Source organism: Arvicola amphibius, chromosome 1 (genome assembly GCF_903992535.2).
Source record: "Arvicola amphibius chromosome 1, mArvAmp1.2, whole genome shotgun sequence".
Lineage (NCBI taxonomy): Eukaryota > Metazoa > Chordata > Mammalia > Rodentia > Cricetidae > Arvicola > Arvicola amphibius.
The window spans coordinates 129,997,980-130,136,026 of NC_052047.1; the positions used below are offsets into that span (position 1 = coordinate 129,997,980).

Sequence of the window (138,047 nt, forward strand, 5' to 3'; positions counted from 1 at the left end):
AGGCAGAGGCAGGCAGATTTCTGAGCCTGAGGCCAGCCTGGTCTACAGTGCAGGTTCCAGGCTAGCCAGGGTTACATAGTGAGACTTCGTCTTTAAAAAAAAGTAAATAAACAAGAAATGCAGTGAAAGTGCGAGGATGGCGGAGCCAGCTGTCCTAGCGTCTCTCGCAGGAACCATTTTAGGAGAGATGACTATGCCAGTTGGCCCTGGGCCCCAGAGGGCAGGACACAGCCATGAAGGATTATTTCCACTCTGAAAACCCAAGAGAGTTTTCCAAGTGTGGAGTTTTGTTTGTGTTTTGAGACATGACCTAAATTTGTAACTCCAGCTGACCTGGAACTCACTATATAGACCAGGCTGGCCTTGAACTCAGAGAGATCTTCTGTTTGTCTCTGCCTCTCATGTGCTGGGATTAAAGTCAAATGCCACCACACCTAGCTCCTAGGTGGGTTTAAAAATATTTTAAAGGGTCATATATTTTAATTTATGTGTATCTGTGTTAAACCCAAGGAGGCCAGAGGCATTGGATCCCCTGGATCTGGAGTTACAGGCAGTTGTAAACTACCTGATAGGGGTTCTGGGAACCAAATCCAGATCCTCCGCAAAAGCAGTGATTACTCTTACATACTGAGTCATCTCTCCCGCCCTTCAAATGGATTTTTGTACATTGCTTCCAACGGGTGGTAGCTTCCCTTCCCCTTCCACCTTCCAGGTGCCTGCAGTTGTTGGGTTGTGCTTGTCCCACCCCACTGTTGGTGGGGAGCAGTGCTGGGAACGAACCCAGGTCACCATGCATGCTGGGTGAACACTGTAGGGCTGAGTTGCACAGGTCCACGGCTGAGAAACTGCACTGCGGGGCGGGCTCTACCCACAGAAACCACACTGTGGAGTGGACCATACCCACAGAAACCACACTGCGAGGCAGACTGTATCCACAGAAACCGCACTGCGGGGCGGACTCTACCCACAGTGGGACCTCCTTCTGATTTTGATGACTGATAAAACTTGGGGTTTTAGAATAGGAGACTTTTTTGGACTTTGACAGGGTTAGAATTTTGGGGAATGTCTTTTTGCATGTGGGACAGACATGGATCTTTGAAGGCCAGGAGATGTGCTAAGTAAAGTAGCAGCCCCGTGAATAGTCCATGTCCTAATGTCTATGAATATATTCCTTTACATGGCAAAAGGTTTGTGGGTTTGTTTTGCTTCCATTCTGGGGATTGAACTCGGGGCCTTGTAAATGCCAGGAGATGACCCTCTACCACTGAGCTCCACACCCCGTGACTGACTGTATGGTTGACAGATCCATGACTAGATCTCCCCAGGGAGGTGTCCCAGGCTGGTGTTCCCCTGTGGCCCTCCTGCCTCTGTGTCCCGAGGAACTGTGATTACTGAAGGTGTCATCACTTGTGCTGGCCAAAGGGACTGTGCAGATAGAATGAGAGTTATTAGCTGAGTTGAAGATTAAAATTGGATTATGCAGATGAGCCCAATGTGATCACACAAATAACAGAGAAATCTCTCCATCCAGCTGCGGAAGACTAAGGCAGAATGAAGAGTCTGAAGCTGGGGATGGGCACGCAGAATTGTACTCCCCAGCACTCAGCAGGCTGGAGCAGAAGGATTTCGAGTTTCAAATCAGCCTGGGCTCTATAGCAGGACCCTGTGTCACAAAACAAAATAAACAAACCCAAATAAGGGCGAGGAAGATGGTTCGGTCGGTAGTGTTTGCTGCAGAAGCACAAGGACCTGGGTTTGAATAGCTAGCACCCATGGGAGAGATGGGCATACAGCCTGGGAACACCAAGGACTACACAGGGCTTGCTGGCCAGGCAGGCTTCCAAATTCATGAATTCCACGTTCAGTGAGTCTTAAAAAAGAAGGTAGCCGGGCGGTGGTGGCGCACACCTTTAATCCCAGCACTCGGGAGGCAGAGGCAGGCGGATCTCTGTGAGTTCGAGACCAGCCTGGTCTACAAGAGCTAGTTCCAGGACAGGCTCCAAAGCCACAGAGAAACCCTGTCTCGAAAAACCAAAAAAAAAAAAAAAAAAAAAAAAAGAAGGTAGCAGCTCTGCTGAGGGTGGTGGCTCAAGCCTTTAATCCCAGCGCTTGAGAAGCAGAAGCAGGCAGATCTCTGAGTTTGGGGCTATCCTGGTCTACATAGTAAGCTCCTGGCCAGTCGGTTATAGTGAGACCCTGTCTCAAACAAAACAAAACAAAACAAAACAAACATACAAACAAAAGAGACAGTAAAATAGTAAGGCAGGGAAATGATTGCGGAAAACCCCTGATGTTGACTCTGGATCCCACACGTGCTCACATGTTGACTCTAGCTCCCACACACGTGTGCACACATAGGCACATGTACCTGATAAGGCTTCTGTGGCTGAAGTCTGCTTGACAGGACTAGGTAGGAGACGGAGACAGCAGAGAGACCAAGACGAAGGCTGACTCGGGGTAGGAAGGCTTCTGCTGGGCTGGGCCGGCAGTCCAGAACTGACCTGGTCTCCACCGCTCCTCAGCGCAGTCCAGAATGCCGTTGCTCCCTCTGCTTCAGCCGTAGCCCTAGCCTGAAGTGCTCTCCTCCCCCGAGGAAGCCATCTTCTTTCTGTGCTGGCCCTGAGACTCCTGCCTCCATCTTCCAAATGCCGAGGTCACAAGTGTGCACACACCTAGCCTTTCCCTTCTTCCGTCTTTCCCTTTCCCTCTCTTTCCCCTCCTTTCTTCCTCCCCCCTTCCCTTCCTCCCTCTTGCTTTTCCTGCCACCCCTTCCTTTTCTGGGGACTGAGCCCAGGGTGCGCCTGTTTCTTCACAGGGGATAATAACCACAGTCCACAGATGGAAAGCCGACGCCAGCTTTTGTCTTAGCGCCAGGGCCTATGAATCTGCATTCACCGGTTACACAAGAGCTGGCAGGAAACAGAGTTAAGGGAATTGAGAGAGGAAGACACGTGAGGGACAGAGATCAAGACTTCTAGACACTACTGTAGGCGTGATGACCCATGCCTTCAATCCAGCACTCAGAGACATTTGAGACCAGCCTGGTCTACATAGTGAGTTTCCAGGACAGCCAGGGCTACACAGAGAGATCCTGTACCAACAAAACAAAACAAAACAAAAAACCCAAAACCTTATTGACATTACTCTGAAAATAAAACTGGACAAAGACATCCCAGGGAAATGACACACCGATATTCTTATGAAGGGGTGTGGAGGCGTAACTCAGCTGGTAGGGTACTTGTATAGCAAGCACAGGGGGCTGGCTGGATCCCCAGCCAGCACAGGGGGCTTGCTGTGTGGATACAGCAAGGTAAGGCACACCTGTACTCACAGGGCTCAGGAAGAGCAAGGAGGGGATCAGAAGCTGAAAGTCATCCTTGGCTGCACAGTTAGTAGTTTGAGGCCTACCTGGGTCACACAAGATCCTGTCTTAAGGGGAAAAAAAAATCCTGGGCTAGAGAGATGGCTCAGCAGTTAACAACACTGGCTGCTCTTGTAGAGGACCTGGGCTCAGTTCCCAGCACCCAAATGGTGGGCTCACAAACAACTGTAACTCTAGACCCTGGGTATCCAATGCCCTCTGCAGCAGCAAGCACACATCTGGTGCACACACACATATACAGGCAAACCACTCAAGCATTAAAATGAATAAATCTTTTTTTTGTGACAGGGCTTCTCTGTGTAATAGTCCTGACTGTCCTGGAACTCCGTAGACCAAGCTGGTCTCAAATTCGCAGAGATCTGCCTGCCTGCCTTTGTCTTACCCAGCTCTTTCCCCCCCCCCCCCCGCCACCCCCAGGGTTTCTCTATATAGCCCTGACTGTCCTGGAACTCATTTTTGTAGATCAGGCTGGCCTTGAACTAAAATCAATAAATTAAAAAAAAACAAAGCCAAAAAACCTTAAGGAATACAGACACAGAAGTCTCCAATAAAATATTAGCAAAGCAAATCCAACCCAACATCATGTGAAAAAGTATTATATGACATGCCCAAGTAGTATTTATCCCAGGAATATAAGTTTGGCTTATTATTCAGAAGTCAAATACAGATTATTAATAGAATAAAGAACAAAAGCCATAGAATAATCACAACAGACACAGAAAATACATTTGATAAAATGTAACTTGCTTTCATATAGGAAACAGCAATTAGAGACTTAAGGTGCAGATGTAGACTACAGTGCGTGTTTTAGCATGAACTTGAGGTGCAGATGTAGAGAGTGTTTTAGCATGAACTTGAGGTGCAAATGTAGAGAGTGTTTTAGCATGAACACGTTACCTGATTTGATCCCAAGCACCAAATAAACCAAGCATGGGGTGGTCACCAGCCAGCAATTCCAGCACTCAGGAGGCTCAGAAGTTCAAGGTCATTCTTGGCTGTGTGCTGAATTCCAAGCCACGCTAGACCCCATGAAACCTTATGCACAATAGGGGTGAAAGGGAATGTCCTCATTATATCAGAAGACTGTACTGATCCAAAAGCGAAACAGACGAAACCACCCACTTAAGCTGACGAAACGACCCACTTAAACTGGTCTATAAGTCTAGCACCTGAGAAGCAGAGGATAAGAGGGTCCCAGGCTAGCCATGGCTACAGAGTGAGTTTGAGGCCAGTGGAGACTGTATGAGACCCTGTTCCAAAACGAAACTAAATGTTGTGAAGGAAAAAAACAATTCATTTGTAATAGCAACAAAAAGAGAGGAGGCCTGGAGGAGGACTAGAGAGGCGGCCCGGAGGAGGTTAAGAGCACTGGCTGCTCCGCCAGAGGTCCTGGACTAGATTCCCAGGTAAAATAACAACTCACACCTGTCTCTAACTCCAGTTCCAGGGAATCCAACACCTCCTCGGGCATTGTATGTATATTGTGCACAAACAAAACACACCCCAGCAAAACACTCATGCATACAATAAAAATAAATCTTTGAGATCAGGTGGCAGTGGCGCCGCCTTTAATCCCTGCACTGTGGGAGGCAGAGGCAGGCGGACCTCTGAGTTCAAAGCCAGCCTGTTCTGCAGAGTTAGTTCCAGGACAGCCAGGGCTACACAGAGAAACCTTCTTGAAAAACATCCCCCCCACCTCAAAAAAAGGAAAAAAAAAACCTTTAAAAATTAAAATAAATATCTAATTAAATTTAAAACTTCCCATGCTCACAGATCAGAAAACGTAATATTGTTAAGATGGTAATATGCCACAAAGGATCAACTGATTCACTACGACTACCAAAGCCTAAACTAGCTTTTTGAATTTCTTTTTTTTTTTAAGCTTTTTGAATTTCTTGACAGCAAAATCTGACAATGTGATCCAAAAGTCCAAAAAGTGTGATGACACACGTCTATAATTTCCAGCACTCAGGAGGCTGAGGCAGGAGGGCAATAGAGGGTTCGAAGCCAGCAAGGGCTACATAGTGAATTTGGGGACCAACATGCAGCTCTCAAACACAGTCCTCAAAAAACTACATAGTAAAATAAGAAATGGAACTGTAAGACCAGAAAACAAAACAAAAACAAAACTCTTGAAGTAAAATAAGTTGGGAGAAAAAAAAGTAACCAAGCTGGAAGTCTCATAGGCCCTGATTTGAAGTTCCTATAAAACTGTACTAATCAGGGGGCTGGAGAATGACTCAGTGACTAGAAGCACTTATCGCAGAGACCTAGGGTTCAGTTCCCAGTATCCACATGGTCATTTGCAACCATTCATAGCAACAGTTCTGGGGAACCCAACACCTTCTGAATGCACAGACATACACGCAATCAAAATACTTAGAAATAAGCCGGGCGGCGGTGGCGCACGCCTTTAATCCCAGCACTCGGGAGGCAGAGGCAGGCGGATCTCTGTGAGTTCGAGACCAGCCTGGTCTACAAGAGCTAGTTCCAGGACAGGCTCCAAAGCTACAGAGAAACCCTGTCTCGAAAAACCAAAAAAAAAAAAAAAAAAAAAAAAAAAAAAAAAAAAAAAATACTTAGAAATAAACAAATCTTTCAAAAATCCTACAGTAATTAAAATAGTGTGGTTTTGGTATAATGGCAGACATGAAGGTATGGCTTTGATGGAGCATTTGCCTGGCATGTGCCAGGCCTTGGGCTTGAGCCCCAGCTACAAACCAAACGAAACCCCTCATATTTACAGGTAGTTTATTTTTTTTAAAGAAAGCCAAGACAATTCAATAGACAAAGAATGGTCTTTTTAACAGATGCTTCTGAAACTGAAAATCCATAGGCAAAAAATGAAGCTGAACCACCTGCTTCAAACCATTTACAGAAATTAACTCAAAACAAGCCAAGTATCTTACGTCTAAGGGTTTCTAGTTATAAAAGCATACATAGCTTGTAAAAATGCATTTATGGCAGCTGGAGGAATGGCTCCACTGTTAAGAACTTGCTGCCACATCAGGTGGCTCACAATTGCTTGTAATTCCAGCTCCAGGGGACCCGGCACCCTCTATGAACACCTGCACTGACATGCATATAACCCACATATAAACATATAATTAAAAATGAAAAGCAGAAAGTTTGTAAGTAAATTATGAACTTTATGACTGTTTTAGTCGTGTCTCTGTGTGTGTGTGTGTGTGTGTGCGCACATCTGTGTCAGAGTGCACAGAAGGTCAAGAGGGTGACTTTCTGTAGTGAGTTCTCTGCTTCGACAATGTACGTTCCGGTGATCAAACGCAGGTCAGCAGCCTTGGTGGCTCTACTAGATCCACCTCCTTCTGTCTCCCGAGTACCAGTGTTAAAGACCCATGCCCTCCCCTCCCCCACACAACTTATTTTTATTATACCAAAGTCCTCATTAAGAGCTAAGTAAATGCTCTACCGCTGAACTACATACACTCTCAACTCTAAAGATCCCCCATCTTAGACATTTAGGGGTGTGTGTGCATGTACCACGCTGCTTGTTGGAGGTCAGAAGACATTTAAGAACCAGTTCTCTCCTTCCACATGCAGTTCTTGGCTATAGAACTTGGGTTGTCAAACTTGGTGGCAAATACATTTTACTGGTTGAGCCATCTCATGACCCCCAAAAGATTTCCCTCTAAATACTACTTTCTGAGAACCTGGGCAGGACTGCTCTCTCTGCCACTGAGACTCTTTTTCTCCTGGTTTACCATTCCCGAACTATGGCTGCTCGCTGCAATGTCCCCCGTGACTAGCATGTGAGCATGCAGGTGAACTTCCCAACACTACCAACGTGGTGGTTCTCAGCTCTTACAACAAGAGCACAGAATCCCAGTCTGATGGGACATGGCTGTAGTCTCAGCCCTTAGGAGGCTGAGGCAGGAGGATCACCTCTAGTTCAAGGCTAGTCTAGGCTAACACAGGAAGATGAGAGAGGAGGGGCTGTATAGCAAGATTCTGTCTCAAAAAGGAGGAAAAGAAAATAAAGAGCTTAGGAAGGGAGTTTTGGCTCACTTAGGGTTACAGCTACAAAGGAAAGGGGGTGGCTATAATGTATGACCTAGAATCTTCTTCAGCAGCCTGCTAGGCAGGCAAGGTGGCTCAGCAGGTAAAGGAGCTTGCTGCCATCCCTAGGTCCCAAATGGTAGAAAACTGACTCCCCAAGATGTCCTCTGACTCTATGTGTGCACCATGGTACACGTGCCCACACACAAGATAAGTATATTTTGGGGGGGTGGTTAGAGACAGGGTTCCTCTGTGTAGCCCTGGTTGTCCTGGAACTCACTCTGTAGAACTCACTCAAACGCAGAGATCTTGCCAGCCTGTTTCCCAAGTGCTGGGATTAAAGGTGCATGCCACCACTGCCTGTCTAAATATAAAGTTTTTTTTTTTTTAAAGATGCACTCCATGAGAATCTGAGGACGTATGTAACCTGACCCTAAGGGGAGCATGCTAATGGCTTCTGCCCCTCTACACTCCAAAATTCTGTCTGTAAATTTGAGCCTCACACTGTTTTTTCTTTTTGGGGGTTTTGTTTTTTGAGACAGGGTTTCTCTGTGTAACAGGCTTTGTGTTTTAAATTATTATTGTTTTGATTTGAAACGTCTCACTTCACTTGAGACCCCTCCAAATCTGCCATGTAGCCACGGCTGGCCTTCAAATCTTCATCTCCTGCTTCCGCCTTCCATGTGCTGGGATAACAGGCATATGGGCTACACCTGAATAACCCGTGTCCTGGGTATCTTCCCTGTGTGTGTGTTCATGCATGCATGTATGCTCATGTGATGATGGAGATAAAATTCGTGGCCTCATCTAGACATTTTTCAAGGGAAGCTATGGACTACTCTATCTTTTCCCCAGTGATATGAACAATTACATTTGTCATCAAAAAAATTCACAGAAACTGTCAGTAATCCCAGCATTTTAGATGCTGAGTGAAAACACTCAAGGGCCACCCTGGGCTACACAGCAAGACTGTCTCAAAAACAAACAAACAAAAAAAAAAAAACCAAACACAAAGGAATGAATGATAAATGTGTTGGGCTTGGTGGTACAAGTCTGTCCCAGCTGCTCAGCAGGCGGAAGTCTAGTCAACTTTGTCTCAAAATAAAGACGACAGAGGGCTGGACATCAGTACTGCAGTGAGTTCACAGACACACTCAGGCTGCTTGTGGATCTTCTCACTCTACTGGTTGACTTTTATTTTTGTACCAATCACATATTTTTTATTCTAATGCTTTGATTTTTGGTATCAAAGACATCACCTGTTTTTTTTTTTAAGTTATCATGGGCTGGAGGTGTAGCTCAGTGGCAGAGCGAGTGCTAATCATGTTCCACATGAGCTTTGGATTTTCAGATTGGGGACTGAAAAATCCTCTGGGCTCTTTCTGTACACCATAATGGCACAATTAATGTGCTGCTGGGTGCTTTCAAAACCATCAATAATGCCAAACAGGAAAACATCAGGCTGGTAGCAAGCCATGTGCCAAGTCACCTTCATTTTCTAGCTGTGGTGGCGACACATGGCCATATTGAAAACACTGATGGTCACAGCCCTGGGAAGATTGCTGTGAACTTCATAGGCCAGTCAGAGTCTGGACGGTGAAGAGCCCCAGGTTTGATACAAATCTCACAAATCTGGGAAAATGGCAAACTACTCTGCTCCCAAGTTTGGTTTCACTGCGCTGACAACCAGCTAGCCACACAGGAGAGGGAAACCCTCTTAGGTTTTGTTTCCCCTACAAACAAAAGACAGTCAGGTGTGATGGCAGACGTTTGGGGAGCTAAGGCGGGAGTACCAGTTTCAGGTCAGCTTGGGCTGCACTGTGAATTTAATGCTAGCCATAGCTGCATAGGCAGTGAATTTAAAGATTAAACTGGGAAAGTCAACTTCTTCCTTCTAATACTCTGGATAGAACCCAGGACCTCACACATAGAAGGTAAATGCTCCTCCACCAAGATAAAACCCTGCTGTCAACTTTGTGTGTGTCACCATGTGGCCTAGAACTCCTGATGGAGACCAAGATTGCCTTGAACTCACAGGGATCCCCTTACCTATCAGCATTTTTTAAAATATGTAGTCCTGGCTATCCTGAAACACACTATGCAGACCAGACTGGTCTCAGAGACCCGCCTGCCTCCGCCTCCTGAGTGCTGGGATTAAAGATGCGCACCACCATGCCCAGCCAGCACTTTTAAAATGAGGTTCATCCCTTTGTAGTTCATGGGTTTTGATGTGAAGAGGGATCTTTTTTCTTCCAAGCATGTCTCCTAATGTGTTACTGTGATAAACAGAAAAGATCATTTTTTTTTTTAGTTGTCTCACACCCAGGGAAGAATTTTTTCCCTGGTAGCTGGAGAGACAAGCTGGGTACTTTTTTATTGTGAGCCTTAGCCTTTAACAGTGGAGCCATTTCTCCAGCCAATTGCTTAAGCCCAGCTTACTATCTATAAACAGATAGAAGCACTCAGTAAAGGTTTCATTATCCTGAGTGTAGGCTAAGCAAAGCTACATAGGGTTTTCATTGCAGGACTAATGCTTCAATACACCTTTTAACCAACAAGAATTCTCAAGAGGCACAGACACATTCCTGTCCTGACTTGGCCACTGAAAGCTCTTTCACAAGAAACCCAAAATATACTTTGGCAAACAATGAATTGCAAGACCCTTCTAGGAACCACTTGTGGCGGTAAACACCTGGAATCCTCGTACTTGGGAGGCTGAGGCAGGGGGATTGGTTGAGTTCAAGGGGAGCCTGGGCTATACAGTGAGTTCTGGATCAGGCTAAGCTGTGAGAGCCTGTCACAAAAGAAACCACCACCAAGACCCTTATAATTTGTATTAATCCGGAGCCTCCACTTAAGTTTAACTCAACCAGAATACAGAAGACAGCTTGGTGTCAAAGCCAATGCTTTAATGAGTGTCTCTCACAAGCACTGCCGGCCTCCACTGTCCCCAGCTCTTAGTGGACTGAGAGCTGAGCCAGTTGCTCAGTGGCAGAGATATGGAGCCTGGGAATGGGCATCTGGGAGTGTGGCAGAGAGAGCTACAGCTTCAAGCTGACCCTTCCTCTGGCATTCCTAGCAAAGCCACAAGAGGCTCCAGGGGTATGGGGGCTCCGATTGGCGCAGGGTGAGTGCGCTCATGTTTGCGCAGGTCACTGGCACTCAAGAAGGCTTTAGGACACTGGGGACAAGAGTAGGGGCGTACAGAACTGTGGGTGCGGCTATGTTTGCGAAGCCCAGCCCTGTCTGAGAAGCTCTTACCACACTGGGTGCAGGGAAAGGGCCGGAGCTCCGGGTGTGTGCGCTCGTGCCTGCGTAGCAATGTCAGTGTGGAGAAAGTTTCCTTACACTCGCGACACACAAACTGTGGAGGCTTCTCATCAGGCTCCTCACCCCCCACCTCCCCTGCATCTCCTAGGGTACCAGGAGCTTCCCCGACGCCAGCATCCTGGCACTCCACGTGCTCCACAGTCATGCCCACCACTTGCCACTGTGTGGCTACTACACCCCCAGACTCTGCAGGTAGCCCTAGCAGCCCGGCTGGAGGGTCCCCTAGCCCTGTGCCTGCCACGGGGGCGGCTGAACCCTCACCCACGACACCTACAGGCAGCGCCAGTCCCAGTACCAGCTCCTGCTGGGGGGCAGCTCCTATAGCCTCATTGCCTCTATGGGTACGCTCATGCTTCCTGAGGCTGGATAACACCACAAAGGATTTCCCGCAGGCATTGCAGTGGAAAGGACGCTCGCCGGAGTGCATGCGGCTGTGCTTGGTAAGGCTAGCTCGCTCAGCAAAGGCTCGCCCACACTCCTCACAGCGGAATGGCCGCTGTCCTGAGTGCACCAATGCATGCCGCTTGAGGTCCCAGGAAGCCACGAAAGTCTTGTCGCACTGCAGGCACTTGAAGGGGCGATCGCCCGTGTGCACTCGCCGATGCATGGCCAGGTCGGCTGGCTGCCGGAAGTCCTTGCCGCACTTCTCGCAGCGGTAAGGCTTCACGCCCTCATGCGCCCGCTGGTGGCGGCGGAAGCTCGAGGGATCAGAGAACATGCGGCCACAGCGAGGGCATAGGAAGGGCTTCTCGCCCGAATGCGTGCGCTCATGGCTTTGGTAGGAGCTGAGCTGCGTGAAGCCTTTACCACAAGCCGGACAGCGATAGGGTTTCTGAGCCGCGTGGATACGCTGGTGGCATGTGAGGGAAGAGGATCGGGAGAAACTTTTCCCACACTCAGAGCAGAGGAAGGGGCGCTCACCCGTGTGGGACCTGTGAAGCAACGGAGGCCCTGGTTAGATGGCAACAGACTCACGTGGGACAGGTATAGCCTGTTTGGGCTGCAATTCCCTAAGAGCCGCAGGGTTGTACCGAGAGTAAGAAATTTAGCCGGGCAATGGTGGCACACGCCTTTAATTTCAGCACTTCAGGCAGGCAGATCTCTGTGAGTTCTAGACCAGCCTGGGCTACAAAAGCTACACAGGCTCCAAAGCTACAGAGAAACCTTGTCTTGAAAAACAAACAACAAAACAAACCCCCCCAAAACAAAGCTAGTTCTAGGCCAGCCCAGGCAACTAAAGAACTCTGTTTTCAAAACCAAACCATCTAAAGAGCCGTTTTTCCTAGGACCTACCCACATATGTCCCTCCCCTGTGAGTGACAGATCCCCCTTTCCGGCTGTACTGGAACCGAGGCTAATAAGACCCCACCCGCTCTCAGGGTTCCATCTCCAGGAACTCTGCTCTGCTACCAAGCCTGACCTGTCCAACCAGGTCTCCCATTTTTAGGTAAGTATCCAGCTGCCCCTTTTCCCATTGTCATAATCTATTAAGATGCTAGTCCCCACTTAAGCTTCCCAGCCGTATCCAGGGGTCTCACCGTTCATGGTTACGTAAGTCCTTGAGCTCGGCGTAGGCCTTGCCGCAGCGCTCGCAGCTGTAGGGTCGCAGGCCTGCATGGGTGCGCCGATGCTTGCGGAACACTGAAGGGTCAGCGAAGCTCTTGCCGCAGTCGGTACAGGCATAGGGCCGCTCACCTGTGTGCCCACGCTGGTGGATCTTGAGTTTAGAGAGTGTACCATAAGCCTTGGGGCAGTGTGTACATCGGAAGGGCAGCTCGCCGGCATGTGAGGCCAGGTGCACACGCAGGCACACCGGCTGCATGAAGCGGCGGCCACACTCTGGGCACGGGAAGGGCTTCTCGCCAGTGTGGCTGCGCCCATGGCTTCGTAGCTCAGGAGCTGTCTTGTAGGCCTTGGGGCACAGTGGACAGGCATAGGGCCGGGGCTTGGCCACTGAACCAGACACCTTGTCTCCACTGGCTTCCTCAGCCTTGGGCTCCGCATCCACCTTCGGCTGGACCTCATTCACCTCCTCTGTGCAGTCTGCGGGTGTATGCGTAGCAGCATGGCGCGCTGCCCTGGGAGCATTCGGAAATGTCTTTGTACAGAACAGGCACTTAAAACGGCGTCCAGAGCGCTTGTAGCACGGGCCTGGGGACTTGGCCTCTGTAGCCTCCTCTTCCATGACCTTGGTGAGTGGGCCTTCTCTGCAAGAGAAGCAAAATTAGCCCAAAGCCATCCTGCTGTGTTCTTTAAGGCTTCCCACTTTACTAAAGTTCTCTCGATATCTAAGGAACCATGCCTTTAAGGGAAAAATTATTTTTATTTTACATGAATGAAGGTTTACTGACACCATGTCCCAAGGACCTGTGCTCAGGAAGGCTGTTCCATCCCGTGGAACTGGAGTTACATTTGTTTGTGAGCTACCCTGTGGGAGCTGGGAATCAAACCTGAAAGGCATGCAAGAAAACCAAGCCACCGGACTTCTACATCCTTTATGCTAATGGTCCTCAGGTTGATACTGTGTTCAAGTCTCCCTGGTGATCCCCAGTAAATAAGAGGCCAGAACCACAAAGAGCCAGCTATATGCTACTCCTTCCCTCTCCACTGTCTAACCTGATATTCTCACAATGCCTACGTCCTATTACTCTCACAATCGTCCTTTCTTAGTTCCAACCAAGACTTTAAGGTCTCCAAGCGCTCAGGAAGATGGGTCCAGAGAGAGGAGTCGATGTTTGGAGGTAATGGGTCTCGGATATGTGCATTACCCTCCCCATGGTTGGTCAGCTCCTGGAGAAGCAAGCATTCAAAGAATTTTGACCATGCCTGGCTTTCAGGGACTCCACCCCAGTCAGGAATTTTGGTCCACCCTCTGATCTGGAATCCCTTTTAGTCCCTGCTCCAAAACTCTAGAAATGGGAGCTCACTCTCAAGGCAGCCTGACCTACTGTTGGCAGTCACAGCTGATATGTCTGAGCTAGCGAGGCCTCCTGGGATACCAGCTCTTGCTGAGTCCCTACTTTCTGGCCAAGAGCCCAGACAACATCCACACAGCTGCTCCCAGGATCATAGTTGGGAAAAAATAGGATTAACAGCTGCATTGGTCCTAACACCCACTCATCCTCCCAGAGGGATGAACGGAAGAGGATCAGGGCAGATCCTCTTAAGGGGAGCTTAGATGTGGTGCTGGGCAGGGCAGAGTGGGCAAGGAGAACCAGGTGTGCCCAGAGGGTGGCAGGCCAGGCCTCTATGTCCAGCCTTGTGGGTCATAGACCCATGTCCTCATCCATACATCGCAGGAGCTGGGGTGGAGAAGGAGGATGGAGCTGAACTAAGTCTGTGGTGGGGGAGATGGATGGGTTCAGGGCCTATTCCAGAAAAGGCCTACAGAAGCAGTTTATCTGGTTGGCTGAGGGAGCCCTGAGTGAGATGCTCCTTAGGGTCAGCCAGCCGTATACCAGGAAGCATTTTTTTTGGAGGGGGGGAAGGAAAGTTTTGAGACTCGAACCCAGAGCCCGGTGCAGGCAAGACAAGTGCGCCACTATTGAGTCACATCTTGGCCTAAATTTCTCTTAAAGGGAAAAACAAAACAAAAACCAGGCTGAGGATGCAGGAGACTTTGCTAGTCTTGATCCCAAGAATTGCTTTTTTTTTAAAAAAAAAAAAAAAGACAGCTTACATCTATTAAGTACTTGCCAAAATCACAGCATCCTAACCTTTTTTACACACCAGCCCATCGTTACATCAGCACCACAAGAAGGCAGGTCCAGAGTAACCGTGCTTCAGTGCCACTAAGTAGACTGAAGGCCCAGCTTCAACTCCAGCTGCCACCACTTCCCGCTGATGTGACTTTTGTACAACTGACCTCAGAACCTCAGTTTTCTCACCTGAAAAATGGAGGTAAAAATAGGACTAGCTCACGGGGTCCGTGGGGACTGATCCAAACCAGATCCGACCAGTCTTCCCTAAGTCCGAGTCGTCTCAGAGCCAGCCAGCTGGGTGTGGCACCCTACATAATTCTCACACTGCCTGAAACAGGAACCACTGACCCCATTTTATAGATGAGGATGAGTTGAGTTTTAAGAGTAGAGAGCCCTGTTGAGTCATACGGTTAGGAACTTAACACAGCTGAGACCTGGCTCTGGGCATTTAGAGTGTCTGAGCCCTAGCTCAGAAGTCTGGGCCTGCCCCAGGGTCCAGGAGCCTGGGCTTGTGTGGCACCTATCCCTCCTTTCATCTTGCTAACACTTCCCTGAGACTAGAGCCTGGAGCCAACAACATCTCACTCAGACTCATGAGCTTCTATCCTGGCCCTAGCCAGCTCTGTGCTTCAGTCTTTCTGCTGGAGGAGTACATCTATCCCAAGGCACTTACAGGGAGTGGAGGATCCTTCCCAAGGCACTCAGGAGAAATAGTAGGGAAGCATCTAATAGGTCCCAGCAGGCACCTAGCTCCGTGAAGAATGGAGAGCCAAGCAGGTCATGCCTCATCTCACCCACTACTTCAAAGAGTAGCTTTCCCAAGTGAGGTCTGACAAAGCCCTGCAGCAAAATCCTCATCTAGGAAGCACACTTACAATTCCAATACTTGTGAGGCCAAGGCAGGAGGATTGTTAGTTCAAGGCCAGCCTGAACTATGTAGCAAGATCCTGACTTAAATAACAAAAACAAGGGGCTGGAGAGATGGCCCTGTGTTTAGCGATCTTGCTATTCTTACAGGACCTGAGTCCAGTTCCTAGTTTCGCATTGAGAGGCTCATAACCACCAGCTCCAAGGGATCTGATACTCTCTTTTGGCCTCCTTGGGCACCTGCAGACATATCTGAAGGCACACATAGATATGTGCATGGGCGCGCACACACACAAAATCCTTTAAAAAATATCAAACAAAAGCCAGGTGGTGGTGGTGCACTCAGTTGAAAAAGGCAGGTAGCTCTGAGTTTGAGAGTCTAGTCTAGTGAGTTCTAGGGCAGTCAGAGCTACAGAGAAACCCTGTCTCAAAAAATGTAAACAAAAGGAACCATCAACTAAGGAAGGTGACATAGAGTGCTACAATCTGTATTTTCAGTTGTGTGTTTACTATGTATACAGTCTTCTGCCTGCAGGACAGAAGAGGGCACCGGATCTCAATACAGATGGTTGAGAGCCACCATGTGGTTGCTGGGAATTGAATTTTGGACCTCTGGAAGAACACCCTGTGCTCTTAACCTCTGAGCCATCTCTCTAGCCCCTACAATCTGTATTTTTATTCTTTGAAATTAAAAAAAAAAACACAGGCAGGAGAGATTGCTAACCGGTTAAGAACACTCCCTGATCTTCTAGAGCAGCGGTTCTCAACCCATGGGCCTCATCTCTTTAGGGGCAGAACAACCCTTTTATAGGGGTCACCTAAGACCACTGGAAAGCACAGATATTCACATTACAATTCATAACAATTATAGTTATGAAGTAGCAATGAAATTAATTTTATGGCCGGAGTCACCACAGCATGAGGAATTATATTAAAGGGTCACAGCATTAGGAAGGCTGAGAGTCACTGCTATAGAGGCTATGAATTCGGTTCCCAACACCAATGTTGGACAGCTCCAGTGGGCCTGACAGTTTCCTGTCCTCTGTCTGTACATACAAACACGCACAGATTTAGAGTATTTTTTTTAATTCTTCAAGACAGGGTTTCTTTATAGTCCTGGCTGTCCTTGAACTCAGAGATCCACCTGCCTTAGCCTCCTGAGTGCTGGGAGTAAAGGGGTGCCACCACTCTCAGCAGTGTGTGTGCAGAGGACAGCTGGGAGTCGGCTCCCATCTTTCCCGTTGTTGACTGTGGTCCCGTGTACTGTTTCTGTCGCTACACTGTCCTCTAGACTAGACAGCTGGCCAGCCTCCTGACCATTCTGTCCACATTCCATCTCCCCACAGCAGTGCCACCAAGTCCAGCTTTTTGCATGGCTTTCGGGGGGCTTGAACTCAGATTGTCAGGCTTGTATGGCTAGTGTTTTTATAACCCACCAAACCATCTCTGGAGCCCTGCAATCTGTACTTTAAACCAACTCTGTGGACCATTAAGAACCAGACATGTTGGGGGCTGGAGAGATGGCTCAGAGGTTAAGAGCATTGCCTGCTCTTCCAAAGGTCATGAGTTCAATTCCCAACAACCACATGGTGGCTTACAACCATCTGTAATGGGGTCTGGTGCCCTCTTATGGCCTGCAGGCATATACACAGACAGAATATTGTATACATAATAAATAAATAAATATTTCTTAAAAAAAAAAAAAAAACCAGACATGTGAGTCAGGATACTTGCCTGACACACACGAGGCACTGGGTTCTATCCTCAGTACCACAAAAAAAAAGGAGGAGGAGGAAGAGGAGGAGGAGGAGGAGGAGGAGGAGGAGAAGAAGAAGAAGAAGAAGAAGAAGAAGAAGAAGAAGAAGAAGAAGAAGAAGAAGAAGAAGAAGAAGAAGAAAGACAGACAGAGACACACACACACACACCTCCTAGGTCTCCAAGTGCTTCCAGGAGGAAAACATTTTTACTACAACTGTTTTAAATCCTCACAATGCAAAAAGTGCACACAGCTAAAATGTCCTGAGTCAAAGATGAACCCTTCCTGCCCTCGAGCTAGCCTCTTGCAATCTCTCTTGATTCACCTGAAATCCTTTAACAAAATCCTGACGCTTCCCAGGACAAAGACCAGTATCTTCCTATGATCAGCAAATCCCCAATCCATCTCACTCCTGCTTAGCTCTGTTCAATTCCCTGCTTCCCTCACTAGGCGTCACCCACACCTCCTGCTTCATTTTCAGCTTCAATTTCTTCCCACCCCATGCTGCTTACACGAGCAGTTCTCCTGGTCAGAGCCATGATTTCTCATCATCTCCTGCGTATCTTTATGTATTAGCTCTTTGGTTATATTGGGTCTTAGCTCCCAGACACTTCCTTTATTACGGCTTTCTTCTTCTTTTTTTTAATTTTATTTACTCTATGCACGTACACTCAAGAGTGTATGTGTGGCGGCCAGAGGACATCTTGCAGGAGTCAAGCCTCTCCTTTTACAATATGGGTCTAGGAGGCTGAACTCGGGTCTCAAGCTCGGCCATCTCCCACCCACCCCCTCACCCCCCACCCCCCCGCCGCCTAAGAAGGCTTTCCTGGACACTGGAGAAGGCACAGCGTTATGAGGAATTACTCTTCTTCCAGAGGACCCAGGTTTGATTCCCATCACCCACATGGTAGCTCACAATCACCTATAACTCCAGTTATAGGCACCAGGCATATACTTGCTGAGCAGACGTACATGTAAGCTAACACTCATATACATAAAAAATAAAGGTTTTCTTGACTACCTTTGTGTGTTTCAGGGTCCTACTATGTAGCCCAGGCTGGCCCCAATTCTTCCTGCCTCAGCCTCCTCAGGGTTGGGATTACAGGTGTGGGTGTGTACTTTGATCAGCTACCTTCCTTTGTTTTTGGCAGATCTTAGAATTGAATTTAGGGTCACATGCATGCTTGATAAGCAAGCATGCTTCCACTGTGCCACTGAGACAAGGGTTCACGACATAGCCTTGGCTGGCCTGGAACTCAGAGCTATGTCTGCCCGTCTCCCAAGTGCTGGGATTTTAAGGTATGCACCACCACACCTCATAGACTCTTTTTCAAAATGATATCTTCATCCTGGCTATCATTTAACTTCTCCTTTCAAAGAAAAATTTTCTCTATGATGCCATCTGGATCAACTACTTCTCGCAGGCTTACTGATATGGACTGGGTGTCGTCAGCATTTCATACACAGCGGTCCAACTACTCAAGCTCATCTCGTAAGTCCTGGAAGTCTGTTATGGGCTAAACATTTGTGTTCTTCTTAAATTCTGTGTTTGGAAACAAGTTCTTTTCAGAAGTCATTAAAGTTAAATAAAGTCATAAGGGCAGAGCTAGCAAGATGGCCCGGTAGATAAAAAGGCGTCCAAGTCTGGCACCCTGAGTTGGATCCTCAGGACCCACAAGATGGGAAGAAAGAACAGACTCCAGTAAGTTGTCCTCTGACCTCCACATACGTGCTGCCAGCACACATAAGCACACACAAGATAAAAAAAATTTAATTAAACAAGTTCTTGAGAGACAACACAGAAATGCCAAGTAACTGGTCATAGATTGAGCTAGTACTGGAAGCCAGGCAATCATATACCCAAATTTCTGCCATCTGTTCCCTTAGCTATTGCTTTATTAGTACTAACACATTTTATTATCCGGTTGTGCACTAGGGTCCAGGGAACGTTGTTCTATGCACTCTTTATGTCCAAAGCTGTTTGGTGACTGAGAGCAAACTGCAGGAGGAATTCAAAGCCAGGTCTACAGCCTCCGTCTCTTCCATCGTAGGAGTTTGTGAGATTCAGCTACCAACTCTTCATTAACCGAAATTCCCCATCTCTACAAGGTCATCTGGCCCCAGGATCACCCCAGTACCCCGATTTGTTCGCTGTTGCGATGGAACATAGTGTCACTAATCGCCTGTGAGGGGATGACATTTTGCTGTCTCTCAAGCTAATGAAGACTCAGTTTCCCCAAAGCGGTTATTTTTAACCACTCCAGCCGCAAGTGCGGCCCATTCCCCAACCTCTCCAAGACAGCAAATCGGCTACCAGACCTTGGGCCTTTTGATGAGTTGAAGGAACTGTGCTGGGGTGAATGTTTAATTGTATCCTAGGCCTTCTGAGTTAGCTCAAAAATGATCCCATTTTCCCAGCCAGTTTCTGGGGCGGTGTTTCCTCTGGTCAGCAACCTACGTTCCATCCACAATTCACAAACTTTACCACCTCCATAAGCAATTCCCTTTGCCCTGGAGCCCTCTTTTTCCTTTTCCCACGGGAAGATTCGTGCATGCTTCCAATGCTCCATTCCCCAATACTCCGTGCCCTTAAGAACATTTAACGAGCAGTAAAGATGAAGGATGAGTAGCTTTCTGGACCTCAATTTTTTCAATCGAATGGGGCCCCTGAAGCAAACGGGAGTTTGCAGGGCGGTAGGGCCTACCAGACTCTCTGAGGAGGGACAAGAGCTGCAGAAACCCAGCGCTCCTCGCTCTCTGCAACCGTGTTTGTGCGGGTGTCCACGCCAGACAGGCAGCCCCTGCGGAGCGGGGCTGGATGCTGACTCATTTGGGACTAAACCCTAGGATAACGTGGCTTCGGCGAGCGTAGCAAGACAGAATGAATGAAGAAGGAAGGAATGAACAAATGAATGGACAGAGGAGAGAAAGCAGGACAAAGGCCTGCAAAATGGCGTTCTTTAGGACCGCGGGAGGGGCGGATGAGACCTCGGACCGGGAGGGGGGCGCGCAGACGCGGAGGACTTGGCTAGGAGGCCCTCGCCACACAGACAAAAGCCCGTAACATGGCGGACTCTAGGACCCCCGGGCCCGCGCGGTGCAAGCCCGGCAGTCGCGTCGGCCGAGCCTAGGCATCCCCAGCGCTGACCGGCGAGCACCGGGCGGGTTCTAGGACCTGCTGGGCCCGCAGCCCGCCCGAGACCGCTCACCGCTCGCCCCGCCCGCGATGCTCGCGCCTGGTCAACTCCGTCCGCTCGGCATTGGCGGGGAGACTGAAGGCAGCTCAAACCGCGCTGGTGGCCGCTGCCTGAGACCCTTGCGACTTCCCGCAGACGCGTCCTACCTGGTGCGACTTCCACAGGCTCCGCAGCATGGGCGGCGGTGCCCAGCACCGGCAGAGCCCGGGACACTCGAGGAGGGGCCGGCGCTAGGACCCAGCGGGAGGGAGGCTAGGGGCGGGGCCGGCGGCCAGACAGCGGAAGTGGAAAGGCGCCTTCCTTGCTCAGGAGGAAGGAAAAACTTATGGGAGCCACCCCGAGCCTCCAGTAGCAGAGAAGTATCTCGCGAAGGGTCTCTGGGTGCTAAGGGGATGGGACGCCAGACCGATTGACGGCGTAGACCCGCCAGGTCGCCGGAAGTGTCTCCAAGAGCTAGGAGGTGGGGAGAGAGAGTGGGCACTGAGGTTTCGTAGTGCCCTAGTCCGTTTAGATTCCACATTTTCTCTAACAGCGAGTAGTGAACTTAGGATCCCCCCACGCCTGTCTTGGGAAGAGTCTTTTATGGAACCTCGTGAAAAGTGTCACCAAAGTACCTTAGCCAGGGCTGCAGGATATTTTTTACTACTGTGCTTACTGAATAAGCGCTGGAACGATTTTAGCAGCTTTGGACGGAAGAGTGGCTTAACTCCATCAGAACGCCGCGCTGACCTGCGTGGGCGGAGCCAGAGCTGTGCCCACAGTCGAGCGTGGTAGCTCCCGCCGCCTGTAATTCCAGCGTTCCCGGAGTTGAGACAGGAGGATTGCGGCGAGTTCGAGGCCAGCCTGGGTTGCATAGTTAGACCCAGTCTCAAAACCAACAAAAACCAAACATAGAGTTGGGCCCACCCGGAACCTAGCGCCGGAAGCTTGTCCGTGTAGGAATACGGCTCGGAGGCGAGACAGGAAGTGTTCCTAGGCGGAAGTTTCAGGGGGAAGCTTTAGCACCTGGGACACTTCCTGATTCCTAGTAACAATAGGAAGTGTCCGCGGAACTGGGGTAGACTCTTGACTGGTACCAGCCGTGCCCTGTTACCCCTAGCTCCTTCTTTTCCCCGCTTCTTTCCCTCGTCCTCCACCCCCGGGAACCCTGGCTGAGAGTGCGTGTGTGTGAGCTCGAGAACCCTCGCACCAGCCACCACTTAGGGCTCGCGGCTGCAGTTAGGGTAAGGGTCCCAGTGCGCAGGCGCGCTCCCGTTCACGACCTCCAACGGACGCGCCGGCGGCGGGAACCAGAAGGCACTCCTGGTGCGAGGTAGGGATCTAGAGAGGAAATTGGCAGAAGAGACTAGTGACTCTAGAGAGTCGTGATGGTGGTTGGTTAGGGAAAGGGACTCTTACATGACGAAGTTTTGAGAAAAGAGAATTCCGGGAACAGATTCAGCTGGTGAGATTAGAAATAGTGTTAGGGTACCAGGAGACTGGAATCCGCCTCGGAGAAAGAGAAGATGATGTGGCGGAAATGAGTGACAGCTACTGGGAAAGCGAGGGCTTTGGAATGAAGATTGCCTCTTGCAGTGAGTTTATGTGAGAACTGGGGAAACACAGGCATTGGATTTAGTGGCATAAATACACTTACAAGGCGGGCGTGGTAGCCCACGACTTGAATCCCCCAGTACTTGGGAAGTTAGGACTATAAATATTTATAGTGAGACCATGTCTCAAATAACCTCTCTCCCCAAATAAGAGTACACTTAAGCCGGGTGGTGGTGGCGCATGCCTTTAATCCCAGCACTCGGGAGGCAGAGGCAGGTGGATCTCTGTGAGTTCAAGGCCAGCCTGGTCCACAGAACGAGTTCCAGGACAGGCACCAAAGCTACAGAGAAACTTTGTGTTGAAAAACCAAAACAAGAAAAAAAAAGTACACGTAACAGCAACGCCTGGCACGTGGTACTGCGCAGCCTGAGTTGATGTCATCTTAAGAATGTAGAGAGGAAGTAGAAGAGAAAATGAAAAATGATGATGCCAGGAGGTAAGGCAGGCAGGGGTTAGCAAAAATACAGAGACAGGACGGGATTACACATATGTTTAAAGGAAGCAAGTAAAACAAACGCCAAAAGGTGTGATGCTGAAGAAACAGGCAGGGCCTCTAACTTGTGTGAAGCCCTAGGTGGCCGCTGAAGAAAGCAGCTGCTTCGTCAGTGCTTTGAGACCATTCAGTTTGCTGAAGGGTGAAGAAAGGGTTGTACTCCTCGTATTGCAAGGCCTGACCAGCTGTGGCTCTCACCTATAATTGAGCTCATAGGAAAATCCATGAGTGTGAAGCTATCTTGGGCTTTGAGCTCCCAAGGAACTTAAGCTATAGAATGAGCTAGGACCTTATCTCAAAACAAAACACCAGCATCAAAGCCCAAAACAGTTCTGGTTTGCTGTTAAAATTCATAGATAGTTATTAGTTTTTCTAGAAAATTCATAGATAGTTATTAGTTTTTCTAGAATTATAGAGAGAGCAGAGCCTTAGGCGTAGGAAGAAACACACACATATACTGTCTAAAATACAAAATCAGTTAGGTCTCGAGACTCTCGTTTCCTTATCTCTGGCTCTAGAGATGCCTTAGTCCTCGGGGAACTTTCCTAGACGTTTGTACTTAGTAAAGCTGTAAACGGTGGTCCCTCTAGACCCATAGAAAGCAGGGCCATGGCATGGTTGATTGGGAAGCCTCTCTGTGACTTCTAGTGAATGTGGTGCTCATATAGCCAAGAAGCGAAATTGACTCAATCCTTCATTCTGTCTGTCCCTTCCTTTCTAGGCCTTGACCCCTTCTGCAGGGAAAGATGCTGCTGCCACCTGTCTGTTACTCCTGAACCTCCAGGTTTTCTACCACGTTGCCCCATGGAGGACATGCCCCTCTCAATCAGTTGCTCTGACTGTCAGCGCCACTTTCCCAGCCTCCCGGAACTATCACGGCATCGAGAGCTGCTTCATCCATCCGCCAACCAGCACAGTGAGGAAGCTGACAGTGTCCAGCGGAACCACGAGCCTGGGCTTTTCCCCTGTACCACCTGTGGCAAGGACTTTACTAATCCCTTGAGCCTCCAGAACCACATGAGGACTCATGCTCCCGAGGGCCTCCAAAGGCACAGGACCCTACATGCCAAGGAAACTACTTCACATCATCAGAGTGAGACAATGGCTGCTGAACCCTGGGGTCAGAGGCTTGGCTCTAGGGAAGGCTGGGGAAATCAGACGAAGCATGTACGAGAGACACATGAATGTGATGCTGGAGTGGATCCCAGCACAGATCCGGGGACCTGGGAAGATCCACTGACAAAACAAAGAGAAGACTTAGAAATGCAACCAGATCCTAAAGGAAGTGCAGAGGACTGGGTACCCACCACCAATTCTGATGGAGCGCCACTGCTCCCCACTCCAGCTAGCAGCCTCCTCAGCAATTTGGAACAATATTTGGCTGAATCGGTAGTGAACTTCACAGGGAGCCAGGAGTCCACTGAGCCTCTTCCTGCTGAGGAGGAGCGAAGATACAAGTGCAATCAGTGTGGAAAGACCTACAAGCATGCTGGGAGCCTCACCAATCACCGCCAGAGCCACACTCTGGGAATCTACCCTTGTGCCATCTGTTTTAAGGAGTTTTCTAACCTTATGGCTCTGAAGAACCACTCACGACTCCACGCTCAGTATCGGCCGTACCACTGTCCCCACTGCCCCCGTGCCTTCCGGCTCCCTCGGGATCTGCTGGAACATCAGCAGTCCCATGAGGGGGAAAAGCCAGAACAGCCGTGGGAAGAGAGAGAGATGCCTACTACGAATGGACACGCAGATGAGAGGAGCTGGAATCAGCTACCTAAAACACAGATGCTGAACGGTTCTGGGGATCTAGAGGATGGTAGCCAAGAGGAGTATCGACCTTTCTGTTGTAGGGACTGTGGCCGGACTTATCGCCATGCAGGTAGTCTCATCAACCATCGAAAGAGTCACCAAACAGGTATCTACCCCTGCTCAGTTTGTTCCAAGCAGCTATTCAATGCAGCTGCTCTGAAAAACCATGTTCGTGCTCATCATAGACCCCGGCAAGGAGCTGGAGAAGATGGCCAGTCATCAGTGTCCTCAACTGCCCTTATGTCGGCTGAGACTACCCAAAAAGAAGAAGAGGTCCTCACAACCAACCTGGACCATCGTCCCTATAAGTGCAACGAATGTGGTCGGGCTTATCGCCACAGGGGGAGCCTGGTGAACCACCGCCACAGCCATCGGACAGGAGAATACCAGTGCTCACTCTGTCCTCGGAAATATCCCAACCTTATGGCTCTGCGCAACCACGTGCGCGTCCATTGCAAGGCCACGCGCCGAAGTACAGACCCGGGGACTGAGGGTTCCCCTAGCCCTGTCAAGAGGGAACAACCTGACCCAGTGGGAACAGAAGCAGCATTCCCCACAGATCAGGGGCGGGTATACAGACAAGAAGAAGCCACCAGTATTCCCCCAACGGCAGATAAGACAACGCCACAGATATGTAACATTTGTGGTATGTTCTTTGAAGATCTCAAGAGTCTGGAGCATCATGGCAGGACACACAGGGCAGGGGAAGGAGAAAAGAGCAGGACAGACAACACCAGGTCACCACCTAGAACATTTGCTTGTCGAGACTGTGGGAAGAGCTATCGCCATTCGGGCAGCCTTATCAACCACAGGCAGACCCATCAGACAGGAGACTTCAGCTGTGGGACCTGTGCCAAGCATTTTCATACTATGGCTGCCATGAAGAGCCATTTACGACGTCATAGTCGGCAGTGGAATAGGAGGCGTCAGAAACAGGATAGTACTGGTGAGGAGGAGTCCAAATGCCCACCTGTGGGCACCTGGACTCAGAAGTTGGAAAATGATGAGGGCTTGGAGTCTTCCCAAGACCCTCTGGGAGAAAGTCCTTGTGGAACTGAGGGCCACCTGGCGAGGGGTGGGGACTGCTTGCAGGCAGGATCCCAAGACAGCGAATATGGGCTTGGAAGGGATGAATCCCATTTCCTGGGTGGTAAAGAGGACACTGGCACCGAGGAAGGACTAGAAAAGAAGGAAGCCTGTTTCCTTCACCACATGGACAACCCAGGTGATAAAGAAGGCAGTGAGGCTGGCTTTTGTGAAAGCCTCCCTGGGGTGGATAGTGACCAGAAACCGGGCATTTGCCAGTCCGACTCCTCTCCCCCTGCTCACGGCGACACTGTCTGGAAGGCAGAAGTCACTCACACATGTTCTGATTGTGGGGATTCTTTCCCCCAAGCTGCCGACCTGCTGAGCCATAAGTCCTGCCACCCTCCAGGCATCTACCAATGCTCTCTCTGTCCAAAGGAGTTTGATTCTCTGCCTGCCCTGCGTAGTCACTTCCAGAACCACAGACCAGGGGAGGTCGCCTCAGCACAGCCCTTCCTCTGCTGTCTGTGCGGGATGATCTTTCCTGGGAGAACTGGCTACAGGCGCCACCTGCGCCAGGTTCATGGTGCTTCTGGCATACCTGAGGGCTCAGAAGAGGAGGAAGAAGGCACAGCGGAAGCAGCCTCTACCCACAGTCCTCCTCTACAGCTCTCCGAAGCAGAGCTGCTGAATCAGCTTCAGCGAGAAGTGGAAGCTCTAGATGGAGCAGGTTATGGGCACATTTGTGGCTGTTGTGGTCAGACCTATGATGACCTGGGGAGCCTGGAGCGTCACCATCAAAGTCAGAGTTCCAGCAATATGACCGAGAACGTTCCTAGCCACTTGGAAGGATTGGGTGATGCGGTAGAAATGGTTACAGATGATGTCTTTGAGGGCACAGTGACCTCTATTTCAGAAGAAGGTGGGGACACACAGTCTGAGGAGGGAGCAGGTGGCACAGTTGTAAACAGCCTTTGCATGCAGGCTGGTGAAAGCTTCCCCAAGTCCCATCCCCGCCCTTTCCAATGTAACCAGTGTGGCAAGACCTATCGCCATGGAGGCAGCCTGGTGAATCACCGTAAGATCCACCAGACAGGCAACTTCATCTGCCCTGTCTGTTCCCGCTGCTACCCCAACCTGGCTGCCTACCGGAATCATCTGCGCAACCACCCTCGCTGCAAAGGTTCAGAGCCCCAAGTGGGGCCTATCGCAGAGGCAGGAGGCAGCAACGAACCCCAGAATGTGGCAGAGGCAGGGCAGGAACAGGCAGTCGTAGGGCAGCTCCAGGAAGAACTTAAAGTGGAGCCCTTGGAGGAGCTGGCGGGAGTAAAAGAAGAAGTGTGGGAAGAGACCAAGGTAAAGGAGGAGGAGCTGGAGCAGAGGCTGGAGACGGCAGAGAAAGGCTGTCAAACTGAAGTTAGCTCTGAGCGGCCCTTTAGCTGTGAAGTGTGTGGCCGAACCTACAAGCATGCTGGCAGCCTCATCAATCACCGGCAGAGCCACCAGACTGGCCACTTTGGCTGTCAGGCCTGTTCCAAGGGCTTTTCAAACCTCATGTCCCTTAAGAACCACCGGCGCATCCATGCAGACCCTCGGCGTTTCCGCTGCAGTGACTGCGGGAAAGCCTTTCGCCTGCGGAAGCAGCTGGCCAACCACCAGCGGGTCCATACTGAGCGGCGGAGGGGAAGGGGCACCCAGAAGCTGACTCGTGAGGATCGGTCTTTCAGGTGTGGGCAGTGTGGCCAGAACTATCGCCATGCTGGCAGCCTCCTGAACCATCAGTGCACCCAGGAGACAGGCCAGTACAGCTGCTCCTTCTGCTTTAAGACTTATTCTAACCGCACAGCCCTGAAAGACCATCAGAGGCTGCATTCTGATAGCCGGAGGCGGCGGGCACCCCGGAGGGGAGCAACTGTACGTTGTACCCTTTGTGGCTGTGGCTTTCCTGGCCAGCGATCTCTGGAGCGGCATCTGCAGGAGCACGAGGAGACCAAACTAGAGCTGGCCAGTGGCCAGGGAGACCCACATGATGCTGAAGGCAGTAAGGAAAACCTTGCTGATGACTGGGGAGTGGAGGGCAGACCAGAAGGTACTCAGTCAGTACCGCAGTTGGAGCTTGGAACCAAGAGGCCTGGGGAGCATAGTCAGAGTCCCAGCAGGCCAGCATGTTCAGAAGTCACAGAATCTTTATCTTGGGAAGTGGGGAAGGTAGATGGGTATCGAGGAGAAAAGGGACAAATGACTCACAATGGTGCCTGGGTTCCGCAGGATCAGTTAGCCAAGCCAGAAGGCAAGTTGGAAGATACTGGCTCCAAGAATTCTTGTCACCTCTCTGAGAGCCAGTCCAATGATTCTACCGCAAGTTATATGGATAGCCAGGATGGTGGAGACAGCAGGTTTCAGCTCCAATCAGAGAGCCACCCCTCTTGTAGCCAGTGTGGAAAGACCTATCAACCTGATGGCCTTTTGAACCCCAGCATTGACAAGAGAGTTTGTCACAGTTGTTTGCTCTGTTCCCAAGAGATACTGAATCCTGTGACCACTAAGATCCACAACCACATTGCTGCCCAGACCTTTGCTTGTCATAACTGCAGCAAAGTGTTTGCGTCCCACAGTGAGCTGGCCATACACATGCAGACTCATGCTGTTGATGATAGCCAGGTGCCAGGTCAGGCAGAGGAGACCAGAGAGCCACAAGCATGGATGGCAGCAGTAGATCCCCCTGGTCCAGGGAACGCTCAGGAAGCCCAATCCAAACCTCGTACAGACCCAGAAGAGAATGGGGAGCCAGCTAATGGAGGACAAGAAACAAACCTCACAGCAGCTGAAGACAAGGAGCGTCCCTTTTGCTGTGCCCAGTGTGGGCGCTCCTATCGCCATGCTGGTAGCCTGCTGAACCACCAGAAGGCCCATACCACTGGACTCTACCCCTGCTCCCTGTGTCCCAAACTCCTGCCCAACCTGCTGTCTCTCAAGAACCACAGCAGGACCCACACAGACCCCAAGCGCTACAGCTGCAACATCTGTGGCAAGGCTTTCCGAACAGCTGCCCGGCTGCGGGGCCACGGGCGGGTCCATGCCCCTCAGGAGGGACCATTCACCTGTTCTCACTGTCCCCGCCATTTTCGCCACCGAAATAGCTTCCTGCAGCACCAGCAGCAGCACCAGGAGGAGTGGACAATGTCTAGTTCAGGTATGTGGGGTGAATGGGTTGGGTAGAGGATTGAGGGGACCCAGAAAGAGGTGGGCACATGGTGGAGAGAAACCTTGGCACTGAGTAGGTAAGGGAAGTAAGAACAGAATCGAGTGGATTCTGAGAAGTGGCAGAAGTGTGGACATGGACTAACAAGCGATTTTGAGCCACTGAAGTATGAATTGTGGGTCAGAAAGATGGACACTGGGGTGGGTGGGTGGGTGGGGCAGGAGCGTGGAGTGTTGTATAGCCAGAGTGACTTTTCTTTCAGTAGGCCAGGGTGTCTGGGAACTGCCACATATGGGAACCCTGATTTAGCCAGCAATGATTCCCAGAGGGAAGGGTGAAATGGGCTGTGTTTAGGTTCTGGTCTTTCCAAGAATGGGCAAGAAGCCAGAGAACGAGAAAGGGGGGTGGGGAGGGTTGCAGATTCCTGGGTTGTCTTGCAGGTAGATAGGGAATAGCCTGCAGGGTTAAAGCCAAGGTGGGTCTGCCTGCTCAGTTGGTGACGCTAACTGGCTGCTTTCCTGCTGACTGGGCCAGTTTGCTGGCTTACTGGTCACTACTCACTCTCCGGCCCTCTTTCCCTATGGTTTGTCTCTGCCTTCCAGCCCCCTTGGAATTGAGGCCTCTGGTCCTTCTGTGAGTAGTGGTCCTTCTGTGAGAAGATCTTTTGATCTTCCTTTTAATTAACTTTTCCCTCTCCTTCTGATACAGATCTTGTAAGAACCAACCAGACCGCCCTCTCCACCAGCACCTTTAACTTTAACCTCCCCAACACAGCCCTTTAACTGAAGGGCTGACTCATGGATAATTGTTTCTTTGAAGACAGGCCCATCTGAGCAGTGGCAGTCATTAGTCTAGATCTTCCCTCTATCACAGTGAATCTCTCGGGGGTGGGACTGGCCTCCACCCAGCCCACTGAAGGGCAAAGCTGTGGAGGCACGGGGCAGTTTGTGCACTCAGCAAGCCTTATGCTCATATTCCCCTCTGCAGAGGACAATCCATTCCATCTATAGCTGCCAAGGGTGGGTGTCCCTGAAATGATGCCCTTGACCAGAGCCTGGCTGAGAAGGACAAAATAGTGATGGGTCCTGAGAACTGAAGAAATGGCTCTCAGGACCAAAGATTCACAGAGAGCCTAGTAACCAAGGCTGTAAAATAATTACAATTATTTTTATGTTATATGTTTTGGATGAGGGGGAGATGCTAGGCATGGTACCTAAAAAGCCTTATACATGATAGGCGAACTCTGTGACCCTGAGCTATTTATCCTGGCCTCTTGCACTTGTCTGTCTCTCAGGGCCATGTCAGGAACTGACCCGTAGGTCTGAGGGTAGCTTAGGCCTCCCTCAGTGACCTCTTCTTCTCTTCCTAGGAGCTTCCATGGCACCAGCAGCAAGCAGAGGGGACGGGGACTCATCTACAGCCTCACTCCTGAACCCCTCACCCCCGTGGCCTGCAGACCTCAACTTCTCCCTCTGAACTTCAAGTCTCCAAAGAAGAGTTCACTGAAGCTGGGGTGCAGGCACAGAGAGGCTTCATCTCCACATTCGCTCAGGATTGCTTGGGTCTCCCCATCTCCTCTTCCCTGAAGAGGAGCTTGATCTGGCTTCTCTCTCAAGGGGATAAGGTAGTCTTCATGTCTGTGTCCATGAAGGACCTCCTTCCCAAGCCTTTGTCACCATGTTCTTCCACGGCCAGGCTCTGCCAGAATGCTGTGCTAGCCAGATTCTAACCCAGAAGAGGCATATTCAGAGCGCACACAGTTGCGTGTGGAAGGGGAGCCTTTTACTATAGTTTGTAACTTATTTTCTAAAATCTATTTTGTAACAATTTATTTAAGTTTTAAAAAAGGAAAATTGCTCCCCACCCCCCCAAAAAAACTTTTTTTTTTTTTTTCACAACAGCTGCTGGTGTGGTTGTGTATGACGGGTTATTTAAGGAGTCCTGGAGACACCCCTATTGGATTGCAGAGCTTGGGGGTGGGTCATGGTCACACACAGAAAGCATCCCTGGGCTGGCTCATTCCCAGTCAGACAGTTGTTGGGCTTGCCTCAGGGCAGGGAACCACCAACAGGGAGGGGACAGGCTGGAGTGGAGAACTGGGTGTTGGTGGGAGTTGCCTGGCTTTTCTGGCGTCTTGTGAGTGAACTAGAGTGTCACCATCAACAACCGGCGGGTCGGCCTGTCGAGGAGAGGAAGGAAATTAACTTGGCCCCATCCCTAGAGCCTTATTACTTATCTTGAAGAAGCAGGATCCATCTTGGCCCCTGTGGCATATGGGAGACCTGAAGACCAAGAAGCTGAGACCCCTGCTGCCTACGGTCCATGTGGATCTGTTTGTTGCTTACTCTGCACCCAGGCAACTAGAGCCTGAGTATCTTCCTTAGATGGGAGCCCAGGCTAAGGAGGAAGAACCAAGAGGGACACGTACTTGAGTTGACCAGGCAGCTTCCAGGCTCAGCCTCGGGCTCTGGCTCCTCAGCAAAGTAGACCTGCCAGTCTAGACTGCTGACCCAGTCCTCATAGGCAGAGAGTGCCGCAAAGACCGCAGGCCTTGCAGGGCCTTGGCAGGTGTCTCCAAAGCTGTGCAGTCCAGCCAGGAACCACGTGCCCCTGACCTCGTGGACAAGTGGTGCCCCAGATAGGCCCTGTTAGGGGGAGCAAATTACACTTGGTGACTTTATGTATGGGTGGGAGGGGCTTGGGGCTGTAGCCTCGGCTGTTTGGGAGCCAGCTGGCAGGAGGACTTAGTTTCATGTGAGAAGCAGGGCTAGTAACCAAGCATGGTAGAAAGGTGAGAAAATGCCAGGGGTCTGCTGGGTAAGGGTTGGGAACTGGAACTCACCTCACATTGAGGCAGCTCACCCACGACAGTGGTGCAGACCATCCCTGGCAGGATGGGAGTGCCCATGCTCCCAGGGGCTGCGTGTTGTTGGCTACAGGCCATTCGCCCCAGGACTCTCACAGGCACTGTCTGTGGGTGGCTGTTGGCTAGAAAACAAAGGACGAGACCAGATACCTCAATTGCCTGCAAGTCCAGTGGACCACTGCCAAGATCCCCGTTACTATGTACCTGCTCCTGGAGTCAGCCCCAGAACCCAGCCATGTGCACCGTCAGGCAGGTGGTGGTCAGCATAGGGCAAGCAAAGGGGCCTCAGGCCAGGGCCTAATGTCACAGGCTGAGCCAGCAGCAGGAGGGCCACATCATAGCCACCCTCTGGGTGGGTGTAGGCCCCATGCAGAATGAGTTGTTTCAGGCTCCATTCCTCTGGTCCAGCCCCCAATCCTACACTCCATTCCTCTAGGGTTTGGCGCCTGTTGAGAGGCAGAGTTCTCAGCACCGAGAGACACAGCTGGGGCGGGGGCACAGAGGAGAGTGACATAAGGCTCACCCGATAAAGCAGTGAGCAGCAGTCAGCACCACCACCTCCGATACCAGGGCTCCACCACAAGCCAACTTCCCATGGTGCTTCAGCCTGGCATCCCAGGGCCACTGAGAGAGCGCTCCTGCCCGGGGGCCTTCACTCCTCAAGGAGCCACACGCTGAAATAGGTGAATTACATCACCCAGTTAAGTGGTCACTTAACGCTAGGACCTGTGTTGAGTGCTTGCTTCTGTATGTCAGCAGGTCTTCCCAGTTGATTCTCAGCTTCATTACCAAAGGTAAGCTAATATAGATTAACCTAGCTCTGTAACCAAAACCAGGTAGCCCACTTGGGATTCAGAGCCAACGTGCATGCTTTTAATCCTGATGTCTGACAGTAATCAGTGCCAGCCTGAAGGTCTCTGCCCCACTCCCCCACCCACCTACATTTCCCCAAGCCTGGACCAGTCCTAAAATCCCTAGCTTGCTCTAGCTATTCTGAACATCAGAACTGAGCTTCCTTCCCTGAAATGACTTTGCATGCAATTTGCATTGCAGTCACTGCTCTGTCTCACCTTCCTGGATTTCTGCCTGGAAACTTGCAGCTTTCCCCCGGAAACCAGCCAGAGATTTCAGAGACACCAACCTGTAAAACTTCCCGGTCCCAGTGGGGCTGTTTCTATCCCAGGAACTAAAAGGGCCTTACAAACCTCCGTTGGCAATGTCTAGACTCAGTGTATGAGCTGAAGTTTGCTTCCTTGTGGCTTCTACCCATTGCCCAGGAAGCCTTCATGTGGCCTGAGTGTCCCTGTCCACTCCACTCTTAATACCATGAGCAGACCTACCTACCTACACAGCTGTTCTCATCGCTGGTCTCCACAGCTCCTGGGTCCTGTACCAGGAAAGCTGCCCCATGAACGCGGGCCTGCAGCCATGAGCTGTGAGTGGCCATGTCAGTCAGCAGCACAGGAGTGTCCTCTTCAGCACATTTTGATGTGAAGCTTATGATCCCAACCTGGACCCAGTGTCCATCAGGCTCACGGCACATCACAGGTCCCCCAGAATCTCCCTGGAGCCAGGCAAAGGAGTCACCTGAGCCCCAATTCACTAGGCTGTTCCCCGTCACCCTTTTCTGTGGGCCCTTGGCCCAAGACTAGGCCCTCCCTTTTCCCCTGTACTCATCAGGACCTGGCAGGGTCCCTGTACCCCAGGCTGGGCACCCCCACACAGCATCCCAGGTCTTGCTGGGCTGGCCAGCAGCCGCTGGTGTAACCGATTATAGAGACAGTTGCAGGTGGGGCGGCTGATGAGACGAAGGCGCAGGTTCCGTAGGGTCCTGGAAACTGGCAACAGAGATGAAGCTGAGTCTAGCTCTGGGAAACAGTGGGGCCCAGGCAGAGTGCCTTCTAGGCTTTCGTCAGGACAGGACTTACCATCACTGGTGTTTTGGTCCCAGCCTGTGGCCCAGCAAGAAGCTCCAAAGGGAAAGTGATGGGTGGACCGGGGCAAGCAGAGGGTTGTATGGGCTGTGGGGTGGCTGAGCTGGAGCAGGGCCAGGTCTGATCCCTGGCTGTAGTGGTTATAGGCCTTGGGCAACTGCAGAGCAGCAACGGGCACCTCTTCAGCCCCAGGGCTCAGCCCCTCCTGCTTCAGAGAACCCAGGACCACGGACCAGGAGCTCAGTTCTGTTGTGGCCACCCTGAAAGGAGAAGGGCCAGACCAGGACAGCTGAGTGCCAGTGGAGCACGGCAGCTGGGAGAACAGCACAGGTGGGCAAGATGAGCAGACAAGAACCCGACTTCAGCCACGTCCCTCCAGTTCCCATTTCCTCCTCTGTAGAACATGAAAGATTGTGAAGGCTGAGCTGGTCATAAATGACACCGTTATTCTAGATGCAAAAGAGTCTTCTTGCAAGGTACAGGGACAAGTCCACCCTCAAATCAAGAGACTGAACCAAAAGCACGACTCACTTTTCAAAGCAGTGAGCGGCTGTAAGGACCCAGTTATCGGCCACCAGTGAGCCGCTGCAGATGTGTACCCCCTGTCGCCTGATGCTGGCCTGCCAGGGCCATTCATGTGGTAACGTGTTGCCTTCCTGGGGCTCTGGAGGGCCAGGGCCACGCTGCCCACAGGCTGTAGAGAAGGGTGAATCATGGTCACTGCAGACAGTGTGCTGACCTCAGGACCTCACAAACGCCATCCCCCCTCATTCCCCCTCCATCATCCCCGAGTACAGCCCAGGTTTCATGTCCCCACAACTTACCACGCTGAGCTGCTTGAAGACCTAGGAAGAAGAAGACACAAGATGTGGCAGGCCCAGATTTGGTGGAGGGGGGGGGGATGAGTCGGGTCCTTATCTATGACTGGCTACCTCACCAGCCCCTCCCAGAATGCAAATATTTATATGAGGCTGAAAAGCAGCTTTTATTGGAGCCCATTCAGAGTACTCAGCCATTAACTCTCTCAGCTGTGCTCAGCACTCCTGGGCCCAAGAAGCAAGGCCTGAGATTTATCTTGGGAGCAGGCCAACCCTTCAGGCTTCTGAACCCCTAACTCCTGCCCCCACCACTGAGTCAGGGAGGTGGCCAGTGTATGTGAAGGACATTAGCTTAATTGTCCCTTCAGCTGTGGAAGCCTGAGACGCTAGATTAGAGGCCTGTGTCATGTCCAAAGTGGGGGAGGCCCCAAGTGAGACTCACTCCACCCCTGTGCTAATGAATCAAACTTTTCCGGAGGAGGCTGACCTTTCCGGAGGGTCCCTGCCCTGCCTGAAACCCATCCTGGGCTCACACAAAGAGGCCTACTGCACATCTGAAGCAGAATTAGCGCGGACAGCTCCAAGCCAGCGGGGCCAGAGCAGGCCTGAGGTCATTCTGCAAGTAGAGGATCAGAAGGGGTGAAATACACACACAAGTGAGATGACCGCATCCAGACAGTGATCTCAGATCCTTCCCTGCCCAGGCCAGACGCCAGGCTGCTCTCAAGCACTTCACTTAGCTTTTCTGCCCTTCGGTCTCCTCACCAAGATAGAACTACTGTAGGATTTGATGTATGGGCACAGGTTCTTACACAGTGCTCAGACTTGGCCCAGGAAAATCCTCCATTTGACAGCAGGCTGTGTGTTACCTCCCCTCACCCCTCATGATACACACACACACACACACACCTAGTCAAGGATATCCACAGGGAGACTATAACCCCTTGGGATCCCTTACATCGCAATTGCAGTCCACTTGAATGGCTTACCCTCTAGCAGGACCACAGCTCCTACAATAAGCAGCCCTGGTCCCCAGCTCTGTCTCATCCTGCTCCGGGCCACTCAGTGCGCTGGTTCTCGGAGGAGCCACCTGGGTCTCCCTGGCTCCACCCCAGCTCCGCCCCCAGTCAACTAAGAGTCAGGTGTTACTTTTCCTGGGCTAGAAGGGAACCAACAGCTTGGGGCGGTGGTTGTGTGGTCCTTACCCCTTTCTGGAATTCTGTCAATGGCCACACTCCCCCAGTTCAAATCCCAGTTCCCCCATTTACTGCACTGGTAACTTTAAACCATGAAGCTCTTTCAGTCTTGCCTGAAAAACTCCAGGGCTTTGGGGGGTGGGAGCTGGAGAGATGACTCAACAGCTAGCAGCACTGACCCGATCAATTCCCAAAACCCATAGGGCAGTTCACACCACCTGTAACTCCAGTTCCAGGGGATCTGACACCTTCTTCTGCCCTCCCAAGTCACCAAGCATATATGTGGTGCACACATGCAGGTAGGACACTCACATACACAGAATAATAGTAAGAATTTCAGATTGGTCCCATCAAGAGGCCTGAAAGGAATGTTTTTTATGATTGTTTTATCAATTATTTATTCTAGAGAGAGGGCAGGCAACCTGTGAGGGCTTTTTTCTTCTACTATGTGGGTCTCAGAGTTTGAAATCACATGGCCAGGTGCCTTTACCTGCTGAGCCATTTCACCAGGTCCATAAACAAAAGATATTTAGGGGGCTGGCACAAAGACACTTGCCACCAAGCCTAATGACCTGAGTCTGTTTCCAGGGACCCACATGGTGGAGAAAGGATTCTTGCAAGCTGAAGTCTACACACACGCCATGGTATTCAGCACACACACACACTCATAAATTCCAAAATATGTCTGGGGTTGCCGGGCGGTGATGGCACATGCCTTTAAACCCAGAGGCAGGCAGATCTTTGTGAGTTCAAGGCCAGCCTGGTCTACAGAGTGAATTCCAGGACAGCCAGGGCTACACAGAGAAACCCTGTGTTGAAAAAAAAAGCACTTAAAAAAATGCCTAGGGGCTGGAGAGATGGCTCTCATTGGTTTCTTCACTGGCTGCTCTTGCCAGAGGACCACGTTCAGTTTCCAGGCCCACACAGCAGCTGATAACCACCCGTAACTGCAATTCCAGGGGATCCAACACCCACTTATGTCCTTTCCAGGCACCAGGAACACATGTGTGCACAGACACGGGCATACACATAAAATAATTTTAAATTCTTTTAAGATGTATTTATGGCCGGGCGGTGGTGGCGCACGCCTTTTATCCCAGCACTCAGGAGGCAGAGGCAGGTGGATCCATTTTTTTTTTTAATTCTTAAAAGCCCAGCATAGTGGTGTACGTCTGTAAGCCTAGTACCTGGAGGCTGAGGCGGAATTTTGAGGGTTTTTGTTTGTTTGTTTTTGACAGAGAAACCCTGTCTCAAAAAAAAAAAAAAAAAAAAAAAAAAGAAAGAAAGAAAGAAAAAGAAAAAGAAAAAAAAACCCAAACAAACCCAAAAACCTGACTTCTAGACCAGTTACTTGCCTCCCTAAGGCCAAGGCCAGATAGGTTTCACACATGTCCCGTGGTTTGCTTCAGAGGCCACATGTGCAGAGCTGTGTCTTAAAGGGGTGGGTCTCATGCCAGCGTTGCGCTCCTTACAAATGCTGGGCTGGAGGTTAGACCCTTCCAACTCCTCACTAGCTAGCTCCATCCAGGAACCCTGACCCCAATGGCGACAGCTGTGAGCTGAGTTGGCTTGGTGGACTCAGAGCGGGAGACAAGGGCTAGAGTACAGCTCGGCGGTGGCGCTCCCGCCCAGCTCGCCCAGCTCGTGCAGAGCCCTGCAATGTGAGCTGTGGGATATGTGCTCATTTGAGATTCCCCTCCCCCAACTCTTTCCCGTACTAAAGATGTAGTCTCAGGCACATTAGCTTCTCTGTATCTAAGCTGCCTCACCAATATAGAAACAATGGTGGTAACTATCTCAAGACAATTACTTTGAGGATTAAATTAACTATCAATTTCTTAGACAATGCTTGGGATGTCAAGTCCTTGGTGTACGCTAGGAAAAACAGAGAATCTGAGCCTGGCCCTCTGCAGGTGTTAACTGGCTCGGGTTGTTAGGTGAGGTAGTTGCAGAGGTTCAAGTTGGACTACAGAAGAAATTCCAAGCAAGCTTGGCCTCCAGGTGTGTGGCAGCCCCTCCTACGACAGAAGTCTGAGCCCTAGGCGGCCAACGCAAGCTTGTTTCCTGGACGTGGGGGCTGATGTGCCAGATTTTGCTGACTATAAACATGCTAGAGATGATGCAGCCACCCGTCCCAGACAGGCCCCTCCATGCGCTCTGACTCATCCCCAGTTCCAGAGAAGGCAATAAGGAAAGACCAACACCCCAAAGGATCCCTGGCAGACATATGCTTCAGACTTGACCAACTTAGGAAAATTTATTGTTCAAAACCATTCTCTTTAGCCAAGAGCAGAAAGCAGTCCTTGAGAACAGAACTTAGAGGCACATCTGGTCATTGTCCTATGTGTGGTTATGGAGGGGGATTGGAATGTAAGGAGAAGGGCCCTCTACGGCCCACACATGACCCTCTTGGGCAAGGCTCATGTGCCAAGGCAAAGCAGATGACGTTAGCCTGGCAAGAGTGGGATCTCAGTGCTTTTTGGCCTTGTGTTCTGGCGCCTCCTGGAAGCTAAGCAACATCAAACCCACATTGACAGCATAGGTGGTGATGCAAACGATGCAGAAATCATAGAGCACAAAGAACAGGACCCAGGCCAGGTAGACAGAACCAGCGAGGGACATCAGGGAACTCAGGACCAGTAGGATGGAAGCCCAACGTCCCCTCAAACAACCTGCAAAACAAGAGAGGATCATTAAAGGCACATCTAGAACTCGGCCATTCTGATCCAGTGGGCCTTATCTGTTCACTAACCCTTGGGACCCAACAGTAAATTCTCCTGCTGAACTCTGTATGAGATGAAACACAAGTCACCTTTGGAGTCTCCTCAAAAAGAATTTGTAAACTGAGCCAGGAGGTGGTGGCACACACCTTTAATCCCAGCACTCAGGAGGCAGAGACAGGCACTCGAACTCACGGAGATCTGCCTGTCTCTGCCTCCCAAGTGCGTGCACCACTACCACCTGAAAAAAGTTATTTATTATTTTTACTTTTTAATATATGAGTACTTTGTCTGCCGCTATGCTTACATGCTAGAACAGGGTATCAGATCCCAGTATAGATGGTTTTAAGCCACCATGTGAGTGCTGGGAATTAAACTCAGGACGTCTGGAAGAGCAGCCAATACTCTTAACCTCTGAGACATCTCTCCAGAGCCAAGAGAGGTCTCTGTCTTAAGAAAATTAAAAACTGAAGCCGGGCGGTGGTGGCGCACGCCTTTAATCCCAGCACTCGGAAGGCAGAGGCAGGCAGATCTCTGAGTTCGAGGCCAGCCTGGTCTACAAGAGCTAGTTCCAGGACAGGCTCTAGAAACTACAGGGAAACCCTGTCTCGGGAAAAAAAAAAAAAAAAAAAAAAAAAAAAACCAGATAGATAGATAGATAGATAGATATAGATAGATAGATAGGAAAGAAAGAAAATTAAAAACTGGCCAGCCAGGAGGTGGCTGTGTATGCCTAGAACAGAGCGAGTTCCAGGAAAGGCACCAAAATTACACAGAGAAACCTCTCAAAAAACCACCAGGTGGTGGTACATGCCTTTAATCCCAGCACTTGGAAGGCAGAGGCAGGCAGTTCTCTGAGTCTGAGGCCAGCCTCAGGTAGAGTGAGTTCCAGGACAGCCAGGACTATGCAGAGAAACCCTGTCTTGGGTGGGGGAAGAAGAAAGAAAAGGAATTGATATCATAGGAAATCTTTGAGGGCCCTACAGCCTCTGGCTATCTAAACTACGGCACCCCTGTTAATGTCTTCCTTTCTTGTCCCCTTGTGATGAGGATGTTCAGTGATTAGCTGTGATTAGTCGACTGTCAACTGTCTGGGTCACCAAGACATGGGGTGGTGCTGATCTGGCTTAGGGAAGACAGGTCAGGAAGGGACAAAGCCACTCACCTAACAACAGTTGTATGGTGTAAAACATGCAACCAAATATGCTGTTGGATTGGTTGAGGACGCTGTCGGCTCCTAGCACATGCTCCACCAGCCCAAAGCCACGGCCCCACCTGGCGGGAGGGAAAGAACCCAGGGAAGTGTGGTCAGCCTAGTGCCTCCTGGAAAAAAAGCGATTAGCAAGACTCTCCACCCACCAGGAATTCAAAGGTCAGTGACCCTCTGGTGTGTCATTGACTCTATCCTGTTCTGTCATCATAGACCATTAGTAACTTCAGGAGCTAGTGAGATGGCTCAGCTAATAAAAGTGCCTACTTCCAAGCCTGTCAACTGGGTGGAATCCTCCAGACCCACGAAGTGGGAGGGAACCACCTCCGATTTCCACGTGCATGTACTGGCATGCACACGCAACCCCACAGACAAATGAATGGAAAAAAATATTTTTAATTTTTTCAGCCTGTTCGCGCTTTATGGTGACCACTCAGAGAAATCTGGAGCACAATCTATTTGTTCCCTCGCCACCAACATCTGGTCCTCCAGCACAACCAGAGTGAGCCACCTGTGTTGTGTCCCTGAGCAGAGCGATGACACCACATCCTGTCATTCCGCATCATCCTCAATCTCTGTTTACCATTCTGCCCTGCCTCCTCCAGTTTTCCAAGCACAGTTATTCGCTGGCATCCTCAGCCTTCAAACCCCAGTATCTCTGAATGGTCCAGGCCCTGTGCACGTCTGAAAATCCTGGGGCAGCACTCTCAAAGTGTCCGTTCTGCGGACCCTGCGATCCCAGACTCCAAAATCATCCGGCAACCTGGCCGTCAGGTACACCTGGCCTTCAGGGACCCCATGCTTTCCATTTCTGCACGCACCGAGAGGAGAAGACCCGTGAACAGCTGATGGAGGTGCCCACGTCGCAGAGCGCGCGGTAGTCCTCGTCGCGGGCGCGCGCCGCCTTCACATGCAGCGCATACAGTGAGAGCGCGAAGCCGGCGAGGCAGAGGGCAAACCGCACGCGTCCCGGGTTCCTCCAGGTGGTGCCCATGTCGTCGACAGTCCAGACCACCAGGAGCCGGAGGGGAGAGCCCGCCACGGGACGGGGGCGGGGCCTCGCGGGGCCACGCCCCTCCGGCCCGAAGGTTGGCCGGCCTCGGCGGGCATCCTCCTATCCAATTGATCGTTCTTAGGCAAGGCAGCTAGGAATGCGGGGCTGGTAAACTGGTTTAAGGAACGTGAGGAATCATTGGTACGGTTGCTGCAAGGCATGATGGGAATCGTAGTCGGAAAGACTGCAAGAACGCAAAGAAAATGGAGTCTCAAAAGTTGTGAAGCTACTATTAACAGACGGTGCTCAGCACGTTCTCTGTGCCAAGGTCCTGTTTTGTGCATTTGGCTTGTCTAGAGATCAACGGACTAATGGAATGCATCGAAAACTGTGATGCATTTCAGGAAGCATTTCCCCTGAAATTATTTCAGATGCATTCGGCTATAAGCCGAGCTTCCAGGTCGCCGCCAGCCATCCCTCGCGCCTCACCAGCGCCTCTTGTTGGCGGAGCGCGCCCTTCATCTCACAATAAATTCCGTTATCTTGGCTACACTGCTGGCAGTTTCCTAGACCTTGGCACTGATGTGGTACCAGCCTTCTTGGCAAAACTTGAACCTGAATCAATCCAACAATCCCTGTGATATTATTTCCCCTTTACAGATATCCCGGCTATCGAGGACCCTTCTATATTGTCCACCTCGTCATCCTTCCCATTTGTGTCAAGTTCCTTCACCAGCTCCCTCTACCTCTCTCCCCTACTGTTCTTAATCTAATCCCTTCACAGTGAAGTTTAGGGAAGATTTTACATTCCCAGTATTCCTTAACTTTTTTCTTGCTATTTACATAATAAACTAGCTGCCCCTGAACGTTTGACTCCTACTGCAAGTATGGCAAGACTTGTGGTTTGACCTCCAAGTGGTATTAGTTGCTGCTCTCAATAACCTTATTCCTTGATAGATGCCTTCCTCCTTGACTGCTTGTTCTCAGATCTACTACTTTTACGTCAGAGAATGTGATGGGCACAGCATCGGTTTCCAAAGATGCTTAGAACTTGTGACTGTGTTAGGCTGTATGGCAAAAGGGAAATGATGATGCATAGAATTAAAGTGAGCACCCTGATCTTTCATTTTATTCCTGTTGAGGCCAGCCTGGTCTGAAAAACGAAAAGTCTGGACAGTCAGGGCTGTTACACAGAGAATCCCTGTTTCAAAAAAACAAAAAAGTGGGGCTGGAGAGATGGCTCAGTGGTTAAGAGCACTGCCTGCTCTTCCAAAGGTCCTGAGTTCAATTCCCAGCAACCACATGGTGGCTCACAACCATCTGTAATGGGGTCTGGTGCCCTCTTATGGCCTGCAGGCATACACACAGATAGAATACTCTATACATAGTAAATAAAAAATATTAAAAAAATATTCACTTTATTTTCTTGCCATAGATTTTTACTATTGTTTTAGGATTAGCATTCAGAGTAATGGGTTTTTATCTTGGCATCTCTGTACATATGTACTTATACTTCAACTATTTATCCCCCCATTAATTCTCCTCTTCCCCCCCATGCCTCCCAGCTAGTTCCCTTCTTCCCCCAGTTAGCCCCCTTTCTGCTTTCTTATTATATGTATTCTGTTTCTTTATTTCCCATCTCACTTATTTAAGATCTTTTCCTTTTATTTCTGTAGACGGGATCTATGTAGCACTGCCTGTTCTAGAACTCTCTACATAGATCAGCCTGGCCTACAATTCACAGGGATCAGCCTGCCTCTACCTCCAGAGTGCTGGGATTAAAGGGGTGCATTTCTATGCTATCTAAGGTCTTTTCCTTTCCTTTTCAAGGTCTTGTTTCCAGTTATGACCTACAGAGAAACAAGCAAAAATAAGTAAATGCATGCAGGATAAGCTAGGCATTGTGGTAAACTCGGGAGGTGGAAGCAGGCAGATCAAGAATTCAAGGTTATCCCAACATAAACTACACGAGTCTCTGCCTCTAAAACCAATAAACAAATAAGCCAGAGCTACTACCCTGGATCATTATGCAGGTCCAATTAAAAAAAAATGAAAGCTCACAGGAAAACGTCACAGGGAAGTAGCCACAGGAGAAACAGAGGGAGTCCTGAGCTAGTAGTGACTGTCAGTGGCATTGAGCAACAGGGAAGGGCAAAGAAACAGAAAGAAACACATCCTCCCTAGAGTTTCTAGAACGGTCTCACCATACGGCTCTGGCTGACATAAAACTTTCCCAATAGTCCTACCTCAACTTCCTGAGTGCTGGGGCTACAGATGTGTCTCATTACATCTGGCCAGAATTAACTAATTAATCAATTAATACTGTGCTCAAGGGAGCCAAGGAAGCTGTGAATGAGTGTATAAGGACTGAATGAAGTCCTAAGTGAATGTGTATTGTTGGTATGGTCACGGCCATCTCAAGGACCAATGCCCCAGACCCATGGGAAGTTGGCAAAGCTTGCTCAGTCCTGGGATGAGGCTCAGGGAGATGGCGAAGTCTTCCCCTAGTCCAAGTGGACGTGCTGACAGTATGTGCAAGTATAGGTGTTTGAGAACAATTGACCAATGTGAGCGCAAAGTAGCAGCTGCAGCTCCACCTACCAGATGTTGTTACAGCCTGAGACTGTTCACCCACAGACACCTCCTCCCGAGACTCGCTAACTCCTGTCCCTCTGCTGAGGTTTGAGGACTGGGTAGTGAGGGTGGGCTTCGAGCAAGCCCAGTCTGTGTGTTTGTGTGTCTACTCTTTCTTCATTCCTTCACTGCCCCAGTCAGGTTTCTGGGACTAAGCCTTCTGGGATTCAGTGGTGTGGTATTGTGCAAACTAGTCTCCATCCTTTGATCCCCTCGATTTTCTTGCCTCCAGTTCCCAAGTACGAGGATCGCAGACCAAGATCACCGGACCCAAAAAGCTGTTGTTACTTTTATTTTTGTCTCGTGACGCCCTTTGAAGTCTATTTTACTCTTTTGCTAAAGAGCAAAAAAAGACTCTTTTGGAGTCTTTGCTCTTTGTTCTTTGGGGGGCCCAGCACCCAGATCCCAAATAAATCACACACGGAATCTTATTCTTTCTTATAAACGCCTGGTCTTAGCTTGGCTAATTTCTTACCAACTTTTCTAAACATGATGTGTCCTGACTACCTGTTGCCTCTGGGTTTTTTCCTTCTCTTACGTCTGTGTGATGCTACTTTCACTCTTACTCCATGGCTGGCTGGGAGGCTGACCCCCGACACCCCCATTCCTTCGTGTTGCACTTCTTCCTTAGCTCTCCTCCTGTTTATACTCTGTCAGCCCCGCTCATCCTTGCTCCTGCCTTGCTATTGGCCATTCAGCTCTTCATTAGACCATCAGGGTTTTATTTTTTTAAAGATTGATTATTTATTTATTTATTTATTTATTTATTATGTACACAACATTCCTTCCATGTATATTTGCATGCCCGAAAAGGGCACCAGATCTCACCAGAGATGGCTGCGAGCCACCATGTGGTTGCTGGGAATTGAACTCAGGACCTCTGGAAGAGCAGTCAGTGCTCTAAACCTCTGAGCCATCTCTCCAGCCCCCCATCAGGGGTTTTATTTTATTTTTTTAAATATTTATTTATTTTTATTTATTTATTATGTACACAATATTCTATGTGTATGCCTGCAGGCCAGAAGAGGGCACCAGACCCCATTAGAGATGGTTGTGAGCCACCATGTGGTTGCTGGGAATTGAACTCAAGACCTTTGGAAGAGCAGGCAACGCTTTTAACCTCTGAGCTATCTCTCCAGCGCCCCATCAGGGGTTTTAAACAAACAATAAAATCACAGCTTCACAGAGCTAAACAAATGCAGCATAGACAAAAGCAACACATCTTTATATCATTAAACAAGTGTTCCAAGAATAAATAAAAGTTATACACCTTAAAATAATATTCCCCAACAGACACCTATATCAGACTTCTGAACTAAAGAAAATTAGAAATATTTAGCTAGATGAGATTGCTCAGCAGATAAAGGTTTACCTGCTGCACAAACCTGATGACCTGAGTTGAAACCCCAGAACCCACATGAAACTGGTGTGAGGTCAGAATAAACCTTGAACAAACTCTGCAAGATTCTGACCTATGAACTAAGGCTTGCTGAAATCCATTGCCGCTGTGTTGACACTCCAGCCTCTTCCTGTTCACTGTCATTGCCTGAGTCCTGTTTCTGCCCACCCCCCCACTATTACCTGCTTCCAGTGGGGCAAGGTAGATTCTAAAGATAAAATGGCTTTGTGTGGACAAACAACTCGAGGATGGAGAGACTGCTGACCTTCCTGAAGCTGTATTAACTTCCTCGTTCTCAAGCCCTTCACTTGCCTCCGTTTCGGTCCCCAACTAACCTCCTTTGGCAGAACTCCTTTCCCACGGGAGAGTGTCTGTTCTTTGATGTTTGAAATAACAGTTCTTTCTGTTGAGGCCAAACTCTGGTCTCTTTCTACCTTGTTAAAAAAAGATTATTTGCCGGGCGGCGGTGGCACACGCCTTTAATCCCAGCACTCGGGAGGCAGAGGCAGGCGGATCTCTGTGAGTTCGAGGCCAGCCTGGTCTACAAGAGCTAGTTCCAGGACAGGCTCCAAAGCTACAGAGAAACCCTGTCTCGAAAAACCAAAAAAAAAAAAAAAAAAAAAAAGATTATTTATTATGCATATAGTGTTGTGCCTGCATGTATGCCTGCAGGCCATAAGAGGGCACCAGATCCCATTACAGATGGTTGTGAGCCACCATGTGATTGCTGGAAGTGAACTCGGGACGTTTGGAAGAACAGCCAGTGCTCTTAACCTCTGAGCCACCTCTCCAGCCCCTCTTTCTACCTTCTGTCTCTTTACTCTGCACCCCAAAATCTAACAGTTGGAATGACAGAATTGTAAGCATTATGCCAGGAATAGCATAGGTACAGCATAGCAGTTTACAGCCCTGCTCTAGGGAAGGTTTCCCCAAAGTGACATCTCTGCTCAGGCAGGAGAGGGCTTCCCCAGGGAAGTTGTTACAGTTTGGCTCTGCTGCCCTACAGTGTAACAACTCTGCTAGGCTAGGAGGTTTCCCCAGAGATAGTGTAGAGCGTAGCCTCTGCTCTTCTGTCTCTGCTTCCCCAGTGAAGTTGAAAAACCAAAAAAAGGGGGGGGGGGCTGGAGAGATGGCTCAGAGGTTAAGAGCACTGTCTGCTCTTCCAGAGGTCCTGAGTTCAATTCCCAGCAACACATGGTGGCTCACAACCATCTGTAATGAGATCTGGTGCCCTCTTCTGGCCTACAAGCATACATGCAAGCAGAACACTGTATATGTAATAAATAAAACTGTATATGTAATAAATAAATAAATCTTAAAAAAAGAATCAACTCCACAAAACTGTTCTCTGATCTCCACATGTGTGTGCACATTTGTACTCCCACACACACATTTTTTAAAAGAAAAAGAGAATTGATTTGTGATGTTGCAAACTACCAAACCTGTGGCAAATTGTTATAACAGCTCATGGAAATAGGATTTCGGCCTATTTCCCAACTCTTGTTATCTGTTGCTGACTTCCCCTGGATTAGAAAGAGTGATGTGAGAAGGAGAAAGACAGGAGCCACAGCTGAGCATGATGGTCGGCCCTGTAATCCCAGCCTGTGGGAAGCAGAGCCAGGAGGATTGCTGCAAATTTGAGTCTAGCCTGGTCTGCAGAGTAAGTTTCAGGCTAGCCAGAGCTACATACCGAGACCCTGTCTCTAAAAGCAAAACAACAAAAAGGTGTGTGGAAGCCACCGTTACTTTATGATTCGGCCTCATATGCCACCACTTTTTCTGTCTTATCTAATTAGGTCAGTTCATTCCTATTCAACATGGGAAGAGACCACATAACATGTAAGGTTGAGGACCTCCTATCAATACCTAGTAACCATGAAATAGCAATAACAATTAAGTAATAATAAGTTAAAACAATAGGAAGTGATGTTGGACCAGGCAGTGATGGCACACACCTTTAATCCCAGCACTCAGAAAGCAGAGGCAGGTGCATCACTGTGAGTTCGAGGCCAGCCTGGTCTATAGAGTGAGTTCCAAGACAGCCAGGGTTACACAGAGAAACCCTGTCTCAAAAAAAAAGTCATGTTGGTGGCACACATCTATAATTCCAGTGCTTAAAGGACTGAATCAGGAGGATTGTAAACTTTGGGTCAGCCTGAGTTCTGAGTTATATAGTATGATCCTGTTTGAGAAAAATAACAAGAATATATATATATATATGTGTGTGTGTGTGTGTGTGTGTGTAATATACTATGTAAAGATGTATTTGTTTGCGCTGCATTTGTTTAACTATGCAAAGATGTATTGTTTTTGTATATGTTGCATTTTTTAAGTAAAGATCTGTTGATGTTTTACTTTTTCTGCCTAAGGCACCTGATTGATCTAATAAAAAGCTGAATGGCCAATAACTAGGTAAAAGAAGTTTAGGTGGGGCTGGTGGGCAGAGAGGAAAGGGAGCCAACCAGCTGGGGCCCAGCAAGCTAGGGGCCAACCAGTCCGGCACAGAGGAAGTAGGAAAGCGTGATGGACAGCAGTTAGATAAGGTAATCGAGACTCAGTGCAGCATAAAGGCGAATAGAAATGGGTTAATTCAAGCTTAAAAAAAAAAGCTAGCTAGAAACAAGCCTAAAACTAAAGCCAAGCATTCATAATTAATAAGTCTCCATGCCGTGTGTGCACGCGCGCTGGTTTTCATTTTTTCTTATCTTTATATAATATACGTTGGTGTTTTGCCTGCGTGTGTATCTGTGCGAAAACACTGGGGCTCCTGGAGCTGGAGTTACAGACAGTTGTGAGCTGCCGTGTGGGTGCTGGGAAGTGAACCCAGGTCCTCAGGAAGAACAGCCAGTGCGTTTAGCCACTGAGCCATCACTCCAGCCCCGTGTGTGCAGTTTTTAAACATTTATTGTGTGTACAAATTTACACACTCATGGTGTGCTACACACATGAAGGTCACAGGTCACTTTGCAGGAGTCTGTTTTCCCCTTCCACCATGTGGGTTCCAGGTGTTGAACTCAGGTTGTCAGGTAAGGACCACCTCACTGGCTCTTCTCTTAGCTTTTGCGTGTTAGGATTTAGGAAGAGAATCTCGACCGGTAGTATGTTGTGGAATTATCTTTCTGTGCACTGTGAAGATGTGTCTCTCGGACTGGTTTAATAAAAAGCTAAATGGCCAATAGCTAGACAAGATTTTTGGGGCAGAGAGAACGCTGGGAAGAAGAAAGCAAAGTTGCCAACTGGACTCAGAGGAAAAATTATATGTAGGAGATGAGGTAACAAGCCACAAACCATGTGGTAACACACAGATTAATAGAAATGGGTTGAGTGTATAAGAGCTAGTTAAAACAAGCCTAACAGCTGGGTGGTGGTGGCACACACCTTTAATCACAGTTTGGGAGGGAGAGGCAGGCAGATCTCTGTGAGTTTGAGGTCATCTTGGTCTACAATCAATCAGATAATGGCTACAGTTGGACTGGTTGGATGCTGAAGCCGCAGAGATAGCCTACCATGGATCACTCTGTCTCTCTCTCCACCAGGTGTGTGTGTGTGTGTGTTAATGTAAACTCGGGCTATCCATGCTTTCTGTCTATATAGATCTATATAGGGCTTTTGCACTGCAGAGCAGCTTGAAGACTCGGACAGCCAGCTTTTCAAACAATCCCCAGTGATGTCTGTATTCCTACCATTGTGCAGTCTCTTCCCACACTGAACAAGGCTGAACTCAATCAACAAACGGATGCAAGGCGAGAGTTACTGGATACCTCCTGGCTGTCAACACCTGGAGTCTCACAAGTTATCAAGAGCACCGCATCTGCACTGAAGCCCATATTTCACCCATTCACCTCTCCTCTGGGCTCTCCTATGTTTTGTTTTGTTTGAGACAGGTATCTCTGCATAGCTCTGGCTGTCCTGGAACTCAACACACAGAGTTTCACCTGCTTCTGCCTCCCGAGTGCTGGGATTAAAGCTATGCGCCATCATGCCTAGCTGATTGTCATTTTAAGTCAGTTCCAAGTTATTTTTCATCTCAGTTACGGCGGTAACTTTGTTAGACTTGTCCCCATTCCAAGATCTGTTCACCACATGACAGAGCGATCCTTTTTTTAAAAAAAAAAAGGTATATAAGCGTGTGTGTGCATGTGTGTGTGTTGGCAGGCCCTTTGGTAGCATGCAGGCATGATGCTCTAGCTCCCATCCCTAGGACTGTAAAAGCAGACATGGTTTGTCACTCTCTGCTATTGCATGTCATTTCAACAGTTCCTAGCGTAAAATCCAACGTTCTGTTCCTTTACTTAACAAATGTGTGTTGTGGTTATTACTTTAACTGTGTAAAGGTATGTTACTTTTGTTTCTGCTGTATTTATTTAATTATGTAAGTGTGTGTGGCATTTGTTTCACCTTCCCTACCTAAGGCACCTGATTGGTCTAATAAAGAGCTGAACAACCAATAGCTAGGCAGAGAAAGGATGGGCGGGGCTGGCAGGCAGAGAGAATTCATAAGAAAAATTTAGGCTCAAAAGAGGAGGAATGAGCCGGGCGGCGGTGGCGCACGCCTTTAATCCCAGCACTCGGGAGGCAGAGGCAGGCGGATCTCTGTGAGTTCGAGGCCAGCCTGGTCTACAAGAGCTAGTTCCAGGACAGGCTCTAGAAACTACAGGGAAACCCTGTCTCGAAAAACCAAAAAATAAAATAAAAAAAAAAAAAAGAGGAGGAATGAGAGAAGGAAGAGTAGAGAATGAGGGAGACACCCATCAGACATAGAGACAGCAGGAAAGAAAGAAAGAAAGAAAGAAAGAAAGAAAGAAAGAAAGAAAGAAAGAAAGAAAGGAAGGAAGAAAGGAAGGAAAAAGGAAGGAAGAAAAAAGGAAGGAAGGAAAAGTAAAAAGCCCTAAAGCAAAAGGTAGATAAAGAGAAGCAGGTTAAGTTAAAAGAGCTAGCAAAAAGGAGCCTAAGCTGGGCCAAGCATTCAAAACTAATAATATGTCTCCATGTCATGATTTGGGAGTTGGTTGGTGGTCCAAAAGAAAAAGCCTGATACAGATGTTCGTTAAGAGGAAGAGCAGCAGTATACACCAGTAATGCCAGCTACTCTGGAAGCAGAAACAGAAATACAAGTTCACAATCAACCTTGGCTGCCTAGCAAATGTGAGACTTTTCTGGGCAATTTAGCAAGATTCTGCTTCCAACTAAACCTGAAAAGACCGGGAGTGAGCTCAGTGGTAGAGGGCAGAGACCACGGCCAGGCTCTGGCTTCAGTTTACTGGCACTGAAAAGATAAAAGAAAATAAAAACATTTAAAAGAAGGGAGAGGTTTCGGGGCTACAGCTATGTTAGTGTTTGTCTAGCAAGCAGAGGGCCCTAGGTTTAAAGTATGTGTGTGTGTGTGTGTGTGTGTGTGTGTCTGTGTCTGTGTGTGTGTGTGTGTGTGTGTGTGTGAAAGAGAGAGAGAGACAGAGAATTGGATTACTAGATTAGGAGTGTGGAATTAAACAAGATACAACATACATTTTTGTTATTTTGTTGTGTTTTCACTTTATGTGTATGGGTGTTTTGTTTGCATGTGTATCTGTGCACCATGTGTATGCAGTGACCTTAGAGGCCAAAAGAAGATGTCAGATCCCCTGAAACTGAAGAAATAGATTTTTTTAAGATTTATTTATTTAGTATGTCTACAGTGTTCTGCCTGCACGTATGCTTGCACACCAGAAGAAGGCATCAGATCTTATTACACTCATTATAGATAGTTGTGAGCCACCCTGTGGGAGCTGGGAGTGAACTCAGGACCTCTGGAAGGGCAGCCAGAGCTCTTAACCTCTGAGCCATCTCTCCAGTTCCAAAATAGATGGTTGTTAATTGACATATGGGTGATGGGGTTCCAATCAGGGTCTCTTAACTGTTAAGTCACCACTCCAGCCCTGTCAAACAAATACTTTACATGTTGCCTTCTTTTATTGTTGAAAACAGGGCTTAGCAATTGATAAATTTGGGGGCGGGAGGTGAAGATCAATGGTAGAACTCTTGCCTAGTATGTACGAGCTCCTAGGTTTGATTCACTATACTTCCTACATGTACATGTATGCACATGTATGTGTCATATATATATCCCTCAGTATATGGATATATAATCTCCACAGTGTGCATGTTATTGGTGAGAATAGTACAGACAAGAAATGGGTAATAGCTGGGCAGTGGTGGCACACGCCTTTAATCCTAACACTTGGGAGACAGAAGCAGGCAGATCACTGTGAATTCAAGGCTAGCCTGGTCTACAGGGCGAGTTCCAGGGCGTCCAGGGTTACACAGAGAAACCCTGTTTCAAAAAAAAAAAAAAAAAAAAAGAAAGAAAGAAAGAAAGAAAGAAAGAAAGAAAGAAAAACAAACAAAAGACAAACCCTAAAACTAACTAAACAAAACTAAAGAAATGGGAGATAATGGTCCAGGCAAGAGAAAGCAAAGTGAGGAAGATGGAAGCGAACGGTATTTTAATTAGGATGGACAGTGTGAGCTTCATCCATTTGAGTGAAACCCCGGGGGAGATGAGGAAACACGTTATGTGGATATCTAGGGTATGGGTGCTCCCTGCAGAGAAATCAGCCAGTGAGAGGTGGAATAAGCCCAATATGTTTGGCGAACCACTGAGAGGCCACGGCTCTGACTGCCGTAGAACGAATGCGGGAGGTGAGGATAGAGAAGAGAGAGACGAATCTTTTAATCTTTCGGTGTCCCAATTCTAGCTTCTGTAATAGGAAGACGATAACAGTACCACCTGATAGAAGTTACAGCACTTGGAAGAGTGCCTAACCACCTCTAAGCTACCAATGCGCCGGCAGCTTTTTGAACAGGAGCTAAGGACGTGTGTGCCCCACCTAGATAGCCGGCAGCTGCAACCAGTCCCTGTGAAGCCTTAGCTTAGAGTCGGGTTAAATGAGGTGAAGCGGTCGCCAGACGCCTCCGCCTACTGGCTGCTGCAGTAGCCGCCTGGGGTGGCTCCAGGCCACGCTGCAGCCACGTGACCTGCAAGTCCAGGAACCCAATAGGCACTCGAGTCTTTGCTTGTGATGAAGTCGGTCACCCTTCTCTCTCCCTTCTTCCACGTGCTAAAGTTATGCCTGCCTGCCAGGATGTTGCCAGGAAGTTGTAAAAAAAAAAAAAAAAATAGGGGGAGGGGTAGGATTGGAGTGAGGAAGCAAGTCTGGAAGGTGTCTCAGTCAGGTCATCCATCATCCATGTGACGGATTCCACCCCTAAAGCGCGACATCCCTTCCTTTTTCTCCCCCCTCCCCCCCCCCCCCCAGGGTTTCTCCGTGAAGCAGTCCTGGCTGTCCTAGAACTCACTGTGTAGACCAGGCTGGCCTCAAACTCAGAGATCCGCCGGCCTCTGCTGGGATTAAAGGTGTGTACCACCACCTCCCGGCATAGCAGGACATTTTCAAAGGAATCCCCTGCTTTATTTAACACTACCTTTAAATATTAAGAAATCAACACACACACTCTGAAAATCTCCCCATCTAATTTCTGCTAAATTGTCTTAGTTCTTTTTGCCATCTGGTCGATCTTCCCATCACCACAGCTAGAGGGTTCTAAAGAGGAGGGGACAATTAAAACCCTTAGGGAACCCATATGCGGTGGCCCTTGCCAGGAAACTGAGGTTGAGGTAGGAAGGATCAGTTTCCCAGGCTTGAGGCAGGAGGATAGAGAGTCCCAGGCCAGTCTGTCCACAATAGTGAGACTCACTTTTTGAGATTGGTCTCAAGCAAAACCAAAATCATTGGGTGGTTCCTAACTCCCAGCTGTTGGCCACCCCTACCACCCAGATTCCATATTTCTCCAGTTATGCCCTCACATCATCTAGGCTGTTGTTTATCCGGTCCCAGTATTTTGACCATGTTCTCTTGCAACCTCCTGTGAAGCCACTAGCACAGCCACCACACCCTGTTTTCTTCCTCAGAGTTCTCAGAGTAGAGGGCTATTTATTTGAAACACCCTACCTCCCTTGTGGGTCAGAAAAGTCACCCAGTCATGTTAACTTGCAGGCAGGTAGAATTAGTAACGCTCGTGCGAATTCCACACCTAGCCCTGTTCTAGGCAGCTTGGATATATAAACTCATATAACCTACAGAGTTCCTCATTTTGACAATAACAAAATTAATGCACTGAGAAAATAGCTAACTTTCCTCGGGTGTTAAGGGAGCTGAGGGGAGTTTGAAATAGGCAGACCATGAGTGAGTTAGCAGCTTGAAGGATGGGACTTTAGAGAAACAGGTCGGATCTATTCTGTACACATCTAAGGGTTTTTCCTGCTCTCTAGCACTTTGCTCCCAGGGAGCTCATTTTATAGAACAGAAGATAGAGTCGATGATAGGTCACTGGTAACTTCGAGACCACCGGAGGGAGCTAAACTTATTTGAAGGGGTTGGGGGATAGCCTAGTGGGCAGGAGCCCACGCGAGTCCTAGTGGTCAAACTACAACTCCCAGGAGGCACTGGGCACACACAGCCCGCGCGATGTTACAACGGAGGAGGGCGCAGGCGAGCTCGGCTAGCCGGGCGGGTCGACTGCTTCGGCGGTTCCGCTCGGACCCCGGCCCCGCGTCTGGCCTCACGGTAAGTGGAGTAACTAGTGCAGAACCCCTCCGGCGGACGCTCGGCAGCACACGTCCTCAGCCTCCACTCTGCGCGGGAGTGCGCATGGGCGGGGGCTGGCATCTACCATATGGGGGGACCCTGGCCGGACTAAGTGACCCAGGGGAGGGGAGCTCCGATGGGGAACTCTGGGACTGCAGTTTTGCTGCATGCACCCTGTTCTCCCGTACGCTATTCGTGTACGCAGGCGCGTCTTTAAGGGCTCGGGTCCCGTAAAGCCGATTAGGGGCCAGATCCACCCCCTGAATGGGGTGGTCCAGAACCTGAGGGAGCTGAGGAGAGGTTTTATGGCTAGAGTGTACTGGAGATTACTCCACCCTCTTCTCCGAGCGCGCCCACACGCCGTCAGGTTAAGTTCACATGGAAGAGTAGGACAACCCGGAGAGGTGTTGTCCGACCTCCGCTCGGCCTGAGTGTCTGGGGACATGGTGGTTGTAAGGGCTGGGCAAGATTGTCTAGGTTTAAGGATACTGGCGTGCACTTGGAGAAATAGCGCAAACCATCTGGATTCGGATCCTTACCACCGACTTCTGCCACTCTAATAGATGGAAGCTGTTGTGCCGGCGCTAAGCAAGTCAGCATCCTCGAAGGACCGACATCCCTGAATTCCGAGAAAAGCCCTACACACTCTTTGCTTCGCTTTGGGGGGTCACTGCTGCCTGTCGGGTCCTCAGCCCTGTAGTGGCAGCCTAGTTCAACAAAGAAACAGGACAATGCTACTGACATTTGTGCTGGGCAACGGCCCTTGGAGAGGGCCTTCACTCCGGCCCCTCTTGGGGTCCTCACTGTCACTCAGGACTCACTCAACATCAGCCACCGATACACACCATGTAGAGCTGGCCAGGGAACGCTCCAAGACTGTCACCTCCTTTTACAACCAGTCAGCCATTGACGTGGCAGCAGAGAAGGTATGATGTCTGGGTGATTAGCAGAAGGGAAGCTGGGATAAGTCTTGAGGAAAAGCGTTGAGCTAATGTGGAGTTGGCGGGTCTTGAATGTCTGGTGCTCAAAGCCCACCTTCTGTTTTAGCCCTCAGTCCGCCTCACTCCCACCATGATGCTCTATTCTGGCCGCTCACAGGACGGCAGCCACCTTCTGGTAAGGCTCTCTCTTTCCTCTTTGCTCCAGAGACTCTAGCCAGCTGCTTAGGCCCTCCCCTCTGTTTCTTACAGAAAAGTGGCCGCTACTTGCAGCAAGAGTTACCAGTGAGGATTGCTCACCGCATCAAGGGCTTCCGTAGCCTTCCTTTCATCATTGGTTGCAACCCCACCATACTGCACGTGGTAAGGTAGAGGGGACTTTATCAGTATACGCACTGCCCAAGAGGCAAACGGGGAGCCCCAGCCTGCTGCTGAAAGGTATCAGGTCCAGATGGCACTAAGCCTCGGGACATCAGAGGTCAAGACTACCTAATCAGTGGGTACTGGAAGGGTCTGGGGGCTTGGACCTTGCTAATTGAGTTGGGTGGTGATCCCTATGGGTGACTGTTTTCTACTCAAGTGTCCGTGACTTCCCATACTTATTCCATGCAGCATGAGCTATATATCCGGGCCTTCCAGAAGCTGACAGACTTCCCTCCGGTGAGGCTGGGCTGAGTAGGGTGAGGGGCCAAGGTCAGGGTTGGGCCACCATGCTTATCACTCTCTGACCTTGCAGATCAAGGACCAGGCAGATGAGGCCCGGTATTGCCAACTGGTGCGACAGCTGCTAGATGACCACAAGGATGTGGTCACCCTGTTAGCCGAGGGGCTTCGTGAGAGCCGGAAACACATAGAGGTCAGAGGCAATGGAGAATGGGCCCGCTGAAGTAGGAGGGTTGAGAAGGGACAGAGGTTTCACAGGCCCCCTATTTCTAGGATGAAAAGCTGGTCCGGTACTTCCTGGACAAGACTCTGACTTCGAGACTTGGGATCCGCATGCTGGCTACCCATCACCTGGCGCTGCATGAAGACAAGGTGGAGCTGACCCCAAGACTGACCCGCCTGAGAGTGTTAAAGGGGGCGGGCACCTGAAGGGCTGCCCTGGCATTCCTGAGATTGTAGGCGTTTGGCAGCTGAGGTGGGGTGGGGTTTTGCTAGTTTTGACCTTCTTCTTTCCTGCCAGCCTGATTTTGTTGGCATCATCTGCACTCGTCTGTCACCAAAGAAGATTATTGAAAAGTGGGTGGATTTTGCCAGGTAAGGCTAGAATGGTGCAGGTGGTAGATGTCTCAGGGGCAGCGAAATGTCTGTATGGGTCTTTGTATGGTCTAGGACAAGGTTTTTGTTTGTTTTCTTTTCTTTTTTTCTTCTTGAGACAGGTTTTCTCTGTGTAGCCTTAGCTGTTCTTAGCTGTCCTGGAATTTGCTCTCTAGACCAGGCTGACCTTGAACTCACAGAGATCTGCCTGCCCCTGCCTCCCAAGAGCTGGAATTAAAGGTGTGCATTACCACTGCCTGGCTTTTTTTTTTTTTTTTTTTAATTATTTTATGTGTAGGGGTGTTTTGCCTACATGTGTGTCTGTGTGTACCATGCATGTGTAGTACCATAGAGGAAAGAGGAGGATGTTGTCAACCACCGTGTGAGTGCTGGGGAACCAAACGTAGGTCCTCTGCAAGAGAAGCCGTTTAACCGTTGAATCATCTTAACTGTTGAGCCATCTCTCCAGCCCCCACTAAGCCATTTCTTTTTCTTTTCTTGAGATCAAGTCTCACTAAGTAGCTCTAGCTGTCCTGGAACTCTCTTACGTAGACCAGGCTGGCCTCGAACTCAGAGATCCATGTGCAGTTTAGGCAGGGTTCTCAGCAGTGGCACTATTGACATTTCTTCAAAGAATTAGTTGTTTTCTATGTGTATATGAGTGTTTGTCTGCATGTATGTATGTGCATCATGTTTGTGTTTGGTGCCCAGCGGTCTTGATGGAACTAGAGTTAAAGGCAGTTATGAACTGCCCAACACAGGGGGCAAGGATCTTGATTCTTCTATGAGAATAGGTGCTCTTAACAACCAGTGAACGATCTCTCCAGCCCCAATATTGGCATCTTAAGGTAGTGGAGGACTCTTTTGCATTTTTCATAGGCTGTTTACTGCAACCTTTGGCTTCTATTCATTTGACACCAGAAATGCCCTTTAATGTGATCAGCAAAACGGTATCCATGTGTTGCCCAATGCGCCCTGGGAAGAATTACACGTTGGGAACCACAGCTCCAGGGATACCTACTGAACCTTTATATCCACAGACGTCTGTGTGAACACAAGTACGGCAATGCCCCTCGAGTCCGCATCAATGGACATGTGGCTGCCCGTTTTCCCTTCATCCCCATGCCACTGGATTATATCCTGCCTGAGCTGCTCAAGAATGCCATGAGGTAAGCAGGCTGGTTGTGCTGGGTGGGGGAAGACAGAAACTAGGGTGCTACCATCTACTGGTCTTTTTCTCCTGAATAGAGCCACAATGGAGAGTCACCTAGATACTCCGTACAATGTTCCTGATGTGGTCATCACCATCGCCAATAATGATATTGATCTCATCATCAGGTTTGCTCAAGTAGAGTTGGGCTGGGGTGGATGAAGATTCTGGGCACTATTTCTAACTTTATAGGACCTCAAAACCAGAACCCTGCCCACCTCTGAGAGTTAGACCCTGGTTAGGAAAGACATTCTCTGATCCTGAGATTGCCAGGGCCAGCTGAGGAACCAGAAGTTGGGCAAATGGTGTTTGATGGGAGTAAGAATAAATGTCGAATCCCCTAGAAGGTATAAGCAATCTATGGCCCAGACAGAGGTGACAGAGGTAAATAAAGCCATATTCCACCCTCAGATGGAACAGGAAGTCAGACTCAGTACTGTCTGCTTAGGGGGCCAGCGAGACCTCATCAGACTGACCAAATCCATGTTGTCAACATCCTGCCAGGATTTCAGATCGGGGTGGAGGAATTGCTCACAAAGATCTGGATCGAGTCATGGACTACCACTTCACCACAGCCGAGGCTAGCACCCAGGACCCCCGAATCAGCCCCCTCTTCGGCCACCTGGATATGCACAGTGGCGGCCAGTCAGGACCTATGCATGGGTGAGGACCCACCTGCCCAAGAGGGGGGGAAGGGTGGACCAGGTCACTCAAACTTCTGAAGCCCCCATCCTATCCTATCCACTGCCCCCAGCTTTGGCTTCGGGCTGCCCACGTCCAGGGCCTATGCGGAGTATCTCGGTGGCTCCCTGCAGCTGCAGTCTCTGCAGGGCATTGGCACAGATGTCTACCTGCGGCTCCGCCACATTGATGGCCGGGAGGAAAGCTTCAGAATCTGACTGCGGATTTTGGCCTCCTAGCCTGCCACACTCCTAGGACCTTCTAGGCCTGGTGGGGGCCCACTAAGCACCACACACTGCTGCTCTGTGGAACTTAGGGCCTCAGACAGGTGGACTTACACGGAACTGGGCACCACTCCTCCTCAGCGGGGCCCACTGCTTCCTACCGCCACGTCTTGGAGGGGAGGAAGCAGGAACCCTGGAGGCCTCTAATACCAGCTCTGCTGTTCTCACTCTTGAGGAATCCTTATTTGACCTGCTGTCTATTAAAGTTTGCATTTTGAATGCCCTCTTGGGCCCCAAATGTTGGGAGGGCAGGTGAGCTTTTTTCTGACCCTTTTGGGTTCCCTGGGCCCTGAGAATTAACCTGGTCATGTCCCAGCCTCTTGCTAGCCTGGCACCCTGGCAGGAGGACTGGCTCCAAGGCTCCTGCCTATTTGACTTGGCAAGAGTGGGGGTGACTTTGGCAGCTTCTGCTCATTGGACAAATCTTTCTGGGTCCCAGACGATATTAGAGGCCCAAATGGAACTCTTCCCTTCCTGGCAGTCACAGAGTTTAGAGGTGAAGGTCACTAGACTGGGCAACCTTTTAAGCCACCTGATTCCTGAGCTTGAGTGAGGTTAAAAATACTACCTGCCAACCGTGCTGCTGTGTCTGCCAAAAGAAATGCCTAAGGTTATGCAGAGACCACCTCACCCAGATAAAGGATAATTCCTCTTGGGAGGGCTGAGGACCTGGGCAGAAAGCACGCGAGCAAAACCGCGTGAAGTGGAACTTCAAATGGAATCCTCCCCTTGTTTAGGAACTGAGAGCTTGCCTGGTGGGACTGCATAGAAGAATCAGATCTTTTTGTTTGCTGGGGTTTTTTGTTATTGTTTTTGTTTGGTTTTGAGTCAGGGTTTCCTATAGCCCAAGCTGGCTTTGCAGTTGCTATTAGTCAAGGGTGATCCTGAACTTCTGATCTTCACCAAGGAAATAGTCATCTAATATCACACCTATTTTTATGCCGTGCTGGGAACAGACCGCAGAACTCCTTGCATGTTAGACAAACACTCTTCCAAGTGAGTCACATCCTCATGCCCAGACTTTTCTTCTTTGAGACTGCTTCTCTGTAGCTGGCTTCAAACTTGACTTCAAGACCAGGCTGGTCTTGAACCTGCCACAGTCTCTCCCACCTCTGCCTCCTAAGTGCTGGGACAGATCCATTTCTTTCTTTCTTTCTTTCTTTCTTTCTTTCTTTCTTTTTTTTTTTTTTAAAGATTTATTATGTATACAGTGTTCGGCCTGCAGGCCAGAAGAGGGCACCAGATCTTATAGATGGCAGTGAGCCACCACGTGGTCACTGGGAATTGAACCCAGGACCTCTGGAAGAGCAGCCAATGCTCTTAACCTCCGAGCCATTTCTCCATCCTCAGACCCACCTCTTGAGCTCATCTCTGATTCCTGACAGTTCTCTTCCCGAGGCTGGTTGTGGGTCAGTACCTCTCCTGCCTCCTGGGTAGAACTGTTGGGTTGAGGGGAAACAGGAAATTGTATCTGGGGGCTAACTGGCAGGAAGCTACAATGCCTTGCTACACTGAAGATTTCACTGGCTGCCAGAGGTGGGCAGCAGCCAATGTGCAGTGCTTGGCACATGGGCCTTTCCCTGAGGCAGTACGGCTCCAAGGATGGCTTTTAAGACCAGAAGGGACAATTCAGGTTGGATTCTTTTTAAAGATTTATTGTGCTGGGTGGTGGCGCACGCCTTTAATCCCAGCACTCAGGAGGCAGTGGCAGGCGGATCTCTGTGAGTTCAAGGCCAGCCCGGTCTAAAAGAGCTAGTTCCAGAACAGGCACCAAAGCTACAGTGAAACCCTATCTCGGAAAAAAAAAAAAAAAAAAAAAAAAAAAAAAAAAAAAGATTTATTTTATTATGTATACACCGTTATGTCTGCATGTTTGTCTGCACACTAGAAGAGGGCATCAGATCTCATTGTAGATGGCTGTGAGCCACACTATGTGGTTGCTGGGAATTGAACTCAGGATTTCTGGAAGAGCAGTTAATTCTCTTAACCTCTGAGGCATCTCTCCAGCCCAGGTTGGATTCTTTAGGAGCTGATCCTGAGGAAGATTTGTGTCTAAATAGTAAAAGTGGTCCCAGGGCTGAAGAACTATAATGTCTTCAGTTCCATCCTGTGTGTGTGTGTGTGTGTGTGGAAGGTGGGGGGTGGTAACTTCCAAAAGCAAGTAGGGGAAGCAAGTGATCTATCTTAATACAAAGTCCAGAGCTAGTCCACTGTTCTTCACAGCAGACCCTAGAGAGTTAAGCTCCATGGTAACCGATTCCCTCACCTGACAATCCCTGTTCTGGGACGTGGAGATGAGAAAGTATCTAAATTCCTAGACTCTTAGCCGAAGGTGGTGGTCCACACCTTTAACCCCAGCACTCAAGAAGCAGAGGAGGCAGATCTTTATGAGTTTGAGGCCAGCCTGGTCTACAAAGTAAGTTACAGGACAGCCATACCTGTTACACAGAGTAACCATGTCTCCAAAAAACAAAAACAAGCTGGATGGTGGTGGCGCCCGCCTTTAATCCCAGCATGCATGAGGCAGAGGCAGGCAAACCTCTGTGAGTTCGAGGCCAGCCTGGTCTACAGAGTGAGTTCCAGGACAGCTAGGGCTACACAGAGAAACCCTGTCAAAAAATCAAAAAAACAAAACAAAACCAAGAAAACAAAACAAGACTCGTTCACCTTTTCAGGCAGAATCACACCTGTGATTCTGGCACCTGGGGTACTCAAAGAAGGATCCTGATTTCAAAGCCAAGTCTGCTACTTGGCAGAGCCCAGTCTTAACAAATCCTTTAGGCAGTTGTCAAAGAAGAGTCTTATGTTCTAGTTTTTGAAAGTACATAGATGTGATACAAGTCTTACGTTCTAGTTTTTGAAAGTACATAAATGTGATACATACGGAGAAATAACAGATCTCAACAGCAGTAACAAAAAAGGGTCTGGGCCCAGGGAGATGGCTCAGCAGGTGAAAGCACTTGCCGCTGAGTGTGCCCGTGGAACTCATGGCAGAAGGTGAACTGAGTCCTGAAACGTCCTCTCACCTGCCTGCAAGTGCGTCCGTGCTCACACACCCGATGGTAAGGGGTGGCCCAAGTGCAGTCTCCACAGTTCCAGGAAAAACGTTAGCATCACGGCGGATACTGGCATGAAGGCAGCATGGGGTGTGAGTGTGCTCAGAACTGATCAGTGAATTACTGAGCCTAGGCTAATCCTTACTTAGGACATCATTGGGAACTGAAGATATCAGGTGATGTATTATGTGAGGTAACAGAAGCCTGGGCAAATGCAACAACAATCCTGAAAAGGGTTGTATAGTAGTTTTGGTTTTTTTCCTCTTTGGGGGCTTGCTATCCAGATCCCAAACAAATACATGGAATCGTATTCTTATGAATGACTGGCCTTGGCTTGGCCTGTTTCTGGCTAGCTTTTCTAATGTAAATATCACGTTTCTCTTTAACTACATTTTGCCTTTGAGCTTTTTACCTTTATTTATCTTTCCTACTTTGTGGCCAGCTGGGTGGCTGGCCCCTGGTGTTTTCCTCCCCGGTCTCTTTTTCGTTCCATTTACTCTCTCTACCCACCAGCCCCGCCTATACTTCCTCCTGCCTAGCTATTGGCTGTTCAGCTCTTTATTAGACCAATCAGATGTTTTAGATTGGCAAAATAACACAGCTTTACTGAGTTAAACAAATGCCACATAAATGAAAACAGCAGATATCTGCATCATTAGACAAATATTCCACAATATAAACTCATGTAACACGTCTTAAACTAATATCCCACGACAGGATTGGAATGGGAGAAGGTCTCTTCGGCTTGTCTGTCTTAGGATGTCAGTCAGATATCTGGCACTGTCTATCAAAACCACCAGTCCTTCCTAGTGCCTTTTCTCTCCTATGTGTCTGCCTGTGGGTGTATGCATGTTACTGCAGGTGCCTGTGGAGTCAAAGAAAGTGTAGGCTCCCCTGGGAGCTAGAGTTCCTCAGATCCACAAGGGCAGTACATGCTCCTAATTGATGAGCCATCTCTCCAGCTCCCCCTCCCCACAAAAAAGATTTTATTCCCCATGCCATGTCTCACAGAGATCCAGTGGCCAAATTTTTTTTCTTTTTTTGAATTTTTAAAAAATATTTGTTTATTATGTATACAATATTCTGTCTGTGTGTGTCTGCAGACCAGAAGAGGTCAGCAGACCTCATTACAGATGGTTGTGAGCCACCATGTGGTTGCCGGGAATCGAACTCATGACCTTTGGAAGAGCAGGCAGTGCTCTTAACCACTGAGCCATCTCTCCAGCCCCTGAATTTTTTTTTTTTTTTTTTTAAAGACAGGGTTTCTCTGTGTAACAGTCCTGGCTGAACTGGAACTCACTCTGTAGACCAGGCTGGCCTCAAACTTACAGAGATCTGCCTGCCTTTGCCTCCCAAGTGCTGGGATTAAAGGCGTGCGCCACGACAGCTCAGTGAGATATTTACTGGGACATAGTTTCTGGATCCCGACTTCAAGTTGCATCTCTCTTAACAACTGTTGTGAAGACTGATAACCAAGTTATGAGTCAGAGACCTTTCAGAGAATGTCTAGACAAGATGCTTACGAAGTTCCTGCTCTGCCTCACACTGCCTTGTGCTGTTGGAGAAGTTCGTGGCAGTGCTGGGCATGCTCACCATGTGGTGGGACCCAGTTCGTCCAAACGACTAGGGTGAGAAAAGGATCTTTATTCCAGTAAGCCAGCTGGTGAGAAGTTGTTTAACTTGAATGTGCTCATATGGTTTGGATAATCTTATGACTTGACCATGTGGTTTAATCTTCACTGAACCTGTGAACTTAGTGCACTTCTCAGAAAAGGGCCATTACTCAAGATTCCTCAGCCACTGCCGAAATAGCTCTTTACTGCATCTGCTCAGCCCCTAACCCCTCTTTTTTTCCCCTTTTAAAAAAAATTTATTTTGTATACAATATTCTGTCTGTGTGTCTGCCTGCAGGCCAGAAGAGGGCACCAGACCTCATTACAGATGGTTGTGAGCCATCATGTGGGTGCTGGGAATTGAATCAGGACCTTTGGAAGAACAGGCAATGCTCTTAACCGCTGAGCCATCTCTCCAGCCCCCTAACCCCTCTTTTTTTTCTTTTTTCTTTCTTTTTTTTTTTTTTTTGGTTTTTCGAGACAGGGTTTCTCTGTGGCTTTGGAGCCTGTCCTGGAACTAGCTCTTGTAGACCAGGCTGGCCTCGAACTCACAGAGATCCGCCTGCCTCTGCCTCCCGAGTGCTGGGATTAAAGGCGTGCGCCACCTCCGCCCGGCCCTAACCCCTCTTTTTAAGAGGTGCCATTCTGGCTGGAGATGTAGTTCAGTGGCAATGTTTGCCTAGCATTGATGAAACCTTGCGGTACAATCTGTACCAGTGCATGAACCTGGTGTGGTAACACACATCCTAACCTAAATATTTGGGAGGATAATGAAAAGAGACCTCAAGACACCTATGACGACATTACAGGTTTGAGCCCTGTTGGAACTAATGTGATTCTAAAAAAAAAAAAAAAAAAAAAAAAGTTTATTCTCTGAAGGTAGTTTATTTGGCATACTCGTTCTTTCCGTGTCTCAACAGATTTTACTCCCATTGTAAACGAGAGGCAGGTGGATCTCTGTGAGTTTGAGGCCAGCCTGGTCTACAAAAACAGAGAGGAAAAAAAATAGAGATAGAGAGAGTACTACACAGAGAAACCCTGTCTCAAAAACACAAACCAAGCCGGGCGGTGATGGCGCACGCCTTTAATCCCAGCACTCGGGAGGCAGAGGCAGGCGGATCTCTGAGTTCGAGGCCAGCCTGGTCTACAAGAGCTAGTTCCAGGACAGGCTCTAGAAACTACAGTGAAACCCTGTCTCGAAAAACCAAAAAAAAAAAAAAAAAAAAAAAAAAAAACCCACAAACCAAAAGCAAAACAATAAATTCAACAAAATTCAGACTGAGTCCGGGCGTGGAGGCGCACGTCATTAAACTCAGCAGAGTAGACAGGATCTCTTGTGAATTCAAGGCTGGCCTGGTCTACATACCGGGTTCCAAGTCAGTCAGGAGTATAAAAATCAGATTGGACGGTCTCTAGAGTGTAACTACCGATAGCTTCCCCGGGTACCCACGACACAACAAGGGCACATCACAGTCTTTAACGCTGAGACTCCGCCCCCTCCGGGCTGACCCGGAACTAAAAGCTCCCGTCTCGCCAGTTTCCAGCATCACTTCCGGTACCGCAATGGCGGCACAGGGAGCAACAGCCGCGGTTGCTGCAACGTCTTCGGGAATTGTTGGGGAGGCCGAGTCCGGGCCCGGGGAAAATGCAGCAGTCGAGGGGCCTGCTCGGTCCCCGGGCCGCGTCTCTCCGCCGACCCCGGCGCGTGGCGAGCCAGAAGTCACCGTGGAAATCGGAGAAACGTACCTGTGCCGGCGGCCCGACAGCACCTGGCGTGAGGGCGGGGTCCAAGGCCTAGAGGCGGGGTCTAGGGATGGGCGGGGCTTACGGACGGGTGCGCTGTAGGGTGGGGTTTGGGGCTGGGCGTCTCGGGGCGTGGGTGGTAACTCAGGTAAGCCTAAAGGAGGCTGTAGTCAGGGATTATGCTTTCTCCTGTAAAGCCACCAGCGAGGTGATCACGTTGTTAGCGTGTGAGCACTCACTCTTGCCTGATTTCGAGCTTCATTTTTCTCGCTCTGTTCCTTCACTGGCGGTGTTTTTGTTTGTTTTGTTTTTGTCTGTCTTTACATTTCTCTCGTCCTCTAGGTCGCCAGCCAAGAGGATGCCCAATTCATAAAAACAAGTTTCCCTTCTACTTAGGTTCCTTTTTCTTCCCTCTTCAAAATAAATCCCATGCTCCTGGTTTCAAAATAAACCCCAAGCCAAGATGGCTCAGCAGGTAAAGGTGTTCCCCACCAATTGTGACCCATCTGAGTTCTATTCCCGGAACCCATATAGTGGAAGGAGACAGTGATCTCACTGGTTGTCCTCTGACCTTCACGTTGAGGCTCTCCTCCACTCCCCCTAATAAGATAAATAAATGTAGTTTTAAAACTAGAATAAAGTGGGGCATGGTAGACACACCTTTAATCCGAGCGCTGGGAAGGCGTATCTGTGAGGGCAGCCTGGCTTGCATAATGAGTTCCAGCAGATCCAGGACCCTGTTTCAAAAACAAAACTCCTTAAAGTAACACTTGCATGTCTGAGAACTCTCCATAGTTTCTTTAGACAGGGTTTCTCTGTGCAGCCTTGGCTGTCCGGAAACTTGCTTTGTAGACCAGGCTGGCCTCGAACTCACAGAGATCCACTTGCCTCTGCCTCCCAAGTGCTGGGATTAAAGGTGTGCCCAGTTGATCTCCCTGGTTTCTAGGCACTCCTAGTAAAGGCCATTGACTCTCCGAAGATTGCCTTTATAAGCCTTTTGTCGCTGGTGCTTTCTTATTGGAATGTGTTAACCTTTCTCGTGTTTGCGCTTTAATTCATCTCTTTATCTCGCATGCTGACCCCATTCTTGACCCCTCAGGCAAAGTCAATTGCTAGTATGTTCTGTAATAGTTTTTTTTTTCATGCCTCAGCCATAATATATGTAACATGTTAAACTTGTCTGCTTTCCTCTGTTAAATGGGAACCTGCTAGAGAGCAAGTTCACGTGTGACTCATTATTGTATCTGCCTTCTGTGTCCAGCAATAGCATCATAGAAGATCAGACTAACGTTAGTGTCTAGACAGATCTGCTAGGTATCTGCCACTGTGCTAAGCATTTTAAGCCATTCTTTTACCCCTTTAAATAAGCACTATTCTTACTTTCCAGATAAAGAAACTAAGGTTCAGGAAGTCAATATAATGTGGCCAGCTACCTTCATCTAGGAATGTGGAGGAGGAATTAGATAAGTTTAACCTGTCCTAGTCCCCAGCCGGCTCCCGTGTCCCCACAAGTGAGTGACTACAGTGAGCACTGACTTTGGAGTCAAACACACTTAAATACCAGGTTTTCTTGTTTTTCAAATCTCTGGTCTCTGTAAGCCTCACCCTCCTCCCCCGAAACTAAAGTCCTGGCCCAGCTCACCTTATAGTTAGTGTGAGTAAGTGCTCTAGCAGATGTGGACGGATGAATCTGGACATTATCCCTCAGTGCATCAGATCCCATTTTTTCTTTCCAGATTCAGCAGAAGTGATCCAGTCTAGAGTGAATGACCAGGAGGGCCGAGAAGAATTCTATGTACACTATGTGGGCTGTGAGTGTTTGGGGCCACTGGGCCTGGGTGGAAGGAAAAGGTAGCAAGTCAGTCCCTCATGGTCCATCTTAACAGTTAACAGGCGACTGGACGAATGGGTGGACAAGAACCGACTAGCACTGACCAAGACAGTGAAGGATGCCGTGCAAAAGAACTCTGAGAAATACCTGAGTGAGCTGGCGGAGCAGCCTGAGCGCAAGATCACGCGAAACCAAAAACGAAAGCACGATGAGATCAACCACGTGCAGAAGGTCCTGGCCCTTCCCCCCTCTAGGGCCCAGTAACAAAACCATGGCTCCTCCCACTTGAGGTCTTGAAATGTGCCAGGGATTTTATCATTTATTCTTCATTTGTAAAACACCTCAGCTTATAGAGAAAAGAGACTTGCTGTCTCACAGAAGGAAATAGTACAGGTAGGACTGGGACTCTGGAACTTGAAGTCCAGAGGAAAGGAAAACAAAACAAAATGATGTCGGTAACTTGGTTTTCCAGCACCATGCTGAGTGCTGTAAAAATTCATCAGATCCTCCCCAGTAGTCCATCACCACAGGGAAAATTTGTTCTTTTTGTACATGAGGAAGTAGGCTCAGAGAAGTTCACATGTTATAGTTAGACAGCTGGTTAAAAGGTAGGCAGGAGTTAGGCCACCCGTTAGTGGTCTGTGAGCGGCAGCACTAAGATAGACTTCATTCCCTCCTGTCACTGGCATTGCAGACTGGCCTTAATCATCATTCTTTGTTTACAGAGGGAACACAGGTGGGTTTAGAAATGTCACTGGAGAACTGCAGAAATGGTTCAGCGGTTAAGAGCACTGGCTGTGCTGGGTGGTGGTGGCATGTGCCTTTAATCCCGGCACTCCGGGGCAGAGGCAGGCGGATCTCTGTGAGTTCGAGGCCAGCCTGGTCTACTAGAGCTAGTTCAAGGACAGACACCAAAGCTACAGAGAAACCCTGTCTCGAAAAACCAAAAAAAAAAAAATTGGCTGTTCTTCCACAAAGTACCTGGTTCAATTCCCAGCACCCACATGGCAGTTCACAACTGTCTATAACTCTAGTTCCAGAGGATATGGCATCCCCAGATATATATTCAGCCAAAACTCCAATATATAAACATAAAAAATAAATAAATCTTAAAAAAAAAAAGGCAAGGCAGTGGGGGGTGGGGCAGAGGCAGGCGAATCTCTGTGAGTTCAAGGCCAGCCTGCTCTACAGAGAGAAGAAGTTCCAGGACAGGCTCCAAAGCTACACAGAGAAACCCTGTCTCAAAAAATCAAAAGAAGGGCTGGAGAGATGGCTCAGCGGTTAAGAGCATTGCCTGCTCTTCCAAAGGTCCTGAGTTCAATTCCCAGCAACCACATGGTGGCTGATAACCATCTGTAATGAGGTCTGGTGCCCTCTTCTGGCCTGCAGACATACAGACACAGAATATTGTATGCATAATAAATAAATAAGTAAATAAATAAATAAATCAAAAGAAAAGGAAAGAAATTTCATTAGGAAGTACAGTGTTAGCAGCTAGCCCCTAACCATGGTTTTGATACATTATACAAATGTATCCGAAACCAAGATTCTTCTTTTTAAAAAAATTATACATATGTATCTAGATAGAGATAAAGATTTAAATATAATATTAAATATAAATATAAAATTAAATATATGCTTTTCCCCCATTTTTTTGCTATTGTGGGTGTAGATTGGGGTATGTGTGCTGTGATTTGAGAATGTGGAGGCTGGAGAGCAGCTTTGGGAAGTCAGTCCTCTCCTACCTTGAAGTAGGTTCCGGGGCTCAAGTCTAGGTCTCTAGGCTCACAGTGCTCACACCAGCACCCACTGAGCCATCTCAATGGCCCTCTTTATAGCCAGGCTGGCCTCAGACTTCCTACATAGCCAAGGCTGCTCTTGAACTCCTGATTCTCCTATGCCTGCCTCCCTAGTGCTAGGCTTGCAGGTGAGTCATCACGCCCAGCTGTCTTGGTCTTGTGACTAAGTAGCCCAGGCTGGCCTTTACTGTTCCCGGGGATTGTGTTCCTCCCATTCTGAAGCTCCTTTCCTTTTTCTTTCCTCTTCCTTTCTGTTTTTAAGTTTGACAATTGTATTGGAGTTTAAAAGAAAGCCCAGAAGGCAGGCAGGGTGTAAAGTTTAGGAAAACAATCTGTGCACAGAGGTCAGATACGTGGTGGATTGTCAGCTACTTGGCAGGGAGCCAAGTTCTAGAGGCTTTAGAGATGTAAGGAAGCTCACAGTGTTGGGGAGAAACCCAAATTGTTAAGGAAAGTATGCTTAGAGAAGAGACAGAGGAAAGAAAGCAAAGGAAAAGTTACATTTTTCTGACTAATTCAGTCTTGCATCGATGTCCGAGCCAAGGCCCAGCAATAGCCGTGAGCCGGGTCAGTTCTGCCCTTCCCATTCTTGGTGAACATAGTGCAGCCACGCTTTCCTCACTGTGGACTTTTGGTGTGGTGTGGAAAACATTCACTTTATAAATGTTTTTTTAGATTTGTGTGTGTGAATGTTGCCTGCATGTGTAGCACATGTATGTCCAGTGCCCACCGAGTTCAAAAGAGGGTATTGATTCCTAGAATTGCAGTTACAAGAGGCTGTGAGCCACCATGTGGGTGCTGGGACCCGAACCCAGATCTTCTGCAAGAGCAGCAAATACTCCTAACTTCTCAGCCATTTCTCCATCACTTTAAATTTTTTTTTTTAGTAGAAGAAAAAATAGGGTAATATAAACTATCAGTGTTTTCCACGTTCTTAGAGGTAAGTATTATTTTGAGGTGGCTTTGTTTCACTTGTAATCCATGTATGTATATCTACACAGACATTTCAGCTGGGTACAGTGCCAGCTCTGATTTCAGTACTCTGAGGTTAGAAAGGCCTTCCAGGTCTAGGGTGGCACTGTCCATGGGCTGTTGCTAGCCGGGACAGTAGCAACCCCTCCAGTCACCTGTGCTCTGCAGTACTGGTTTGCACATGTCCAATTTGACTAGAATTTGGGGGGGGTGGTTGATACAGGGTTTCTCTGCGTAACAGCTCTGTAGAATTTTTTTTTAAATTTATTTGTTCATTACATATACAGTGTTCTGCCTTCAAGTGTGCCTGCATGCCAGAAGAAGGCACCAGATCTCACTTACAGATGGTTGTGAGCCACCATGTGGTTGCTGGGAATTGAACTCAGGACCTCTGGGAGAGCAGACATCTCTCCAGCGCCCTAGATCTTTTTTAAAAAATGTCATGAATTTGTGTTTAAATAGCAGTTGTGATTCATGGCTGTTTTCTCGGATATCACAGGTTTAGAAGATGGTCTTCTGAGTAGAATAGTGGCTCAGTCAGCAGGTAGATAATGGGGCTGAGTCATTGATAAAACTGTCACCAGATTCTTTAGAATCAACCCTGATTGGGGACTTTAGTCTGTTGATTGGTTGGGGTTTTTTGGGGCGTGATCTCAAACTTGATATATAGTCAGGGATGACCTTGAACTGATTCCCTTGCCTCCACCTCTGAAGTGCTGAGACACAGGTGTATACCACCGTGCCCTGTTCTAGTTATTGTTTAATTCTGAATAAACTGCAACATTTAAGAAAAATAGTGGTTTTGTAATTCTTTAATGTATTTGAAGAAAAGAATTGTGCTTTGTGAAAATTGAGACAGACAGTTTATTTTTTTATTTTTATTTTTTTTTTTTTTGGTTTTTCGAGACAGGGTTTCTCTGTGGCTTTGGAGCCTGTCCTGGAACTAGGAGACAGACAGTTTAAAGAGGCGTTTGAGGAGAAAATCTTTGTTCCTTTTGTTTTTCCTGTCTTTTTTTGGAATTGGGCAGACCAAGGCTACTCTGCTGAGCTACCAGTTCTGTGACCTTGGGCAAGTGACTTTGCTTCTTTGTACCTTAGTTTCCTCTTTTGTATGGTGAGAATAACAAGCACTCTAGTTTCAAAGACTCACTATAAAAGCTAAATGAAATAATATCTATAGTATCTATAGAATGCTTGGCAGCTGCAGGTACCCACAGGCAAGTGAGCTTATCCTGGTCTGTCTGTTTACTACTCTCTAAAATTGCTAAAAGAGTTCTCTGTCAAGGCCAGGTGTGGTGGTGCTTACCTTTAGTCACAGCACTGGGGTCCTGAGGTGTGAAGGATTGGTCAGCTGAGATAAGAATTTCCTGTAAGCTTGGAATTCAAGGCCAGTCTAGGTTATAAGGCAAATTCCAGACCAGTGTGCTGTACAGAATGAGACCCTATCTCAAAAACAACATAATTAACAAACAACCCAACACAAAGAAAGAAGCGAATATAAGAATTCCTGGAAGATGCTTGGGAAGGATGTTGGGCCTTGAATGACAGGAAAAAGCAAAAATAATATACGTGATAGTTCCCAGAGCTCTGTCATAGACTCGCCTGACCTGTACTGCGGTGAGGTGAGCATCTAGAGCGTGAAGAGAGGGCCAGGCATGCTCAAGTGAAAGTAACTGTAAAGGTTGAAGACTGGAAAAAAGGTTTTCAAAGCTGTAGGTTTGAGGGGAAGAGATATAGCAAGGAACCACAGGTAGTGGTCCAGACCTAAAATAGCAAGTATTTCTATTGGGTCAGAGAGAAGTTCTACCGGAACTGATTCCAGAGATGCCATGGACATCAGAGTTGGCATCCGCTCAGTTGGCCACTGCTGAGGTCACCACCACTGTGAAGAAGAAGTCTTATGAGCAAGTTGGCCAGTGACAGTCATGTTTAAGAGAGGGCCCAGAAGAAAGAGTAACCTAGAAGTCCTTTCTGGACATCTGACAGAGGTATTCTCAAAAACTGCTGAGGTCTGCTGTTCAGGAGGGAGACCCTTGCCAGCAGTGGGTCGTACTCTGGACACGAATAACCCAGTGAAGTTGAAGCTTTTTGTTTATTTTTCGAGACAAGGTTTCTCTGTATCCCTGACTGCCCTGGAACTCAGTGTAGACCAGGCTGGCCTCAAACTCAGCAATCTGCCTGTCTTTGCCTTTGGAGTGCTGGGATTTAAAAAGATGTGTCACTACACCCTACGTCAATCTGGTTTTTGTTGTTTGTTTTGACACAGGGTCCAACATAGTCCAGGCTGGCTTTATACTTGTTGACCTAGATCCACCCCCCCCCCCCCCCCTTAGGTTCCTAGGTGCTGGGTTTAAAGGCAAGTGCCACTACTGTCACCAAAGCTCTTAACCTAACCACAAACCAGGCCTCACCCCAGCCCCTGCTTATATGTAGCTCAAGGTCCAGATTGAGGCATCTGGACGTGTGGGTCGCTAGGCAGATAAGAGCTAAGAAGAGCCAGCCTCCCAACCAAGTAGACTAAATGAGGTGCTGACATGATTATTGTTGTTACTGCAGTTATTATAGACGGCAGTAGATGAGCACTGAGCTCTAGGATGGGGGACAGTCTAACCATGTCTGTTCATCTCTGTGCACTTGTGCCCAGACCTATGCAGAGATGGACCCCACCACAGCAGCCTTGGAGAAGGAACATGAGGCGGTAAGAATGTGCAGGGTTTGGGGAGCAGCTGGGGTACTCCTGCCCTCCTTGTTCCTGCTGAGCTCTCCCTGTCTGCAGATCACCAAAGTGAAGTATGTAGACAAGATCCACATTGGGAACTACGAGATTGATGCCTGGTACTTCTCACCCTTCCCAGAAGACTATGGGAAGCAGCCCAAGCTTTGGCTCTGCGAGTACTGCCTCAAGTACATGAAGTATGAGAAGAGCTACCGCTTCCACCTGGTGAGGCTGGGCCTGCCCCACCTGGGGATGAGTCCAGAGAAGTTGGGGGAAAACTGCCCGGGAGACTAGAGACCTGGATTCCTCTGGGTATGACGATATTAACTAGATCTCTATAGAGATCAGAAGTTCAGGGCCATCCCAACTACATAGTGAGTTCTAGCCTGGTTTGGACTGCACTAAGGAAGGAAAAGCAGGACTTTGGAGAGAGAGAGAGCTCAGGAGTTGAAAACATTGTATTCTCTCTCTTTTTTTTTTTAATTAAAAATTTCCATCTCCTCCCCTCCTCCTCCCCCTTAACATTGTATTCTCTTGCAGCCAACCCAGGTTTCCCGCACTGTAATATGAGGAGGGAGCGGGCCGCATCCCACCACCCGGCTAGCTTAACCCCCGAAATGACCACACAGAAATTGTATTAATTAAATTACTGTCTGGCCCATTAGCTCTAGCCTCTTATTGGCTAACTCTTACATCTTGACTAACCCATTTCTATTAAATCAGTGTATCTTCACGTGACTGTGGCTTACTGGCAAGATTCTAACCTATGTCTGTCTCAGGCCGGAGATTCATGGCATCTGCCACACTGCCCTTCTTCCCAGCATTCTGTTCTGTCTACTCTGCCCACCTAAGTGCTGCGTTATCAAAAGGCCAAGACAGTTTCTTTATTCAACCAATGAAAGCAACACATAGACAGAAGAATCTCCTACATCACAGCACCCATGTCAGGTGCTTGTAACTGCAGTTCCAAATCTACAGCCCTCTTCTTGTCTCTGCAGGAACTTGCATTCAAGTACACACACCCACAACCGTGAATGCATGCATACACATCATATATGTGTGTATTTTGTTTGTTTGCTTGCTTTGTAGTTGTGGGCTCACCTTTAAACTCACAGACATCCACCTGCCTCTGCCTCCACCTTCAGAGTGCTGGGACTAAAGGTGTTGTAGCACCGTGCCCAGCTAAAAAATAAAAATAATTTTTTAAAGTTTGTTTAAAGAAAGGCAGGAAAGAAGAAACAAAGAAAAGACAGCTTTTCTACTACTGGGAGGGTCACTTTGACCAGCTTACTGCTACTCTCCAGACCTCAGTTTCCTCTTCTACAGAATGGGGATCAAACTATTCAAGTTCCTTGCCCTTACTAAAACCTGGTGTTGGGCTCCTCAAAGCAAAAGAGGCAGCAAACCCAGCCAAGCAATGTCAGCCAGTAGGAAAAAATGCAGTACTACAGTTGGCAGGAAGGGGGCGCTTTTCACCAGCACAGCAGGACATCTCCCTAAGCAGGACCTGAGGTGAATATAGAAGGTTTAGGAAAAGAGGAGTCGTGTCCAGACCCAAGATTAGTCGACTTATGATACTTTGCAGTTATTAGCCTCTTTATGCCTTAGTTATTTCTAAGTTCCTTAGTTAGATCCTGTTCTGACGAGGAAATGAGGGTTACTGGATAGAAAACATTGAACATAGATTGCCTGCACATGGCAAAACCAAGAGGCAGAAGACGTCTCTTAGAGAGAATAAAGGTCTAAAGCTTGTTCTCACTGCTCTCCAGGGCCAGTGTCAGTGGCGGCAGCCCCCAGGGAAGGAGATCTATCGCAAAAGCAACATCTCTGTGTATGAGGTGGATGGCAAAGACCACAAGGTGAGCTGGTAGCCCAGGGCTTATAGGAAACTGGCTATCTGTCTCCTGGGTAATTTTTTGTTTTTGTTTTTGTTTTTTGAGATAGGGTTTCTCTGTAGCTTTGAAGCCTGTACTGGAACTAGGTCTTGTATACCAGGCGGTCCTGGAACTCACAGAGATCCTCCTGCCTCTGCATACCAAGTGCTGGGATTAAAGGTGGGCGCCACCACTGCCCAGCCAAATAATTGCTACCAGTCTCTGTTCTCTTGGTCCCCCTGGATTAGCACGGGCTGAGCGTTCTATTTATTTGTTTGTTTGTTTATTGGGTTTGATTTTAGTTTTTCGAGACAGGGTTTCTCTGTGTAACAAACCTGACTGTCCTGGAACTCACTCTGTAGACCAGGCTGGCCTCAAACTCACAGAGATCCGCCTGCCTCTGCCTCCCGAGTGCTGGGATTAAAGGCGAATGCCACCACGGCCCGGCTTCCTGGGTGATTCTTACCTATCCCCTCTACCAGGCAGAGGTCAGCCTTCAGTGGGTATCTATACCTACTCTTGACCAAGTGAGGTCTCATGTCACTTGGTGCTTGGCCTGTGTTGGTGCATAGTGAACATGGCCATGTGATAATACCACCTCAGGCCAGGTCTCCCCTGTTTCTGGGGACTCCTTTTCAGACAGGGTGATTCTGGTCTGGGTAGTTATAGAGAACTGTCTTGCCTGAGGCTGCTCTTAACCAGCTTCCTTTTTTCCTGGAAGGGGAAGCATTGTTGTCAGAGATTTCACAGGCTGAGCTCCTGCTTCTCAGAGGAGTGAGTGACTCCAATGGGAGTGGATGGACTTCGGTGTTCTGTCTCTGTCTTCCCTGTCTGCTGGGTCTGACAGGTCTCTAGCAGTGTTCTGGTCTCCCCTGAAGGGCTGTGTAGTACAAGATGAAGAGGGCAGGCTTCTTAGATCACCATGTCACTTCCTGGCTGGCCTCAGACAAGTGACTTAACTTTGTTTTGTTCCTGTTTCCGCATCCATAAGATAAGAGTCATAATTATTTACCTCATCTGTTTGGTGGAACAGATGAGAGCACAAATGTCAAATGTCAGCTATGTAGCACGTGCCTGGCATCTAGTAGGCTGTTAGTAAACATGGCCTTCGTTGTTATTGGAGACCTGCTGGGGCTCAGGTGCCTTGTGCTGGGGCAATACGGAGCCTGCTCCCTGCTAGCTACTCTGACTTCCTTTAGCTTGAACTGGTGGAGTAACAGCAGTGGCCTCCAGTGGCAATGGAGTGGGGATTGGGGTGGTGTTTGCCAGCCCCACCTTGTGCCTGCTCTGACTCCTGAGTCACCTCAGACTAGCTGTGCTGGGCTCACACAGCCTTAGACTAGTTTGGAGAGCAGAAGCGGTGTGAAAACAGACACCCAGTGTGTGGTGATGCGCACCTATAATCTTAGCACCCAGGAGGCTGGGCACCCTGGGCTGGAGCTGTCTGAACCCTGTCTCAGACATGAAAGGGCTGGGTGTGATGGCAACACACCTTCAATCCTGGCACTCCTGGAAGCCAAGGCAGGCGATCGCTGAGAGTTCAAAGCCAGTGTGGAAAAAAAGAAAACAAAACCAGAAACGCTTTAAATCTATACTAAGAAGGCAGCTGCAAAGCACTGTTATCTGTCCTAATGCTGGCCTAGGCAGGCCTCTGTTTGCATCAGTTATGCGGGGGCCCAGCAGCTGTCCAGGCGGGCAGACAACTCAGGGTTTGGGGCTGGCTGCAAGCCTCTTGAGTTGGCAGTTACCAGCTTCTGCTTAGCAGCTTTGTATTGACTGCTGCAGGATGTGAGTGGGACAGAGCCTGGCCCAGCTGAGTTTCTGCCCCACATCCACCAGCCATGGAACCTAAGGCACTCTTCTTTCTGGGCCTCAGTTTCCTGTGCTGAAAGCTAATGTCTGTAAAGATTGAAGCTGACTATACACGTAAAACCCTACCTTTTATTTGGCCCTCAAATGTGGTCAGATGGCTTGACAGGTAAAAGTGCTGGCCGTGCAAGCCTGACAGCCCGAACTTATCCTGGAACCCACGGTGGAAAGAAAACAATGCCTGGAAGTTGCTCTCTGACCTTCTTTACATGTGTGCTGCCTCCCCACTAAAAATTTAATATAAAAAGCGTCAGATAGTTGGGCATGATGGTACATGCCTTTAGTTCCAGAACTCAGGAAGCAGAAGCAGGCAGATCTCTTTGTGTTTGAGGCCAGCATGTCTGCAAAATAAGTCCCAAGCCAGCCAGGACTACATAGTGAGACCCTGTTTCAAACACAAATACTAAAGGAAGCTGTGAACAGCCCAGCTTTCCTGTTACCGTTAGTGTGAACGGACTTCACTTTGGGCCTCCTTCCTGTCCACCTTACTGACAGGAAGACTCCTTTCTGCTCTGAATTCTGTTTCGTGGAGGTGCTCACTCCCGCTGCCTGCTGGATTTCTCTGTGCAGCCTGACACGTTAGAGAGCTGCAGAGCAGCTTCTGGTCCCCAGACCGAGTGGAGGTGTGGTACTGTTTGCTTAACATGTTTCTATCTCTTATCCCTAGATATATTGTCAGAACCTGTGTCTGCTGGCCAAGCTTTTCCTGGACCACAAGACCTTGTATTTTGATGTGGAACCCTTTGTCTTTTACATTCTGACGGAAGTAGATAGGCAAGGGGCCCACATTGTCGGCTACTTTTCTAAGGTACTAGATTGGGGAGACTGGGAAGAGGGTGTTATAAACTAGAATGAAGGCTGGAACCCCCAAAGGACCTGAGTACCCCATACTCCACAGGAGAAGGAATCCCCAGATGGAAACAATGTAGCCTGCATCCTGACACTGCCCCCCTACCAGCGACGTGGCTATGGAAAGTTTCTCATTGCTTTCAGTGAGTAGCTGCTGCCATCCAGGAAGTGGGTACTATACTTGGGAATGATGAGGTGGGGGGTGGGGAGAAGCTGGATCTTTAAGGTTTTCTTTCTGTCACTGCCAGGTTATGAGCTCTCCAAGCTGGAAAGTACTGTAGGCTCTCCAGAGAAGCCACTGAGTGACCTGGGCAAACTCAGCTACCGAAGCTACTGGTCATGGGTCTTGCTGGAGATCCTACGAGACTTCCGGGGCACATTGTCTATCAAAGATCTTAGGTACTGTCCATCAAGAACCTTGTGAAAGATCATCTTGGAATCCTACAGGAATGGGCTCTCCTAAAATTGGGCATGGATCTTGTCTCCATGAACTGTGTTCCTTTTCTACATACAGCCAAATGACCAGCATCACCCAGAATGACATCATCAGCACCCTGCAGTCCCTCAACATGGTCAAGTACTGGAAGGGCCAGCATGTGATCTGTGTCACCCCTAAGCTGGTAGAAGAACACCTCAAAAGTGCCCAGTATAAGAAACCACCGATCACAGGTGTGTGGGGTGTTGCTGTGTGCATTGTGTGTGTGTGTGTGTGTGTGTGTGTGTGTGTGTGTGTTGTACAGGTGTGTTTGGCAGGGTGGGATAAGAGCCAAGGCCTCCTTTTTTTTTTTTCTTGTTACAAGTTCCCAAACCAGTTTGACCAGTTTCTAGGACTGCCACCTAGAGCAGGTTACTCATTCCTGAGATTCCCTCCCCTCCTCAGGACTGAGGTCACCCTTTTGTTCTTACCCTGAGAAGAGGAAACCTGGCCTGGGCCCAGAAAGAGCAGCCAGGTGTGAACAGACTTGACCCATGGCCTCTCATGCTCTTTTCTCCCACAGTGGACTCTGTCTGCCTCAAGTGGGCACCCCCCAAGCACAAACAAGTCAAGCTTTCCAAGAAGTGAGTGGCCTGTTCCCTGCTTTGGATCTGCGTTTCCTGTCCTCTAACCTGTAAATATGTGTACAGATCTGTTTTGTGTCTTTTTTTTTTTTTTTAATAAAGTAAACTCTGCTGGTGTGCTGGACTTTGGAGGTACAAAGGAGATGCTACAGGGTACCGTTCTTCATTTCATTTCACATAACAGCCAGTTGTGTTCAAAACATTTACTCCTTGCTCCGCTTATCCCCTCACCCTGATCCAAGCCCCAGCCAGCTCCGGTGGGGGCTCAGTCCTCCGGAGTCCAGGAGTTGGGCTCAAAGCAGGCTTGGCAGCCAGTGGAGTAAGGCTGAGGTCGTCTCTGTCTGAAAGACAGACAAAGCCCAGGAGACAGGAAGAGGACGAAGTAATGGGCTCATCAGGCAGGATGAGTAGGGCCCTTAAGCCAGCCTTCTGCAGCAGTCAGCTAGGCACTGGCCTGTGTTCTAGACACAGGCTGAAGTCAGGGCTCATTTTCCCAGTTGAGGCTTCCGGGAGCTCCATAGGAGCCTAACCAATAAGCTGCAGATAATAGAGAAAGGTAGCTAGAATTTCTGGCCCGTTCCACAGGCCGTAAACCTCTTGGCCCTAGATTATAACCCCGAAGAGCAGATAAAAGAATGGGCTCAAAGGTCAAGTTGGTGCACTGCCCTCTCAAACAGGCACATGTCCTTAGGGATGCTTTTGGTCAGCTTTGAGGGTTAAGTAGCTTAATGTTCAAACCAAAGGCAGAAGAAGGAAGAGGCCCAGGGCCAGGCCCAGTGGCAGGAAAAACATGGGCTTTAGTCCCTGGGCTGGAGCCGAGTTGAAGGCAGCATGATGGTTGCAGAGGTGGCCATCTGGCTGGGACTCCTGAGTTTGGGGAACTATGCGAGGCTTGAGTTCTGCCACATTGCGGTGGATCCAGGAAGCATAGGTAGAAGTCAGAGTATATACTCCAGGCCTGTTAGGGGCTCCACAGGCATCACCCCAGCTCACAATGCCTGCCAAATACCAGAGGCCTTCTACGGGACAAGAGAGTGGGCCCCCAGAGTCACCCTAAAGAAAAAAAAGAGAGTTCTGTCAGGACATATCTCTGGCCAGCAGTCTTCCATGCCAGCTGCCCTCAGCCCTCCATCTCTCAGGGTCTACTTGACCTCTCTGTTCCCTGGGCCCTTGCCCTTACCTGGCAAGCATCCTTGCCTCCCTTCACGTAGCCGGCACACAGCATGTCCTGCTGGATAGTGTGGGGCTCTTCAGGCACGGCATTGATGTTGTACAGACAGCTGCAGGTCTCACGGCTGATCAGTGGGACCTCAAGCTGCTGCAGTGGCCTGGGCGTCTGTAGGCTCACTGTGGGGACAGAATGGCTATTCAGGGTCGCCAGCCTCTACCGGCTTGCCTTCCCTGTCTCTTGGCACCCAGTGCCCCACCTCACCTGAAGGGGCCACATGACCCCATCCTGTGACAGTACAATGGAGGCCGTTGGGAAAGGAGGCATTAGCTGCAGGGAGGCAGATGGGTTTGACGTAGCGGGAGAAGCTGACAGGGCTGTTGAGGCTGATGAGTGCAATGTCGCCCTCGGAGCCCTCTTCACGGTAGCTTGGGTGGGAGATGATCTGCGCCACCGAGCGGACCACGGTGTCGTTGCTGAAGGCGTCCAGTTGGTGGGCCCCCAGCTTTACCTCATACTCGTTCTTGTTGTGTTCTCTGCAGGCAGAGAGGCAGAGGGTAGAACCTGAGAGACCTCTTCTGTCCCGACCCCTGCTGCCTTACGCTACCCTAGCTCAGATCCCATATAGCACTGAGGGCCTGGTTTTACCCATGACCCTAACCCCTCACTTTTACCTCTGACTGGTTCCTTTTTCTTCTTCTTTTTTTTTTTTTTTTTTTTTTGATAAATCTCATTATCCCTGGCTGACCTGGAACTCCCAGAGATTCACCTGTCTCTGCCTCCCGAGTGCTAGGATTAAAGGCAGCCAAGACTCTTAACCCACACCAGGAACTAGTCTGAAATATGATCTAGACTGACCCATGACATGCATTTTTTTTTGTTTTTTTTTTTTCTTTTTTTGGTTTTTCGAGACAGGGTTTCTCTGCAGCTTTTTTAGAGCCTGTCCTGGAACTAGCTCTTGTAGACCAGGCTGGCCTCGAACTCACAGAGATCCGTCTGCCTCTGCCTCCTGAGTGCTGGGATTAAAGGTGTGCGCCACCACCGCCCGGCTTATGCTTTTTTTTTTTTTTTTTTTTTGATAGGGTCTAATGTAAACATGGTCAAGCTGGCCTTGAATTACTATGTGGTAGCTGTGGATGACCTTGAACTTCTGATCCTGCTTCCATCTCCCAACTATTGGGATTTTAAGCTTGTCACCCAAACACTGTTTCCCACCCACTTTTGACTTCCCCCTGCCCCTCCACTGAGTTGGTACCTGGGGAAGCAGTGAGCCGCTGACACCACCCATTGGTCCGACACGAGAGATCCGCCACACACATGGACTCCGGAGTAGGTGATGCTGACCTGCCAGGGCCACTGGCCAGGCTTCGCGTTGCTACCACCTGTGATGCGTGGCTGGACGACGGCACCACAGGAGGCTGTCCAGGGAAGAGGGGAGGGTAAAGACAGGTCTTTCTGGGACTCCCACAGCAGCCCTTAGGCTGCCACCCGCCCTGCTGCCCCGCCACCTGCCCTTCTGTCCACCCTGCCGTCCTGCCACCCTGCCACCGACTTCACATTCAGCTACTTTCCCCACCCTACGGCTCAGCAGCTGTGAGAAGTCACTGCCTGGTGAGGTCCTAGACAAGTGTGGCAGCCCCTTCCTCTCAAGTTTCCTTACACATCCGAATAGCTTTATAAACCACAAATTTGACCAAGCCACAGTCTTGCTGAGCTCTTCCATGGCTCCAACTGCCCTTAAGATCCATTCCAGCTGCTGGAGAGATGGCTCAGCTGTTAGGAGCACTTGTTACTCTTGCAGAGGCCTAGGCCTGGCTTCTAGCACCCACATGGTAGCTAAACCAAGTCTCCTAAATTCTAGTTCCAGGGGATTTGATATCTTCTGACCTCCAAAGGCACCGGACACTCATGTGACATAAATGCATTCACACAGGCAAAATACTAAATTTTAAAGAATTAAAGAAAAAAAGATAGATTCCAGATGCACATGGCGCTGTCCTCTGACTATCGCGCAGGACACTTCCTGTCACATACACTGAGCCATACATTACTCACCTCTGGGTCCTCTGGATCCTTATTAATACCAATCACTTTACTCTGAATGTCTTTCCCACCCTTTCTCTGCTAGGTCAGAGAGCCTTCCTAAGTGCGCTCCCAGCGCCCCCTCCCCGCACACAGACACACACTCACACACAGAGACACACACAGAGACACACGGACACACGCGCACACACAGACACGCACACAGACACGCATACACACAGACACACACAGACACGCGCGCGCACACACACAGAGACACAGACACACATGCACACACACACAGACACACGCACACACACAGACACACACAGACACACACACAGCCTGTCACAGGTGCTGCTCTCAGCTTCCAGGGCTCTCTCTCCTGAACACTGTTCAGAGGGCTGACAACTGTTCTCATGCCTATGACTGTCCCAGCTGCACCGACCTGTGTGTCACCTAGGGACATCCCTCTATCCACCCTATCCCCACACAGAGCACACAGAGGTATGGATGTGGCTGAACACTGAAACCACTGGACTCTCTGTGATGTGGACCCGCCGCCACTGAGCCAGTGAAGTTAAAACTGCCTTCCACATTTTCCCCAAGCAGAGAAAGCAGCCGTCCAGACTCTTCCTCCATTCCCTCATAATCATCACAATAGCTGCTACTTAGCCGCTGTGGCAAGTCTAGCCCCAAAGGGGCTTTCACTACCCGATCTCGGGGACTCCTCACTACAGCCCTAGAAGAATGAAGCTGACAGTTTTTCAAGGCAAAGAAACTGGAGCTTAGAACGCTAAGGAGACCAGGCTACTAAATAGTTAAGCTGGGACTGAAAACCAGTCCGCCTAGGAGCTGGTCTGTGGAGTTTCCCTCGGAAGCAGCCCAGGTGCACACACGGAGAGTCAGACTACTCACTGCTTCTCTTCACCTCAGTTTCCTCATAAAACAAGAGCCATGATTCCATACTCACAGAGCAGTTGGGACACTTAGTGTGGCTAGGTGAGCAAGCTCAGCAGGGTGACAAGAGCTCCTAAAACCCACCGGGGACTCCAAACTGGCGTGCCCTCACTGCCCTCCTCCCAGTTCCCCAGGAAGCCTCCTCACCTTCAGTCCCGCCAGCTCCTGAGGGGAAAGAAAGAGGGAAGAGTAAGCAGGGAGGCTTGAGAATTCCCGGACCCCTTAATACCAACCGCTCTCCCAGAGGGCAACTCCTGCTTAAGGGGCTGATAGGAGAAGATTGCCAAATGGTAGGAGCACAGAGATCCATGACTCCAGGATAAGAGCTGTGCTCTCTCAGGGCTCTGCCTGCTCTCGCCAGTGCCCTCGCTCCAGCCCTCCCTCCCTGCTCACCCAGACTTACCCATTCTTGTCTGGAGCAATCCGAAAAGAAGCAGAATGCCCATGACTTCCAGCTGCCCAGGTCCCAGGCCCACCCTTAGGGCCATGGCCCAGGACGAGAGCCCCCAGGGGAGACTCTAGGTTAAAAAACGAAGGAATGAAAGGCTGGTTTTGAAGGCAGGATTTAGATGTGGGCTCAGAAGTGACGAATTCCAGGTTGAGAAGATGAAGCAAGGGTGAACGGTGGGCTTCTTAGCAGGAAATGGCCACGGGTGGATGGAAGACACGCCTTTAGTCTTTGGACCTGTTCCGCCTTACGACCTGGCCACCACAGAGACCTCTCCAGGTACCTCAGCAGAAGGCAACTACCTGTGGGCTCCTCCCTAAGCCACGCCCTCCTGGCTGAAAGCAGTGGGCTTTTTTTTCCCTACTTCTGACCTCTGCAGTCCTCAGTCTCCTTGGGTAGTGGGGGTGGCTATGAGAGGAGGAAAACCGATCCCGGCCAGTTAGAAAGCAGTCTGGGGCTGGGTTGGAAACCCTGAGTGCCAGCCAACCTGCCAGCCAACCGTGCCAGATCTTCCTGGTCTCTCAGTACACCCACTCCCACCCCTCACGCAGCAACCTGGCCACCCCCACTGCCCTCTCTGTCCCTCCTTCCTCGGGCCAGGTATCTAAGACTGGGACCCGGGGGATGCCCCAGGCCAGGGCCATTCCTGGCAGGCTGTCTCTGTGCAGCTTGCAGTCTTCTGGCAGGTGTTGAGCATGTCTGGCTGTTGACAATCATCCAACAAGTATTTGCTGAGTTCCTACCGTGGCCCCAGATACACGTGGCAAACTATACCATCCATGACCTCCTTGAGATTATGATGAAGTAGGGATGTCAGACTTGAATCAAAAGGGGATTGTTGAATAATTTCAAAGTACAAGTTGTGATAGATAAAACAAGTGGGGACTCTTAATTGCACAGCAGCTGGGGGGGGGGGGCGGTCCTGGAGGAAGAATGCTGAGACCCGAATCCTAAGGGGGCTTGGAAAGAGACTAACACAACGGTGCTGGCAAGCCTGGGCCAGGCCTGGTGGCACCTGCCTTTAAGTCCCAGTTGTTGTCCTGCCCTCCCCCCCTAGGCCAAAGGCAGGTGGGTGTCTGAGATTTGATTGAGGCCAGCCTGGTCTGCATAACAAGTTCCAGGACAGCCAGGATTACATAGAGAAACCCTCCCCTGCCACCCACGCCAGAAAAAGAGATAAAGCTGGGGTGTGGTGAAGCAGGAGAACCCCCGTAGTGTAGGGTACCGGTGCTCGTGCTGGTGCCGGATAGAAGTTCAGGGAAAGGGGCTGGGAAGACGGCTCAGTGGGTAAAGGACTTGCTGTGTCCGCTGAGCTCAGATCCTGAGCACCTGGGTGTGATAGTTCATGTTTGTGAGCCCGGTCCAGTACCGGGCGGGGGAAAGTGGAGACGGCAGCAGATCCTGGGGCTTTGCTAGTCAGCCAGTCGAAATGAAACAGCAAGGTCCAGGTTCAGTGAGACGCTGTTCAGAAATGTGGGGCGCACTGGGCTCGGAAGCTGCTTGTATGGGTGCAGGCATGTGTGTGTACACACAAGCACATGCACACAGGAAGAGTGCAGGCAGCCTGTGTGACCGCATCAGTGTGGCACCAGGGATGCCACATTTAGGCTTAAGTTTGAGGAGAAATAGACCCTTACTTCCTTTACTCTCTCCCTAGAGGCCTGGGTGTCTGGCCTCCAGCCCAGCCGGTGGTCAGAGAATTCCTGGAAGGAGTGAAGGTTGGAGAGGTTGACTTCGGAGGGAGGGGCAAGACTCTGGGAGTCAGGGTGTATTTAAGGGCCTGAAGAATAGTACTATGGTGTTTAGAAAGGAAGGAAAAGCCTTTCACAGCCTCCCGGTGCCACCTCATACTTGCTCCTAGTCTCCCTTCCCTGTAACAGAATGTGACCCCCAACTCCAGACGCGATCCCCTGTTCACCGGTTAAGACTTCCACTCTTCCCTTAGGTCTGCATCTGCTGTCTTTATGAGCTCAAACCTCATTTCTTCTCTGACCACTTCTTCATCCCTAGTCAAGGAGTAGCAACATGCATTTTCCATTTGACGGGGAACACTTGGTGAACTTATTTTTCAGGCTCCACTTGCCATGACTTGCCAGTTAGCAGGTGATGTGCATTGAATTAACAGGCAAGTTGCGGGCACAGAGGGGCGATTTTTCTGGGGGCACTGGTTGGGATGGACAAGTGGAAGTTTCTTGAAGGGTGCCGAGGTTCATGTGTGTGTGTGTGAGTGTGTATGTGTGTGTATGCATGCACACACACGCTAGAGACTCTAGGAATGTACAGTATACATCAGGGTGTACTTTCACGGCTGTTTTTTACATCCCAAGGCTTTCTAGTCTGGGGGGTACCAAGCCAGGGTTGAAGTATGCTGCAGATGCTGGAGATACTAATTCCAAAGCAGAGGTGACACACAACCAGCTGTTCACCTAACCTCCCCCGCCCAGAGGCAGGAATGAGGGAACAGCTGCCACGTTATAGGGGACACATTTCCTGGGATCCCAAGGCCTGACTCACCAAGAGGGAAGAGCCCTATCCTTGGGGCTTTCCCCTTAGCTCTGAGGTGTTCGGGACCTAAGAGATGCCACAGGGCCACGTGTCTGTATTTACATCTTTATTGTCTCTTCCTCCCCCACCCCCAAGGATTCTTAGGTTCAAAGTAGCCAGCACCGAGGCCCAATTATCTGAAAGCTGATGTAGTATAGGTGGAAGAGGCCCTCTCCAGGCCTGGGAGCTGGCCGGTTGGGCCACATTCCAGGCCTGATGGGTGGTGTGACAAAGAGCCAGACTCAGCCCTGGATCAGTGGAGCTAGCAGGAGCAGAAACACAGCCGCAACCTTAGGGGAGCTTGCAGCGCCTGCCAAGTCTTGGGGGCAGAGGTCACTGTCTTCAGAAGGCCAGTAGGGGGAGCCACTGGGATGCAGAAAATGGGCTTCTTCCACTGTTTGCGATATCCACGTAGCTTCAGGGCCAATGGCTGCAAACAGCTCCTGGCTACCTCGAACAGCCATGCCCATGAGAACCCAGGGCCCTCCCTCAGTCTGGCACAGGAGGGAAGGTGCTGAGGTCACCTGCAAAGTTGGAGCCAAGGCCAAATGGGTCTGTTACCCCTGCATCTGGTTCTCTTACCGTCCCTAGGGTCCAGTCACAAAGTACTACATGTCTCCACCCTTAGGTTTCCTGCTTCCTGGTCCCTCTTTGGTCCAGGCCAGAAATTCTTGTTCCTATCAGGAGCCCAATACCAATAAATTCCGATCTGAATAGGGTCTAGTCGTCCAGAACTACCTTCCCCTCCCTGGCCCAAGATGCACAGGTCCTTCCTGTACCTCACATCTATCTTCCTGCCCCTCAGTATAGAGGACGCAGAAGGTTCCGGGAGGCAGAATGCCCTGATAGAGGCAGTGACAGAGTCGTGGAGTCAAGATGGAGACAGCAGCAGCTACAGGAACTAGAGAGGAAAGAGGCTGTATAGGGCTCTGGTCTGAGGTCACTCCTCATTCCCATGACCCAAGGGCTCTCACCTCTGTCCTGGGGGTCCTTCCAGCCCAGCACCCAGCAGCTGGCCCCTGGGGGAATACCCCCTGGGTGTAGGCAGATGGGCAGAGCTGATGGGGAAGGCTCCACCTGAGAGTTCAGCTCCAGCAGGGCCAGGGGGGGCCTAAGTCCTAAGTGCCGGGGCAGGCGGATGCTGATGACAGAGCGAGATACCTGGTGGCCCTGTGAGAGGGAGCTGGCCCCTGCCTGGCCCAGATACACTTCGATGTAAGGCACTGTGGTAGAGCCCAGCCTGTGGGAACAGGAAACAGCATCTGCTCCTATTTCTTTCATAACAGGTGAAGTCCTTCCCAGCAGAAGAAAGGGGCAGAGTAGGTCTCTTGGACCATGCAATTGCTTTGTGATTTCTCTGCTGTCTCAAAAGATCTTACCCCCACCAAAAGCCAACCAAACCAAAACATTTCAGCAAAAAATTCCCACAAGGCTTCCCCTGTACTGTATGAATCCCAGAGTGACAAATGTCCTACTACTGAAAGAATCCTTGATTTATCACCCAATTTTTCTCACCTGAGAATACAGTGAGTAGCTGCTAGGACCCAGCCTGGGGCAACCAGAATCCCAGTGCAGACTCGATTACCAGTCACATGCACCTCTGTCAGCCAGGGCCACAACACACCAGCTGGAGTGGCCTTTGGCCTTAGGCCACAGGCTAGAGAGAGGAGGTGGCCATCTCAGCGGGAGTTCCCAAACTGCTGCCTGGAAGCCTTGCCACGATCTAAGAACTCCCAGGAAGTCCTAAAGTCTCACAGACCCCTGCTCACCACCATGCTCAGTGTGTGGGGGACAAATCTGTTCCTCAGTCTCCTCCCCCTCAGGGCCCCAGTCCCAGGTCAGCTGGTCCTCCAGGTAAGCTCCCTGAGTCACATGACTAATCCATGGCGCGTGAGTCTGCAGCGGGGAGAAGGCTCGGGGACGGAGACAACCACTTGAGAAGGTTCTGTATCCAGCCAGGAACCACGTTCCCTCCTCACGACACAGAAGGCTCCAACTGGAATCTTTCTGTGGCAAAACAGTGGTTTTACTAGCGTGAGCACTCAGCTTTCTGGGCTTTCCTGGGATCCTGATTCTCCTTCCGTGGACTAATCAAGCATCCTTCTGGTCGAGTACCAACACTAATTTGCGTAAAAATCTAGCCGTCACTTAGCAAATTCCAACACCTTTTCATCCCACGCCCTTCTTTCCTTCTTTCTCTGATTTTTCAAGACAGGGCTTCTCTGTGTAGCCTTAGCTGTTCTTGGCTGTCCTGGAACTTGCTCTGTAGACCAGGTTGGCCTCAAACTCACAGTGCTGGGATCAAAGGCGTGTGCCACCACCGCCTGGGCCCTGCACCCCCTTTTTAGAGACAGGGTTTCTGGCTGTCCTGGAACTCAAAGGCATGCGCCACTACCGCTTGGCTTCAAGCCCTCTCAAAATTAAAATTGCCAAACTCGGGCTGAGGAGATGGCTCTGTCGGGAAAGCACTTGCTTCACGAGGACCCAGACCTGGCTCTCCAACACTCAACGCGTTTAAAAAGAAGGAATAAGCCGGGCGGTGGTGGCGCATGCCTAGGCAGGTCTCTGAGTTCGAGGCTAGCCTGGTCTACAGGGTTTGCTCCAAGACAGCCAGGGATACAGAGAAAAACAGTGTCACAAAAAAAAAAACAAAAAAAAAAAAAAAACAAAAAAAAACCACCGAATTATCTAGTGATGGCACCACAGGCACGAGGCCCGGAGCGCCCCGCCCCCATTGCTAGCTCCTCCCGCCTCCAGTTGAGTTCCGGCCGGGGCGGGATGGTCGCGGCGAGCTCCTGTCGCTCACCCAGCATCGTCCCGCCTCTTCCTCCTCCTGGTAGGCGGGGCACAGCCAGTGGGGCGGATCTCCCGGCGGCGGCACCGACTCCCCCTGGCGACCGTACAGGCAGTGACACCACCAGCTGTTCAGCAGCTGCGCCTCCAGCTGCGCGCCGGAGCCGGCTGCGGATTCTGAGAGACCGGGAGGCGAGCGGGTGCTTCGGCCGCGTGGTCCCCGCCCCGCCCGCCCGCCCGCCCCACCCAGGCGGTGTTCCCGCGCGGCCCCGCGCACCCCCGCGGCCCCAGCGAGCCAGGCGGCAGCGGCTCCCGGGCAGGAAGAAGTGTTCGGGATGGGGCAGGCACACGGCGCTCGGGGCGACGGTCAGGTTCACGCGCGTCCGCAGCTGCAGCAGCGCCAGGTCCGAGGCCGAGTCCCTGGAGGCGTTCTCGTGCGGCACGAGGCGTGCCACCCTCTCCTCCACCGGACGCGAAGGCAGCAGCACCCGCCAGGCTTCAAGGTCGCCGGGTGGGCTGTCAGAGGCGCGGGGCTGCTGGATGGCGACGCTGAGGACGCGTGCGCCTTCAGCACTCACGCTGCAAGCCTCACTTCCCAGGCTTAGACTGCATCTCGGGGTTGGGATGCTTCGCCCAGCGCTGGAAACGCGCTCCCTATTCTGAGTCTGTTCTCTGGCTCTCGCGTTTTGGACCGAGCTTCCTACCCACCCTTGCCAGACGTCCCCTCTTTGTGCCGGATTTTATAATCTCCAGCGGGGACCCCACCCTACCACCCTACAGACTGAGCAGTAACAACTCCCACCCCAGAGGAAGGACTGAGCCTGTCTCTCCGACTGACGTGCGGAGGTGCAAGAGTGCCGGATACGTGGATTCTCACTCACTCCAGAAAGCAGCTGGCGGGTGCCAAGACCCAGCTGTCAGACACCAGAGCTCCATAGCAGGGTCTGGAGCCTGGCACCGTCACCTGGGCCTCCCAGGGCCAGCTCCCTGGCCGCGAAGCCTTCCCGCACTCTGAGAGATGAGAGGAGAGGCCTGGGTCAGGAGGTCTGCAGAAATCCTTAGCCCTGCAGCCTCCCCCCTCCCCGCTCAGTTTGAATCTGCCCAGTCCGGCTAAGCCAGGTTCAGGGCATCACCCCTTCACCTGGTTGGGCAAAGGTACAGTTTTCTTCTCCGGGCTCCCAGGGTCCTGACTGGGGCTTCTGGAGCTGGCTGGGAAAGGCAGGCCCGGGCTCTGAACCCATCACATGTTCTCTTATCCACGACTCGTAGGGAGCCACTGCGGTGAACACCCCAGGGCGGTTCCTCCGTCCACAGCCAAAGCCAAAGCTGGTGATTCCCGCCAGGAACCAACGGCCGCCATCCTCACAGACTAGCGGTCCCCCAGAGTCACCCTAATGATAGATGACTTAAGTCAGAGATCAGTTCAAGAATCTACAGCCCGTTTGGGGCCTAACATACAGCCACCGCCACCTTCTAGCAGCCTTCCTTAGCTACCTTCACCTCTGTATTATCTACAGCCCTAATCAGAAGAAAGCACGGTAAAGAGGAACCACCAAGTAGCCAAAGCCAAGGAAGAGCATCCAGACATTGCATCAGCGACCTTTCCAGAGAACCCTGTGGGTCTCATCCAGAACTGAATGATTTTTGTAATAGTTCACCTCAGAACTGTGTCTGATTTCTATGGTTTCTAAATCACATCCCTAAAGATTTGTTTTGGGCCAGGCTTGAGCCCAGGGTCTCACAAATGCTGAGCTCCACCTCTCAGCCAACTCTTTAAAAAGTAAATCAAGCGCTAGGGGCCGGGGTTGCTCAACTGGGAAAATGGTTACCTTGCAAGCTCAAGGAGCTGAATTCCAGCTCCACAACTCATGTAGAAATACGGTGACCCGAACTACACGGGAGGCAGAGGCGCATGTCCTCCCCACTTGCTGGCCTGTCAGCTTAGCCTAATTGGTGAGCGCAAGACCAGGGAGAAGCTCTGTCTTAAAGGAGGTGGACAATATTCCTGAAGATGACACCCCAGGTTGTCTTCTGTCTGCACACACATGTGCACACCTGCACACATATGTACACACCTGCACACATATGTACACACCTGCACACATGCACACAATCACAAAAAGAAAAGAAATTGAAGTCAAGCTTGGAGGTACATACCTATAGTCCCAATACCTGGGAGGTGAAAGGATCAAGACTCAGTGACATAGCTATTTATAGGCTAGCCTGAGCTACATGAGACTGTCTTCAAACAAAGAAACAAAAAGAGGCCCAGTGAGGTGACCTGGTGGCTAGAGGCACTTGTTGCTAAGCCTGAGGATTTGAGGTCAGTTTCCAGGACTCATAGGATGGAAGATGAGAATTAATTCCCGCAAGCAGTCACTTGATGTCCACACATGTGCTTTGACATATAGAGTGTAACACACACACACACACAATAAACAAATAAATGTTAAAAAGAAAATAAATTAGAGATATTAGTTGAAAAAGATGCTGCAAGTGTTAGGCAGCATAGTAAGATATTGACCAGGTGGTGGAGGCACACGCCTTTAATCCCAGCACTCAGGAGGCAGAGACAGGCGGATCTCTGTGAGTTCGAGACCAGCCTGGTCTACAAGAGCTAGTTCCAGGACAGGCTCCAAAGCTACAGAGAAACCCTGTCTCGAAAAACCAAACAAACAAACAAACAAACAAAAAAGTCTTGGGACTGGAGAGATGGAGAAGAGACCTGGCCACTCTTCCCAGAGGACTCAGGGTCAACTCCCAGCGCCCACAGGGCGGCTCACGACTATCTGTAACTCCTGTTTCAGTGGATCTGATGCCCTCACACAGATATACATGCAGACAAAACACCAATGCACATAAAACAAATAAGTAAATGAATAAATACGTTTAAAAATAGAAGGCTCAACATTTTGTAGAGTTATGCTACCCAGAACAGTAGCTAACAGCCCAAAGCAACTATTATTATTTGAGATTGGTTTAGTGTTTTATGTATGTGAGTGTTTTGCCTGCATGTATGTTTGTGCACCACAGGTGGGTCTAGTGCCTGTGGAGGTGAGAAGAGGGTGTTGAATCCCCTGGAACTGGAGTTACAGATGGTATAAAGGTTCTGGGAATTGCACCCTGGTCCTCTGCAAGAGCAGCAAATGCTCTTAACCACAGTGTCAACTTTCCAGTTCCAATTATTTAAATTGAAACACAGTTTTGGTTTCTGAGCCCCTCTAGCCCCTACCCCCATTTTGTTTGAGTTGAGATAAAGTCTCATAAAGCCCAGGCTGGCCTCAAATTCACTGTGTAGCTGAAGTTGGCCTTGACTTCTGGTCTTCTGCACCTGTCACTCCATGAGTTCTGGGACTGTAGGTCTGTACCGTGGCTCTCCGCTTCTGTGGTGCTACGGCTCAAAGTCTGGGCTAGCTGAGCACTCCAACAACTGAACTCTCCCAGTGTTTCTCTCAACTTTGTGTGCCTGTGTATGTGTGCGCGTGCATGCATGTGTGTGCGCGCGTGCGTGTGTGCGCATATGCATGTGTGCGCGTGTGTGAGCATGCGTGTGTGCGTGTGTGCGTGTGTGAGCATGTGTGTGTGTGCGCGCATGTGTGCATGTGTGTGTTGGAGGGCTGAAGACAACTAACTTCATGGAATCAGTTCTCTCTCCACCTTTATGTGGGCTCCAGGATTTGAACTTAAACCACTTGTGTGACAAACACTTGTCCCCTCTGAGCCATCTCACAGGCTATCATGTGAGGGGAGGAGCGGTGTACGCTACATTACATATGTAGAAATCAGAGAGCAGCTGTGGGGTTGGCTCTCGCCTTCCACCTCCAGCTGCAGTGATAGGACAGCTTCTGAGGTAAGTCCTTCCTCGGTGAGAACCTGCCCAGGCCCCTGCTTAGCCACTGAGGTCTGAACACTTGGGATCTCATATGTCAATCTTCTGTATTCAAGGATTACAGCCCTGGAATCCCACATGCAGCTTTTCCCCTCCTTTCATTCCTTTTCAACAACACACATGACTAGCAGCTGCCATACTGGATAAACAACATTTTCCATAGTTGTTTGATTGTTTTTGTCTTTCGAGACAGGATCTCTCTGTAGCTTTGGAGCCTGTCCTGGAACTAGCTCTTGTAGACCAGGCTGACCTCAAACTCATAAAGATCCGCTTGCCCTGCCTCCCGAGTGCTGGGATTAAAGGTGTGCGCCACCACCGCCCGGCGACATTTTCCATAGTTAAGGAATTTTTTTTTTCTTAACTTAACAGGGTGTCTGTGCAGCTTTGGAGCCTGTCCTGGAACTCGTTCTGTAAACCAAATTGGCCTTGAACTTAAAGAGATCCGCCTGCCTCTGCCTCCCGAGTGCTGCGATTTAAAGGAGCGCACCACCATCATTCGGCATTTATTTATTTATTTATTTATTTACTTGAGACTATGTAGCTCAGGCTGATTTTGAACTCAGAGATCTGCCTGCCTCTGCCACCTGAGTGCTGGGATTACAGGAATGTGCCACAGTGCCTGGTCTTTCCGTTTTTAAAATTACAATTATTTATTTATTAACATAACATGTAGAGGTCAAAGAACAACTCTCAAGCTGGAGAGATGGCTCAGCAGTTAAGAGCACTGGCTGCTCTTCCAGAGGTTCTGAGTTCTGAGTTCTGTTCCTTAGCTGCTTCCTATGGGTTAGGAGACCTCTCACCTGGCAGGTATCCTTGCGTCCCTCTGGATAGCCAGCACACAGCATCCCTGGCAGCAGCTGGAAAGTCAGGTTAAAAGGGCCAGGCCGGCTGTAGAGACACTGACAGGCAGCTTCTCCCAGCAACCTTAGCTCCACTTCCTGTAGCACCCAGGGGAGAGGCAGAGGGTCTGAGGGCAGAACCAGAGAGCAGATACGATGAGTCAGGTATGAAACACTCATCTCCCCAGGCCTTAACTTTGTCCCTGTCTGCTGCCTCCTGGACATCTCTGTCAACACGTCCCCACTGGGTCTGCAGATGTAGCTCAGCTGATAGACTGCTTGCTAGCATGCGTGAAGGCCTGTGTTCGGTCCCCAGAACTGAGCCATCCAGGTGTGGTGGCACATGCTTGAAATCCCAGAGCTTGGGAAGTGGAACTGGAGACTCAGAAACTCGAGGTCATCCTCAGCTACATAGCAAGTTTGATGCCATATTGGGTTATGTGAGACCTTGCCTTAGGGGAGAAAAAGATGGCACCTTGGCCTACCACCCTCATCACATTGTCTGCTGCTCTTATCTTCTCTCTAAGGCCCCTACTCAGGTTTAGCCTCCGTGAGCAGCTAGTGAGAGCTGTCGCAGATGATGGTACAGATTGTGTACCATACAAGGTCCCCAGACAATAATGTACTCATGGAGGAGCCAAAATCATTAAGCTCTCGACTCTGATATGGAATTGTATTCCCCCCCCCCAAAAAAAAGAGCATCCTTTTCACAAAGATATCATGTGTATTAAATACGGTCTTGTATCCATTTGCCAAACACAGAGACTGAAGTTTAGGATAAACATCTCAGCGTTCTGGCACATGCCTCTAACTCTAGCACTGGGCAGCAGAGAGGGGCAAATCTCTGAGTTTGAGGCCAGCCTGAAGTACAGAATGAATTCCAGGACAGTAAGGGCTACACCAAGAAACCCTGTCTCCAAAAAAATCAACGAAGGGGGCCAGCGATATGGCTCAGTCGTTAAGAGCACTGCCTACTCTTCCCAGCAACCACATGGTGGCTCACAACCATCTACAATGAGATCTGGTGCCCTCTTCTGGCCTGTAGGCAAACATGCAGGCAGAACACTATACATAATAAATCTTTTTTAAAAAATGAACAAAAAACAAAACAACAACAACAAAAAGAATCTGGGTGTCATCCCTGTCCTTCTGTTATTTTATTGGTTTTTCAAGACAGGGTTTCTCTGTGTGGCCCTGGCTGTCCTGGAACTCACTCTATAGTCCAAGTTGGCCTTGAACTCAGAGATATGCCTGCCTCTGCCTCCCAAGTGCTGGGACCAAAAGTGTGTACCACCACCACCTGGCCCTTCTCCCCCTTTTAAAAGATTATTTTAAGAATATGAGTTTTTTTGTTTTGTTTTGTTTTTGCCTGATTGTCTGTATGCATATCGCATGTGTGCCTGGTATCCCTAAATTTCAGAAAAGGGCATAGGACATCCTGGAAATGGAGGTATCTGGAATTACATTTGGTTGTGAACTACCATGTGGGTGCTGGGAACCAAACCTGGGTCCTCTGTCCGAGCAGCAATTGCTTTATAACAGCTGAGCCTTAACTCACCTTCCCCAGGTAGCTCCCAAGTCAGTTGTGACATCTCTGTATCCACTGTAACGCCCCAGTGCAGGCAGTATAATCCTGGGCCTGAGGGAGCAACCCAGCTTTCTGACTGGTCGGCTTCCTAATTCAGTCAGTACCTGCCACTTCCAGGAGCCATGTTTCTATAGTACAGCTCTGTGATTTTACAAACAGTAAATGAATGCTCCTTACCACTTTACCACTACCTGCTGCTGCTACTTCTTCCTCTTTTTTTTTTTTTTTTTTTTTTTTGAGGCAGGATCTCACTATATAGTCCTAGCTATTCTGGAACTCACTATGTAGATAGAGCATTCTGACCTCGGACACACACAGATCCATCTGCCTGCCTTTCCGAGCGCTGGGATTAAAGGTATGAACCACCACATCCAGCCTAGCTACTCCTTTTGACTAAAAGTGTCAGGAGCCAGAAACGGGTAGGGAAGGTGAAGAGATTCTTCTATTCTCACCCAGAATCCTGAGAAGCCAGGCTGTGGCTGAACCTGTTCTTGGAGCTCAGCTCGGGAAGTCTGGGGGTGGTCTGGGGACCCCTGAACTGATGGCTACTCTTGAATTTCAAGATCCTCACAAGGCATCCTTGTGAGTTTTGCCCTGCCACTCTGTCTAGCAACCTAGCCTTTCTCTAGGGCCCTCAGGATGGCCTCCATCTAACACGTCCTCTCTACACTGCCTCCCAGAAAATCTCCTGCTCTGGGGCCCTGACTCTTCCCACGAAGACTTCCCACGCCTCCCTGATACCTCCAGACCCCCTGCAAGCAGCAGCTGTGGCATCGCCTCCACAAAGCTCCTCTCCAAGCCCCCTGGCCCAGCGAAGTCTGACCAAAGAAGATGTGGAATAGCTATGGGTATGTTTGCTGGTGGCAAAGAAACACTTGGTACCGGGGATGGTTGAAACTACAAAAGTAGCCTGCCTCCTGACACCTTTCGACATAGCATTTACTTTTTAACTGATTTTACGGTTTGCCTACCCAGCATGGAGCAATCTCTGAGAAGGTGTGGGCTTTGCTTGTTATGTTCGCTGGTGTATCTCTTTCAGGGTTTGTCTAACACAGTGCCTGGCACATAGAAACATCCTCAACAAAAGCGTGAGCTAATGAATGTTCTGAGCAGGGAGAAGCGAAAGCGGAGAAGGGACTGAGAACGGGTGGATTGGACAGAAGGGAGGAATACGGAAGAACAAGCTGGGCTAAGCGTCAGTACTTGAACACCTATTATAGAAGGTAACCACAACCCATTAAGTTCGGCTGTGCCCATCTGAACCACCCAATACCCCCTGGGGCTGTTTTTCTCCTTTTGCAGGAGGAAGTGTGCAGGGGTAATGCTTTGTCTGAAAGAGCTGGGATGGAACCCGAGTCCGGCCTAAATCTAGAAGAGAGAACAAGAACAAAAACTGGGAGAAAAGGTGAGGCCAGAGGTGGGGCAACCTCTGGGGCAGAGGAAGGTACATAGAGGGAGGTTAGGAATTTTCCGTGGATCAGAACTAAGTCTCCCAAGCTCCGCCTGGCTCCTTCTGTTTAGGCCCAGCTTCTGAGGAGCCACCCATCGGAGGACCCAGCTTTTAGGGTGCTCCGGGACCCACACCTGCAAGGGCGGTCGCTCGCCCTACTCACCAGCCTCCTGGACATCTCCCCAGCCAGTGGCCCAGCAGGCGGTGCCGTGAGCGAAGCGGTGCGAGGCACGAGGCAGGCAGACTGGCCGCACCGAGGGGCTTAGCCTGGCGGGCGAGGACAGGCGCAGCAGAGCCAAGTCGGCGCCCAGTTCCACTCTGCTGTAGTTGTGTGGCACCAGGATGGCGGCCACTGAGCGCAAGTGTGCGCCGTCCAGGGGTCCGTCCTGGGAGTGCACGCCTAACAGTACTGACCATTCGTCCGCTGGCTCCAAGGTTCCGTTCCTGCTCCAGTGCCGGGGAGGGAAGGGGACTAGGTTGGCCCCACAGAGTCAGCAGATCACTTTGGAACTGAAGACTCAGAGGGCGAGAGATAGGGTCAGTAGGAACCCAGGAAGTGAGCAGTCAGATTCAGATTAGGGGCTGAGACAGTGGAAGTTAAAGGGTCAAATAGGACTTGGAGATGCCAATGTAGGCATTGGAAGGATAGTTCCTATTCCAGGGTGCTCAGCATGGACAACGTGGCATTGAGGGACAGGAAGGGTAAGCAGGGAAGATCGAGCTGCAGAGCCACCTTTAGTTAGCCTTTGAATGAGAGAGCTGAACACTTTGAAGGAGAGAGACTGTACTCACGTCACGAAACAGTGAGCAGCAGAGAGGACCCAGGAAGGGGCGATGAGAGAGCCCCCGCAGATGTGGCCCCCACCTTGGTGCAGGCTCACCTGCCATGGCCAAGTGCCAGGGTGCGCATCGGAGCCCCCCACAATACGGGAAGAAGGCTCAGGGCGACCGCAGTCTGTAATGAAGACCCATGGAAGTCAGAGCCCTGTTAGGGTTCTCCTCCCCTTCTGACCTTCAGACTCCAGAGACCCTGATAGCTCGGGAGAAGCCTGAATCTCCATCCACTCCTTCAATTTGCCCTTCCGAACATGACCAGGGCATGAGTTCCTGGGCTCTTCCAGTTCACTCATAACTTAGCCAGCCTGAAAAGTCTCTAAGAGTCAAGGCAGCCAGGTGTGATGGTGTGCGCCTTTAATCCCAGCTAATCCCAGCAGAGGCAGGCAGATCTCTAGGGGTACGAAGCCAGCTTGGTCTACAGAGCGAGTTTCAGGACAGCCAGGATTATAGAAAGGCAGCTTGGCTCAAAACAACAACAACAACAAAAAGAACCCCAAAACAACAACAACAAACAAACACACCCCCCCAAAAAAAACAAAAGGCCAGGCGGCAAATTGATGCACGCCCTTAATCCCTGTACTCAGGAGGGAGCTGCAAGGAGATCGCTGTGAGTTCAAGGCCAGCATGGATTACAGGGTGAGTTCCAGGACAACCAGGGCTACACAGAGAAACCCTGTCTTGAAAATCCAAACCAAACCAAACCAAAAATAACCAACCAAACAAACAAAACAAATCAACAAAACAAACCTAAGATCCAAGGCAACTCATGCCTCTCTCTTACCTAAGTCTTCAAATTCTCCTTGGGTAGGACTGATAGCTGGTAAAGAGAGGAAACACTCTGTGACTTCAACCCCGACATTGCCTAGCCCCCATCTTCCTCCTCTAATCCCATATTTGCCTCCCTAGTCCCATCCCCTTGTTATTGTTTCGGCCCCTTGACCTGCCTGCACCAAGGCACCTCACTTTCCCCTGTCTAGCTGTCTTACCTGAGTCCTGGAAGGCTCCTGGGATGGGGCTGACCACTGGGAAGACAAGAGGGAGGCAGGGAAAGGCTGGAGAGACGATGCACTTAGGTGAGGCTCTCGCTCCTTCCACCCAGGTCTACAGTGTTCCATCCGACAGCTGGCCTCCCTTTCCCCTTCCCCTTCCACACAATCCCCCAGGTTCTTGGTATGGCCCTTCTCTGTCTCTTTTGACATTTCACTGCCTCTAAAGGAAGCAGGAACTATATCCTGCTTTTCAGCTCTCTGGATGCTGGCATCCAGGCCTCCTGGAGCCCTGTCCTCTGAACTTACCCATCATTACAACCGGGACGAACAGGTGCCGGGACATGGTTCACTAGAGTCCGCGGGGTGGCGGGAGGCACAGAGACAGACAGTTGAAAAGCTGCTTCCTACCCACAGCCTGTCACTGACTGTGTCTGGTCCCTCCCGATGGTCCCAGGAGTAGCCCCACCCTTCCTGGCTAGAGCCCATTTACAGGAGGAATCTGAGAGGATCTGGGGCTGAAGGGGGAAAGTAGGGAGTTCAAAGGCCCCACCCCAAGATCCGGTGCATCTCACATATCTAGAGGCTCTGAATGGAAGTAGGGGAGGTGTCCCAGCTCCAGGACACCTGGATGTGGGCGAGATGAGCAGAGAACTCTCTGTGTCAAAACCAAGTCAGATGATCGTGGTGGACACATATGCACTGGGCTCTTGGAAGAGCAGGGCCAAGCTGAGCTGTAGCCCTTGGCATGACTCACCGGAGACCTCACCTTTGATTGGGGTGTGGCTTCCCCAGTGGTTTGGCCTTTTCTTCTCACACAGCTCTAGTTACTGGAGTTACTGGCCAGGGCTGGGGCAGGAACTCCAGGGAATTCGATTCCATCCTAACAAAGGGATCACCGACTTGGGCCTGCTGAGCAAGGCCTAGGGGTACTGGAGAGGACTGAGCAGCCTGGCTGGAACCTTCTAATGACCTCTGTGCTAGGGTGGTAGACTCCCAGCACTGTTGATCGCTCTTTAGATGACTTAGGAAAACCACTCAGCCTCTTGGCGTACTGCTTATCATTAGAAACTGTTTTTAAAAAGGTAAGGCACTGGGCACGGTGGGGCCCAGCTGTGATCCCAGCACTGTGAAGGCTGAAGTAGACAGAGTGAGACCCCCTGTCTTCACAAAGAACAGCCGGGTGTGTGAGGTACGGGATTTAGCTCCTAACAGAGAAAAACAAAGATTTTTATGGAGGAGTACAGGGGCCGGATTATACAGGTCCCTATTTCTACAGTGTATGGAGGCCGGAATTCTGAGCGGCCTGGCAAGGCACAGCTTGCACCTCCCACACAGAAGGTGGTCACTTAGCCTTTGGTAGTAAGACAGTTAGATGTCGTCTTAAGCAAAGGGTTAGGATATGCTGATGTCATTCTGCTCCTTCTGTTGTAATTTAGGAGGGGTAAGAGGTGTTTTCAGTCTACAGAGCAGGCATACGCTTAAAGTGTGGACGTGACCACAGTCATTCTCCCGGCTACCTAGGAAACAGAATGCGAATAAACTTCCCCTGCAGTTTACATTTTGTTATAAAAGCTGTTTGGAGAATAAATGTGGGTGATTTTCAGGCTGTGAACTCGGGATTCCATGAGGGATCCTTGAAAGCTTCCTCCCGATAAAGTCATGTGAGTTGTGTCTTTATTCCCACACCTCCACTCAGGAATGAGAAATAATTTAGGTCCGAGCTGGTTCCTGTGCAGTCCTGGCTGTCCTGAAACTCACTCTGTAAACTAGGCTGTCCTCGAACTCACAGAGAACTGCCAGCCTCTGCCCCCCAAGTGCTGGGATTAAAGGCGTGCGCCACCACCCAACCCATCACACCTATTTTATCTGGTGCTGGAGATAGGACTCAGGGCTTCCCAAGTGTAAGAAAGACAACCATTTTGCCAATCCAGCCATTTCCCCAGAACTTTGTTTTTAAAACATATTATTATTATTATTATTATTATTATTATTACTAGTAGTAGTATGGTGTTTGTCTTTTATCTGCATAAATGTCTGTGCATAATGTGTGTGCAGTGCCCACAGAGTCCAGAAGAGGGCATCGAACCACTTTAGAACTGGAGTCACAAGATGTTTGTGAGCAACCGTGTAGGTACTGGGAATGAACTGGGTTCTCTGGATGAGCAAGCATAATTCTTAACCCCTGAGTCATGTCTCCAGCCATCTATTTTTTATTTATTTGTTTGTTTTTTTTTATCTTTTAAAAAGATTTATTTATTTATTTATTATGTATACAGCATTCTGCTTGCATGTATGCCTGCAGGCTAAAAGAGGGCACCAGATCTCACTACAGATGGTTGTGAGCCACCATGTAGTTACTGGGAGTTGAACTCCAAACCTTTGGAAGAACAGGCCGTGCTCTTAAGCTGATCCATCTCTCCAGCCCTGTTTGTTTATTTTTGTTTTTCAAGAAAGGGTTTCTCTGTGTGTATCCCTGGCTGTCCTGGAGCTCACTTTGTAGACCAGGCTGGCCTAGAACTCACAGAAACCCCCCCCCCCCCGTGTCTGTCTCCCACGTGCTGGGATTAAAGGAGCGCAGCCTGGCTCTATTTATTTTTTTAAGACAGGCTCTTACTGTGTAGCTCCGAATGACCTCAAACTGACTGCAGCTCTCTTGCCTCAGCTTCCTAGGGGTTGAAATCGCAGACCTAAGCCATCATAGTTGGCTACTCACATCCAATTTCAGAATAAGTCAAACTGACAGATGGCGCTAGAAGCCAGGGAAGGGAAATCCTTTCTGGGGACCATAGGGACTGCAAAGAGCATAGGAAAGCTGACGTCTAGACCTGGTGGGGGTTGTGTAGAAATGGGCCTTGCAGTGGGGCCGTGTGTGCTCTAGGCAAGCACGTGCTCTGAGCTTTACAGCACAGCTCTGCTCCTATGGAGACACAGCGGAGTTTCCAAGTGGACTCGAGGGTCAGCTAAGGGAACACAAGTGAACCAACTCCAAAAGTGACTTTCGTGACTGAAAATGTTGGTAAAAGGTGCCCTATTACATCAGATACAGCTCGGTATTTGTGCTATGCAGCTTCTCAAAGTGCCTGGAGGATAGAGAGACCTTTCAGCACTGGGGAAAACAGAGGCATTCTGAAGCCGAGCTTTTGATATTACATTTCTTGATAAGAGAGATGGTTTCTTTTAAGAAAAAAGGTTCCAGGTCATTTATTTATTTATTTACTTCTGAACTGACTTCAGAGAATAACCACAAACAAATAGAAGAAAACAAAGAATAAAAACAATAACAGCCGGGCGGTGGTGGCGCACGCCTTTAATCCCAGCTCTCGGGAGGCAGAGGCAGGCGGATCTCTGTGAGTTCGAGGCCAGCCTGGTCTACAAGAGCTAGTTCCAGGACAGGCTCTAAAAAAGCTGCAGAGAAACCCTGTCTCGAAAAACCAGAAAAAGAAAAAAGAAAAAAGAAAAAAAAACAATAACAAAGAAAGCTGATGATTGTCACTGCCAGAAAAAATAAAAAAGAAAGCATTCCGTAGATGATCCTCAATTCCTTCGTTCCACTTCTGGACTGGGGAGCTGGCTTAGTGGTCAAGGGCGTGGTCAGTACACAACGATATAGACTGCAGGAAAATGAAATAGAATAGGTTGGTCCTGGTGGTGCACACCTGCAATGCTGGCACTTGGAAGGTAGAGGTGGGATTAGGAGTTCAAGGCTAATTTTGGCTACTTGGCTAGTTCAAGGCAAGCCGGGGCTGCCGGAGTCCCTGTCTCAAACCTCTCTCTCCTTCCACCAACATAAATAATGAATTTAATAAATAAACCTGGTTGGGGTATAACACAGTGATGCAGCACCTGTGTAGTGTATGAGAACAAGGAAGAACGGTAAAGAGAAGACTTCGCCAGGTAAGCGGACCTGAGCACGTTCAAGATCACCTCCACCGGGCAGGGCTGAATCTTCTGTAGAAGAAGAGTGTCTTTGGGCAAGTGTTGGGGATGTTCAATCATTGTCAGCCCCGAGTTTGTATTTGCATTGATTAAATAAAATTAACCTTGGGTCAGGAGGCTAAGTTAGCAGCTAGTTGACAGAAAGTAGTTATAGAGCATTGTAAACGGAGGCTGCTTGTTTGTTTCCCGGCTGCCCAGACCCAAAACAATCACACAGAAACATTATTAATTGAAACACTGCTTGGCCTATTAGCTCAGGCTTCTTATTAACTAACTCTTACATCTTAAATTAATCCATTCCTATTATTTTGTATTTTACCACAAGGTTTGTGGTTTACTGGTAAGGTTCTGGTGTGTCTGTATCCTTTGACAGCTACATGGCATTTCTCTGACTCTGCCTTCTTTTCTGCTCTATCTCTGCTTGGAATTCCTGCCTTGTTTCTTTATTAACAATGGTAATAAAACATATTCACAGCATACAGGGGGGAGCCCCACATCAGAGCATCAGAGGGCATTTGAGAGAGATGAGAAACACAGGAAGTAGTAGGGAGGGATTTAGGGATTTGGAGTGGCTCTGCTTTTTTGTTTGGGACAGAACAGAAGGACACCTTTTTTTCCCCAGAGATGACAATGAGGAGAAGTTAGCTAGTTACTACCCAGCCTCTCTGAGCTAACAGGTTTTCACTCCAGCTTTTGAATCTCAAGTCTTATTTATAAATAGAATGATAGAGATTTAGTTAAAGCTATCTTTAGTGGCAACAACAGGACAGATGCCTGTGGGAACAGAACTCCTGGCAGGCTGTAGCGTGAGTGACTAGGCTGCTGTCAGAGAAGGAAACTGGTAACAGTGGTGTCAGGATTGCTGGCTGAAATAGCAGTAGATTAAGATCCAGTCACGGTGCTGAGGTTAAAACCACAGGCAAGCATAGCACCTCATACTAACAACCCCAGCCCTTGGGAGGCTGAGGCATCTACATGGCAAGATCGAGGCCAGCATGGGCTATGTAAGACCTTTCCTTAAGAAAAAAAATCATGTTCAGGATCTGCAAGTCACTTCCCTTCCAGTAGGACTGCCCAAACCTCGGAAAAGAACCTGGGCATCTGTCTATACCACCACCTAAAAAGGCAGTCCAAAAATCCAGAAATGGGGTCAACCTAGGCGATAGGAGAATTTCTGGTGGTTAGATACAAGCCAGTGTTCCTCAAGAACTTGTGAAACAGATTCCTGTCTACCCAAAGGAGTCATTTCTCTTACCTCTGGCAGAAGAGACATATGGCCTCCTGTGGCATCTATCAGCATATCAAGGTTCACGCTGGCCTCCAGGCCCCTCAGTATCACAAGTGCCTGTTACACATTTCAAGGTCCATGCTGGCATCCTGGCCCTTCTCACCTCCTCCTCTACCCCAAACTCTGCCCAGCTTCCCTCTGCCTAGCTTCATCCTCCTTATAACCTTGCTATTCTTGCTATGTTTGTGCTCTGTCTCTGTCTCTCTCTTGCTCCTTTCCTCTCACTGTGTTTTCTCTGTCCTCTGTCCCCTGCTATTCTTCCCTTTCTTGCAGATAGCCCTGGCCATGTCTGATCTGCTGACCATATTTAGTCTACTTTTTTCTCTCTCTGCTTTGGACTCTTCTAGATGCCTCTGACTGCTCTCTCTCTCTCTCTCTCTCTCTCTCTCTCTCTCTCTCTCTCTCTCTCTCTCATCTACAATAAAACCTTCCCCTTGTCAGGGTATGTACTCCGGAGCAGAGGCAGGTGGATCTCTGTGAGTTTGAGGTCAACTTGGTCTATAGAGTGAGTTCCAAGACAGCCAGGAATACACAAAGAAACCCTGTCTCAGAAAACAAAACAACAGCAACAACAACAAAACTCCAAAAACCCTTCACCTTTAACCAAACCACGGAGCACTCATGCCATTGTTTATACAGAAGGTAAAATATATCAAAAAGTTCATCCATTTCTTTCAGATTTTTCAAGTTTGATGGTGTACACTTTTTTTTTTTTTGGTTTTGTTGTTTTTCTCAAGGCAGGGTTTCCCTGTATAGCCCTGGAACTCTCTCTGTAGACCAGGCTGGCCCAGAACTCAGAGATGTGCCTGCTTCAGTCACAGTGCTAGGATTAAATGTGTGTGCCACCATCACCCAGCCTGGAGTACATATTTTTAAAATATGTCCTTATGATTCTTTGTTTCCTTCTTTTTTAAAAAAAAATATTTATTTATTATGTGTACAGCATTCCTTCCATGTGTGCCCGCAAGCCAGAAGGGGGCGCCGGGTCTCATTACAGATGGCTGTGAGCCACCATGTGGTTGCTGGGAATTGAACTCAGGACCTCTGGAAGAGCAGTCAGTGCTCTTAACCACTGAGCCATTTCTCCAGACCCTTCTCTGTTTCCTTCTTGTCTGCTGTGCTGTTCCCTTTCATCTCTAATTTTATTTAGATCTTCACTGTCTTTTAGTTGATTTGACTAAGATTTTATCAATCTTACCGATTTTCTCAAAGAACTGCCTCTTCATTTTGCTGATTCTTTGGGTTTTTGTTGTTTCTATTTCACTGATTTCGGCTCTGAGTTTGAATATTTCTTGCTAATGTTTTTGTTCCTCTGTGTAGTGCTGGCTGTCCTAGAACTCACGCTGCAGACTAGGCTGACCTTGAACTCAGAGATTTGCCTTCCTTTACCTCCTGTGTGCTGGTGGGATTGTAGACCCGGGCCACCAGCTCTGGCTCTACTCTTGACTGGCATTCATCCCCTTTGGAGATCCTCTTGTGGCAAGAAGAATGATTGTTTCTCTTTCCATTTTGCTGGACCAGAACTGCCCATCTCCTAATCTAGTCACATGTGTTAGTAATCAGGCAACTGCACTGGCTGCCCCTGGGGTCCTGACAGACTATGTCTTCAGTTGCAGCCACTAAGAGCACGTCCTGTGCACATTCACTACGTTCCCTTTTAAAAGGTGGACCTTGGTCACCTCCCGTCTCTCTCTCTTTGTGTCTCTGCTTCTCTACCTGCCTCTCTCTCTCTCTGTCTCTCTGTCTCTCTGTCTCTCTGTCTCTCTGTCTCTGTCTTTCACTGTCTCTGTCTCTGTCTCTCTCTCTCTCTCTCTCCCCCCCCTTTCTCTTTTGACTCTCCTTTTTCCAGAGTCTGGGCTCCTCCCTCCCCTCACCCCTTTTCCCATTCCCTTTCCTATCGCATGGTGTGACTTCACAGCATGTTTTAAAATGATAACAACGTGTTCTCCAGGGACCAGACTGGCACCAAGTCACCAGCTCCACCTTTCATCTTTTACCCCAATACATCCTGGAAGCATCTGTCACCTATAGATCCAGAAGTGACCCTAGCACTTTGGTCTTAAATGAACTGCCTTACTGCAAGTGCATCTCCCTTTAAGTAAATGCATAGGATGGCATTTGGAGAATGGTTCCTGGTAGATAAAGAATAACTGGGCTGGAATTTGAGGAGCTGTTAGCTCACTGGGAGAAAGACCCTTTGCCTTTGCAGGGTGCTTCCCTGGCAACTTATTTGCAGCCCTTAGAGTCAATAGGATGCCAGAAGAGGGTGAGGTTGTTGGCAACACTGTGGCCTGAGACAACAAATCTGTATAACTCTGTGGCCCAGGCAGAAATTTTTCTAAACTCTTATGGTAAATGTGGTAAATGGGGGCTGGCATGAAGGCATACATGCATATTACATACGTAATAAATAAAAAAATCTTTAAAGAAATAATGTGGTGAATGGGGTATTGTAGGTCCTTAAGTAGCAGATATTTCTCCTGTAGGTTGTTTGTGTGAATTCAAGCCACCTGGACTCCTGGTTCACATATGAAAAAAATAAAATTAGTCCCCTTACGAATCAAGTTTAAAAAGGTTTGCCTCTGGTCTCTGGAGAGACGGCTCAGTAGGTAAGGCTCTTGTTGCTAGTCCAGAGGCCCAGGTTTGGTTCCGAGCACTCATAGTTACTGTAACTCCAGTTCTAGAGAATCTGAGCTCCCCCCTCCCCCGGCTTCCACAAACACTGCATGCAAACAGTGCACTTACATACATGCAGGCAAAATACTCACATACACAAACTAAAACTAAAACTTAAATATATAGAAGAACGTGGCTGGGGCAAGTAGTTCAGTGGTGTGGTGGTCACCTGGCATACATCAGGCCCGGGGCTCGGTCCCTAGTAGTGTGGGCTGATGTGGGATTCGTCTCTGTATGCTGTGAATACCACTGGTTAATAAAGAAACTGTCTTAGGCCCGTGCAGGGCAGAATATAGGTAGGTGGGGAAAACTAAACTGAATGCTGGGAGAAAGAAGGCAGAGTCAGGAGAAGTCGTGTAGCCCCACCAGAGACAAATGCCAGAACTTTACCAGGTAAGCCACAGCCTCGTGACAATACACAGCTTAATGGAGATGAGTTCATTTAAGATATGAGTTAGCCAGAAATACACTTAAGCTATTGGCCAAACAATACTGCAAATAATACAGTTTCTGCGTGATTATTTCAGGAGTCTGGGCGGCTGGGAAATGAGCGGCCTCCTACAACAGTGGGTGGCATATGCATATGTGAAGACAGAAAAATGAGGGGTTCTTATATGTATTCACGATTCTGTGAGTAACCCCAAAGAAGCCTTTCCAGCTTCACACCGTCCAGGACTGAATTTGTCGCCCCCTGGTGGTTGGAAAGAGGTATGAATTTGTACTTTAAGCCATATGAGAATTAGAATGTTTTTCTACAATATTTGTTTTATAACAAGTTTTTTTTTTAAAAACAGAGTTTCTCTAAGTAGTCTTTGCAGTCCCGGACTTATTCTATAGACCAGGACTACATCAAACTCAGAGATCTGCCTCCTGCCTCCTAAATGCTGGGATTGAAAGACTGTGCCACCATGCCGGGCATAACAAGTCTTATATAAAAGTTTATGTGTAATCTGGCAATAATGGTTCGTGTGTGTAATTTTAGCACTCAAGAGGCAGAGGCAGGATGACTGCCTTAAGAACCAGGCCAGACTCAGCAACGTAGGAAGACCTTGCTTTCGAGACAGGGTTTCTCCGTAGCTTTGGAGCCTATCCTGGAACTAGCTCTTGTAGACCAGACTGGCAGAGGCAGGCAGAGCTCTGCGAGTTTGAGGCCAGCCTGGTCTACAGAGCGAGTTCCAGGACAGCCAGGGCCACCCAGAGAAACCCTGTCTCGCATCTGGGATTACAGAACCTATAACTGAGAAAATGCCCTGCCCCCCATGAGACTGGCCTGTAGAGCATTTTCTTAGTGATTCATTTGGGAAGCCTCAGCCTGCTCTTGGTGGTGAGACCTCTGGGCAGATGGTCCGGGGTTTTATATGAAAGCAGGCTGAACAAGCCATGGAGGGCAAGTCAGTAAGCAGTGTTCCTCCATGGCCTTCAGCTCTGGCTTCCCTATCCCTGCCTCGGCTTGCGTCGGGAATCCTCTGTAATGTGGAAGTGTAAGCCCAGTGAACTTTTCCCTTCCCACGCTGCATTTGGTCATGGTGTTGAGTCACAGCCTTAGAAAGCAAACTAAAATCTTAGGCAAAGCAGGTTTGATACGTCCTATTGCTTTTGAAAATACTTAAATAGTTTAGGGCAAAGCCAGAGCAAAGTTCCCTAGATCTTGAAGCTCTCCAGCGTATTTGTGGGTTTGTGTGTGTGTGTGTGTGTGTGTGTGTAGCTAAAGATTCAGTGTGCCCCCTAAACGATCCTTCCGGAAAGCACTACAGCAGTGACTTTATGAGCACACAGACGGGCTGGCAACGTGGCTCTTGCGATCCAGCAATGGGACCCAAATGGTGGAAAGAGAAATGGCAGCTGCAAGCTGGCTTCTGACTAAGTACACACATGTACACATACATAAACAGATACATATACACACCACCCCCATATACCACTCACAGCACATATACCATACACACCACACACCAAACACACCATAGACACCACTCACATACACACTACCCACAGCACATATACCATACACACCACAGATACCACCCACAACACTTATACCATACATACAACACATATCCCATATACACCACACACTGGACACACTATAAACACATATATACATACACACACTCCACACACACCCCCACCCACTCATAAAACACGTCCCCACACTAAATGAACAAATGTAAAATACAAAGAGTTAGATGTATGTGTGAAAGGGCTGCACAGGGACGGTCTGGAGGCCCTCGGTGATAAGACGCCTGCCTGAAATCCATGCCCAGTACTGAGAAATCACACGGGAAAGCTCTCAGCCAGAGAGTGGATTTGGTACGTATGGTTTTGTTTCTGGTGTTTTGAGATAGGGTCTTGTTAGGTAGCACTGACTGGCCTTAAACTTGCTGTGATCCTCCTGCCTCTGCCTCCCAAGTGTTGGGTTAATGGGCATGCAGTGTCATCCCTGGCTAAAAATCTTTGAACCATTTCAATGTCGTTATGATTTCTGAACTTCAAAACTTCTGGCAAACTATGGTTTCACAATCTCTCCATAGTTAGCTATATCTTGATATGATTATCAGAATATTTCTACACTATTTGGGAACTGTCCTACAGAGTTTAGTCTATTGTCAACCATAGAAACAAGAATCACTTGATAATTTTGTTGTGCACAAAGCTTCACTACTCCGGCCTGTGGACTGAAATAAACCACGTCCATACTCTGATTTCAAGGATTTATTTCTTTCTTTTCCCACTTGAGAGACGGGATCTCTCCATGTAGACATGGCTGGTCTGAAACTCACAGAGATCTACAGCCTCTGTCACCTGAGTGCTGACATTAAAGACATGTGCCCACTCACATCCCCCAAAATATCTAATTCTGCTGCCTTCCCCCCACCAAGACAGGGGTTCTCTGTGTAGCCCTTGATGTTCTGGAACTCAGAACTCACTCTGTAGACCAGGCTGTCCTCAAACTCACAGAGATCACCTTGCTTCTGCCTCCCCAAGTGCTGGAATTAAAGGTGTGCGCCATCACAGGCTGTGGATGAGGTGTTTAATTTTTTTGGTTTTTTGAGACAGGGTTTCTCTGTTGCTTTGGAGCCTGTCCACCTGTCCTGGAACTAGCTCTTTTTTTTTTTTTTTTTAAGATTTTATTTATTATGTATACAACATTCTGCCTCCGTGTATTCCTGCAGGCCAGAAGAGGGCGCCAGATCTCAGTACAGATGGTTGTGAGCCACCATGTGGTTGCTGGGAATTGAACTCAGGACCTCTGGAAGAGCAGCCAGTGCTCTTAACCTCTGAGCCATCTCTCCAGCCCCTGTGGCTGAGGTTTTAAAGTGACATGTTGACACACTTCTCTCAGCACAGAGAAGCGACATCTTCACCTAAAAGTAAAGCCAACTTTACCAATAAAAATATCTTCCTGTCTCAACCAGCATCAATATGCAAGAACGTGCTTGAGCCGAGGGGAAGGCTCCCTGTTTCTTGTGCAGTTGTCACAGTGGTTCTTTCTTTGCTTTTCCTTCTATTTTCTTCCTTTTTTTCCATTGACACTGAGCCTGAAGTAAACCTGGCTGGGGTGTATCACCATGCCTAGCTTGCCTATCTCTCCCACCTTCCAGGACTGCTTTAAGCATCTTTGGCTGTCCTGAAACTCACTATGTTCAGACCAGGCTGACCTCGAACTCACCAAGATCCACCTACTTCTGCCTCCTGAGCCAGGCTCCTTTATAGCAGTTTTACATGCGCCTTCTCGCCAACACTTGGAAATGAATCTGAAGTAAAGTGTGTGCAGTCTATCCATGTTCAATTCTCTCTGTAGGATCAAACATAAATTTCGTCAGGTTCATTTGCAGATCTGACAAGACGCTCCTGCTCTGCTGCCCTATACCTCTGCTCCTCTCTCTTCCCAGTCTCCACAGTCTCTTGCTCTCTTTCCTAAAGATTTCATTTATTATGTACGCAGTGTTCTGCCTGCACATTTGCCTGCAAGACAGAGGAGAGCGCCAGATCTCATTATACATGGTTGTGCCATCTCTCCAGCACCATTTTCTCTCTTCTTTTCTTTTCTTTTTTCTTTTTTTTTTTTTTTTTTTGTTTTTTTCGAGACAGGGTTTCACTGTAGTTTCTAGAGCCTGTCCTGGAACTAGCTCTTGTAGACCAGGCTGGCCTCGAACTCAGAGATCCACCTGCCTCTGCCTCCTGAGTGCTGGGATTAAAGGCGTGCGCCACCACAGCCCGGCTTCTTTTCTTTTCTTTTCTTTTCTTTCTTTTTATACAGGATCACCTTGGCTGCCCTGGAATGCAGGCCTTGAACCCCTAACTCAGAGATTCACCTGCCTCTTGAGTGCTGGGATCAAGAACATGTTCCACCACACCTGCTTCTCCTTTAAATCCGAGGCCAGTAATCTGTGATCGCATTTTCAGTTGTATTTGCCAGGACGAAGAAGACCTGAGTGGGCCCAAACCTGCAGGGGCATTTTCTGTTCTGGGTGCTGCCTGATGAAATAATATTGTTATTATTGTTATTATTATTATTATTATTATTATTATTATTAATTTTGCTTCTTTTTGTTTTTGTTTTGAGACAGGCTCTCTCTTAGCCCTGGCTGTCCTAGAACTCAGTATGTAGACCAGGCTGGCCTCAAACTCATGGAGACCCTTCTGCTTTTGTCTCCTCAGAGCTGGAGCTGGGATTAAAGATGCGCCACCATGGCAGGTTAAAGCTACATATCTTAAACAAAGAACAAGACAGTAAAGCATATATATATATATATTTTTTTTTTGTTTTTTCAAGACAGGGTTTCCCTGTAGTTTCTAGAGCCTGTCCTGGAACTAGCTCTTGTAGACCAGGCTGGCCTCGAACTCAGAGATCCGCCTGCCTCTGCCTCTGCCTCCCGAGTGCTGGGATTAAAGGCGTGCGCCACCACCGCCCGGCAGTAAAGAACATTTTTTAAAATTTTATTTCTTTATTATGAGTACAGTATTCTGCCTGCATGTACACCTGCAGGCTAGAAGAGGGCACCAGATCTCAATACAGATGGCTGTGAGCCACCATGAGGTTGCTGAGGACCTCTGGAAGAGCAGCCAGTGCTCTTAACTGCTGAGAACATTTACTTGGGGCTGGAGAGTTGGCTTATTGGTAAGAGCACTTGCTCCTTTTGCTGAGGACTCAGGTTCAATTTTTAGTACCCATGTGGTGGTTCTTAACTATCCATAATTCCAGTTCCAAGGTAACTCCAATTCCAAGGAATCTGACACCCTCTCTGACCTCTGCCTGTACCAAGAACACATCTGGTGCACATGTATACATGTAGGCAAAACATTCAGTAAAATAAAATAATAATTACATAAATAAGCATAAAAAAATTTTTTTAGGGGCTGGAGAAATGGCTCCACAGTTAAGTTCTTCCAGAGGACCCAGGTTCAATTCCTAGCACCCACATGGCAGGTAACTGCAGGGAGCCGGAGCCGATTTGCTGGCCACCATCACAAGATGGCGCCAAGCCCCTGCAGCGCCGAGTAAACAATTCCGTATTAGGCAAGGCTCTAGACAGAACCTCCCGCAGGCACGACCCCTGTCCATTTCCCCCTCTATAAGCAGCTGCCGCTTAGTCCTTGGTGGGGGGGGGGGGCTCGCTTCCTGCTCTCCCTTTAACCAAGAGGCTCCAATAAAGCATGATTTGAGAAGAATCCTTGACTGGTGGTTGTTCTTCCCTGCTGGCCAGGGGGGTTCGCCGCAGGTAACAACTGTCTATAACTCCAAGATCAGACAAACATGCAGGCAAAACACCAATACATAGGGCTGGAGAGATGGCTCAGTGGTTAAGAGCATTGCCTGCCCTTCCAAAGGTCCTGAGTTCAATTCCCAGCAACCACAACAGATGGTTGCTCAGAACCATCTGTAATAAGGTCTGGTGTCCTCTTCTGGCCTGCAGATATACACACAGACAGAATATTGTATACATGATAAATAAATAAATATTAAAAAAACCACCAATACATGTAAAATAAAAAAATTAATTTTTTTATTTTTCAAAATGGGGTTTCTCTGTAGCTTTGGATGGAACTAGCTCTTGGAGATCAGGTTGGCCTCAAACTCACAGAGATTCGCCTGCTTCTGCCTCTCGAGTGCTGGGATTAAAGGCGTGTGCCACCACCACCCGGCTTTAAAATTTTCTTTTAAAGAACACTGTTTATACTTATCACGTGCCAGCCCCAGCTAAAGATGATTTACAGATGGAAAACCACTTAATACTCCCAAGAGTTCTCTGCTGTACTCCTCTCCCTCTCAGTTTTAGGGTTTTCAAGGGTCTCACAACGTAGCCCAGAGTGGCCAGAGAGCTCACTTTAAAACCTAGAACTCCGCCTTTAATCCCAGCACTCGGGAGGCAGAGGCAGGCAGATCGCTGTGAGTTCGAGGCCAGCCTGGTCTACAAGAGCTAGTTCCAGGACAGACTCCAAAGCTACAGAGAAACCCTGTCTCAAAACAAAACAATCTTAGAGCTCAAGGTGCTTCCTACTTCAGCCTCCCGCTGAGCCACAGCCTGGCTTCCTCATGTTTTAGAGATGTAAGATAGCAGGGCTGTCCAAGTGCAGGGTCCCTGCATGTGGTGAGTAAAAATGCAATCCCCCTCTGCTTCCTTGGATCCGAGGAAGGGATTCCTCAGACATGCTGCAGTTTAGAGAAGGCCTGGGCCTGCCTGCCTCTTGCTCCACACTGTTTCTCAGGCCATATGCCTCCCAGGACACAGCTAAAATGGCTTCGCAGAGCAGGCTCTCAGTCAAGCTTGGTCCTCTTGGGTCTTAACCATGTTGTGCCGACAAATGTGGTGATATTTTGTTTGTGTTCTGACAAATAAAGCTTCCCTAGATATCAGAGGCGGAGCTAGCCACTTGGTAACCATAGAGGTTTGGAAGTCTGTATATAGACAGACAGGGATGGAATGGAGACAGGAGCTAGGTGGCTGGTCCTTTACTTCTCTTACTTCTCTGATCTTTTAGTTTTTGTTTTGTTTTGTTTTTTTGTTTTTCCTTTTTTTTTTTTTTTTTTTTTTTTTTTGGTTTTTCGAGACAGGGTTTCTCTGCAGCGTTTTTAGAGCCTGTCCTGGAACTAGCTCTTGTAGACCAGGCTGGCCTCGAACTCACAGAGATCCGCCTGCCTCTGCCTCCCGAGTGCTGGGATTAAAGGCGTGTGCCACCACCGCCCGGCTTGTTTTTTTGTTTTTCGAGACAGGGTTTCTCTGCAGTTTTGGAGCCTGTCCTGGAACTAGCTCTTGTAGACCAGGCTGGCCTCGAACTGACAGACATCTATCTGCCTGCCTCTGCCTCCTGAGTGCTGGAATTAAAGGCGTGCGCCACCACTGCCCGGCTGATCTTTTAGCTTTTACCAAGATATCTGACTCTGGGTTTTTATTATTAAGACTAATTAGGATTGTGCTTCATCTGGCACCAAACATGGGGTACCATTTGTAATTGGACATGTCTCTCCTACCGGACAGTTCCCAATAACCAGTCAGAGGCTTAATATTATTTATAAGTATTTGGTTGATGGCTCAGGCTTATTACTAGCTATATCTTACATTTCAATCAGTCCATGTCTGTCAACGACATATTGCCACGTGGCCGTGGTGTTACTTCACTTTCTACATGTCTTGCTTCCTTGGCAGCTGGCTGGTGTCTCCCAGACTCCACCCTTTTTCTCCTGTATCTCTGCTTGGATTTCCCATCTGCCTCTATCCTGCCTTGCCATAGACAAAAGTGACTTTTTTTTTATAACCCAATGAGAGCAACAGATATTCACAGCATATAGATAGACCATCCCATAGCAGGCAAATGACTCATTCACTTGGTAAACTCCTAGTAGAAATGCCATCTCCTCCGATGCAACCTAACCTACTCATTGCAAAATGACCTCTGTGACACCTCCTATAACATACTATTGCCAACATCTCATTTTGAAATTGTTTCTTTAAAAATTATTTGTGTGTGTGAGTGTGTGTGTGTGTGAACTCTAGAGAGTCTCAGCACACTTACAGAGATTTGGGGTCAGGCTTGTGCTGCAAATCAGTTTCTTGCTTAGCCATTTCGCCAGTCCATGACACAATTTTATTTAGCACAAGTTATCCTCCAACTTGTCATGAAGCCAAGACTAGTGTCGAAATCCTTGATCATTGCCTCCACTAACCAAACTGAAAATATTCATTGTTGTAGATTGGGTGTGGGTTCACACAGTCTATGGAAGAAGACACAGGGCACCTGCAGGATGTATCTACCCTTTCCAGCTGTGGGGGGCTCACCCTCTCACTGATTGAAACCCTCCTCCTCCTTAGTCAAGGGCCGTTTTAAAAAAAAAATGTTCTCTAATTCAACGCAATGCCCATCAAAATCCCAGCAAAATTCTTCAATGATCTCAAAAGAACGGTACTCTTGATATGGAAAAACAAAAAACCCAGGATAGCCAAAACAATTCTGTACAATAAAAGAACTTCTGGAGGCATCACAATCCCTGACTTCAAACTCTACTACAGAGCCACAGTACTGAAAACAGCCTGGTATTAGCATAAGAACAAATAGGAGGACCAATGGAACCGAATAGAAGACCTGGCTATCAATCCACACATCTTCGAAACCTGATCTTTAATAAAGAAGCAAAAAATATCAAATGGAAAAAAGAAAGCATATTTAACCAGTTGTGCTGGCATAAATGGATATCAACATGTAGAAGAATGAAAATAGACCCATATCTATCACCATGCACAAAACTCAAGTTCAAATGGATCAAAGACTTCAACATAAAGCCAGCCACACTGAACCTTATAGAAGAGAAAGTGGGAAGTACACTTGAACACATTGGCACAGGGAAACACTTCCTAAATATAACCCCAGTAGCACAGACACTGAGAGAAACAATTAATAAATGGGACCTCCTGAAACTGAAAAGCTTCTTTAAAGCAAAGGACACGGTCAACAAGACAAAACAACAGCTTACAGAATGAGCAAAGATCTTCACTAACCCCACATCAGACAGAGAACTCAAGAAATTGACACCAAAAGATCACATAATCCAATAATAAAATGGAATACAGACCTAAACAGAGAACTCTCAACAGAGGAATCTCAAATGGCTGAAAGACACTTAAGGAAATGTTCAACATCCTTAGTCATCAGAAAAATGCAAATCAAAACAACTCTGAGATTCTATCTTACACCTGTAAGAATGGCCAAGATCAAAAACACTGATGACAACTTATGCTGGAGAGGTTGTGGGGAAAGGGGAATACTTCTGCCTTGCTGGTGGGAATATAATCTGGTATAACCCCTTTGGATGTCAGTGTGGCGATTTCTCAGAAAATTAGGAAACAATCTTCCTCAAAACCTATCATCATGCACAAAACTCAAGTTCAAATGGATAAAAGACGTCAACATATTATTTATTTATTTATTTATTTATTTGGTTTTTCGAGACAGGGTTTCTCTGCAGCGTTTTTAGAGCCTGTCCTGGAACTAGCTCTTGTAGACCAGGCTGGCCTCGAACTCACAAAGATCCGCCTGCCTCTGCCTCCCGAGTGCTGGGATTAAAGGCGTGCGCCACCACCGCCCGGCAACATATTTTTTATGATTAAGATTTTTCTAACTCAGAATGAATCCACAGCCTCTTGTTTTCTGTGGAAACAAAAGCAAAATCTCTTCTCCAAAGTAACAAACCTTTTAACTTCAAGTTTGAAGTCAAGGTAATTTCAAAATACCTATCTTGGATTAATTCAGCAGCATTTATAAGCAAATACCTCTTAGCAGCGTTGCTCCTTCTTTCAAACAATTCAAAAAAAACATACAGTATCAAGATTTTCTGTGTATTTTTCATCTTTATGTGACTTTATTTTAACCTCTATTTCTTTTATTTTTACGTTTAATATTTGGCTTTTTGAGATAGGTTTTCTGTGTATCTTTGTCCTGGAACTCATTCTGTAGACCAGGATGTCATTGAACTCCAGAGATCCATCTGTCTCTGCCTCCCAAGTGCTGGGATTAAAGGTGTGCCCCACCACACCCAACTACTCTTTTTTTCTAAGGACTTTAACCTTTTTCTTTTCTTTCCCAAGGCTGCATATATTTTTTAAAGATTTATTTATTTATTATGTATACAGTATTCTCAGTATTCTGTCTGCATGTATGCCTGCAGGCCAGAAGTGAGCACCAGATTTCATTACAGATGGTTGTGGGCCACCATGTGGTTGCTGGGAATTGAACTCAGGACCTTTGGAAGAACAGGCAGTGCTCTTAACCACTGAGCCATCTCTCCAGCCTGGTTGCATATATTTTCAACACACTGTAAAACATTTAGAGGTTTTCTTTTTTTTGAAGTATATCTCTCTTTTTCTGACCACATGAGTAGGAGTAAAGCCGTGGCTTTGATGGCTGGATCCAGAGCATTCCTTAGCTTTCTGAAATTCCAGGCTCATGGCAGAGGTACCAGCTGGAGCCATGTTTATTGCCACAACTCTATGGCATTTCAAGGTCCTTGCCAGCAAACAAGCTGCAACAGTGTATCCACAAACAACACTCAGATGCTCTCTCTGTAGCCGGACCTCCTGCCTCAAAGAGAGAGTTTGCCCTGGCAGGACAGCCCAGAAAGCTGGCACTTTAAAATGGCTCAGCTTTTTTCTTGCTACAGCTGAAAACCAAAAAGCGTGCGTTCAGCTTTTTATCAACACCGTTTAAGTGCTTCATGGCAGGACCTCTTAAAAGAGCTGCAAGGTTTTGCAGCTAAAGCTGAGTCAGGAAGCCTTTCTTAAATGAGAACGCTTGCTTGCTTCTAGCAAGCAGAGCAGACCTGAGAAATTGCTGCTACCAAGAAGCCATGCTTTACTCTATTCTTTTCTGTCTATAATTACTTCCCAAGCTCATTCAGGATTTATGTGGATGCAGTTGTCCACGTGGGTACCATTCTGTTGACTGAGGTTTCTGTCTGGCCTGGTTCGCACAGTTGTTAGGTCTCAAAGAATCACACAGAAGTCTACATTAATGATAAAACTTATTGGCCCATTAGCTCAGGCTTCTTACTAACTCTTATAACTCCTATAACCCATTATTCTTATCTATGTTAGCTACATGGCTCGGTACCTTTTTCAGCGGGGCAATCACATCTTTCTTCTTCAGTGATTTGGACAGAACTGGCCATAGGTGTTTTTAAATATAAAGCAAAGAAAGCCAGCCTACAAACCACAATCCCAGAGAATTTAGACAACAATGCAGACACTAAGAGAGACTTACATAGATCTAATCTACATGGGAAGTAGAAAGTAGAAAAAGACAAGATCTCCTGAGTAAATTGGGAGCATGGGGACCTTTGGGGAGGATTGAAGGGGAGAGGGGAGAGTCAGGGAGGGGAGCAAAGAAATATGTAGAGCTCAATAAATATCAATAAAAATGTATAAAAATTATTCTTTAATTTACACCTTTAACACGCTGATTTTCATATCCACAAAACATCTTAACTAAGCTTCCAAAGGGACAATGCCAAACGCAAATTCTCGATTAAGGAATATCACAGTGTGCTGAATTTTTCCCAACCAAGTGTTACATAGGCTTTGTACCCTTGGGAAACTCTTAGACATGATTCACATATGTTAGGCAGAAGGTGCTGAAGACAAGGCAGTCTGAGGCTATATGCTGACATTCCAGAGCAGGCTGCAGCTGAGTAGGGATTCTCCCTACAATTTGTAAAAGTCAATTTGCTTTTTGAATTAGGCAATCTATGTACAGTGTAATGATAATTTGTGCAGGCTAGGTGTGGTGGCAAATTTGCAATCCCAGCACCCTGGAGGACCTCCAGGTAGAGGCTTGCCTAGTTACCGAGATAGCTGCTATCTCTAAGAAAACAACTCATAGCCCTTCCCCAAATGTGGCAGAGTTCATTGGTTCAGGACAACAATCCCAGTTATTCAGAAAGCTGAAGCGGAAGAATTAAGTTTAGCAGTTGAACCAGCTTGGGCAACATAGCAAGACTTTGTCTAAAAAAATGGAAAAAATTTAGAAAAAAAAATCCCACAAGCAAACCTAAGAGACTTTAAAAATTAGGGTCTCACTCTGTAGCCTAGTCTGGCTTTGAATGGAAGGAGATCCTCCTGCCTTAGCTTCCCAAGTGCTGAAATTATAGCTGTGGGCTACATGCCTATATCTTGTGTGTGACAGACTTTTCCTGGGGAGGTGAAACACACGTGTCTACTAGCCCCAGATGGGGAGCCTACAACAGACCAAAGTAGGGACACCACCAAAGTCTACCTTGGTGAACTAATGAATTTTATTGGGGTTAACTATAGGAATATGTGTGGGAATATGACCTACAGACAGCTGTATTACCCTAGCACAGGTGATAGCTCACCAAAACTGAGAACCTGGAGCCCAACCCACAGTCCACAGATGGCTCAGCAGGTTGGAGTGTGTCCCTTCTAGGCTGCTCAGCGGGGCTCTGCTTCCTTCCTTGCCGCTTGGCTTGTCTGAGAGGGACTCTTAGTCTTTATTGCTTATTCTTGTGAGGGAAGGGTCTAAGGAATCTGGTCAGTTTTAGGTATTTCCTGAAGCTATATTGAGTTGTTAATTTTCTATTCTAAGGAGCTTCCCTGTATGAAATATTTTAATCTAGCAAGAAACTGTTACACAATTCTTGGTCTCTCTCATTAGGTTTTTTTTTTTTGTGTGTGTATGTTGGTTTTTGGTATATGATTTTGTTATGTGCTTCTAGATAGCCTAGAAAGCAAACATTCGGCTTCAGCCTCTCCAGTTCTAGATTTGGGTATGTATCACCATGTCTATTTTATTTATTTATTGACAATGTCTCACGTATTCCAGGCTCACCTGAACTACCTATGTAGGTAAGGATAACCTTGAGTTTCTGATTCCCCTGACTCTACCTCCTGAGTGCTAGGATTATAGGCAAAGGCCACCGTGAGAGTTGCACAATGCTGGGGATCAAACCCAGGACTCTACCTCCTGAGCATCGTCTCCAGCACCCCACCTTTTCCCTTACTTTAGCTACTTTTCTATTGCTGTGAAGAGAGCAGGACAAAGGCAAATTAGGAAAGGAAACATTTATGTGGGGCCTGAACCCCCAGGAACCACAGTTGGGCAAGGGTCTGGGAAGTAAAAAACACACAGATATGTGGGTCGCTCTTGGAGAAAGAATGTCAACTTTATTGTGTTCCAGGGCAGCTTATACAGTGCTCTCCTTGATTAGTGGCCACGCCCTAGCTCTCGGGATTTTCTACTGCAAGCCCACCAGAAACCCCTTCCTTGTTAGCAGGAACTCATGAGGATTTCATGCTCAGAGCAGCTGCAAGCATAGGAAAGCAAGTTGTTTACTCCGGCAGGCAAGAGGTCATAGAAAGTTCAGGGTCTGAGGGTCTGCAGCCCCTAACAGCTCCCCCTTTTCTATATAATTAGACCCGGCCTGTCTTAGGTTGCAGAAGCACAAATTCACACCTTCCCCCGTCATCAAGAAGACTTGCCTCAGCACGCAAGGCCTCTGTCTTACGTTGATTGTGATAGGCTCCTGTCTTACCCATCCCTAGCTCACTGGTCTTCTCATAGCATGTTGACCCATACCGTGCTCGGAGGAAGCCAGCTTACTTGGGCAAGCATCAATTGCATAGTAGCAATATTAAATCGCTGCTGCTGCTGACACCTGTTGCAGAAGCAGAGCACTGAAAACCCTCCAGCTACAAGGGTTCCTAGGGCAGCCGTCCCAGACCAGCTTTCCAGCAGCCTAGGCTGTAAAGAAGGTCCTCAGAGAGTCTGTGGAAGCAGGAGGTACAAGAGTCTCATTAATCTCAATGGACGCAGTAACATTAAGAAATTACGTGTTCCATGGTCCCTTGAGATAAGAATTCAACGGGCGGACAGTAAGGTTCTTGACTGGGCCCGGTGTGACACAGAAATGATGGAAGGAAGGGGAGCAACTAAGCATATGCAAATCTCATAAGAAATCTAACTGCTCTTTTTTTTTTTTTTCTGAGACAGGGTTTTGCTATAGTTTTAGAGGCTCTCCTGGAACTAGCTCTTGTAGACCAGGCTGGCCTCGAAATCACAGAGATCCACCTGTCTCTGTCTCCCGAGTACTGGGATTAAAGGCATGTGCCACCACTGCCCAGCTTCTAGCTCTTTTTTTTTTTTTTTTGAGACAGAATCTCACATATCCTAGGATCCTGATCCTCTTGCCTTACCTTAGCTCCATAGAACTAGGATTCTCAATAGTTAATGTGGGTTGTTGTCCAGTTTACTGCTTTTTCTTTTGTCTTAGACTCTTGACTGGCTGGGATTACAGAGTGCTTACCATCTGATTTCCAGAATTTTTTCTTTTGCTTTTGTTTTTCAAGACAGGGTTTCTCTGTATAGCCCTGGTTGTCCTAGAACTCGCTCTGTAGATCAGGCTGGCTTTGAATTCACGGAGATCTGTCTGCCTCTGCTGGGATTAAAGGTGTGCCTCCAAACCTGGCTGGTTTGCAGATATTTTAATGATCATTTAGGTTGTTCCTAAAATTTTGAATTTTTAGAAATTTTGGTGGTGCACGCCTTTAATGCCAGCACTTTGGAGGCAAACTCAGGGGGAATCCTTGTAAACTCAAGGTCAGACGGGTAAACAGTGAGTTCCAGTGTAGCCAGGGCTACATAGTGAGATTCTGTCTCAAAACAAAATAGCCAGGCGGTTTTAATCCCATCCCTTGAGAGGCATAAGGATTTCTGTGAGTTAAGGCCAGCTTGGTCTACAAAGCGAGTTCCAGGACAGCCAGAGCTAAACAGTGAAACCTGTCTCGAAAACGAAAAAAATTTAAAAAAGCAAAATAAAAAATTGATATGTAAATACTATTTGGACAGCAGTATTATTTAAACAAATATATATATATATATATATATATATATATATATATATATATATATATATATTTGTTTTTCGAGACAGGGTTTCTCTGTAGCTTTGGAGCCTGTCCTGGAACTAGCTCTTGTAGACCAGGCTGGCTCGAACTCACAGAGATCCTCCTGCCTTGGCCTCCCGAGTGCTGGGATTAAAGGCGTGCACCACCACCGCCCGGCTTAAACAAAATTTTATGTGTATGAATGTTTTGCTTGCTATGATGTCTATGCACCAGATGTGTCTCCATTGACCTTGGAGTTCAGATGAGGTCATCAGATTACCTGGAACTGGAGTCAGAGATGGTTGTGAGCCCCCAGGTGGGCACTAAAACAGACCCTGTGTCCTCTGTAGAGCAGCCATCTCTCTCTCCAGTCTCCTGAATTTCATTAAAATATTTATTTGTATGGATGTTTTGTCTGCCTGTATGTGCACCACGTACATACTGGTGCCCATGGAGGCCAGAAGAGGGCATTGGATCCTATGGCACTGGAGTTACAGATGGTTGTTAGCTGCCATGTGGGTGCTAGGAATTGAACTTGAGTCCTCTGGGAGAGCAGTCAGTGCTCTTAATCGCTGAGCCATCTTTCCAAATTCCCCTTGAATTTCATATTTGTCCTTGCCTTTACAAAATGTGTCCAGGCTTTTAAATGCTCTAAATCATTTCGTGTAATCAAGAAGCAATTTGTTTCATAGATTTCTATTTTAAATATCAGAAGGTCTGACCCTGAACTGCCTTACTCACAGAATGTTCTTAGTCTACTGCTTTTGTGAGACCCAAACTTACTCCCCCTCACCTCGGCGTAGCTCTGGGACTGGAGATTTACTCAGGGACATTTACAGACTAAGCAATCGCTCTGTCATTCAACTACATCCTTAGACTTTATTTGTAGTAGGCAGATACACTCATTTTCTTTACAAGGTGAGGAGGGAGAAAGCCAGGTTGACTGTAATTCTAGAATGCGTTGCTTTACAGCAAATAGGATCATGAACTCGAGGTCAGCTGGGCTGCACCGAGAGGTCAAAAAAAAAAAAAATGAGAAATTGCTTCCAGCTTTAAGCTGTAGCCACGTAGCCATGTGTTAGTGTTGAAACAGACTAGGGCCACGGGCTAAAGCCCATCTTCTTTCAGGTCAAACGTCACAATCTACAAATCTTAGCAAGATCTAAGGAACAGCAAGCTGAAGCACGACTAAGTGAAAACCGAGAGAGTAAGGGACCGAGACAGATGATGCTTTCAGGAGAGAAGGTAGAGGGCCAGAGGGCCAGGGCAGGCGGAAGCACGCCCTCCCCAGTGAAAGTGGGGCCCAGCGAGGGGCCGGCCGGAGGAAATCTCGGTTCCCACACCCGCGGACTCCAGGCCTAGACTCCAGCTCGGATCTCCAGCTCAGGGCTCTGGCACCGCCCACAGCGGGAGGTTGGGTCGTACCATTCTGCCTCCGAGGGGTAGAAGCGTGTTGGAGCCGAGTCCCGGGAGCCAAAGGCGAGTCGATTATCCCGAAGATGGCAGCACACACGAGGACATCAGTCAAAGGCCGATCCGTTTTCCTCCTGCTTCCTGGGATTCTCTGCATCCTCGGGAAGGGCTGGGAGCCCAGCCGTGCTCCCCCCCTCGCACGGCCAGACTTGGTACGTGCGCAGGGCGCGTAGGCGGGAGGCGTACTTAAGGCGGCTGCGGGAGGCGGGGCCGCTCAGTCCTCGCGGCGTCTCTTCGCAGTCGCCTGGAACCCGGCTGCTTGGCGGCCTGTGCGCGCGTGCGCGGACATGGCTTCAAACGGTAAGTGGGGGCGCGAGGCGGCGATGGCGCGTCCCGGGGAAGCCTCGTCCCCTCTCGGCCAGACTTGGGGTTTCTCGGCGGGGCCCGTGGTGGCGGGCGAGGGTGGGCTCCCGCACCTCTGTGGCGGGAAGCGGCGGGAAGAGGGAAGGGGAGGGCGGTGTCGCCATTTTGTTTGGCTCCTCCGGCGCCTTTGACGCGGCGCCTAAGGGCTTTCTCCCTGGGCCTGGTCACTCGGGGCGGGGGCCGTGGTGAGAGGGACGCGGCCTGACGACCTGGAGTGAGGGGCGCGGAGGCCCCAGCTCGCTGTAGCCTCGCCCCACCCCCTCCCGGCGTGCCGGGCCTCGCTTTGTCGCAGTGCTGCATCCGGGCACTCGGCGCGCGCACGCGCTCTGGCCCCTCCCCTTTCTCGGCGCGTTTTTTCACCCCACGCCCGCCTCGAGTTGGTTGGGTTTTGTTTTTTTTTTTTTTTTATTAATATTATTTTTGTCGCGAGAACCTCGGCCGAAGACTGCCGGTCCGGTGGTGGCCTCGCCCTGCTCCCCGGGTCCCTCGGGAAGGGGCGGGGCCGCCCTCTTCCCGCCTCCGTGGCCGCCGGGCGGGAGCAGGGACGCCCGGAACTGGCCCGCGTGTCCGCGAGGTTGGGGGGGAATGACCAACGGCCTCCCGGATCCGGCCTGACGTTTTTCCCACTTCGGGATAAACCTTCCCGAGGCAGGAAGGAAACCGGAGGAGTCGCTTTCCGAGGCCACACCCTCTCGGCTGTCATTTTTTTTTTCCTTGTGCGGGGGCAGGCCCAGGATTTCCTGCACGGAGCTGAGCCACTCCGCTTAGCGCGTTTAAAGAGCTCTCTGCTTCTCGTGCGCACGGTAGGCGGGAACGCAATCGCCGGGAGCCTCGAGGCTACTCGGGGTCAAAGAGCTTTGCCGCCTTGGTTGTTTGGCTTTGTGCTAAAAGGCCACTTGGCCTTACGGTCACCAAGGTTGGTCACGGGGTGAATAAGTGTTTTTAAAGGTATTTATTTGGTATGGTGTGTTGCAGGCCTTGGAGAGGCCCGAGAGGAGAAAATTTTTAAAGTTCAGAGATCGTCTGTACTGTATTTTTGAGACTTTAAAGAAGAAAATATTTAAGCCGGTGTGGTGGCACATGTCTCAGGTATAGGGAGGTAGAGGCAGGAGGGTTCTTTAGTTTGAGGCCAGCTTGGTTTACATAGTGAGTTCGGAGATGTCGGAGGTACATAATAGAGATCCCTGTCGGCAAAAAAAAACAAAAGGAGAAATTTTTGAAAAGTACAGAACCAGTCCCGTGACAATGTTTCAGATATTAGTAGTTATCCACAGAAATCTTTTTTTTCCCCCTTGATATGATGCCTCGGGCTGTGTTACATATAGCTCAGCATGGCCAGGGCCTAACTCAGAACCAAACAAAAATCGAAGAATTACTGGTGTCTAGAAATTTGCCGCCTTTTGCTGCTTGTATTAAAACTTGCCTATTTCCAACTGGCTTTACTTACAATTGTTGTAGATTTATTTGCTCTGGAATGCCTTTTACTTTTGTTCTTGTTTTCGAGACACGCTTTTTGTGTAGCCTTGGCTGTCCTGGAACTAGCCCGGTAGACCAGGCTGGCCTCCAACTCAGAGATCCACCTGCCTCTGCCTCCTAACTGCTGGGATTAAGGGATTGGCCCACCACTGCCTGCCCTTCTTAGAGTGCCTAGTACTTGTTGAATTTTATTGTATTCCAGTCTTAACTGAAATTAACATGTTTTTTTTCCTTTCCCACTTTTACAGACTATACCCAGCAAGCAACTCAAAGGTGAGTGTTTTTTTTGGGCTGGCTTTGTAGATAATAAGGGTGATCAGTATAATTTTAGTTATCTGTTTTTGTATGTGTTTTTTATTTTTCATTTGAAGATAACTTTACTGATCAGTTTTTTACTGTCCTAGCTATGGGGCCTATCCTACCCAGCCTGGGCAGGGCTACTCCCAACAGAGCAATCAACCCTATGGCCAGCAGAGTTACAGTGGTTATGGCCAATCAGCTGACACTTCAGGATACGGCCAGAGCAGCTATGGCTCTTCTTACGGACAGACCCAAAACAGTGAGTCTCATAGTGGAACACATCTTCACACACTGTTTCTGAATGTTAATACCTTCTTAAACCTAAATAATACTGAAAATCTCATGTTTTCCCTTATCAGTCTGTAATTGCTAAAATTTAGTAGTCAATCTTTTTAAGAAAATGATTTATAATTGTTCCTTTGGATGAATTTCTGCATTTTTCATTTTGTGGAAAGCATGTTTCCTACAGAGAACCATTTTTAGGATAGAAGAAAATGGTTTACTTGAAAACTTTTGGAATTGGGCTGATAGATGTGATTCACAAAGAGGTGGGATTTGCCCTTAGGTCCAAAAGGTCAAAAAGTACTCTATAGCAACCCCATGAAAATTCAGTTAGTAGTTCTAGGACAGGCACCAAAGCTACGGAGAAACCCTGTCTCAAAAAGCAAAAAAAAAAAGAAAAAAAAAAAAAACAAAAAACCCGAAAATTCAGTTAGTAATGTATAGGGAAACCTGGATTTGGGATAGATAGAATGAAACTGAATCTGTATTAAAGAGTAAAGTGCCAGGCGGTGGTAGTGTATACCTTTAATCACAGCACACAGGAGGCAGAGACAAGTGAGAATCAATCTTGAGTTTGAGGCCAACTTGGCCTACAGAGTTCCATGGCAGCCAGGTTTACACAGAGAAGCCCTGTATCAAAAAAATTAAATTTCAAGAAAGGGGTGGGGGGTAGGTGGGTGGAGAGATGGCTCAGCAAGTTAAATGAACACATCCTTTAGAAGTGGAGCCAGTGTTCCAGCACCTACACGATGGCACACAGCTGTCTTAACTCCATATCAAGGAATCTGATGCCCTCATCTGGACTCTGATGGCACCAGGCAGGCAAAACACCCTTGTGCGCAGCCCCAGCAAAGGTGGGGTACCAGATGGAGGCCCATGCATTTAATCCCAGCATTTGGGAAGCAGAAATGGGCCAGTCTGAGGTGGAGGCCCGCCTGAGCTACATAGACCCTGTTTAAAAGAGAAAAAAAAAATCCAGCAACAAAAAAGATAGTCAAAGTCAAAGCTTTAATAGTACTTTAAGAGTAATAATGGGACTGGAGAGATGGCTTAGTGGTTAAGAGCATTGCCTGCTCTTCCAGAGGTCCTGAGTTCAATTCCCAGCAACCACATGGTGGCTCACAACCATCTGTAATGAGGTCTGGTGCCTTCTTCTGGCCTGCAGGCATACACACAGACAGAATATTGTATACATAATAAATAAATATTTTTAAAAAAGAGTAATAATAGGGGCTGGGGAGATGGCTCAGTGGTTAAAGAGCACTGGCTGTTCTTCAAGAGGTTCAATTCCCAGCACCCACATGTCAGCTCATACCTGTCTGTAACTCCAGTTCCAGGGGAATCTCATATAGACATACATGCAAGCAAAACACCAATGCACACAAAATAAAAATAAATAAAAGTAATAATAAAATTTCTGTTTTGAGACAAAATGTCAAGTTGGCTAGGCTGGCCAGTTACTTGCTGTATAATAGAGGATAGCCTTGAGCCTACTGATCTTGCTTTTGAGTGCTGGGATCAAAGGTATGTATACATGGTTTATATGGTCTGAAGACCGAACCCAGAGCTTGTGCGTGCTAAACAAGTACTCTTAGCTGAGCTAGTCCCTAGTTACTGCTCCTTTGCTTGAGACAGCTTTCTGAGTTCTAGGGACTATAGGTGTGAAATGCTGGGCTTGGTGTGTTTCAAGATTTACAGAGATGTTAATAATTTTTTTTTTTTTTTTTTTTTTTTTTTTTTTTTTTGGTTTTTCAAGACAGGGATTCTCTGCAGCTTTTTTTAGAGCCTGTCCTGGACCTAGCTCTTGTAGACCAGGCTGGCCTCGAACTCACAGAGATCCGCCTGCCTCTGCCTCCCGAGTGCTGGGATTAAAGGCGTGCGCCACCACCGCCCGGCAATTTTTTTTTTTTTTTGTTTTTTAAGGATAGAGTTTCTCTGTAGTCTTGTCTGTCCTAGAACTAACTCTAGATCAGGCTCAGACTCAATTGCCTCTACGTCCTAAGGGCTGGGATTAAAAGCAAGTGCACTACTGCTTGGCTCTACAGAGGTGTTTTTGGTTTTTCTAGACAGGGTTTCCCTGTGTAACAGTCCTAGCTGTCCTGGAACTTGCTCTTGTAGACCAGGCTGGCCTTGAACTCACAGGGATTCATTCACCCTGCCTCTGCCTCCCGAGTGAGTGCTGGGATTAAAGGTGTGCACCACCACGGCCTGGTCCAGAGGTTTTTAAGAAAACTGGGCAGGCATGGTGATTACTGTATTTTTATTTTGTGTGAGTGCTTGCATGTTTGTTGCATGATGCGTGTGTGTGTGGACATCAGAGGACAACCTAGTATCAGTTGTTCCCTACCTAGATGATGGGTCTGGTGATTGAACCTAGGTTGATAAAGACTTTCACAGCAAGTCCAGTTAATTTTCTTTAAAAAAAGTAATTGTAAATAGTTTCACTAAGATACCCAGATTGGCCTTTAACTGTGACCTTCCTGCCCCCAGTCTCCAGGCAGCTGGCCTTTGTTAGTAAACTTAATAGTCTCTAAGATGACTTTCCCCCCAGATAATGGGTGAGTTCTGGGAAGTATACAATGTTTTCTTCAAGCTATTCCTTAACCCAGTTCCTTTTTTTTTTTCTTCAGCTAATCTTATGTAGCCCTGGTTGACCTAGAACTGATTATGTAGACAGCTTGGCTTTGATCGGTGGAGATATCTGCCTCTGCCTTCCAAATGCTGGGATTAAAGATGAGCACAACTATACCTGGGCTTTTGTAACTCATTTTTTCTTTTTAGCAGGCTATGGCACTCAGTCAGCTCCCCAGGGATATGGTTCCACTGGAGGCTATGGCAGCAGCCAAAGTTCCCAATCTTCTTATGGGCAGCAGTCCTCCTACCCTGGCTATGGCCAACAGCCAGCTCCTAGCAGCACCTCGGGAAGGTAAGGTAGTATGGGAGTGTGGGGTAAGGCCAGAAACTCTTGGTAAATTGTTGGATCTCTGATCAGTAAAGAAAGGGAATGGACTAAAAGTGAAGCAAGCTTTTAATCATTTTGTGGCATAATTCTTGTTTTGTTTTCGGCTTAGTTACGGTGGCAGTTCTCAGAGCAGCAGCTATGGGCAGCCCCAGAGTGGAGGCTATGGCCAACAGTCTGGCTATGGTGGACAGCAACAAAGCTATGGACAACAACAAAGCTCCTATAACCCACCTCAGGGTTATGGACAACAGAACCAGTACAACAGCAGCAGTGGAGGTGGTGGAGGGGGTGGTGGAGGTGAGAATGAGTCTTGAGTTTTGTATCTTTATTCTCTGAATTTGCCCCTTACCTTAAAATAGTGACTTTCTTGTTTACCAAGTTTCTAATTCTTACTGTCCTTTATAGTGGGACCATTGACCATTTCCACGATACTTTATATTCTCTCACTTTTGCTGGGAATTGTAACAAAAATTTGTGTATGCTAAAGCATATGTAAGTATTAAGCACACTCTATTTTTTATTTTTTATAGGCAACTATGGCCAAGATCAGTCCTCCATGAGTGGTGGCGGCGGTGGTGGTTATGGCAATCAGGACCAGAGTGGTGGCGGCGGTGGTGGCTACGGGGGAGGCCAGCAGGACCGTGGGGGCCGTGGCAGGGGCGGTGGAGGTGGTTACAACCGAAGCAGTGGTGGCTATGAACCCAGAGGCCGTGGAGGTGGCCGAGGAGGCAGAGGCGGCATGGGGTAGGTGTTTCATGAGTCAGGGAGTACCTTCAGTGGGGGAGTGTTGCATGGATCTCCTTTGAAGTCAGTTCCTAGTGCATGGTTAGTATTGTTCTCTGGGGTATGTAAAGGCTTCAGTTTGTGGGCAGTAGTGTTTCTTTGTATATTCCTATTATGTCTTTGTGAGAACGTGGGAGCCCAAACCCATTTACAGCTCTTGAGTAGAGATTTGAATATTGGTGCATTTATTTTCAAAAAAGAATATACATAGATACATGTGGATTGGAGTCATTGTTATCTCAGGCAAGAAACTTGGGAGTAAAGACATCTCTGCAAGGGAAACCTATTAATCCCAGTCCTGGGAAATATCAGGGGAAACTTGTTCTGTGTATTCCCATGTGTCCTCCAGGGGAATTGGTAATAATGGTAAACTTGACCTCAGCTTCTAGGAATTGGCATTTACTCAACTATATTCTGTAGTTACTTGAATTATGAGCCTGATTTGCACTAATTTGACTATGATTTTGTGTGTGACTTGGTTTATTTATGGGGTCTTCTGACTGAATTGTACAAACTTTGGGGGCAAAAAAAAATACACTTGACAGTGGTGTTCCGCTTTCTTATTCCACTGTCCGTCTTTTCTCGGGTCAGTTAAAATCCGCTTGTCCAACTGAATCTCTCGTTCAAGTAAAACCTTAGATTTGATGTTAAAGCAGTTTGTCAAATCTCTTGGTAACTTTGAAGGACCCTGTTAACTTCCTTGAAAAGAGGAGAATTGTCAGTGATGTTCCTTTTTTTTTGCAAAAAGTAGGGTTTTTTTTTGAGTTTGTACATGGTAAGTATTCAGAGGTGGGTGGGGGTAATCTCAAAAAATGCAAAAGTATGGAAAACTAGTTGTGTGCGTGTGTTTAATGCAAAACTTTAAAAAAGCAAAACAACTGTTATGTGACTGTTAACTTGCTCTGCATTTTATGTGCCACAGGTATGAAAGGTGACATTGCAAAATACTTCGCTCTTCTCACAGTGTAGAAGGGGTGACCCCGGGGGTGAAGGGTGATCAAAAACAGCTCAGTAGTTAGGACAGGGCTTAGCTGTGAGTGTCTTGCTCTAAGGGGAAATTGCCTTTGGTTATGACTTTTTATGGAATTGGGTTGAGTCTGCTTGCTGCTTTCAAAGCAAAAACCACACACAAAAAATGTGTTCAGGGCTATCCCAGGGGCCTGGTGTGAAATGTCTTCTGGGTAATTCGGGGTAGATCTTTTAAACCAACTGCTGTGTTAATCCACCACTTGGAACAAGAGGAAAAAAATCTACGTCAGAAGAACAACCAAGGAAAAAAATGAGCTTTTTTATTTTTCCAGGGGATATAGATACAACTTTTTAAAGCAAAATCCTTAACACTGTCTTGAGAAGTTGCACACGTGTGTGTGTGATAAGCTCAAAGGTCAGACAAAGGGTGGTCAGGAAGGGGTATATTTTAGTAGCCACTTGAATCTTTTTCCCAAAACACCTACCCATGTTTGGGGAATGTTGAAACAAAAAAAAAAAAAAAAACCAAAACAAACAAAACCCTTTTGTAGCTGTTGGAAGCTTCATGTCCTTTCTTCTAACTTGTCTTCTCCAGCGGAAGTGACCGTGGTGGCTTCAATAAATTTGGTGGTAAGTGAACAGAGTTTCCAAAATTCCCAACTCCCAGCAATGCTTTGTCTGATTGTTCATTTGCAGATGTCTTAGCTTGTTAAGTGTCAAAGGTTTCTAAAGTGTCTGTAACCACCTCCAGGAAGGGGGTGGGGTAGAATGCCTCCTGCTGCCAGATGTGTGCTAACCTGGAGGCAGGCAGGGATAACTTCTCAGCAGCCTTGCAACTAAATTGGTTTTACTCAAGTTAAGTATTTAGGCCTCTTGATGGGTGTTGCCGCTTCTAGCACTTAGTGACCACACCATCATGAGCAACTGGAGAATGTTCTGGAACATGTGGTGCCAACTTGACTTTAGGATCCTTTTGATCAGTGTGTCCAAGGAGAGAGAAGAGAGTGTGTGTATGTGTGTATGTGTGTTTATGTACACAACCTCCCAAATGTTTTAATCAGGGAGAGGGACATGAATTACTGCCCTACCCTGAGGCTGGTAAAGTTGGTATATATGTTTATATTAAATACTAAGTGATGTCAATGCAATTCTACATATGTACTCAGACAAGCACATAGAAACTAGATCTGGAAAGGAAGGTGTGGTATGGACTTCTTCAAGAAAGATCTTGAGAGCATGTGTTTGCTCATGGGAAATAACCAGGTTTAAAACAGCACAAACTTGAATTCATGGAAAAATGGCAAATTTGAGAAGTCTCCCAGTAAGCTGGAACTTTTCTGGTTGTTAAACAAAAATGGTTTTTTGATTTGTCTAAACACTTAAAGCCAAAGGCTTGGGTTCATGACTTAGGTGTCATTGTGTACAGGTACAATATTATATATGATGAATTTAGATAAACATTGGTTAAAGATGGTGTCTGGGAAAAAAATAGAGGCTGTATTATGAAAACAAGATTTCTGGTCTATTCCCTGGGACATGCTTTTAAACTACAATAGCTACTATGTATGTTTTTATTTCATGTTGCTTTGGGGAAACAGTATGGTTAAGAATGGTTTTCAAGATGAAATTAAAAATTTCTACAAGGGTTGTCTTTGGTGTTAAAAGTTTGGAGAAACTGGATGGATGCACATCACATTGCTGGTGTAGAGTTTCTGTCTCTCTGGTGGGAGAACCAGGACCAAGTTATGTATGAGTTGGTTAATATAAATGAGTTACTGAGTTTGAACTGCCCCTACCCCCATCTGTGCTGAGGACATTTCCCAGCTCTAGCTGGGGGAGAGAGCATTTTCTTGAAGTGTGGCATTATCTCTGGGGACTCAAAATAACAGTTCTTAAGAAAAGGGCCTGTGTTGTGTCTCCCTGAGATCTGCCTAGAATTTTCTCTACTGGGCAGGCCCCAGGATAGGGTTTGGAGAGAGGCTGGAAGCAAGAATTTGGATTAGATGTGAATTTGTTGCCTTACTTGTCCTTTCCTGTTAGCTAATGGCTCCCTTTCCTTGTTTTTGTTTTCTTTTTTTTCATGTAACTAAGGCCCTCGGGATCAAGGATCACGCCATGATTCTGGTAAGTTCATGTTTTCATGCAGTGTTCACCTTGGTAGTCTTTGAAACAAACAGCTGAAAAAGTAGAGAGAAGGGAAGGGGATTTAGTTGTACCCAGTCAGCAGTGGTCTATAAATGCCAGGAATACTGGATCCAGAGGTCTAGGGTGAGTCTGGTAATTATTATTTCTAGTAAGTTGCAGTGTTCATTTAAGATCAATAGTGGTGTTTTTGCTTTGCTTTTTTGAGACAGGGTTTCTCTGTAGCTTTGGAACCTGCACTGGCACTCGCTTTTATAGACCAGGCTGGCCTCAAACTCAGAGATCCACTTGCCTCTGCCTCCCACGTGTTGGGATTAAAGGCATGGGCCACCACTGCCCGTCACTAGTGGTGGTGTTTTTAAAATACACACATAATTAACCCAGGTGTGATGATGCACACCTTTGTTCCTAGCAGGCTGATCTCTTGAATTCAGATCTAGGTTAGTCTGTTCTACAGAGCTAGTTCCAGGATAGTCAGGAGCTACACAGGGGACTGTCAACTCAAGAAAAAAGGACACACATCTAAATTATTGAGCAAACAATATTCAGTGAATAAAAGACCATATGTGTAAGGGAAGCAATATCTCTTCTGATGATATTCTTTGTATAATAGATTTGAAAGTGAATTAGTTTTTAAAGGTAGGGTATATATAAATCCATGGTTGTCCTGGAACTTACAATGTAGACCAGGCTGTCCTAGAATTCAGAGGTCTACCTGCCTCTGCCTTCTGAGTGCTGGGATTAGAGGCATGTTCTACTATGCACCTTTTAGTGTGAAATGGGGGTTTTTACGAAGGAGTCTTGAAGTGAAAGTTGGGAAACTGGTTTCTGTATTGTACTAGGTGTCAAATATTTCAAGGATAGTTATGAGATGTAACTTTTTTAAAGGAGGTAGATGAATATTCAAATATTAGAATAAGGATGGATTGGATTGCTTATTTCAGTTTTTTTAACGTTCCCAATACTATGTGATTCTTTAAAACAGTTCCTCAACCATAGTTATTCTTACTGCAACTTCCTAAGTGTAATTTTGCTAGTGTTAAGAATCGTATATAAAAAAAAAAAAGGAAAAAAAAAAGAATCGTATATATATTTTCCTATGGCCATAGGAGACTCCTGTGAAGAGATTGCTTGATTTCCCAAAGGAGCATGACCCACGGGTTGAGTACAGTTGGTTTATATAGTATAATTGAATGACTAGTTGGTCAGAATTCTGAGCGTTTGCTTGAAATCTTAAATAGCAAATAGCTGTTGATATACCTAATACTTACCTTTGTCTTTCCTGTGCTCTTCAATTTTCCTTTCGTCCCGTTTTGAACAAACAGAACAGGATAATTCAGACAACAACACCATCTTTGTGCAAGGCCTGGGTGAGAATGTTACAATAGAATCTGTGGCTGATTACTTCAAGCAGATTGGAATTATTAAGGTACTTGTGAAATAATAAGTGCTTCTTTACAGGCTCTCAGATTTCACGTGTTAATAAAAACGACAGTCATAGTGCTGGGTGGAAGCGATAGCACGTGCCTTTAATCCCAGCACTAGGGAGGCAAAGGCTGATGGATGGATCTCTTGAGTTCCAATGCCAGCCTGGTCTATAGAGTGAGTTCCAGAACAGTCAAGACTCTACAGAGAGATGAAGGAAAAGAAAAATAAAGGTCTTTATTGTTAGTAGTGAAAGCAATCTTTTTTTTTTTTTTAAAGATTAGGGTGTACACTGTGCAGCCCAGGCTGGCTTTAAACTTGGCATAATCCTTGGGTTTTGTTTTGTTTCGTTTTGTGTTTTGTATACTTAAACTGTTGAGTGCAGGTTGCACACCTTTATTCCTGCAGAAACAAGTGATCTGAGTTCAAGGCCACCCTGGTCTGCATAATGAGTTCCAGGACAGCCAGGATTTTGTAAAGACCATGTCTCAAAAAATAAAATTCAGTTGAATATCGGGATTGCAAGTATGTGCCTCTAATATCTGGCAGAGCCAAAGTCTAATGGGTGTCGTCACTTCAACTTATATTGAGCAAAGAACATTTCATGGTTTCCCGTTTCTAAGAGAAACGACACAAAAAAAAAATTGGTCTGATAAAGGTGGTACTCAAGGGCACAGTGTAAACCAGGGCAGGGCTTCTGTGAGACAGAAAGAGTAACTGGGAAGAGGGAGAGTCAAAGTTTGGAACTAAGTCTTGGTAATTTGGTAATGATGGAGGTTTCTATAGGCACTATATTAGTAGATTGTACCAACTTTAGATTGTGTTTAATTTTGAATTTGTCTAGACTAAAACGGTACAACTTAACAACTATAGAACCATGTTCTAACAGTACAATATAACTATATAACATTATTTAGGTATTACAAGTAATGTGGAATTTTCGCTGCCATGAAGATTGAACCCTGTACCATTGTTTTTGCTAAGAAAGTACTTTAACCACTGAACCTACGTATAACACTCAATCTATAGGAATGTACAGGGCGTGTGTAGGTTATATATAAACACTAAGCCAAACCGACTTGTATTATTCTAAAAATTGATGATTCCTTTTGTTTTCTTTAGACAAATAAGAAAACTGGACAGCCTATGATTAATTTGTATACGGACAGGGAAACTGGCAAGCTGAAGGGTGAGGCAACAGTCTCATTTGATGACCCACCTTCTGCTAAAGCAGCTATTGATTGGTTTGATGGTATGTATAAGAAACACGGTGGTTGTAGGGGTGGGGCTACGGAGACAGGGTCCGTTTGAGGAGTTTGGGTCTTATGGTACCAAGTCTTTAATACTGTGTATGGAAAAACCTCTGCGGTGTTTAGAGAACAGTTTGGAGTGATCAGTTTGGTTCTTGTAACAAATGGGCCATGAGAATGGAACTTGGGTGATTCCAGTTGGCAGCAATCAGCTTTACCTGCTGAGCCATCTTTAGTGTAGTCTCCTTTGTTCATGCCCCATTAGTTTATAAATCATTCTAAGAAGGCAATCCACTCTTAGTTTTTTAAAATTTTTTTCCCTGTGTTTATTTTTTGTACGTTGGTGCTTTGCCTGCATATATATCTGAGGGTTTTGGATCCCCTGGAACCAGGAGTTAAAGGCAGGGTGACCTGCATTTTGGGTGCTGGGGATTGAACCCAGACAGTAGCCAGTGATCTTAACCACTGAGCCATGTCTCCAGCCCATTTCTCTCTCTCTCTTTTTAAAAGATTTATTTATTTATTACATATACAGTGTTCTACTTGCATGTATACTTGCAGGCCAGAAGAGGGCACCAGATCTCATTACAGATGGTTGTGAGCCACCATGTGGTTGCTGGGAATTGAACCTCTGGAAGAGCAGTCAGGGCTCTTAACCTCTGAGCCACCTCTCCAGCCCCAGCCCATTTCTCTTAAATTCTAAAAGTATTATAGATCTGTAGTCTTTAACTTCTCAAGATTTACTGAATATCTGGATAGGGCATGTACATGCTATGGTATACACATAGAGGTCAGTGAGCAAAACCATGTGAAGTTAATTCTCACCTTCCACTGTGTGCTCATGGGATTGAATTTAGGTCATCATGCTTGGTGGCAAGCATTCTCATCCACCAAGCCATCTTCCTCTCGTCCCCCTCTCCTCCACAGAGTTTTTCTGTTCTGGAACTCTGTACACCAGGCTGGCCTCAAATTCCCAGAGATCCCTCCTGAGTGCTGGGATTAAAGGCCTGCACCACCGACACTTGGCTTTTTCCTGATTATTTTTATGGTGCCGGAGATCTGCTCCCAAATATTTTTTTTAAAGATTTATTATGTGTACAACATTCTGCTTCCATTTATGCCAGAAGAGGGCACTAGATATCATTATAGATGACTGAGCTCTACCGGGTGTTTGCTGGGAATTGTACTTAGAACCTCTGGAAGAATAACCAGTGCTTTTAATACTCGGCCATCTCTTAACTCTTCAAATCCCCGCCCCCCCAAGATTTATTTATTATGTATAAAGTGTTCTGCCTGCAGGCCAGAAGAGAGCACCAGATTTCATTGCAGATGGCTGTGAGCCACCATGTGGTTGCTGGGAGTTGAACTAAGGACCTTTTAGATGAGCAGGCAGTGCTTTTAACCACTGAGCTATCTCTGCAGCTCTCTTCAAATCTTTCTATATCTTTTTTTAATAAGCTGACTTTAAAATAACTATTTTGAAATGGAGCTAGGTGGGTGAAACATGTTTTTAATCCCAATACTTGGGAGGCAGAGGCAGGTAAATCTTAGAATTTTTGAGGTCAACCCAGTCTACATAGTTCCAGGATAGTCATAGCTGCATAGTGAGATCCTGTATCAAACCCCGGAACAAAACCTTAACATGTAACAGATTCCAACATAGGGCTTTCAAATTAAAATATATTTTATTTTTGGTTAATTCTCCTACTTTTATTTTTTTAGGTAAAGAATTCTCTGGGAATCCTATTAAGGTTTCATTTGCTACCCGCCGAGCTGACTTCAATCGGGGTGGTGGAAATGGTCGTGGAGGCCGAGGACGAGGAGGTGAGCCATGTATTCTGGTTTAAAGAGGTCATGAAGCACAATGTAGATGAAGAAAAGAAGTATGAAAAAAAGTAGGCTAACCACATCAAGGAAGTAGATTCATAATTCTGTTTGTATTGTAGGACCCATGGGCCGTGGAGGCTATGGAGGAGGTGGCAGTGGTGGCGGTGGCCGGGGAGGATTCCCCAGTGGAGGTGGTGGAGGTGGTGGACAGCAACGAGCTGGGGATTGGAAGTGTCCTAATCCGTGAGTGAATTTGTCTTTTTTAAATAATGTGTTTGATCCTTGTTACTCTGATGAGAGGAAGATATTTTCTTTTAACTAATAAAATACTGTAGATGGAAGATTGAGTTAATAGTTTATTTTAGGGAAGATTAGAGTTTCCTAAGTGAATAACTACAGTTTTGGAGAGTACAGAATTCTATTTGTTGCTGTGATAAAATGCCATGACCAGGGCAGTTTATAAAAGAAAGTATTTAATCTAGGACTCACAGTTTAGAGGATTAGAGTGTAGATTAACCATCATGGTAGGGACCATGTAATAGGCAGGCATGGCATGGCGTGAGACAAAAAACTTCTATGAGGTAAGAGAACACTAACTGTGCTTTTGAAATTTCATTCTTGTCCCTTGCCTGCCCATTTTTACCTTTACATCAATTGGGGATCAAGTATATAAACATGAGCCTAAGGGGGGGGGGGAGCCATTCTCATTCAGACCGCTACACCTATGTACTCTAAAGTGTACTGGGTATAAAATGAGACTTAGTTTCTAAGTGCGTTGGATATTGTAGGATAATAAGAATATGCTGAACAGAAAGGTGATTATGATTCATGTTCAGACATAATGAAGTGAGACTGATTTCAAACATGAATTATTGAAATGTGTTTCAAACTGAGCTGTGATAAACTTAACTACAGAAAAGGAGGCTGTAGTGGTCTAGGTTTAATACTTTTGTTTAGCTTCTGCTGAGAAACAAGCCTTTAGAGTCTTGTGAATTCAGTGTTTTGAACTGTACTCCTCCAAATTAATTCCCCTTTCATTTTTTTAGTACATGTGAGAACATGAACTTCTCTTGGAGAAATGAATGCAACCAGTGTAAGGCCCCTAAGCCAGATGGCCCAGGAGGGGGACCAGGAGGCTCTCATATGGGTAAGAAGGGAGCAGAGCTGGTTAGATGGAAGTCCCAAAAGAACTCTATGCTTTTGATTTAGAAGGGTAGTGGCTGGGAAAGAATGAGGATGATATATTGTCATTTCTTTTCTAGGGGGTAACTATGGAGATGATCGCCGTGGCAGAGGAGGCTATGATCGGGGCGGCTACCGGGGCCGAGGAGGGGACCGTGGGGGCTTCCGAGGGGGCCGGGGTGGTGGGGACAGAGGCGGTTTTGGCCCTGGCAAGATGGACTCCAGGTAAGTTTAAATCAAAACAAATAAATTGGTCAGAGGTTGGGAGGAAAAAAGGTTTTGCTGAGTAATTTCCTAGGATAAGACTGAGCTTAGCTGGTCACATTATTGGGAAGGGGGAGTAGAAGAATTAAGAACCAAGTCTTAAGGTTTTTTACTTAAGAAAAGTCATTTGTTGGGTAGCAGGGACAAGTAGGATATTGGATAATCTGGTAACTCATCTGAAAATTCTTCTTTCAGGGGTGAGCACAGACAGGATCGCAGGGAGAGGCCATATTAGCTTGGCTTCTGAAGTTCTGGAACAGCTCTTCAGATTCCTGTACCCAGTGTTACCCTTGTTATTTTGTAAACTTTCAATTCAGAATTGCCCATGGATTTTTTTTTGTGTGTGTGTGTGTGTGTGTGTCAGATTACCATAATTGTAACCATACCTCTGGTTCCCATTAAAAACCATCATTTTAGTTAAATTCTCTTGCTGCCCCCAGTTTACTTTCTGGAGGTGGGGTCTGTGTTAGGAATGTGGGGAAATAACTCCTCTCAGATCATCTTGCGTAGCAGGAATTTGAATAACTTGTTTCTATCTAGCATTAAAAGACAGGAATTCTTGAGGGGTTTCTAGGAAAGAGGTGAATGTTTGGTACCTAGATTTCAGGAAGACGACCATGCTTACAGTGCTCTGGTGCTCTGGGTGATTCACTTTTACATTCTGCCCGAACCCTGACTTCTGTAGGTCATTGGTGTTTTGAAATTTGATGCTTTGAATTTAGTCCTATTTCAGCTGTTTGCTATGACTATGGTAAATGTGTAACCATGGCTCACCTAAAACTGCCCCTGGGTGCTAGGATTAAAGATATGTGGTATTCCTGGCTACAATTCCTCCCTTTAAGGAAAGTTGAATAACAAGGGTGGAGTCAGCCAGGTAGCAGTGGTGTGGTGTACACCTTTAATCCCTGCACTTGGGAGGCAGAGGCAAGTGCATCTCTTGGGCCAGCCTGGTCTCCACAGAGTGAGTTTCAGGAGAGCCAGGACTATTTGTAGAGAAATTCCAAAAACCAAAGGGGGGGTGGAGTCAGGATTTAAAACATTGTAATCCCCATATTTGGCAACTTGATCATTATGATGACCTTGGAACTATCTTTCCAGCCCTGAGGTTGAAGCTTTTTATTACCAGGTGCCCAGTAGTGGTTAGGTATAGTGTAGTATGTGGGTAGATGAAGACAGTTGGTTCTGGTGCCCAGGTCATCATCAGGCAAAACTGTGTCATTGACAAAAAAAAAATTTTTTTTTTTTAGCCCAGATAATGGTTTTAGGTAGCCCAGGCTAGTATTGAGTTTACTAGTTTCTGAGGATGACCTAGAGCTCCAGAACTGTTGAAGAAGATACTGATGGTAATATCTGGCCCTGCACACATGCAGAGTGCTCAGAACTCTCATGGTGTTGGCTTTGGGTATTGGTGTATTGTGTGTGCCGGGGAAGAGAAAGGGTTTTAGGAATCGAGGGCTATCCAGCTTGTTGGGATAAACACAGAAACGTGCTGGTGCTGTAGTGGAAAGCCAAGCTGGGCATCCTTTGAAAACTTTAGTTCTGCCAGATGGTGGCAGTGCATGCATTTAATCCCAGCAGACAGATGCAGAAGCAGGTGTATCTTTTGAGTTTGAGGCAAGCCTGGTTTACAGAGTGAGTTCCAGGACAGCCAGGGCTACACAGAGAAACCCTGTCTCAAAAAACTAAAACATAAAAATTCAAAACCAAAAAATTCTGAGTTAAATTATTTTTTCCCCCCACGTACATACAGTCTACTATATTATGCAGTTAACTTTTTGACAAACTATATATATTTAGCTTTGGCTGGCCTGGAACTCCCTGTGTAGATCAGGCTGGCCTTGAACTCAATGAGACCTACATGCCTTTGCCTTCCAAAGGTGAGCAACACCAAGCTTGGCCTAATTTTCAATTATGTATGAGTGGATACCACTAGCTTGTAGGTATTTATGAATGCTAGAAGAGGGTAGTAGTCTCCCTAGTACTGGCAACAAAACTCTAAAAGTCAAGTATGTTTATTGGATGAACCATCCATACCCTCCAGCCTTTTAAACTTTGAAAAAGTGGATTGACAGGGTGAGTTGGGATGGGTAGGCCTTGAGAATAAGCTTTGAACAACAGTTCTTTGCAGTTGGCATCTTGTCCAAGAGGAGTATTTTCTAGTTGAGAGTATTTATATTTAGTACTTTGTAATGTCTGGGGTTTTACAAAAAGCAGTGCAGTGTAGGAACCTTGCTGTCATCTAGGCTGATAGGCTTTTGTTTAGGTTTTGCAGTTTACTCTGACTTTGTCTTAGTTGCTGTGATTAAACATGACCGAGGCAACCTAAAAGCATTTCATTGGACTTGACAGGTTAGTGTTCATGATGGAGTAGAGTGAAGATAGGAGAATGGGAGCAGCCAGGAGCTCACATCCCAAGGCTACCAACAAGTGGCAGAGGGCAGCTTGGGTTACTGGCGCACACCTTTATTTATTTATTTATTTATTTATTTATTTATTTATTTATTTATTT

At 48.0% G+C, this 138,047-nt stretch overlaps 9 protein-coding genes across 20 annotated transcripts; 4 read left to right on the plus strand and 5 right to left on the minus strand.

The window, feature by feature from the left end:
- Positions 1-10,296: 10,296 nt before the first annotated feature.
- Positions 10,297-20,484, minus strand: Znf668 (zinc finger protein 668). 3 transcript variants are annotated; one of them, XM_038336853.1, is made up of 3 exons: positions 20,400-20,484; positions 12,271-12,939; positions 10,297-11,664 (listed from the first exon to the last, which is right to left on the minus strand). In XM_038336853.1, exons 2-3 carry the CDS (start codon positions 12,915-12,917, stop codon positions 10,452-10,454), a joined length of 1,860 nt encoding a protein of 619 aa, XP_038192781.1. In that variant the 5' UTR covers positions 12,918-12,939; positions 20,400-20,484; the 3' UTR covers positions 10,297-10,451. The 3 variants fall into 3 exon arrangements, with proteins under 3 accessions (XP_038192781.1, XP_038192799.1, XP_038192791.1); XM_038336871.1 differs by lacking the exon at positions 20,400-20,484 and adding an exon at positions 20,266-20,399; XM_038336863.1 differs by lacking the exon at positions 20,400-20,484 and adding an exon at positions 19,762-19,873.
- Positions 20,485-20,545: 61 nt separating this feature from the next.
- Positions 20,546-30,276, plus strand: Znf646 (zinc finger protein 646). Of its 5 annotated transcripts, none has more exons than XM_038346752.1 (3): positions 20,546-21,827; positions 23,061-28,367; positions 29,746-30,276. In XM_038346752.1, the coding sequence occupies exons 1-3, from the start codon at positions 21,773-21,775 to the stop codon at positions 29,850-29,852; spliced, it is 5,469 nt and encodes a 1,822-aa protein (XP_038202680.1). In that variant the 5' UTR covers positions 20,546-21,772; the 3' UTR covers positions 29,853-30,276. The 5 variants fall into 5 exon arrangements, with proteins under 5 accessions (XP_038202680.1, XP_038202704.1, XP_038202698.1 ...); XM_038346776.1 differs by having other exon boundaries at positions 20,546-21,565; XM_038346770.1 differs by having other exon boundaries at positions 20,546-20,713.
- Prss53 (serine protease 53) lies at positions 30,203-35,411 on the minus strand. Its single transcript, XM_038346799.1, has 11 exons — positions 34,984-35,411; positions 34,001-34,021; positions 33,708-33,870; positions 33,171-33,436; positions 32,926-33,080; positions 32,587-32,806; positions 31,766-31,916; positions 31,447-31,688; positions 31,219-31,364; positions 30,805-31,021; positions 30,203-30,555 (listed from the first exon to the last, which is right to left on the minus strand). The coding sequence occupies exons 1-11, from the start codon at positions 35,039-35,041 to the stop codon at positions 30,536-30,538; spliced, it is 1,659 nt and encodes a 552-aa protein (XP_038202727.1). The 5' UTR covers positions 35,042-35,411; the 3' UTR covers positions 30,203-30,535.
- A 2,017-nt stretch (positions 35,412-37,428) lies between these two features.
- Positions 37,429-40,191, minus strand: Vkorc1 (vitamin K epoxide reductase complex subunit 1). 2 transcript variants are annotated; one of them, XM_038338823.2, is made up of 3 exons: positions 39,942-40,187; positions 39,076-39,185; positions 37,429-37,862 (listed from the first exon to the last, which is right to left on the minus strand). In XM_038338823.2, the coding sequence occupies exons 1-3, from the start codon at positions 40,112-40,114 to the stop codon at positions 37,660-37,662; spliced, it is 486 nt and encodes a 161-aa protein (XP_038194751.1). In that variant the 5' UTR covers positions 40,115-40,187; the 3' UTR covers positions 37,429-37,659. The 2 variants fall into 2 exon arrangements, with proteins under 2 accessions (XP_038194751.1, XP_038194760.1); XM_038338832.1 differs by lacking the exon at positions 39,076-39,185 and having other exon boundaries at positions 37,757-37,862; positions 39,942-40,191.
- A 12,462-nt stretch (positions 40,192-52,653) lies between these two features.
- Positions 52,654-57,379, plus strand: Bckdk (branched chain keto acid dehydrogenase kinase). Its single transcript, XM_038331872.1, has 12 exons — positions 52,654-52,750; positions 53,335-53,697; positions 53,819-53,887; positions 53,962-54,072; positions 54,322-54,369; positions 54,446-54,565; positions 54,646-54,744; positions 54,893-54,966; positions 56,007-56,135; positions 56,215-56,304; positions 56,681-56,839; positions 56,931-57,379. Exons 2-12 carry the CDS (start codon positions 53,503-53,505, stop codon positions 57,073-57,075), a joined length of 1,239 nt encoding a protein of 412 aa, XP_038187800.1. The 5' UTR covers positions 52,654-52,750; positions 53,335-53,502; the 3' UTR covers positions 57,076-57,379.
- A 5,979-nt stretch (positions 57,380-63,358) lies between these two features.
- Positions 63,359-76,596, plus strand: Kat8 (lysine acetyltransferase 8). Its single transcript, XM_038337619.1, has 11 exons — positions 63,359-63,584; positions 65,290-65,364; positions 65,440-65,615; positions 70,800-70,853; positions 70,932-71,096; positions 72,641-72,730; positions 75,282-75,422; positions 75,513-75,606; positions 75,712-75,862; positions 75,978-76,132; positions 76,462-76,596. The coding sequence occupies exons 1-11, from the start codon at positions 63,374-63,376 to the stop codon at positions 76,524-76,526; spliced, it is 1,377 nt and encodes a 458-aa protein (XP_038193547.1). The 5' UTR covers positions 63,359-63,373; the 3' UTR covers positions 76,527-76,596.
- Positions 76,597-76,737: 141 nt separating this feature from the next.
- Prss8 (serine protease 8) lies at positions 76,738-81,376 on the minus strand. The gene is made up of 6 exons (XM_038337629.2): positions 81,076-81,376; positions 80,820-80,837; positions 78,946-79,108; positions 77,955-78,226; positions 77,703-77,869; positions 76,738-77,575 (listed from the first exon to the last, which is right to left on the minus strand). The coding sequence occupies exons 1-6, from the start codon at positions 81,158-81,160 to the stop codon at positions 77,255-77,257; spliced, it is 1,026 nt and encodes a 341-aa protein (XP_038193557.1). The 5' UTR covers positions 81,161-81,376; the 3' UTR covers positions 76,738-77,254.
- Positions 81,377-83,744: 2,368 nt separating this feature from the next.
- On the minus strand, positions 83,745-96,392 carry Prss36 (serine protease 36). 4 transcript variants are annotated; one of them, XM_038343701.1, is made up of 15 exons: positions 96,356-96,392; positions 96,047-96,082; positions 95,842-95,877; positions 95,016-95,178; positions 94,387-94,667; positions 91,147-91,313; positions 87,599-87,848; positions 87,339-87,468; positions 86,735-86,973; positions 86,471-86,634; positions 85,434-85,671; positions 85,180-85,321; positions 84,639-84,904; positions 84,444-84,565; positions 83,745-84,188 (listed from the first exon to the last, which is right to left on the minus strand). In XM_038343701.1, exons 1-15 carry the CDS (start codon positions 96,390-96,392, stop codon positions 83,907-83,909), a joined length of 2,553 nt encoding a protein of 850 aa, XP_038199629.1. In that variant the 3' UTR covers positions 83,745-83,906. The 4 variants fall into 4 exon arrangements, with proteins under 4 accessions (XP_038199629.1, XP_038199622.1, XP_038199612.1 ...); XM_038343694.1 differs by having other exon boundaries at positions 86,486-86,634; positions 86,735-87,006; XM_038343684.1 differs by having other exon boundaries at positions 86,735-87,006.
- A 24,139-nt stretch (positions 96,393-120,531) lies between these two features.
- On the plus strand, positions 120,532-135,960 carry Fus (FUS RNA binding protein). Of its 2 annotated transcripts, none has more exons than XM_038345356.1 (15): positions 120,532-120,613; positions 122,401-122,425; positions 122,557-122,711; positions 125,516-125,660; positions 125,806-125,993; positions 126,227-126,440; positions 128,044-128,078; positions 129,540-129,572; positions 130,916-131,019; positions 132,138-132,267; positions 133,988-134,089; positions 134,212-134,335; positions 135,139-135,239; positions 135,355-135,499; positions 135,734-135,960. In XM_038345356.1, exons 1-15 carry the CDS (start codon positions 120,601-120,603, stop codon positions 135,771-135,773), a joined length of 1,554 nt encoding a protein of 517 aa, XP_038201284.1. In that variant the 5' UTR covers positions 120,532-120,600; the 3' UTR covers positions 135,774-135,960. The 2 variants fall into 2 exon arrangements, with proteins under 2 accessions (XP_038201284.1, XP_038201292.1); XM_038345364.1 differs by having other exon boundaries at positions 125,519-125,660.
- The last annotated feature ends 2,087 nt before the right edge of the window (positions 135,961-138,047 follow it).

Coding starts and splice junctions, on each gene's coding strand:
- Znf668 (XM_038336853.1), bottom strand. CDS start 12,917: ATGGAAGAGGAGGCTACAGAGGCCAAGTCCCCAGGCCCGTGCTACAAG. Junction 11,665..12,270: donor GACTTACGTAACCATGAACG/GTGAGACCCCTG, acceptor GTTGCTTCACAG/GTCCCACACGGGTGAGCGCC.
- Znf646 (XM_038346752.1), top strand. CDS start 21,773: ATGAGTGACAGCTACTGGGAAAGCGAGGGCTTTGGAATGAAGATTGCC. Junction 21,828..23,060: donor AATGAAGATTGCCTCTTGCA/GTGAGTTTATGT, acceptor CTTCCTTTCTAG/GCCTTGACCCCTTCTGCAGG. Junction 28,368..29,745: donor GTGGACAATGTCTAGTTCAG/GTATGTGGGGTG, acceptor TTCTCTTCCTAG/GAGCTTCCATGGCACCAGCA.
- Prss53 (XM_038346799.1), bottom strand. CDS start 35,041: ATGAGACAGAGCTGGGGACCAGGGCTGCTTATTGTAGGAGCTGTGGTC. Junction 32,807..32,925: donor GGGTACAGGGACCCTGCCAG/GTCCTGATGAGT, acceptor GCCTGGCTCCAG/GGAGATTCTGGGGGACCTGT. Junction 31,365..31,446: donor GGGGCTGACTCCAGGAGCAG/GTACATAGTAAC, acceptor TTTGTTTTCTAG/CCAACAGCCACCCACAGACA.
- Vkorc1 (XM_038338823.2), bottom strand. CDS start 40,114: ATGGGCACCACCTGGAGGAACCCGGGACGCGTGCGGTTTGCCCTCTGC. Junction 39,186..39,941: donor TCACGGGTCTTCTCCTCTCG/GTGCGTGCAGAA, acceptor CCCTCCCGCCAG/GTGGGGCCGTGGCTTTGGGC. Junction 37,863..39,075: donor CACCATACAACTGTTGTTAG/GTGAGTGGCTTT, acceptor CTTGTTTTGCAG/GTTGTTTGAGGGGACGTTGG.
- Bckdk (XM_038331872.1), top strand. CDS start 53,503: ATGCTACTGACATTTGTGCTGGGCAACGGCCCTTGGAGAGGGCCTTCA. Junction 53,888..53,961: donor AGGACGGCAGCCACCTTCTG/GTAAGGCTCTCT, acceptor TGTTTCTTACAG/AAAAGTGGCCGCTACTTGCA. Junction 56,840..56,930: donor CAGTCAGGACCTATGCATGG/GTGAGGACCCAC, acceptor CACTGCCCCCAG/CTTTGGCTTCGGGCTGCCCA.
- Kat8 (XM_038337619.1), top strand. CDS start 63,374: ATGGCGGCACAGGGAGCAACAGCCGCGGTTGCTGCAACGTCTTCGGGA. Junction 71,097..72,640: donor AGAGCTACCGCTTCCACCTG/GTGAGGCTGGGC, acceptor ACTGCTCTCCAG/GGCCAGTGTCAGTGGCGGCA. Junction 76,133..76,461: donor TAAGAAACCACCGATCACAG/GTGTGTGGGGTG, acceptor TTTCTCCCACAG/TGGACTCTGTCTGCCTCAAG.
- Prss8 (XM_038337629.2), bottom strand. CDS start 81,160: ATGGCCCTAAGGGTGGGCCTGGGACCTGGGCAGCTGGAAGTCATGGGC. Junction 77,870..77,954: donor GGGTCATGTGGCCCCTTCAG/GTGAGGTGGGGC, acceptor CTGTCCCCACAG/TGAGCCTACAGACGCCCAGG. Junction 77,576..77,702: donor GAGGCAAGGATGCTTGCCAG/GTAAGGGCAAGG, acceptor TTTTTTCTTTAG/GGTGACTCTGGGGGCCCACT.
- Prss36 (XM_038343684.1), bottom strand. CDS start 96,392: ATGTCCCGGCACCTGTTCGTCCCGGTTGTAATGATGG. Junction 95,878..96,046: donor AGGAGCCTTCCAGGACTCAG/GTAAGACAGCTA, acceptor TCTCTTTACCAG/CTATCAGTCCTACCCAAGGA. Junction 87,469..87,598: donor CTGTACCTTTGCCCAACCAG/GTGAAGGGGTGA, acceptor CTCATCTCTCAG/AGTGCGGGAAGGCTTCGCGG.
- Fus (XM_038345356.1), top strand. Junction 129,573..130,915: donor AGGATCACGCCATGATTCTG/GTAAGTTCATGT, acceptor TTGAACAAACAG/AACAGGATAATTCAGACAAC. Junction 131,020..132,137: donor AGCAGATTGGAATTATTAAG/GTACTTGTGAAA, acceptor TGTTTTCTTTAG/ACAAATAAGAAAACTGGACA.